The following is a 140512-nucleotide window of genomic DNA, read 5'->3' on the forward strand; positions in this document are numbered from 1 at the left end:
GTCCATTATCAGCGGCAAATCGTCTCATTCATAGGCCTGGATGAGAACGGCACCTTTTTTTTTTAGAAGGAGTTCACCAGCTGCCGTGCGTAATAAGTCTCCACCTATTTATGGTGCTTATTTCCCACACACACCATAGCGCCTAACGCTTTAGGAGGTGTGGGGGTGGGGCTTGGCCTGGGGATAAAGTCATCACTCCCTAGCCTGACCCTTTCGCAGTGCAAAGACAGGTTCTCTGTTGTAACCATCTGTGTTCAGTGTCGCCTTTGAGCCATTGCCCGGATGTAAATATATGTATATGTTGCTGTTTTTCGTCGGTTATGATTGTTTTATTCATTATCAAGATCTCGGTTCACTGCCATTCTGAATTATAATTCTGCTCTTGCGGCGGAATTATACCATCAGAAGTTGCTTTTCTTAAAGCTGGAGTTTGAGTGCTTGACTCGCTCAGTGAAACGACGCAGGGAAACCGCTGTAGCAAAGCGCGACAAAATGGCACTAACGCCGCCACTGCTTATGCTGCTAAGATACTGTAGGCAGAAATAAGGGGAGAATAGACAGTAACAGTGCATTTGTTCAAACTGTTTTAACATGTGCTGGTTTTTGTATAAAAAGGGGATAATTGGATGCAGCTCTCCAGAGTGTCATTGTGAAACACTTTCAGTGTTTTCAGTTCTCAGATAGCTCTTTAATTAGGTAATCCTCTTCACCGGCCCCTAGAGATAATTAATAACACAGAGTCTGGTGCAAAGGGCCAAAAGGAGGATTAATCAATAAGCAGAGCTGTAAGGTCATCATTATTATCTAAAGAATATCTCTCATAAGTGACACTCTTCAATTCTGATTGACAAACCTACCGCACTCCCTTGGTGAGAAACTCATCTGTTAAGACCATCTTATTAGTAATATATTAAATAATATATTAATTTTCTTTTCTAAGCTTGATGTGGTGCTGATAATCCTGTTTGGTGATAAAATTAATATTACTGCGAGTATAAAAACCTTAAAGCCTGGATTAGAATGAAGAAACAAGACAATATGTACAAAGTATATGTAATAGACATATACAAAAGATCGTTTGTATGCGTCTGACGTGCTAAATCAATGCTGACCGGTTTGCAACTCTGACAAGTACTTATACAGTTGAACTTTTACAAATCCCCTGACACATGAATCCAACAGCGAGATGTCATTTGACAGCAATACCGAAATGTCAGGTTAATATATAACAAGTTGTTCTTACAACGTATCTGTAAAACAACAAAGATGTAATGCAATTCAATGCAAACTGCAGTCTGTCAAAAAAGACTGTACTAAACTTGTGATCAGCAGGTACCCAAATTGAAGTAATCTGTCAACTTCATTGGTTTATCCATAGTGATGTGCATTATCTTATCAAAGCAAATAACCAAATACTAGCTGATATCTATGCCTACTAACTAACCAATAAATAAAATAAGAATAATTCAGTTGTTGACCAACCTCAGCCACTTACGTTGTCAGTGATGGTGGACTTTGCCATGAGAATGGATCATGTGACTCATGTCGCATGACTCGTTATATGTCTCTTGTCATTTGGGAGGATATTGGTGTCTTGTTGTCTGTCGGTCACCGGGCTAATGACGGTGAAACACTTTGTATTTCTCCAAATGTGTGTGATTAAATTGTGTATTTGATAGTCCCATACACTGGAGGTTTTTAAAGGCTAACATGCATCCTAACCAGTTCAATATGAATGATATATCGTTACTGTCAGGTGCAACACCAACAAAAAAACGCTTATCAATGATTTATTTATAGAAATCCATTTTCCTTACATAAAATGCAGGTATAGATATAAACAGTATAGTGTATCTACAGCTAATTATATTTAAAGATTGGGTGACAAGGAATCCACCGGTGTATTGACTGTATTGCAACGGAGAGAAGAGTTGAGTGAAACCAAGGGCCAGATACTATAAGCCCTAATGTTGGCCTGGACTCCATCCAAGTGAAGACAGTGCATCGTCTTCACTTCACCGGGAAGCCCTCAGATGAACTAGAGCTGGAGCTTTATCGGCCCAGCACTTCCCAGCAATGAGTGGATGATTATTTCAAATGGGCCTTTTTGAGGCTCCGCTCACAAATGAAGTGGAAGATGGCAGGAAGGCCCAACAGGACGGCTTGATAGCCGTTCTTTAGGTTTCCCTTTGCAGGATGTGGATGTTTTCGCACTGCATATAATGCCGTCTCTCATGTGATTATGTGTACTATTCTTTGTTTCACCACCCCAGAGCCAGCGTTCCAGTGTTTTGGTCAAATCAATTTCACATAAATATTGTTGTTTTTCATCTGACTGCCTATGTCTGACTGCCTCCAGGCATTTGAACATATACAATTGTTCAGCGTGAATTTCATTGAATGTGTTTTATGTGGTTTTTTTTATGTTTAATTTACCTTTGTAACACCATGTGCATCCTCCCTATACACACATCCGCACCCATATCCCCACCTATAACCCACACCCACATCCACACCTGTATCTCCACCCACATCCTCACCCCCGTCCCTCACCCACCCATCGCATCCCACATCCGGAACCATGCTGCAATGTTTGCTCTTAATGATGGATGCTGACCGCTGTGAAGTTATGGAGACGGGAGCTCTCTCTCTTTCTCTCTCTCTCCCTCTCTCCCTCCCCCTCTCTCTCCCTATTGCTGTCTCTTGCTCTGTCTGTCTCTCACCCACTCTTTCTCCCTGACTTTATCTCCCTTTATCTGTCACTCTCTCCCTGTCCCTCCCCCTCTCCCTTATCTCTCTCTCACTCTTCCTCTCTCTCCTTATCTCTCTCTCTCTCTCTCTCTCTCTCTCTCTCTCACACTCTGTAAACCTCTCTCCTTCTGTCCTTATCTCTCTCTCTCCCTATCTCTCTCCTTCTCTCTGTCTCTCTCTCTGTGCCTCTCTCTCTCTCTCCTAATCTCTCTCTCTCTCTCTCTGTCACTCTCTCTCTTGCTCTCCCTCTCTCTCCTTCTCTCGTTATCTCTCTCTCTCTCTCTCGTTCTCCCTATCTCTCCCTATCTCTCACCCTTCCCCACACCGTGTCTGGCTGCTCCTGATATGTCCATCCATCATCTCCAGTCAACCCCTGCCTCAGAACCCTTCCCGGCTATGCTTCCGTTTGCCCTCACCTTGTCCACTCTTCATTAATCCCATCATCTCTCCATCCGTGTCCCTGTCTCTCTCTCTCTCTCTCTCCCCAGCTGCAGGGAGGGAGGTCGGTGATACAAGCCCTCTCCTCTTCTCTGTTTCCTTCGTCCTCGATGAACTCCCTCCCTCTCTTCCTCTCTCTCCCCCTCTCTCTCTCACACCAGCATTGGGGGGGGGGTGAAATGTTGGTGAAACCTGCCTTCTCTCATCTCCTCTGTCTCCTTCGTCTTCGCTAAACTCTCTCCCTCTCTCTCTCTTTATCCCTGTCTGCATCAGCCTCCCACCCACACTGTTCTCACCACCACCACCACCACTGGGGCCATAGTCTGTCTACTGCTTTGGATTCTTTCCTCTTTTCTATCCGTTCTTCTTGGTGCCATGAACAACTTTGAGTTCCTTAGTTCCGTGACTAAGCCCCGAACTCCTCCATCCGCTCACCTTTCTCCCATTCACACTCCCTTCCTACAACATGGGCCCTTAAGTCCCTTCTGCTTATCTCCCTCCTCCTCCCCACTGTCTCCTACTTACCGCCATGCTCTGTGCTCCCTCTCTCCCTCTCTCCATGTCCCTCTCTCCCTCTCTCCATGTCCCTCTCTCCCTCTCTCTCCTTCTCTTGCTCTTTAGCTCTCTCTCTCTCTCTCTCTCAATCTCTCCTTTTCTCTCTCCCTCTCTCTGACCCTGTCTCTCACTCCCTCTTTCTCCCTCTCTCTCTCTATCTGTCTCTCTCTCCCATTCTCTTTCTCCTTTGCTATCTCTCTCTCTCTCCTTGTCTCTCTCTTCTTTCTTCCTCTCTTGTTCCCTATCTCTCTCTCTTTCTTCCCCTCTTCCTCTTTCTCCCTCTCTCCTTCTCTCGCTCTTTATCTCTCTCTCTTTCTCTCCTCCTTCTCGCTCACTTTATCTCTCTCTCTCTCTCTCTCTCTACTCATTTTGCCTATCCATCATCTCTCCCGAGTTCATTCTCTAGCTGGTGTCTTATTTTTTCCCGTGGCCCTCTATACCACTAATGCGTCTATGGGTGTGTCTATGTGTGTGATGGGGGATGCGGAAAGCATCACACTGCATGATGCTCCTGTACTACAGCATATGGTGCCTGGTAGAGGCCGGGGAAGCACGCGAGAAGGGGCTTTGCCTCATCTATGTGGGTCGGACACACACCTATTTTAGTGCAGTTTCACTAATGACAAGTCAATACTACTTTATTTAACACTACTACAGACTACAACAAACTACAACAGTCAATACTACAATAGTAAATATTACTACAGTGAATACTACTACAGTTAACACTAGTTCAGTTTGTACTACTACAGTCAAGACGACTACAGTAAATACTACAACAGTTCATACTACTACAGGCCAGACTACTACGGTAAATACTAGTACAGTCAGTACTGCTTCAGTCAATACTACTACAGTTAACACTACTACAGCTTTTAATACTACAGTCAATACTGTTAGTACTACTGACACAAACAGAGCAGATCATTAGTAAACCTTATGTCTGAGACCCCCCCCCCCCCCCCACCAAACACACACACACACACACACACACGCACACACACACACACACACACACACACACACACACATATGCACGCAGGCAAACACATACACACTCCCACTCACAAGCACACACAGACACACACCATCCCATCAAATGCATGTTCTTAGCAGTTTTCCAAAGGGAGCCATTTGGAATAATGGACAGAGTGCTTTTTAATTGGCCATATGTTCCATCTCCTCCCTCTCTGATGAAAGAAATGAAAAACATTACTGCCAGTGAGGGCATTTGGAGACGCATCAACTTTTTTTTCCGCATTAGCCTTCTAAGTGAATGAAAAAGCCCTGACATCTTAACTTACTAATCTTACTAATCCTGTTATTTATTGATAGCACAGCCCCACCTTGCACAAGTCAGTCAGTCTGTAGCAAATATTAACATGGAGTCGGTCGTCTCAGCTTCCATGAGGTCAGAGGGCAACTTTGCCTCTGAAACCAGATTGAGCAGAGAAGTTTGAAGTCGATGTGATGCTGCTGAGACCAGGGGGAGTAGGAGGATCGAACTCAATCCTGCCTCCTAGCGATAGGGTTTAACTACACTGACCTCTTAAGCGCCTCAATTTGGGCCAATACATGAATGGGGTTTATGGGCGTGTCGTTGGTTTTTATAGGAGGAAATCTTCACTTACGGTAGAACACGTATTGTGTGTAATTGGACCAGACCCTGTCGTCCGCGTAATGACCGATCGAGGACGAGGTGAGGGACGAATTGCAGGCTACGATGTGGAAGCCGTTCTCGGACAGCATGTCGAAGGCTCTCTCCAAATGTCTGAACCTAAGGAAGAACCGGCAGGTGTAGCGGTCCGGTGGCCTATCAGCATCCCGGTTCTCGTTCAGGGCGTCTCCAAACACTTCTTTGGCCAAGCCAATGCGGCCGCTTATAAAGATCCTTGGCACCTTTTTGGCTTTGGCGTCTACTTGGCTTTCCCTGCCCCCCGTGGCGCACGCCCCTCTGAAGCCGACCGTGATGTAGCCGTACCTGCGGTCCAGAGAGTAGGATGACAGGAACCTGTGCTCGCTGACCTGCGAGCCATCTTCAAAATCACTGCAGTCATCGGACACTAGTTTGGAATCGTCCGATGACAAAAGTTTGACCAATTCGGGCAGCTGAAAATACTCAGCCTCCCTTTTCAGCCTTCCTTTCTCGGGGAAGTGGTCGGGCAGGACCACCTGCTTGTCTCGGAGGTAATCCAACACATAACGAAATAGAAAACCGTCCCTGTCAATAAAGAAACGTCCTCTGGGGTCCCGGGCCAGGTCGTTAGAGGAGCCCTTCTTGTTGGAGAACAGTTTGCCGAATAAAGAATTGGGGCTGCTGGTTAGAGTGGCGTGGCGGGTGTAGTACACCTGCCCCCCTACGTTGAGCTCGATCACGTCCGGTTGAGGGTTCGCCACTGACCCTTGCTCTTGTGTCTTCGTTTCACTTAATGCCATTTTTATAAAAGGATTCGAGTTTTTTAGACGACGCTTGATTTTAAGATGATCAGGAAGTTCAGGGTAGGATGGCCAGCTGCATGATGCTGCAGGCGCACTCACTCACACACGCACACACACGCGCACGACCGCGGAGCGTTTGTTCACAGCTCTCTGCTCACCTTCGGTCTCTCCTGTAACATCCCAAGGTGTGTCCATATCCTCTAACTCCACGCGTAAGTGTGATCGCAGAGGGCGCGTTCTCCCCGACTCGCGTTGATCCAGACAGCCGCCGAACGCATTGTACAGACACAACCCCCTCAATGTGTTGTTACTCAGACTTCATTGAGAAATAGTAATCCGGAGACGGTCAACGATTTAAAAATACGACATATTTACGTTGTTTTTATTGTTGTTTGATCTTCGTTTGTTTTTCTTGTATGCAATTTTGGTTTTCTTGGAATGGTAATACTTTGCCCTACTTCTGCTCTTCTTGAAATTATTTCAGTCCGAGATCATCGTGGTGCACACGAGCATCGTGGTTGGAGAACGGGAGGCAGAGAGAGAGCGCGCAGCCGTCCCCTCGTGAGGATGCGTTTGAAGAGAGCGGGAATCTGAGTCCTGGTGTGCGCTCACAGTGCGTCGGCACAGTGCGCTACGGAGGAGAGGTGGCTCCACACTCAGCGAGGGATGGTGGGGGGGGCTGAAGAGGGGAGGGGTGGTGGTGTGTGTGTGTGTGTGGGGGGGGGGGGGGGGGGGGTAATCGTCCCATGAAGTAATGTCTTACATCATCTTAAAGAAAAATTACATATTTAAACGTTGATGAGGATGCAAGAGAGGGTGCAACCCAGAATGAATGCTATTCCAGTCATTAAGAAATCCGCCGGCCAAGCTGTGCAGACCACTTCATCTTATGAAGACGGTAACACTGCCCGCTTTATGGGATAATCAGTGTCGATTATATAGATTATCATAGAGATTTAATGTTATCTCATAAGATGCCGATATCTATGGTATGGGCTGTAAATAATGATACTGAATCTAATGAAATGCAAAACACCCATGCACTTCATGCTCACATAGTTGGGAGTAATTTAATCACACCATTTGTCTGGCATATTTCAGTCCCAGATGACGTTGCCATCTGAAATTCATTTTACTATATTGTGCGTAGGCCTACCAGATTGTAGGCCACATTTGAGCATATAGCATTGGTTCTGTTACCCTTTCTGTTCTCCTTAATTGTTTGATTTATATATTTCATTTGTCCTCATTTTAGGAGTGGACCCTTGACTCCTGTTTTTTTTTTAGCGATGCAGTGGTCACGCTTCACACTGTTAATTCAGAGCAGAGCTGGAGAAGGGTTGCTAAGCAGCACTGAGTGGGATTCACACAGCAGGGATTTAGAGAGAGAGAGAAAGAGAGAGAGAGAGAGAGAGAGAGAGAGAGAGAGAGAGAGAGAGAGAGAGAGAGAGAGAGAGAGGGAGGGAGAGAGAGAGAGAGTGGGAGAGAGATGAGGAGAGTCAGAGGGAGAGAGTGGGAGGAAGAGACGGAGTGAAAGAGGGAGAAAGAGAGAGAGAAGGGGAGAGGGGGGAGATAGAGAGGGAGGGAGAGAGAGAGTGGGAGGGAGAGGGACAGTAAGAGAGAGAGTGTGTTTGGGTGTGTGGGTGTGTATGTGTGGGTATGTGTGGCTCATCTCTTTTTCCTTTTCACTGATGTGGGATTTTGCCGCCTAAAGCTCTTCATAAACTCATAAATGTTCCATTAACCATTTACATATTAAGTATTTTCTATGTGATTTGTTTCTTCTGATGTTGTTTGAACTAACCGGACATCAACAGACCAATTTGCGAATCTGCCGGAGCAAATAAAACATAAGCTTGAAGATTCGTCTGGTTCCAAGGATAGGATGAACAGTATAGCCTCCCCAAACTCTATTCATCGCTACTCCCTGTTCATATAAGTATTCCCAAGTGATTGAACTCCATTCAATTTCAGCATGAATAATGCAAGACAATTGGTCTTAAATAAGGCAGACGTTCTATCTGTTTTATAACCTTTAGTAGACCTCTGAGTTATGTAATGTCCAACTGAATGGCATTTGGTTGGCGCTCCATTAGGATAACATGAAACGAAACGTGCAACTTTGAGACCAAGGGTGTAGTGTTTCATTTAATATTTGTGTTGGCTTAATGGCCTAAGGTGGCCTAGTGGGGTCAGGGTCTCAAATGTATACCGAAGTTTTTTTCTTCTAGCAAAAAAAGGATTAACAATGGATAAAAAACGTTAAGCGCAAACATTGTATACAGAAAGTGATGTCTGTGTTGTTTATGAATCTGTCTGCTGTTCAAGTTTGAGCCGCTAGAGGGCCCGCTTTGAGCTCATCTAAACAGGAGGCGTACTGCTCTGAGGTTGTTTACCTTTAAATATTGGTGAATAGTTAACAGATATAACAGATATTCTTGAAGCATGTGTAGAATACTTATTTGAAATGAGAATTTAATGAATGTGTTATTTTCGGATTATGTGGTTTGAACGATCCTGAACCATGTCAATTAGGCATAACATTGCAAGCAGTGTTTGGGGAAATATATTTAATTTGAAGCATATGGTGCCATGGAGATATCTATTTTAGTTCGCAAAATAAGTTATAACCATCGTTTTCAAAAGTAGGTCATCTTCATTGAGCGAAAGGTGCAGTGTCCCAATACTACCAAAAGGCGGCGCTGCGTGTTGTAAACACAGCCGCCATGGGGTTGACTCGCTGAGATCTCCATTTTGTATGTTTTTCCCAAAGGTTAGCGCCTACTTTCATAATGGCTAGCTGTGATTGACCAACGCATGCTAGATTCATCGCATAGCGGGGGTTAGAAACTACAAAAACCTCCGTAAGAGTGCACTCGAGTCGCCCGTGTTCCCTGTAAACACGCAGGAGCAGGCCTATGAGGAAGAAAACAAGCTCCGTAGTGTCCGCTTCGTGTTGTTAATGATACTGGCCATCAAAACAATGTTGTCAGGAGATATATAGACACCCCCAAAACAACACACACACATTGAACGGTAAGAGTTTTAAATTGTATTCATTTAAAGTGTTGCAGTGTGTTATTGTGGATCCTCAGGTTCATGTCATCTCTAGCAATGCTACTTAAAGGAGATAGCAGTGTGGTAGCAATGACGTTACTGCTGATAGACACAACGCAAATATTGCATTTATTAGTATGGGGTCTGTTTATATTCCTCCGTGCGAACACGTTTGTCGAGGTCTACGATAAGCCTGTGTGAACTTTGCTCCTCAACGGATCTGCTATGAGTAAGGGGAGGCGGATGCTAACGTAGGTCTTGGGCTAACGAGTATGGCAGCAACGCTGCAGATCAATGGCGCGCTCGGCTGCAGTCGGAGATTTACATACGTGACAACCTTCACTGCCCGTTTAGATCGGGTTCAGATAACCAGCTGCTGCACACATTGACTGCTAGGATCACAATTCCTTTATCCCTCTACCAGATGAAATACTGACACAACTTCTTGAACTAATTTACAAATGTTAAACAGTGCTTCAAACTCACTGTCAATCTCTGTTTGAAGGATCACGGGATGGATAAAGGCAGAGTGAAAAAGATACGAAATAACAGAGATGACCATTTAAGCAAACTTTTCTACACAGAAAGCCCCGTGGATGGAACTCCATTAAAAGTTGCTCCTCACAGTGCAATGTCCATCACATCTGCCACTGCTGTTGTGCTACCGTCCAGCCCCTTGATGCAGCCTGGAGATGTGCCCAACAGCCTCAGCAATAGTCCACTTCCAGAGGAGCTCACTTCTGCCTCTGGCACTGCCTCTTTTGGCCTCATACTGGAGGATTCAGAGTCCAGAGGGGCGTCCAAGGACCAGAGGGCCCAGCAGCAGTTGTTCCAGCTCCAGCCACAGACCACAACTTCCCTTGGACGCTACACATTTGGGGATAACCTCTCCCGGTTGGAGGCCAGCATAGCGGATCTTACCCACTCATCCTCCATGGATTCCCTTATCGGGGGATCAGACCCTAACCTTTTCCCCCTCAGAACGGATGACTTCTCCATGGACAAGGTAGAACACCATTCCATGGATTTGGATCACGATTCGTTTGGGCACATTGGGAAAGATGAGGAAATGAACACAAAGCTGTTCAATGACAACACTTTGGACCTTCTCCCAGACTTTGAGCTCGCCGGGTCCCCCTCAGATTATTATGTCGGCGACGACGCCTTCCTCTCCACCCTCGGGGACGATTCTCTGCTGGGGGACATGTCTTCAGAGAAGGAGTCCAAGCTCACTTTGAGCTCCAACGGAGGCGAGCCCAGCTCCGCCACGCTGAACGGCAGCGGCCTGGCCCTTCGGGAGGATCCGTCGAGCAGCAGCCCAGCCACCCCGGCCTCCCTCACTCCTACCACCCCTCTGGCGGCCATCAAGAAAGAGACGGACTCGGCTTTCATCCGGCTGTGCACTCCCGGCGTGGTCAAGCAGGAGAAGGTGCCCTGCGGCCCCGGGTTCTGCCCGATGAGCAGCGCGTCGTCCTCCTCGTCCGACATGTCCTGCGCCAGCCCCATCTCCATTTGTGGGGTGAGCACTTCAGGGGGCCAGAGCTACCACTTTGGGGTTAACCCCAGCGGCACACCCACCTCCACCACCAGTCCCGCTGGAGGACAGCAGCAAAAGGATCAGAAACCCTCCGTCTTCAGCCTCTACCCCCCGCTGACCGGCGTCAGAGAGCCCTGGAGCCGGGTGCAGTCTGCGGGCTCCACGGACAACTTCCCTACCTCTCCTTCCTTCTCCTCGGCCGTCGCCAGGTGAGGATTCGCATCCACTCAGCACATTGTGTGGGGTCTATCCGAGCCCACCCATCAGAGACATCATGGCTCACACACACACACCAACACACACAATGGAGGGAATTTGAATAATACTTCTAGATGTGTATATGTGTGTGTATGTATATGTATGTGTGTGTGTGTGTATATATATATATATACACACACACACACACACACACACACACACACACACTGTGGGGGGTACTGTCACGCCTGTCAAAACGTTTCCACTTTCTTACTTGGGATCCCCTACTTGGAGAGCTGAAGTTTGACGTTTCAACTTTTTTTTCTTAGCACCACGGAAGGTGGCACCTACCACTATTCCTCTATAGCCTTAATGCAGCGTTATGCATGCCAGCACTTATTAACTTGCTGACACATCATCTTTTGTTGAAAGGAATATCTAAATATAAGCTCTTTCAACTGTCAGATTGCAATGCAATGCTGTGTGGGTATTACCCTATGCACCGTGTCAAATGTTCCCGCTGCATGAATATAAACAATCTTACAGCAATCTTAAGAATAACAATATTAATGAAAGGATAATCCTTTATTTTATGCATGCATGTTTAAATGGATACATCCACTAGCACAATATACTAGTGTGTGTTTGAGTGTATGAATTGTACTGACCACGGTACGGTGGCTCCTACCCTAGATTTAACAGTTGTTGGCTCCAGAGTGTTTTTTTTTGCTGTATACAGTACATGACTTGGCGATAGCGTAAGGCATTTGGCATTTGAGAGGAGGAACTAATGTAGGCACTAGGGAATTCCTTTGTGTGAAGAGCTCTTATGGGATCCAAGTATTTTCCTGGATACTGTCAATGCAAATCATGTCCACATGCGTGGCATTACCCACAACAAGAACGGGCTTGGACTGGTTGCTTGATCAGCACATCCGTCTGGAAGATTTAGGTTAATTCTGAAACGTGTATACCCTGGATGTGTTCAAATGTTGCAGAGTCGTTGCTCCAGCAGTTCTAATAGTGTAATATTGAATTGTTGTTTGGTTTTATAATGCCTCTGTTTCACAGGATGCTGATATTGTATGGCTGAGTGGGTGTGCTCTTGAAGCCATGTCCCTTCTATCTTACTAATTGCAGTAGGCCAGAAATGTACACACGGTGCTCTTGTCTGATCCGGCCTCCAAGCAACCCCTGTCTTTCAGAAACCTTTTTGAGCTAATTCATTCAGAAGGAGAAAACGTGGTTGGTTGCACGACTGAAATGTGTGGTGATATTGTTGATGGCAGCCGTTTCATCAGTATATGGGGCGAGACGGTAATATAGTGGCTCGGACGGGCTCTGTGCTTCTCCTTTACCCTCCTAGGTCTAGGGTTTTGACCCCACTTAGTCCAGGGTGGGCACACGGTTTCTTTAGTTTCTATGTAAAGTTTTCCTTTACGTCAATGTGCTCGTTCAACGCACAATGTAGCTATTTGTATAGGCCCCTTTTTTTTTTTTCCGAGCGTATTCCACGGTTTCTTTCTTTTACGGGCTCAGTCGTAAAGGGGGCTTTGGGGCCCGGCCTAGCGCTGGCGGCTGGCGCAGTAAGAATGCTGAAGCCAGCCGTGGCGTGAGGCAGAGAGAAGTCTGGGGAGGAGCCTCCCATTGTTTTCCTCGAGGTTCTGGACGTTAAACGCACATTCACGCCCCTCTCTCTGTGTTTCTCCGACAAAACGGTTGAGGTGTTGTTGTTTTTTGCTGTGCCAAAACTCAAAGCCCTCACTTGCACGAACCCTCTCTCGCATGCCAGGGCGTTGTTTTTTGTCGGCTCTTGCGTGCGTTGGTTTGACTGTGTGTGTGTCTGAATGCGTGTGAAGGGCACGCATATCAGTCCGTACATGCATACATGTGGGATTGGAAAACGTTATGGCTCCTGAGTATCGCTTCTTTTGAGTGGGCCTACCTACTTTCAGACAAGTTGTTTCCCGTCATCACCTTCTGAGTGCATGACAGCGGAGCCAAGAGTCATTGACCAGGAACAGATGGAACGAGACACACCACAGCCCACGTCGTCATTCCACATGTGGCTGTCATTTGCAATGACTGTGGTCGTGTATGTTTGACTTTGAGATTAAGTTTTCGGTCCGAGGTGTGACCTTGGCTTCGAATGACTTATGAGCGTCGCTTCTGAGATCCGGGGTCAGGTTCTGTTTTGTGTGCGTCAGGTCTTAGCGGATTAGAGACCTCACCAGTTCAGTCCCTAGGTCTGCATTTGGTTGCCGACTTTGTTTGAACCTTCTCATGAAACGAGGCTGCTTACTGCATTAGCATAGATCCCAACGTCTGTAAGAACAGGGCCTCGGCGTGACTTTAGCCCACGTCGTTAAATCCCGCATCCTTCTCCAAAATCAAAGGGTAATTTCAGTAAAAATATATCCTAACTAAGAGCCCGGCCCAGCCCTATTGGTGAATCGCATGTCAGATCTCTGTGATCTGTCAATCACAACGTAAGTCATGACGATGCAAATCAGGAGGTGTCGAGCTTGCATGTCTGGGCGCCGCCCGTAGCAGCAGCAGCGGCCTCCGGGCTGGAAACAGTCTACCTCACATCAGAAGCGCTGGCATGAGACCGACTCGCGTGCCTGTCTCCTTGCCAGATCTCCACACCAACAACTAGTTTTTACCTTGTGACTCAGCGGTCGTGCCAGCGCCAACCGGTTCTGACAAAACAAGGAGAGGCAGGGCCAGCCTTGGGCCTTGTCAATGGTATACCTTGTTTTCTTGGAGCCTGGGCTGTGATCGGGCATGGCTTGGGGATCCAGTATATTTTTTTTAAATGAACTCTCCTCTTTTCTGTATTATTCAAAGGGTGGGTAAAGAGGGGCGTGTCCCCTGCCTTTACAGCCCGGGTGTTGAGCATGTTTACATTGCAACGAAAATGAACACATAGAACCCGTGCAGCCTAAGGCAGTGCTATAGCGATTTGCATCGTCTTGGTATCAACGTTGTGCAATGTCCACAGTCACCTTTTTGTTGTGCCAATATTCCTAGCACGCATGTTCACATGTCAGATGGCTGTGTTATTACCATATGCACTCGTGCATCTCATAGCTGCCCCATTCTGCACCTCTTTCAATTGTTGCATAAATTGTATTTATTGTCATGGTAGAAGTATTAAGGGAATAAAGGGACTGCAAAAATATGGAAGAATAAAAACCCATGGTGATACTGCAGGTTGCATGAGCTCATGAAAAGCATTGGACTAAATGTAGGAAGCGTGAAAAGAAAAAGTAACCCAAGAAGTGACTTAATAATAGAACAGAGCCTACTTCTTTGATTGTCGAGGGCAGCAGCAACAGTATGATGAAACCCCGACTGTGGGATGGCTCCAAATTGCAGTCTGCAAACTGTCTGACATTAATGCAAAAAGTCGTTTGATCGCATGCTTTTTTTTTGTTGTGTACACTGCGTTCACACGCACATCAACATTTGTGCCCCTCACACACACCTCAGCACTGCTGCTCGGAAAGTCTTTGAAGTGTTTAGTTCGTAATTCGGGTCATTAGATCAAACCTTTGTGCCATGGTTCATTTACACAAGAACATTAGTATATTTGTATCACAATGGGTATGTGTTGATTACGAATGAATAACCATAAAAGATGACAAAAAGCAAAAAATGGAATTTAGCACTTTTTTCAATGTTGATGTTTTTATTCCTTGCAAATTGTTGCAAGTTTATGCATTGGCAATGAGCATAAGGGAAACTTTTCAAGTTGACGCAATCCCAGGGTGTTTCGAAAGCCCAAATCCATGCTGAAACGTTTGTGTAAGCAGCACGGTATGCACTCTGTTGAAATGGTTGTGTAGGGTGATGCTATACTTAGAGGTGTTGAAGTCGGGCTGAACGGGGGCCAACTTAAAGAGGATACGTGTCGGGGGGCTTACACACAGTGGGCACCTCTGTGGATGCCCTCTGGACCAGAGATGGTAAGGTTAAAGCCTTGAGCCCAGAGCGGTCACAGCAACAGAGGGCCCTCAGTGGGACCGGGATCCCACTGCGTTGCCGTCCACCAGAGCAGGCCGGCGTGTTCAAATCCGACCGGCCGGATGAGTCGGGTTCACAGCGTGCATCGTCCCCACAACGCAAGGAATTTGGCCTCCTTATTTTTAGTGGCATCGGTGGTCTGTCCCGGAGTTATTTTAGAAAGTGAGGGCTCCATACAGGCTCACTTGTTTCCGCCGTCAAGGTCTCGATCTATCACGCCCTGCCCTCTGTTTTTGCAGTGCCCATGGCCCCCTCCCCCCTCCCTCCCTACTGTGTCTTGATCGGTCTCTCCAACAGCCCTGTCGCTGTCCGTCCATCTCACTCTCTCCCTCCTAGCTGCCCCTGTCTTGGGCTCTCGCTCTCCCTCCCTCCTCACAGCAGTCTATGTCTCTCTCTCTGTCTTTCGCTCTCCCAACAGCCCTCTGTCTCTTCGGTTTCCACATCCTGCTCACCAAGGGCGCGACAGCAGGCGAGCCTCTGTAAATCAACTGCACGACCAGGCTGCGTGTGTGTGCACGTGTGTGTGTGCACGTGTGTGCGGGGCAGGCACTCGTTCATGGTATCATGCAGTATGCGGTGCAGGGACGTGTGTGGTTGGGGCCCGGTCGCGCACCTGGGCCAAGGCGTGGGTGTGTCAGCAATAGCCCGGTGGACCGCGGAGCTTCACCGCTGACCTACTTTCTCTCCCCCCTTCCCCAACCCCCCCCCCCCTGCTCCCCACAGCTGGCGCAGCGCTAACTCACCAGATGAAATACCTGACATTCCCTTTACTTCCTCCATATTACCGCACACTTTCGCTAGTTCGGCTCAGCTGATCGTAAAGAAGTCAGCAGGGTTCACTGCCGGAAATACCCCGATCTGAAATACTCTGTGTAGCCATGTTGGTAGGCTGGAGCTAAGGCTGTTGCTTTTCTTCTGCTTCTTGTTGACTTTCTCAACACAACCTTCCACCCCACTCCTTCTGCTCAGTGTTAATGCCGTGGACTTGTCGAGTCAGCACATTGGATGTTTCCAGACATCGGGTCCACCCACGTCCCGATATGGTATGGGCTGCTTATCGAGCAACCACCAACAGCACAGTACAGCCAGCAGTTGGACTGTAATCCTAGCCTCCACAGTGACCGTGCACCTACACCAACACACACACACACACACACAGCTCCTTGGTACAATGGAGACGGGAGTGATTGGCAGAGGGTTATCTTTGTCTTGCCACGCTGAGAAGGAGAGGTTAAGCTCCCCCACCTCCTCATGTCAGACTGCGCAGTCGAACTTGGAACCGCTGCCTGCCTCTGCAGACGGGAGCCCAGGGCGATAAATTAACCGAACATGCCAGTTGAGCATGAATGGGGAGGCGTTATGACGGTGGGGGGGGCCGGGCCTTAGTGCATACAATGGCACGTTGTATGACCCAACGGCCCCAACCGCTGTGGTATAGAAAACAGTTTGGGTAATGATGAAGGAATACTGCTGGAGTATTCAGACCGTTTATCGGTCTTGCCACAACCTGCTCCCATTTCATGTTTGTGGAAGAAAAGGGGGGGGGGGGGGGGGGCAAATAGTCTCTAGCATATTCTGCCCTGCTTTTCTCCCAAAATTATGAAACGGGAGATGTATGATGTAATGCATCTCCGCTCTCACCCTCAACCCATACGAGGGTTAGAGAAAAATGGATGCATGACCAGAATTGAAAATACGTCTCACAAACATGCGACTGTGTATAGCGTACATACATACATACACGCATGCGCGCTCACACACAGCCCTGTTGTTGTTGTTGTTGAGCTCACGGACGATGAATCAAAGTGAGTAGGCCAGTTCCCCATTTCTATTTTGGTGGCTGTACCTCAGGCCGGGGGGGGGGGGGGGGGGGGGGGGGTTTGCTGGGGAGGAGCACTTCCTTCTTGCCCTGGCTCGTTCGCCTGCAGGGGAATAGGAGGCTGCTAAAGCAGTGCCACGGCATTCCGTTGACCGGAACAAGCAGACGGCGAAGGAACAATTCCTTCTTGCCCTGCCTCATAAGCCTGCAGGGAGGTAGTAGGCAGCACACTTATTTTGCCTCATTTTACCCTTTTGTTCTTATTGCACCGTGGGTCAGAGATAAGAACAATTTAAATTCCTCTGTATGTTCGGCACATATTTTGACTTTGACTTGACACGTATTACTATACATGCTCATTTCTATGGTTTACTGCCCTGAAGGAGTCGATGAACCCGTGGCCAGCCCGCCATTTTTTTCTAAACAACGCGCCTCCTTCTGGTGCTATTGTTCTCCGAGACCGAGGACAAAGCCACACCTGACCTGCCAAAGGTTAACTCCGGCTGCATGTGCGTTCATGTGTGTCAGCATGCTACTGATGGCGGCAAACCCACTGTGAGTTGCGTTGGCTGCCTGGACATTCTTACGCGGTGTCCTGTTGCTCGCTCGCTTTAATTGATTATCGGAAGAACCCTGACGGCCATCAAAGCACGGCTCACATGAATCGCTGACGAGGGCTTATGATCTGTCGAGCAGGGGGCCGGCCAGGTCGACAGCCAGCGTGAAGAAGTGGCCTATTGACGGACGCCCTCAAGATTAAAGCCTCGGACTCTCCCAGTTCTCACTTGTTGAAGGGCAGGCTTGTGTTTCAGTCGGAGCACGGGGCGATTGCGCTGCTCTGGCGTTGCCCTGAACGATAGTAAACTCTGGTGGGAATGCAGCAGCTTCCTGTGGACAACAAGCACTCGGCTCGGCATATGGTTCCTGCAAAGGGAGAAAAATAAACCCGCTCTCCTCACTCCACTGCCGTCCGGCTGTCCGCTACAACAGAGGGCTGTGTTCTGTGTTACTTTGTTTTCTAACACTATTGCTATGTATCTCTCTCTCTCTCTCTCTCTCTCTCTCTCTCTCTCTCTCTCTCTCTCTCTCTCTCTCTCTCTCTCTCTCTCTCTCTCTCTCTCTCTCTCTCTCTCCTCTCTCTCTCTCTCTCCTCTCTCTCTCTCTCTCTCTCTCTCTCTCTCTCTATATATATATATATATATATATATATATATATATATATATATATATATATATATATATATATATATATATATATCAGAAATCTTCACTGTTGTTCACACACCACCCCTTAAACAGAGTCAAAATTACAAAGAATGTAGGTTACGTTTGTTTACGAGAGAGAGAGAGAGAGAGAGGGGTGTCTTAATTCTTCGGAGGGTCGTAAGAAGCTGTTTGCTGTCACTAATTGGATTCCGGCCAGCGGACTTAGTACGACGAACACGCCTCCTGTAGGCCTTCATCCCAGTGGACCAGCGAAGGACCCCCTCCCGTTGCTCGTGTTTGTTCTGTGTTCCGCCTAGCCGTGAAGAAGCAGAAGAAGAAGAAGCCATTCTTCTCACACAGTCGAGTGCCTGACGTGACCGGCTGACGTCAGAACATGTGATCATGCAAGCGAGCCGCTCAACCCACACGCATGTCCCCACGGCCCACCAACCCAAGCCTGTAATCCGTGTGCAACGCCCTCGGGGTTGTTGCGTTGCTATGTCGGTATGTTCACACCGAGCAAATGGCTGCAGGAGCTAGATCAATAATGATTAGCCTAACCCACTTGACACTGACGTGTGCTGTAGGGCACAGGTAGCGGAACGGGGTTTGTTGTTATTGTAACCCGGGAAAAAAAAACAAAGCCCTGTTTAGCGTACGTACAACGATGTTGCCAAGCATGGGATTGTGTTCAGGTCAGGACGTTATAAATAGTGGATATAATGCTGCATTTAGAACGCATGACGTTATTATAACGGCAGGATTATAAACCATTAGCTTCTCATCAGGCACAGCTGTCTCAGCCCTGAAAGCAATGGATTTGCTCAGTAAACTAGGCTACAACAGACATTAGTGTTATGCTAGTGCACATTCACAGCGTCAGATGTTGATACGAAAAACAACAAGGGAGCCGCATTTTTGTGCAACGTCAAGTCGGGAAGTGAAAGATGAAGATGCTGGCACTGCGATCGCTTTCCCACAATCCTTAATTGGCACACTTGCACGTATACCTCCTATAATACACCGTCAAGACTTGAGTTCTCCACCCATAAGAAGAAACAAGGTGGAAAGAATTAGGATGGAACGATAAAAGAGTACTTGATTGATTTTGCTCGGGGGAAGGAGATCACATGACACAGCAACAGAGCAGCAGCACGCGTAGAGGAGACGATTTTCTGGTTAAATCATTCATCTTTTTTTTTTTTTTTTTTACCTTTTAACACTTCTTCAACACTTCATTAAAGGCAGAACGTGACGTGGGAAGCTGGAATCCGTCTTCATTGTGAATCTCTGTTGGGTATTGTACACGGTTGGACTATGTGGGCTGATATGGGATGCATAGATTCAGGCCTACATGCAGACTGGTTGAACGCTTGTCTTTGTGCAGTTTGCATGGGCTCCTCATGTTGGCTTTGGATTCCTTTTGGATACGTTCCCTCTTCCCTTTCCTCCTTCCACTCCGAGATCCTGAGCTGCCAGTAAGCTTGAATGGTTCAGGCTTGCTTCCTGTCATTCGCCCATTACCAGCTGGCCTCGGCCAACACCCCTCCAGCCATCCCAGCCAGTATTGAGGAGCAAAGGAGAGACGAGTGGCTGGAGAGATGCTCCTGACTCATGGTTATAAGAAATGTCATAATAATAATAATAATAATAATAATAATAATAATAATAATAATAATAATAATAATAATAATAATAATAATAATAATAGGATGTGCGTGATATACATTACTAGGGATGGGAAAAATAATTGATTCTTCAATGAATCGCGATTCTCTCTAGAACAATTTTGTCTCAATGCAGATAAATTAATAATCTGAATTAAAAAAAAAAAATATATAGATATATATATATATATATTTTTTTTTTATTCGCGTGCTGCAACATTCTGTTCTCCAGAGAGGGATAATTTTAGTAATTTTATCTTCAGTGTGTATTGGCCAATCTGATTTGTCTTTACACGATTGCGATTCAGCCTACGCATAGCATGCACGCAAACTCACAGCCAGACGCAAGAACTCCTTCTAATTCAAGAGCATTTTTTTCTTTAATGACATAGAAAAGAAAGATTAGAAAGAAAATAAAACCTGAAACTTATTTTTTACATACTTCCATATTGTGTTGTAATGCAAGCTGCATTGATTATTGCATTGTTCATAGAAAGTCATATTTGTGACAAAAGCTTTCTCTCTAATAAAATATTAGATAAGTTAATTCATCTGTTGATGTCTTTAATGATCATCACAAAAGTAGGAAGTGATTAGCAAACTCTGAGTTGAAAACTCAGATGTATATATATATATTTTTGAAAATCACGCATGGAAATGTACATAAATAAAATTGTTGCATCGATAATTGCTTTAGAATCAAATCGTTGACCTCATAATCGGAATCGAATCGTGAGGTGCCAAGAGATTTCCAACCCTTTACATTACCATATTAGTTTAGCACCACTTATGCTGTGAATTGCATTCTTTCAATGCTTGATTGACTAGATAACGAGCAACTTAATAAGTTGCGTGCCATTAGTCATCGTGCATGTTGTTGTGCAGGTCGCTGTAGAGCTGCAATGACTTCCTCAAGGAAGTTGTATTTTCTTTTTTTTTTTGTCAAAAAATAAGCCATCTGCACAACATGACATCCTGAAAGCTCTTGGTTGACAATAGTCTCACGCAAGTGTGGTGTGGCGCAGACCAGAGGCCCCATCAGAATCATTTCTGCTGTCCTTCACACAGACGCGTAGGTTCTTCATGGCGATGTTTACCGGTACACACACACACACACACACACACACACACACACACACACACACACACACACACACACACACACAAGTGGCCGTGGAGCCCCTGGAAGGGCTCGATGTTCTTAAGTGCACCAGGCATGGGCGAAGGGAGAGGAAGCAGCAGGATATAGAAAGTTCATTACCCGTCGGAACACATGCGATATTGACCACAGGGAGGCTACTCTTCAAGGCGGGGGGGGGGGGGGGGGGGGGGGGGTTGTGCAACTCCTTTCCAACTGGCAAACGAATGCCTTTGGCACTTCAGTCTCCTGGTCGCTGAGTGGCCCATAAATGATGGCTTTTTAATCCCAGTGCATGTGAAGCGGCCTCACTTCTATGTTTTGCTCTCGGGTCCGGTCGGCCCTTCCACGCCCACGCGGAGCAGGTGAGGCAGGCCGCCGCCGCCCACCGCTCACGCTCACTCTTATGTAACTGGAGCGCCGAGCCCCCCCGACCCGGTGGGCCGTCATAGCGTGACCATCAGGGGGGGGGAGGATGACAAAGGCTCCCCTTCTAAAAAGAGATGGGCCTTTGTTTCCCACCCTCGGCGCAGTGGCAGCCGGACGGAGACACGGACAGACACATGGCCGGGCAGATGCGCACGTCTCTTCAGTCGGACACGACATCCTCCCCTGTGTGGGGGTGTGTTGTTGTTGCCGCCGTGGCCGTTGGGGCTGGAGACGGGGGGCGGGGACCTCGCAGCTGGGCATTGCTGCAGGGCCACACGCCCTCTAGTGGCGAGGCTGGGTGTGTGCACATCGCAGCCTGATGGATTCTCTGCTGGGCTCTATGATTAAAAACCTGTCTGGTTGTGTAGAGGGCACGGGGCGTTCGGATTTGTGTCTTTAGGTGAATAAAGAGAATAGGGAATTGACGGAGCACGAGATGCGTCTCTTTGAACTAAGAATGTGATAAGCCGCCTGCTGTGATGATCTGTTATTTATACAGCTGCCTCGTCTTTTCGCTGTTGGGAAGTTTTTGAAGTCGGGAGACAAGCGGGTATCCGGGGAGAAAAAAACGTGTTGATGACCTCATTTTATATCCGTTTATATTTGCATGAAAATACATAAAGATAACGGCACGCGCGAATGAGGTTCAGTGCACCCACTCGCTGGGCTTTATCAGAACGCGTCTTGAGAATGCAGCAGACGGCGTACCCACTATTGACGTTTCTCCTGCCTTTCTTCTGCCGTGCCTCATGACCCTCTCCCTCTGCCCACAGTTCGACTTCCAGACAGGATGGGGTCGCCCCCTCACCCTCCACCCAGGGGGGCAAGGCCAGCGGGGGCACCCACAAGATCTGCCTGGTGTGCTCGGACGAGGCGTCAGGCTGCCACTACGGCGTGCTCACCTGCGGCAGCTGCAAGGTGTTCTTCAAGCGAGCTGTCGAAGGTGACTCATTTGTATTTTGTTTTTGTTTTTGCTGTGCATTCATTTGAGCGTTTTGTTTATGATCGCACAATTTTGAACTTTGAATGAACACCGCATCGTTTTTTAGCCGCCCTTAGCCTGCCTCGTTGGTAGCAGCTTCACACATCTAGTGTGTGTGCGTGCGTGCGTGCATGTATTGATGGTCGCAAAGTGAGTTGAGCTGCAAGGCGTGAGATCATATGTTCGGCTCTGCATTCCGGAGAGGACAGGGGGGTCTTTCATCCTCGACGAGGGATGACAGAACGGCATCGACTGTAAAAGTCCCTGATGCCGCGAGCTTCATCCAAAATACGACAATAAAGAGGCTCGTGGTCAAACTAATCCTCCTGCCGTGTGTGTCCCCCCCCACCCCGCAGGGCAACACAACTATCTGTGCGCCGGGAGGAACGACTGCATCATCGATAAGATCCGACGGAAGAACTGCCCGGCCTGCCGCTTCCGCAAGTGTCTGATGGCCGGCATGAACCTGGAAGGTAAGGAGTTCACCGCCAACGCACCGCCCTACTAGGACTGATGATTATTATAGCAGATTCATCTCACCAAGTCACGCCCTATTTCAATCACTTATATTGAATGAATACCCTATCAGAAAAACAAATCTAATGTTTTAATGATTAATCTTTATTGTGCTGGATTGTTTTGATAGTTGACTACTCTGATTTGTATCGGTTGATCATCGTCGTAGTCGTTAATCTTTAGACTTCCAAGGGCGGAACCTCTTTCACAGGGGACCCAACCAACCGCCCGTCTGACAGAGGTTGTGCAACTTACCATGTAATGGCTACAAAGCCCAAGACATATGGAAGATATCGCCTCTAGGGGTTGTTTTTTTTTTCCCAGCGGAACACGATTCCTCGGGTGTGTGTGTTTTGTGCTTTGTTCCCGGCTTAAAAAGCACCACAACCTCCTCACCGCACACTGTCTACCCCTCCTATCCCCCCCACACACCCCCCTTTCCTCCTCCATTGCAGCGAGGAAGACCAAGAAGCTGAACCGTATGAAGGGGCTCCAGCAGGCCAACCCGGCCGAGCAAGCCCCCCCGCTGCCCGCCGAGTCGCGCTCCCTGGTGCCCAAGTCCATGCCCCAGCTCATCCCCACCATGCTGTCGCTGCTCAAGGCCATCGAGCCCGACACCATCTACGCCGGCTACGACAGCACTCTGCCCGACACCTCCACCCGACTCATGACCACCCTCAACCGGCTGGGGGGCCGGCAGGTGGTCTCGGCCGTCAAGTGGGCCAAGGCCCTGCCAGGTAGGATGACCTGGGGGCCGAACAGGGGGGGGGGGGGGGGGGGGGGGGGGCGTTGGTGGTTTCGCCTCATCACCGGGCTCTTGTTTGCTGGGGTCTGGTTGCTGGCTCATGTGCTAACCCTGTGCTAGCTCAACATGGTGTCAGGTGTTTCAATGGACTGTAGTAACCTTCGGTTCATTTGGCAGGGGTCACTGGACCACTGCATAGTGCACGGCTGCGGCTAAAGATAACCGGCACATGGTTTGATCTTTTGACTTGATAGTGGCTTGAGCGATGGCTCGACGGTCACGTTTTTAACCGGTGAATAGACTGTTTGTTGCGACACTATCATCACAGCAGCAGAGATTAATCACCCGTCCCTTCCCCCCCCCCCCGCAGGCTTTAGGAACCTGCACCTGGACGACCAGATGACTTTGCTGCAGTGTTCGTGGCTCTTCCTCATGTCCTTCGGCCTGGGATGGAGGTCCTACCAGCAGTGCAGCGGGAACATGCTCTGCTTCGCGCCCGACCTCGTCATCAACGAGTACGTAAAGCCGGTCTCAGAGCACTGCTGGGCTCGCCAGCACTTTCTCACAGCGCAGCCTCACTTGTTTTTAATAACAGAGTACGAACCAAAAAATGTGACGTTTTTCTAGGGGTTTTTTGGCCTTCAATGCACTGACTGCACATTGTCGTTGGAATTCATTGTGGCCTGGTGCGGTACTTGAGATCTGACATTCTTTCTGCCCTCCTTGAGAGCAGCCCCCAGGGTGTCTTGTGATGTGACTGTTTCTTTTTACCATGTAGCAAACGACAGTTTGTTCGCTCCAGAAAGAATGCAAGTCTGGTGTTGTAGCTCTTTTATGGACATGGCTCGATTACAAATATCTAAACAACCATATATCCTCGGGCTCACAGCCTCTGTTGGTTTCGTGGTAGTTTTTATATGGCAAGGTCCATCCAAGATCCAAAATGAAGTAACTGCATGTCGTTTAGTAACCTAGAAACCCAGTGATGGCTAAATAAAACAATGATACAGCTGTGTCTCACCCAAAGGAATGATCTCTCCTTACACGCCGAGTTACACCAATAAAAGAAGCGTAGCCTTGAACACTAATTCCCCTGTTGTGCTGCAACTCCGTCAGGGCCAGGATGAAGCTGCCCTACATGGCCGACCAGTGTGAGCAGATGCTGAAGATCTCCAGCGAGTTTGTCCGGCTGCAGGTGTCCCACGACGAGTACCTGTGCATGAAGGTGCTCCTGCTGCTCAGCACAGGTACACTGGCTTTTGTCTTTTCAATCGCCTCTCCTTATCTGACCTATCCTCTCTGGATCGTCCTCCCGGCTGTTCTAAATATCCACTTCAATCCAAAGGGTCCCACATGGACCTGTTCCCTCACTCATTAATATATACTTTGACTAGTATGTAAACTAGACTGAACCCAACTGATGTTGCAGAATATGTGGCATCGCCTATCGTCTGCTCATCCCTTGTATGAGATTATCTCCTTTGGTAAAGAACGGCTTGTCATCTGCATATTATTTCTATTGGACGAATCACTGACCAACTCATGCAAAACATTAAACCATCGGATCAAATATTGCGGAGAAAACCACAAACTATATAAATCTGGCCATGACCGTGGCACACTTCAGGGTGCATTGTCTACCTTTAATGGCCCATGCCACCAAAAAACAATCTGTTGCATATACCAAACAAATTGATCCAATTAAATAATCGTTTTAAGTTATTTGTTTTCTTAACCGGGGCAGGCAACCATTTGATGCCAGACTCTCGAGTGAGCAGCACATGCTCTGACGTCACGTAGACGCAAAAGGAAATAAAAAGCAGACCCATTCATCCCCCTCCTCTTCCCCTCCCCATCTGCAGTGCCAAAGGATGGCCTGAAGAGCCAGTCTGTCTTTGATGAGATCCGCATGTCCTACATCAAGGAGCTGGGCAAGGCCATCGTGAAGCGGGAGGAAAACTCCAGCCAGAACTGGCAGCGCTTCTACCAGCTCACCAAGCTCCTGGACTCCATGCACGAGGTACGGAGGGAGCACGAGGTCGTCTGTTGAGCGGAGGGTCCTGGGCGTTGATGTATTGTTTCTTTATACACTGCTGTGACCTCAGGCATGGTTTCCGCGTCAATCACTTCTACAACAGTGGATGAATGTGGTTCTTACTCTTCACCTGGGGAGGAGTTCCATTCCCGTTTATACCCATGTTTCTTCTTCAGTGCTTAACGTTTACATCATCAAAAATTGGCAGCTAAGCACCGAATCCAAAATAGACTGTAGACTATAAATAGACCTTTAAACAAACAAAAAGCCCAGTACTGCACAACCTAGCTTCTAAAAAAACAACAGATTGCAGAGTAGCTGAATGAATCAGAACAAGGGCTGAGGAGACGTTTGTTTTGTGTAGCGTTCGTCCTTGTTCTTTCCACACTGTAACCGGAGAGCGGTCCCACGTGCGCACGCGAACCGGGCTGACCAACGGCTCTCTGCCTTCTCCCACGCTGTGTTGCAGATGGTCGGAGGGCTGCTCAACTTCTGCTTCTACACGTTTGTCAACAAGTCGCTGAGCGTGGAGTTCCCCGAGATGCTGGCGGAGATCATCAGCAACCAGCTGCCCAAATTCAAGGCGGGCAGCATGAAGCCGCTCCTCTTCCACCAGAGATGACTGGGCCCCTCCCGGCGGCAAAGCAACGACCACCACGACCACAGCATCACTAGCAGCCGCCGCAGCAGCAGCAGGAACTACAAACAATGCCTTAAAATCCGCCCATCGCCTCACGGGCCTCGCCACCGGTAGGAGGACGAGCTGAAGGTGCAAGGATGGAGGTGGTGGGACAGGAACGCGCCGAGAGAACTGGAGGACGGAGAGGGAGGGACTGAGTGAGTGAGTGTGAGATGGTGTCTTTCTTGAAGAAGCAGGTATGCTGCTGGAGAAGGGCTTTTGATGCGGTGAATGAAAAGAAAGGTTTCGCAGAAAGGTGAACATTTTTGGGTTGCAAAGGCCGACATCGTGAGGGCCGGAAGGAGAGGAAGCATGGAGATGTTGTTGTTATTGTGGAGCAGTAGAAGGTGTTTAGTGTGTAACATATAGAATTAGTTTTTTTAGATAATCACTGAGTGAAATAGGCTAACCATCCGTGCTGTCTCAGGTTTTCCCTCACACACACACGCACGCAAACACACCCCGTATATCTGCAGTGGTTTGAAAACAGTATTGACCTGCAGGAAAGGTTATAAAAAAAGTATTTTGTACATTTTCCAAAAAACGTATCGCAGTTTATATCGTTCCCAGTGGGATGGGGTTGCAGTATAAAGATATTCACAATATCCCGCTATTCAACAGGCATTTAGGACCTTGGGCTTCTCTGGGACTGTCAGGGCGGAAATAGTTTTCCGTGTTCCCATCCACCTGTTCTCCTTTGTCCAAACCCTCATCATTTCAACACACAGCATTTATCCTGCGCACCCTCATGAGTATGAGTTTCCCCCAACCCCACGCTAACCTTGACCATTCAAACATGTTGTATGTAAAAGGGAAAAGGAAAAAAGAAACATGTGCCTTTTAAAGAAAGCAAAGCTTAAACATCAGATTCGTTGCCCTTTTTCCTGTAGAACCGTGTACTACAGCTTTTCTCTTATTGCACGTTTGGATTTCCCCCTCGATTCTCTGGGTCTTCCAATTGGGACGGGCGGCCCAGTCTCCCATCTGGTCTCAAACATGAACCACAGTCCTTTGAGGATAGTCTAGGTAGTAGATTTTCTTACGTCACTTTAGGAAGCTTTCAGCAGCACTTATACCTCAAACAAATGTTTTTGAGATCGGAACTGAAGCGTTGTCTAGTCGTAACTTTTGCTCCTCCCCTTATCGTCCCGGGAGTCCATTGAGGGAATGACACAGGATTTTGCGTTAGCCAATCAGAGGAGAAGGGGCATAATGTATATTTAGTTTTTGGGAGTCTATTCAGTCATACTTTAACGGGTCAAATCTCTTTCAGAGCTTATATATTTTCCATAAATCTAACATTAAGGAAGCCTTTATAGGATAGAAACAATAGGATATATACTCGGGTCTGTGTACAACATGGTAAACAGAACATGCAGTTCCAGTTCTGCCATTGGCTGTCCTTGATCCTCTGTGTGGGCATGTTTTCACAATGCAAATGCTGCAAATTAACTTGCTTCCTGTAAAGTGTTGATCGATTATGCTCAATGACTGTCATTTTGATGACAACATGCCGATACAGAGCTTTGGGTGCAGGCGCTGGCTGACTCTCCGGTCAAACCTCACACATCTATGAGAAACCTCAACCTTTTTTTTAATGCCCTTTTTAGTCTTTGCTGCACCCTCTTAGGCACGTTTTCCTCAACATCATTGCTGTTGTGGTTTGCACGTGCCTAGTACATTTCCACGTGTTTTTATATAGGTGTGTGTATATATATATATATATATATATTGATAAAGATATATTTTGATATATCCCTTTATAGATATCTCTCTCTCTATATATATATATAGATATATAGATAGATATTTATAGATATAATCTATATAGATATCCTTATATCTATAGAGATATCTCTAGATCTATAAATATATATACATATCTATACATATGAGTCAAGCACTTAACTCCTATATCGTGGCTACTACCGTTCCCTAAAGAATACTGTAGTTGTTGTTGATTGTGGAGGTCAAGCAGAATAGGACTTCAATGGTCTTGGAATGGTGAGTGCCAAAGCCTCATTTGCTTTGGTCTGTTTTTCATTTGCTTTGGTCTGTTTCTTGTTTGTTTTGGTCTGTTTCTGTTAGTTTGGAAAACAGATCACCATTTATAGCAATGAAAATGTGGTGTCCAAATGTTAAGATATCTAATATTGTCTAACGCAAGAATTGAAGACACCTAAATTACTCAACCTTTCTATGTTGGACCATTCAAATGGAATACATAGGAAATAATTGTGAACTAATCACTGGGTAATTTTTTTTGAATGCAAAGTACTTAAAATAACCTTTGTGTTTAGGAAAGAAAATTGATAGAAAAATAACATTCATATTTTAATCATGGTAGCACTCCTTGGGTTGTCTTCTTGTTTTAAGGTGAACCTTATCCCTGTCAGTATGGTTTTATGTTTAAGGAAAAAATGTATCAAAATGAATGTGAAGGCTCAAGAGAATGATTGACAGTGGATTGAGAATGGAGGTGCCGTTAATTTCAAGAATATTTGGCCCATTTAGTTTGCATTTTGTCACTTAGTGTACAGAGTAATCCATGATACATGTAATCAGTTTTGCATTCGTTTACATGTATTATAACTGACGCCACCAGTTTATTTACAATGCCAAAAAAATGATATATATATGTAATTGAGTGATTTTTGTAACGCTCCCATGCTCAGGTTGTCATTTGATACAATTTGCAGATGCATTGATTAAACATGCTTAACGTCCACTAGCAGACTGTATAAACCAAAAGAAACCTAACAAACGTGGAGTTAGAATCTGTGGCGTTGTACTGTGTTTTTATCAGGGCCACTTTGAGGAATAACACCACAGAACCCCAGAAAGCTGTTTCGACGTGTCTGCTAAGGTTGGAGGTATGAACGGCTGTGCCATGTACTCCTTAACAGTTTATCCCCCCTTCCCCTCCCTACCCCATCATCATCTGTTTTCACACCTCCGATTCATTTTGTATCCCAAGTTTTTTTATAGTATAGTTCTTGGGGCAAAAAAAACAAAAGAAAAACCGACATTATTCACAATCTGCATAAGGGTGCACTCATGGGTTACTTTCACATCCAGTGTGTGTACAAATCTGCTGCTGTTTTTTAAACCTGTATAAAGGAAAAAAAAAAAAAAGAGAAAAACCGCATACTTGCCTCATACTGGCTCAAGAATGTATCCTGCCTCTTGGGGCATACTACATTTTTGAGATTGACAACTAAATATGCAATACAAATTACACTTACAGAGTGCATTTCTACATGAGACATGAAATTGCTTCCTTTTGTTGTTATTCTTTGTTGTTGTTTTTTCCAATATAAGCTATACACACAAGAGGGGACCTGCATTTGTCTTCTCTCTCTCTCTTCAGGCCTGAGCTTTTCAGGAAATACCATCATGTGTCAGTAAACAGTTACTTTTCACCGCACAAATAAAGCCTATTATGTTAGACGACAAGATGACCAAAGCAAGATATACAGACAAATTCAACATATATCCACGTGATTCTTTGGATAGAATTGTACAGTTCTTTGTTTTTTAACACGTTTTGTATTCTATCTCGGATGGCTTTGGTCAAGTTGTGAAATACTGTGAATAGAATAGGTTTTAGTCTTTTCACGCAAAACTGTTTGTGAAAGTAATCGACCAGCTTGAATCTAAAAGTTTGCACTACCCAAATATTGTTTTGAAAATCTATTTTGTATAAAACATATGCAGACATTACCTTTTAAAAAAAAAAAAAAAGATATCAAGGGCAGAGCATATTTCACTGAGATATACTTTCTTTAAAACTTTGTTTTGCTTACAATTTCATTTATGTACATATATTCAATTATGTAAATGTATTTGTCTCAAAATACTCCTTTTTCTAACTCATCTGTATCATTTCTCCATGTAGTGTGAATCTTGTTGATCCTTTCCTCCATTTATTAAATGTTGAAATGTAGGCCTATGTCTCCGTGGTACTTTAAAACAAATTGTACACCGATGCATTTATTCGACTAATTCAATTCTGAACAATAAAAATGGTTATCACGGCAGCCAATTGCTCTTCACCAATAAATGCGCTTTTTTCATGGTGATGCTTGTTTTGTGAATTTCTTCAGGGCATCCCCAAAAAATATACCAAGAGTATCCAACTCCTTTAATCTAATGTCCATCTAAAGCAAGTCCCATCATGTAATGTAAGCGGACAGAAGCCAGCAGTTTGCGGTCGGCCTAGTACAAATATCCCAACAAATAGCATCTTGCCTTGTTCACATAACATCCTCCCTCAAATGCTGTGCTTGAAACATTTTAAAATAGATTTCCTTGCCATCAGTCTGCATGTATCACCGTAGGCATGCAGGTCGACAAGATTAGATGGTTACAAATTGTAAGTGGCTACCTTGTTGCTGCACAGTGCGCTGTAGCCTGCACTTGCCAGCGGACGAGTCACAGTCACTGGTTAGCACCTGTGCTCATTGGGCTATGTGGGCTCAGCATGTCGGGCCCCTTCCCTCCTGGCACCCTCCATGTGACCCGTGCCTTGCACCCTATTCTCTCAACTGCTCTACGACAACCACCCGGATCGAGGTTTCAAACTATTATAGCTTCAGCATATCCAACGTTTTGATTGATCGTACCTTTTTTATTTCAATAAAAACAAGAATGTCGGATGGAGATGCAGTCGTTACATCCACTGCGAGATACGACCACAACCTGCTGCCAGACTATAAAAATAGGATTCGCCTATATTGCCTCAATGGCGGCCACCACCTCCAGATGCTCCCAGATGGGACGGTGCACGGCCAGAGGGAAGAGGATGACGTCTACAGTAAGTAGGCCCGGACAAATATAAACACGTTGTTTGGCGCATTTTGACATTCCAGTGTTAATTAAATAATACTGTAGTGGATTTTGTTTAGCCCCTCACGCTATTTTATAACACTTAGTTTAACGCATCTTTGATTAGTTTGATCAGCTCGTCCCAGGGGATGTACAAACCTGCTTGGGTTTCATCGGTATTTCTGGTATCCTATACGATTTCCATTTTAAAAAACGAAATGTCATGTAACAGTGCTACATAGCAATAAATAAAAAGGGACTTGGGATTTATTTATCTGATGAATTTATCCTATTGCCTATATATTTACATTGTGTAAATATTTTCCTTATCTTAAAACTTTTTAATCAAATATATCAATAGTCGAAATCAGCTTTGAATAAGCAGTTTTCATTCACGTGTTGTCACTCAAACAAAATATCTGCTAAAAAAGATTGCAAACTTCACACAACAGAGTAGCTTATTTTGCTCCTCTAGAAACACGTCTTTATAATTTTTAGAATAATTTTTTTCCTGCTTGTGAAGCTGTCCCCTCTCTTCGTGTCCCATGTCATTATCTCTGCTCTCTTTTCAGCGGTCCTGAGACTGAAAGCTGTAGAACCTGGTGTGGTTGTGATTCAGGGAGTGGAAACTGGGAAATATCTGGCCATGAGCAATGCAGGCCACTTGCATAGTTCAGTGAGTGTCATAGATACAGAAAGATATCCATTTTCAACCAGACAACATGTTTTTCACCAGCAACTGAATATGAACACACACACACACACACACACACACACACACACACACACACACACACACACACACACACACACAGAGCTCACATTAGATCAACTTCTTAACATCTAACCCTGAGATACTAATTGTTTCAACATTGCAGAAGCCATGTATACACATAAGTATACACCGTGTTGCTTCCATTTAAAGACACAATATAGATGCTAACATTCAGGAGAGCAGTTAATTAAATCACTGATATTGCGTATTAAAGCCAAACATGTTTCACCAAGCAAACGTACCCAAAGAACAGGCCCTGGGACTGCAATAAATGAGGGATTCCGATGTCTGTAACTCTTAAAGTTGCATCTAAAGAAGCCAAAGGACTTTCGGATGTATGATCTGGATAGATGGGGCAATAGCAGAGATGTTTGGTTGTAACACACAAACACAGAATAGGGATGTTTAGGAGTGGTGTTCTGCAGCAAAAGGGTTCAGACATCTGCAGTGTCACTATGAAACCATCTCCTACCATGCAGGCCTTCTAATCTCTTCTATCCCATAATATGTATGGAGAGGCTAATGAGAGGGCTTCTTACCCAGTTATAAATTGGCTAACCTGCCCAAGCGCAGCAGAAAATCGACAACCAAATGGGAAGAAAATAGGAGTAAATTAGGTCCCACCGCAGCCTGCATTGAGATTGCGTGGTCAGGGCTCTTTCAAGAGCTGTACATTAAGTGCCCTTAATCAGTGGTTGAAGGAGGAAGCCAGCAACTCAAATTACTACAATTTGAAAAGGAACACCCAATTGTCCAACTGGATGCATGTTGGTTTCACTATGTTCGGGGAATAAATGTTATCCTAAAATATTGTCATGGGATTTGCGACCTTAGGCTAGATTTTGGTTTAGATTGCGAGTAGCATCATGTGATTTTATGCCCTGGCACAGATGAAAGAGGGTTTTCATGCCAGTGTGTGTGTTTCTTTGTCAATTCTCTGAATCATGTCCACCCTTCCTGTCTCGTGTATTTCTTCTAGTCAACATTAAGTGATGAATCTTACTTTGTGGAGGTGCTGGAAGAGAACCACTACAACACCTATCAGCCCCGGAAGTACAAGGAGAGGAACTGGTATGTGGGGCTGAAGAAGAACGGCAAGCCCAAGCCGGGCCCTCGGACCCACATCGGGCAGAAAGCCATCTTCTTCCTCCCGCGACGGCTAGATGACACAGGGGAGTGATAATAATAACCTCCTATTACTGTTATATTAAACTATGTAGGTACGATGATGATAGCCTTTAAACCTTGTGCACCTGTACCACAACCCTTGGCTTTGGTGTGCCACCATATTTATAACTGAACTGGATTTGAGACTGTCTATCGTGTCCTTGTGTAGGTAGGCGTGCGGGAAGTGTCCCTTTCCTATTGTGGTATGATGGATGATTACCGTCCTAGTAAAAAAAACTCTATGAACAACACAATGTAGTCATAGATTATTGATCACCTGACGAGTGTGTCCATATCCTTCATAGCATCCTTCTGACCAACAAGATCTCATGGTACCTTCTATTTGACCTGGGCTCAGTCTAAAGAACACCAGCCAACATCAGACATTCAGCTGACATGAAGCTTTTTAATCAAATTTTAAAACATTAGAACAATAAAACCCAAAGCAGCTCTACATTAAACAAACAAGCAGGTTTTGTTCATTCTCATGGTCCGACACTTTTTCCATAGATATTTAACAATGTATGTGAGGACCTACTGAACTAAAAGTGCTGCATGTTCTGGTTCCATATTCGAATCATTGAAGCAGTACTCCACTTGAGCCAATAAGGAGACACCTATTTATCGTGATAACCAGAGGATGAGTATGATTTTGTGTTTAACAAACATGAAATAAGTCACCCGTAAGTTTACTTTTTGTGTATATATATATTCTACAATGAAGTATAGAACACCCTGGGTTTTATTGATGTGTCTAAAGTGCACCTGCATTCAACATTCTTTGATAGCAGGGTTTTGACACCTACTACATTTCTAAATTGCACCATAAGCAACTGCCTAAAAAAATTAAATGAACAAAAATATATATACATTTTATCTTGAAATAATGCCTTAGCCTCAAAGTTAATCTCAACCCAGAAATGCATCAGAATCTGGGCCAAATAAAAGTTTTGAATTTTGAAAGGTACATCATTCCTGAACAAAACATCAACATCAAATATATATTAGAGCAGCTGACCCAAATAGCAATGTATCACATAATTAATTTAGATATTAATGCTTTGGATACAGCATGGGCATAGGTCATATAAGTAGCCTATAGAACAAGGCCCTCACACCCACCCTTTATGTCGGTGGCTCCCTTCTTGCTCAATGCAATAGCTGTACCATGTGTCACTCTTGGTTATCTTGCTTGGATGCTTATGGTTGCTTGATTTGTGAACATGTTTGTTGATTTATGTTAACAAATACCAGAACAACCACCTCAAATCACAGGGATTACACAAAGCATTTGCATAATAGGCTAAATTAAAGTTACTGCTGTGTGAGTGAATGTGTGTTTGCGCCATTACACTATCAACTTGATCAAATAGAACATTACTAGCATGGATGTGGATGCCCATTTCAGTACTGTGATTACTAAAGCAAACGCTAATACCGCCCTCTATAGGCTTAACTGCAATATTGTTCAAAGCCAAGAAAAAAGGTCAGTGAATTGAATCAACTGTGACATTTACAGCATGGTCCTACCTTGTCTTTTAGGTGAATATTGCATTATAAAAACACAGTATAATCATCACACCGAGTAATCATGAGGGGAAATTTACAATGTGTTCTGCATGCTCATCACAAGTCTTCAAAACAAGTGTTGCCAATTCAAAATGCCAGTGGGCTCCTAGTCGTATCACCAACAGAAGACTCTTCCCTATTGACTTGAAGGGGCTAATGCATGCCAGTACACTTCCATCAAAACAATATAAGGCATTAATCAATATGTTACAGATGTATATGTGAAAGCACTTAACATAAGCCACTACGGACTACATAGAAAGACTAATACTGTTACAAATTACCATCAATATATTTCAAACAGAAACAAGTGTCAGGGTTCAGGTTTTTTTTTGTTGTTGTTTTTGTTGAGTTTATTTCCCTCCCCGACCTCATCCTGTAGAGAAGCCGCTTCAGTCTGGTGCTTTCAATGTCGATCGAGTAGAGAACTCTTCCGACTCCACTTGTCCGGAACGTTCTGTGTCAACAAGAGTTGGACGAGGAAACGATACATTCAGTTATAGAAGACCGCCTTTCTGTCAGATCTGGACAGCAGAGTGATACAGCATCATTATCAAGATGTTGTGCAACATTCTTTCAGGGGTTTGGTGGGTAATCATTACATTGTGTGTGGATGGTATCATTGCGTCGTACCTCTAGTAAATAAAGAGCACCCGTGTCCGAGGCAGAGTGGCGTAGGCGGGGTCAGCCAGCTTGCGCACTCTGGAGTAGTTTACGAACCCTCTGATGAAGAGCATGAAGCCTAAAAACAAAAGAAAAAACAAGTTGGTAAGTTTCATTTTGAGGCTTCAAAGTATTTCTTGGAAAAGGGTGTGTGCATGCATGATTGAAAAGTGATGATTTACTCTTCTTATGACAAATGTACTTATTGTAACAAATGCACTTCTTGTAAGTCGCTTTGGATAAAAGCGTCTGCTAAATGCCCTAAATGTAAATGTAAATGTGCTCACCCAGGGCCAGGAAAACCCACCACAGCCAGTACTGCTCGTTGAAGTAGCCAGGGAAATAGGTGGAGAACTGAAACAAAGTAATAAGATCTGGTCAGACAACACAGCCATAAACAGTATTTGCTTGTTTGATGCCAAACAATAACGCTGACACACCAATCACGATAAGAAAAAAAGGATCCCATAAACTGTTATAGATTTATTTTATAACCATCTGTGTATGCAGTTGATTGAACTCAGAGAGAGCAGACGTTTGCAAACAAACTCTTTCCATGGGCTGGCAGGTAGGGGATCTACATGTTACACAGAAGCTAGTATCAAATAAGACTCACTGATGTATAAAGTATGATTGCACCGTGAATGCACCGGGTTTTCGATTTTACAAAAACCCGGCTTAACCCCGCCCTCTCAGTTTCAGGTTTCAAGCCAAGGCAGTAGTAGGCAGGACAGAGGCTAAAGTTGTCCTACCCTCACGATCAGAACCCATTTGATGAGGGACAGGCCGAATCCAGAGATGGCCCCGTATCGGCCCGCTGCTGATGTGGTCAAGCAGAACGACAGGAAGAAGCCAATCCAGTTGAACAGGAATGCCACTGGAGGAGGGAGAAAACACGATTATGTTGATTCCAAGCACAGTGTTTTAAATAGCTATTTGACTAGCTTTGCTTTAAGCGACTATCATCATTTGAATATTTAAATGTTGGGAGTTCAGTGAAGTCCTAGCTGTCTATAACTGTAGACAGTAGCAGAAAGACAGGGCCACAGAGGTTCTTACTGAAGAAAGTCAGCATGAAGATGCCATCGTTTCCTATCCGCAGCTGGTCCGCGTCTTCAAACTCATCCCTGGCAACAAAATCGTCCTCCTGCACCAGCAAGCACAACACAATAGTGCTCAGCTTCAACCCGTATCCTATTTGTTATTTTTCCGTATACCATTTTGTGAAGCACAATAAAATCAAATTGATCATTTTTCAACTTTCAAACCTTTTAAAACAATAACATCCACAATAATGATGATTAGCATTTGTTGCAGCAGCACAGCCTCCATTTACGGACATATTAAACGTACAACCAGGAGATAAATGTCAAAGTGTTATTTAGATAGGAGGTCGGGGTACCGTCACTCGGCCAGCAACCAATGGGATTGCAGACTCTACTTTGGTTCTCTCTGCTTCGTCGTAGGAGGGCAGTGTTGTGGCCACATTGTAAGATGGGGGATTTGGGAAGCTTCCTCCATCATCTTTGTAGTCAAAGAAGGCTGGAGAGGCCGAAAGTAAATGGAGGTAAATGCAGATGACAATAACAGGGCAGGATAGCTATAAGAAAATGGGTCAAGTAATTATTTATATAAAAATGTATGATGTAGTCAGATAATCAGCGTTAGATATATAATAATGTGGCCCCATTTGTCTATTTCGGAATTTCGTGTCACAGAAAAACTGTGTTAGTAAGATAGAACCAATGCTGCACTTAAATTTAGGGTTTTGAACTATAAAAGACTATTGCATGTTGTATGATTTATTGGGTTTCACACGTAATGCAGTTATACTTGCAACTGCACCTTTAAGGGGTTCTGTTAACAAGTAAGACCATTAGAGTTCTGAGTCACTGGATAGTGAGAGGACTCTGGAGGCTTCTTACCTGCATTCGCTGCAGCGACGCTGCTGTAGGGTGGAGGAGCGTCCTGGGTGGGGCCCTCCTGTGAAGCCTGGGCTGGCTCCTCTTCATTAACCAGCTGACACAAAACATCAATCACAATCAACAGTGGCACACCTCACAATTATTTAGGCCTTTGTCAGTTTGTGCATTATAAATGTGGTAAGGAGGGCATTTCCTCAAATCTCAAGTCTGACTCAACACCCCCAAAAAAATATTTAGGCCTATATGTTGACATATAAATGTCAGCAGAGCTAAAATATAGTCAATAGTAATCAGATAAGGTAGCCAAAGTGATTGTAGGCATCAACCTTTGAGCCATCCAGAAGACTCGCCTGAGATTGAATTGATACCTAGTTGTACTGTAAGCCTCTAGTGTAGCACTTCTAGTTGCATAACATTATATACATGGGTGTTAGATTGACATACACGATCATATATTCAGTGACTTTACATCATGGGTGTTACATCTCCAACCATGTAACGTCACATTACATCATGAGTGTGCCCCCCCCCCCCCCCCCCCCCCCCCACACACACACACACACACACACGATAATACGGTCAGTCCCGTCAGACGATAGGCTATTTGTAACGCGTTGCTAGTGAATGCAACGCATGGCTAGTGAATAACATGCGAAGCTAAATCTACCGTCGCCAAAATAATTTACGTCACCTAGTTAGTCCGAGCTGAAAATACCTCCTAGCTAACGAGGATGTTGCATTTGTATACGTGACATTTAAGACCAAACGAATGTCCAAATAGCTTCGTTATAAACACGTGTAAGGCTAAGCCAAACTCTGGCCCACCCATAAACATTTGCCTAGTTCCGTTTTCCACTGACTGTTAACCCTAGCTAACTTATTAGCCAGATAATTGTTGAGATCGGTCAATACAAAACGAGGCCTACCTCTTGATACCTCACGTTGCTGTTCTGCTCTGCCATTGTAAATTATTAAAACAATGGAAAATGTCCACAACAAGTAGATGAGATGTGTTAGATTATCCTGGCGGACGATGAAGCTAAGACTTAGATCGCTAGCATAAGTCGGCCATCTTCACACAACCGACTGCTGACAGCTAGGTCTGTTATTCCACCACGCGTCACGTGACACACACGGACTGGCTGGAGCAGCCTCCTCGTGAGCATATAAGCCCCATAAATAATAATAATAATAATAATAATAATAATAATGACGTAAGTTAAGTTTTGATTAAATGTTTTTATTGTTAAAAAGTTCCATGTTTACTTATATTTGTACTAAACAACCTCAAGAATTATATAAAAAAAAAACATAAAAAAGGAATTATCTCTGCTCGTAAAAAGATTTAAACATATTCCTGCTTTACTAAAAGAAAATTATTGCAAAATATGATATGAAATGATAATTAGGTGGAGTGTTGAACACAGTACATTTAAATAGGCCTTTGCCTATTGCAGAACTTCAGTTTTTCTTCAGGATACCAGGAAGTGGATCCACCAGCTTGTTGTGCACGTGCATCATCCCTAAATACATGAATACAAGAGTACATTTGGTTCAGGTTTGGGTTCTAAAATACATTCTGTTGACATGCCCAATGTCTGGTATGTGTTTTTGTAGTATTGATACAGCGTACATATGAGTTTATTTAAGTTTGTGAACAAATGACAAATCCCCACTGCCAACAAAAATCTAGATCACTCATTAAACTATAGCCTACTGTAGAGTGCCTATATGTGGAAAATCAATGTTACCTTTAAAGTATTTTACAGTTTTGACCCTGAGTTCCAGAGTGGCATCTTCGTCACACACAAAAAGGGTCTGTGGGTGCTGCTGGAATGCAGATACCGTCCACATGTGGTTAACGCCCTCCTCGATAGCTTTGTACAAAGCAAAAGCCTTGTGTCCGCCAGTTATGAGAATCATGACCTGACCATGAACAAAAAATTCAAAGCACAATTTGAGAATAGGCCGATTGCACACGCAATGTTACAAACAAAGAATAGCACAGCAAAACATTAAAACGTAAAATAAGTGAAAGGGAGATGTCTAACCTCCTTTGCATCCATCACAGTGCCTACTCCGACTGTCAGAGCCATCGTGGGCACCTTTGACAGATCCCCATCAAAAAATCGAGCGTTAGCCTGGATGGTGTCCATCGCCAGGGTTTTCACTCTGGTCCGCGAAACCAGGCTAGAACCGGGCTCATTGAAGGCAATGTGTCCATCGGGTCCAATACCTGAAAAAGGGACAAGTGTGATTCTTAGTGTTGAAAGATATGTTTTAAAAATGTAGAGTTGAGTTGGCTATGGTTGGCTACATAATATGTTCAGAAATTCAGAAATAGTTCTTACCTCCAACAAAAAGTTCTATTCCCCCAGCATCTTGTATCTTCTTCTCAAAGGCCTGGCACTCTGAGGGAAGATCTGCAGCATTTCCATCCAGAATGTGGACATTTTCTGCTCTTATGTCAATGTACTTGAAGAAGTTATTCCACATGAAGGAATGGTAGCTTTCCGGGTGATCCCTGGGAAGACCTGGGCAAGTTCAGAAATGTCCATTTAGGTAGGTTTGCACAACAAATCAAAAGGACACATGCATGATTAAGCATTCTTAGGATTTACTTACCAACGTATTCATCCATATTAAATGTTTTGACATACTGGAATGAGACTTCTCCATTCTTGTAGAACTCGATCAGTTTCTTGTAGCAACCAAGTGGTGTTCCACCTGAGCAGTGAGAAAATAAATGTGTTCCATTAAACCGACGGCTCTGTCAACGCCATAACAAATCCGTTTAAGTATGATAACTAGTTGTTTGCTCAAGCATCGGCTTACCAGTTGGTAGTCCCAATGTGAAATATCTTTCCGGACCAGGATTGAACAGTAAAATCTTGTTTCTTATGTATTTTGCAGCCCACTCACTAACCTGGTCATATTGTTCAAGAATAATGAGTTTCATTGCCCTTAAAAACGAGAGCAACGAGGATTCTTCTTAATCGCAGAGATAATAGTAGTGCTTAAACCAAGGTCGACCATCTAGTCCGTCCCTGCGAAGCGAGATGTGAAATATGTAGGCTCATATATATTGGTCTTTGAACTCGGGACCTAGACAGGAAGCTCGCTCGGCGCGTTTATCTCGACAGACCACTAACTGTTGGAAGCGAAAGAAAGCGCAAAAAAGCGTATCAAAATTCAGCAATCCATCAATTCATTGGGCAATACGTGGCAATATATTGGCAATAGTTATAGCTATGTAAAACAGTCGATGGGTTGTGTCCTGCTAGTTGGGGGAACTCGATAAGTCATATGACTTACCGCTGCTTGATTCTAAGAGCTGATCAGCCAACCAATGAATTCCATTTCCTGTTTTTCCTTATGTATGCATTCCATGTAAAACGTAGCTGGAAATAAAAAAAAAACCTTTTTTTTTATTGCTTTAATAGACTAAGAATAAACTTTAGTAGAAAAAAAAATCAAAAGAATGAGTCATTAAACTAAAACACATGATTTTGAAATCACTTTATTAAAACCATATTGTGACACAGACTAGAACACTTATAGGGCACACAACAGAAATAAATACCATTATGTGTAGAGCGCTCATTGTCAATCAACAGGCTTATTGCAGTTGGCTTTAATTTATTCCAGCAGAAAGGAAAGGACATGCTATGGCAGCAGAACGCTGCCTTTAGAAGCTTGGGTCAATGTGCTGAGAATTCTGCCTGTTTTGACTGTGGTGGGCATCATAAAGTACACTGCACCGGCTGACAGGCGCGCACGCACACACACTGACGCGCACATGTATCTCAATCTGAAACATCTGCTCTGACCTTTTATTCATTAGGATTACATGGGGTCTGTTCCAATCATTGAAACTTTTTTTTTGGGATTGACTAAGATTATTCCATCTGATCGTCTAAAGAATTTGGGAATCACATCTAGGTCAGGAACAGTGCACATGGTTCAGACTGAGGCACTGCTGGGGGGGGGGGGGGGGGGGGGTTCCTGGTGTGTCTGCCTGTTCAGTCGAGGTCCATGTCAGGCTTGTTTTCTGTGGAGGCACCCGCTGGGTTCTCAGAGGAGTCGCTGTCTGCAGGTTCGGCCGGGGGTTTGTCCTGGTCGTTGGCAGGCCCGTTCTGCTCGGCGGCTTTGTCGTCCTTGGGCAGCTCCACCTTGGGCTTGGGCTTGTTCATGATGGGGTTACAAGCAGAGAACAGCTCCTAGGGCGGGAACGAGTGCACATTAACGTATTAAAACATGCACAGACACAGCTCGCTGTACTGCCAATGGCAATCACTGAGTGAGATAATCAAACCTTTAAAGAGCAAGGGTAGATTCAAAGTGTGGGGTTATGGGAATGATCAAGGCAATAGATTTACCCTAGAGATATTTCAAAACATTATGATCACCAACAGTAGGACCGTCTGTCTTAGTTAATACAATGGCATTAAGTTTCGATGCTTTAAGCCCTTACCTTTGTTTTTGCCTGAATCTCTTTGACTTTGACAGAAGGGTCCACTGTGAGGGTCTGTTTGCTCTGCTGGTTCATAGCGCTGTTCATCCACATCATAGCCTCACTGGTCATCTTGTCCACTTTGTTGACGTTTGCCTCATCTAAATGGTCGTATTGCTCTTCCTAGAGTGGGAATAAAACAGGGCAAGTGATGATGGAGCATATCAATGAAGTCACATCAAACTGTCAGATAGAATACTTATAATGCGATAGTAAGTCATTAAATAATGAGCATTTAAAGTCAGACATCATTTGCACTGTACCTTGGTTTTGAACGCCTCCACAGCCTTCATGAATAGCTGGACCTGTTTGCCCAACTCCTCGAATGCTTTTGGTCTCTCTTCAGCTTCCATGTGTCTCTCGCGGATGGGCTGGCCAAGTACCTGTAGAGTATAATTCAGTTAATAACAAAATCAGGAACCTTTACAAATCACTAGTAAAAAAAATAATATGACATGTTGGTACCTTTAACTCTGTCAGTTTGTCGATGTAAACCTGCTTGGGTTGGTCCTCTCCATCTTCATACAACCAGTTCTCGGTATCCTCCAGTTTTATTGACAGGATATCTCGGTCCTAAATGATGTCCCGGTCAGAATTATGAAAGGGCACATTATTAACAAACACCAATCCCACGAGATCTTCATTTTAGTCTTAAATCAAATGGGATAATGATCGGTTGATCTGAGAGATTGAAAAGTGTCACTCACGGATTCACTGACAAACTTCTCAAACAGGCCGTGGAGCTTGTCCCTCATGTCGTACACGTACTCTTCCACATAATTCTTGGCGTCGTTCCGCTCCTTCTCGAGCTTGTCCTGCATGATCATCTTGCCCTGTGCAAAACACAGTGGAAATACAAACCCTTTCCATCAGGTTCCGTTTTTAGGCGCAAAATTCTAACGATGTCGGAGAAAGTAAGACCAGAGTAGTAGACGTATGTACCTCATTTTCTACAAACAGGTTGAGCATGTCGTCGGCCAGCTGCCACTGTGGACTGTTCTCAATAGGAAGCTCCACCACCTTTGTCTTGACTTTGGGCTTTTTGGCTTGTGGAGGTTGGTCCGACTTCTTCTCTGTTTTGACTTCTTCTGGGGTCGTCTGAAGAAACAGAAGAAGGGAGAAAGGAGTATAAATGACAAAGATAAAAACAGAAGATAGTTATGGTGTTGACAGACCTCTGAATAAAACAAAAATCCAAACCGAACCATTCCTTAAGCCTTAAAAGACGCAGACACACAATTTGCTCCACGGCTTGTTACCTCCATTTCTTCAGCCTCGGGAGTGCCCTTCTTCTCAGGCTCTTTCTGTCCTTCTGCCTGGGTCTTCTGGTCCTCCTGATCGGTCTGCATTTTGGTCTACAAAAGCCCATACCAATAGGGTGTGTTCATGCAAACTCATTTTCAAAACGAGAATAAGTTGACTTGTTTTCTTTACAAATTTAAAAGAATAAGATTAATCATTTACCTCGCCATCTTTTTCAGCCTGTTCTGTCTCCATGGGCTCCTCTGTCTCGTCAGACTTCTGGACCTCCACCAGTGAGGCACTGGAGACGCTGAAGATGCCATGGATGTTCACCCTCACCTTGACCTTCACCTTGGAACTCTCCCCAGATGCCTGAGGGACCACCTTCTGGATCATAAATTGCCCTGCGGATCCAAGTAGACAAAAATAACAGCTTTAGACTAGAGCCAACAGTTTTTCTCTAGGTAGCTTTAGTATACTGGGCACTGTCACGAAAGCCGATTAGTGACCATGCATGCAGCTAATATTGAGTTTTTAGCCACAGCGGGCACCAGATGGCTGCCTGAAACGGTTCAGAATTGGCATGTAGCCTGGTGCCTACCCGTGTAATGTAACTTGTTAGTGTTTATTTTAATGGTTATTACTAATTATGTTTTCTCTTTCTGGTTTCATAATACTCATTTATTTAATATTTATTTAATATTTTATCATTGTTCCATCATCTTCCATCATCATCAACCCATTTTGCAAAAATGATGTTGATAGTGCACGTGAACGGCCCTATCAACGTAGTGATCGTTTACCAATAGAGGGATCCGGGTAGGGAAGCTCTTTGGGGCAGTTGTAGTACGCCTCCAGCGCGAAGGGCTCTCTCCGGTAGAACGTCAATACCTTAGAGAAAGGTGCCGCGTGGTTCTTTGGGAATACCTCACAATCACTGGAACACAGAATATAGGTGATGGATTATTTACTGAAGAGAACCCTTACAACCCAAAGAGTAGAAAACACAGGCAACCCTGGTTACCTCAAGCCCTCCTCAGCAGCAGAGTTCCATTTTAGAGAGACTGGGTATGGGACAATATCTGTAGTTGAGAATTCCCTCACTTTGAAGGCAGGTGACAGGATTGCACACTGTAGGGGACACAACATATTTTACTGACGAGTGAAAACATATGGACAACTACAGGAACAAGATTATGCCCCCCTTCAGTTACAGTGGTAAACACAGTTGAGTTGTGTGCCACCAGATGGACCATTGACCGTGAGATGTACCTGCAGGGCACAGCCCCTGGCGACTGCCTCATCTGCATTCAGGGTGGTGCTCAGCTCCTTCCCAAAGAACTTGCTGATCCTCTCCTTGATAGATGGGATTCTGGAAGCACCGCCCACCATCTCCACCGCATAGATGTCTTCCTTCTTCAACTCTGTGATGCCACACGAGAATATAAAGGATTCGTTTACATACAATTTTAGAACCAATTAAAATGTTGCTATACAAATAGCACTTTGATTCATAGTGATACCAATTCAAGAAACTTGATCATTATATTTTTTCTCTTGTTAGGATTTAGTGAGGTTTCTGAATGTCTGTTGATATGCACTCATTATGAATAAAAACATACAAAATTCAAAAGATCCAGACAAAGCTATTTTCTAATGTGCCACAGCAGACAAGTCTTTTCAGCATCCAACACCTGGAACTATACTACTCAGTTGCTCAGTTAAACATGTTGTCCACCTTAACAACCAAAGTGAATTTGTATTTTATGGTCAGATAATCCTAGTTCAGTCTTTAAAAGACTACACATGTATTGTTGTCATGGTAATATGTTTAAATCTGCAGTACTATATTTGGGTTATATGTGCTCATAACGCACAAAACAAAATACTTACTGGCATTCTCCAACAAAGCGTGCAGGGGAGCCTCTACTCTTGTCAAAACATCAGCACACATTGCCTCAAAGGAACCCCTAAGGTGGCAAAGGTATAATGGTTAAAAGTGAGTTGTTGTATGCATTGCACTGTAATCGGTCCGAAGGTAAATATTACTTGAGTAAAATACAAATACTGATCTCAACGTTGATACTATTTTAATGCATTTTGGTATTAAAACAGTAACTTCAAACGAACCATAATGTTAAGCTTCAATAAACCCAGTTATGTTTGTCCATTGGAATGGCAATACTATAGACAAGCCCAAAAAGTTCAAGAAAAAAAGAACATTTGGTTGAATATATACGGTTGGCCCACCTGTTCATCTTTCCAGAGACATCGATGTCATTCATGAAACACTCGATGTTCAACGGCAGATCGGACGAGTTAGCACTCATCAGCCTCTTCAGTTTCTCACACTCCTGGTAGAGCCTGACCAAAGCCCTGGGCTTGGACCTAACGTCCAGCTTGTACTTTTTGGCAAACTCTTCACAGAAATGCTTGACGAGCTCCTCGTCAAAGTCCTTGCCTCCCAACTCTGGGTCACAGGCTGTAGCAAGGACCTAAGAAGCCATGGGGGAAAACAGCAGAACGTAGTTAAGTGGTTTTATTGGAGACTATAACTAACAGGGAGGAGATGATCTGCGAGTTCCAACATGCTCTACGAACCTTGAGTTTGCCTTTGTTGAAGGCACACACAGAGGTCTGGTATCCGGAATGACCCACATCCACAAACACCACAATCCTGGCCTTCTCCTCAGGGGCAGGAAGGTCTTGTTTGTAGATGCCATATGCTAGCGCCACTATAAAATGATTAAAGATTGACAATGTCAGATTCCATCCTTTTTTCTCAACTAAAAAATAATGGAACAACCAATCAAGTTGTACTATAACATGATACCGTGGGGTGGCAAATTAAGGGTGGCAAACCTGCAGTGGTCTCATTCATGAGCCTCAAGCAATTGAGGCCAGCAATCTGTGCGGCATCAACTACCGATCTTCTCTCCGCATCAGTGTAGTAGCATGGGACCTAGCGAAAATAACAGAGGTATTACTAACATAGGCAGTATGTGAGCAGTTTGTATCTAAAACAGGATTAAAAGCAGTGGCTAATAGCAGTGAGTTACATTTTAGAAAGTTTTAATTCGATTTGTTTTGTATATGTCTGAGTATTTTTGAAAGGCACTAAACAAAATAAATGTATTATTTTAAATGTACAGTTTCCGTGCATCAGGTTTCTGCTTTGTAGGTAAACAGAAATGCATACTCACAGAGACCACACAGTCAGCCACAGGTTTCTTCAATGCACTCTCAGCTGTCTCCTTCAGCTTAGTCAGCAGCATTGCAGTCACCTGCTCAATGCTGAACACCTTCTCCTCCTCCATGTACATCACCTTCAGACAAATACACAATACAGTTTGAATGGATCAGCAAAGTAAATACAGAATTTCAGATCATTCATAAAACACATGCTCACAAAACATTTCCTTCAACAGTGCATATCAGCCATATTATTTTTATAAAAATGGAAGTGACAGTAGAAGGCTATTTTAAAAAGGGTTAGATAAAGATAATAGCCCAACAAATGCTGCCAACATGTCAATGTAACACGCAATCTTACAGTTAGAGGTCTATGAGGGAATTATATTCTCCATCCATTCAAATAAGGAATGATCATGAATAATCCATCAGCTTCTTTGTATTGTTGAGAGAAATCCACATTTTATTGGCTTACAACTATCGTCTTACCTTGATTCCAGTGGTCCCTGTGGGCATTTGTGCAAGGTCGTAAACCAGACTTGACTTCTGACGATTGACAAATGGATCCGTGAATGCCCGTCCATGAAACCTCTTGAAACCCTGGACCGTGTTCTTGCAGTTCGAAACCACCTATAGAAGTAACAAATATGTTGTGTGATACATTTACGGATAATATGAAACAATCATTAAGATCCATACATTTTCAGAATGTATTGTCCAATACGATAGCGTGTTTCTTCTATGAATGGGATGCAGTCTTCCGCCTATAGCCGTAAACATACCTGGCTTTTTGCTGCTGCGCCAATCGCCCGATTCCGTGGTCCAAAAGAAACACATGCTCTAGAAAATATATAGCAACGATTGGGAATAAAAACAAACTTTATATTAATACGTATTCGTTCCATCGATTAAGACTTTGTTGTTGCAAGGTATAGTTGTAAATATCATGTATTTTCCATCAAAGTCCATTTTGACAGCGTCAGGCCTCCTCTTAACCGACGCTCATTCACACATTCTGAGTAACAAATGCGGATAGGGGTATCAATAATATTATTTAACATCTTCCGTTAAGCATTTATAAGAGCAACATGGGGATGTGTAGTTTGTCATCATGGTGGTTGAAGATTTATTACAAGTGACAAAGACAGGGTCGAGCTCGTTGAGCTAGCATTAGCAGGAGATTCACGTGCAGTTTCCTGGGTTGAAAGCCTACAGGCAGCTAGCGTGACTGGCTAACTAACGAGCTTTAAACCACCGCGTAGGGACTCCATCATATCAAGATTTTACAATGAACGAGAAATGATATACCTCTAATTTACAAAACAATGGCAAATGACATGAGGTAAATTAATTACTTACGGTGTACATCGGTCGCTGTACTCATTAGCAACCGTTTCAATACCCCCAGCTCTCGCTACTGCTACAAAGCAGTTCAGGTACCCCACATCAAATCCAACAACAGACATCTTGACAAAACGTAGATTAAATGTACAGTATTTGAAACGGAAATAATGAGTGATAAGTGCAAGACGCGACAGTAGCTACGGCTTCTCTCAATTAGCAGTGGCTATCCCACCCTTGTTCCATGTAGCTGCCTTCTGCGTAGAGGCAAGCCGGTTAGCTGTTGTAATGCACAGAGCGCGTTGGAAAGGAGATTTCTTCACGTATTTGCCATCGCCAGAAACACTGCCAACTTCCGGGCCGCGGATTTCAACATAAAAGTACCCGGATTTGCTGCTAATGCGGTTAAATTGCGAACATTGTGCTGCAAGTGCACGCAATGAACTAATATGTGATATATATCTTCTCATTTCCTTTACCAATAATCACAACATCAAGCCTAACCTGGAACATTGGGTAATATACTGAAACATGTACTGGGTAAGCATATAGAACAGTTCATTGATAACTAAATGCATTGTTTATTGTGCAGTCCTAATGTACACAAAATATCAACCAAATAAAAGGCGAAATTCAAAGAATCCATTTTCATATAATTATTTGTGGCTTTATTAGGTCGACATACAGATCTGGAATTAACAGTAAAGAGTGGGAGTGTCAGATTTATTCGTCATTCTCGTAGTCAGCGGGGTTCTTTCTCTTGCCCTCTTGATGGACATGGTTACCCCAGGTGTAGGTCAGGTACATCAACACCATTGCTAAATGAAAGGTTTGAAAATGTTATTAGATTGAATTCTAATATACAATTTTACACATACAAATTGCCTTACAATAAAGCATTGTTAATAGCAGCAAGATTGACACCCTAAGTAATGGTTACTTCTGTCCGGTTTAAAACCTATGGTGGAAAGTTTTGAGTTCTATAAGGCAACAAAAAATGATAGCATTGAAAAAGGCTAGAGTTTACATATTGGGGTAAATTAACATTTAGATGTTTAGATTAAAAAGCTAAAAGTTAATTTATATTCCTATTCCAACAGTATATTCCTAGCCATATTCCTCCACCCCAACACACCCTCCCCAAAGACATCAGGGACTCAGGGTCCCTCCCAGTTTTCCAATCCCACCCAAGACCCATCTTTTCTCTATTGCCTTCTATTAGCCCCCCCATCCACCCATGTGTCAGAGCTGTATGCCTGTTTGTTTTACCACCACCGCCCCTCAGTGTAAAGTGACTGAGTCCTAGAAAAGCGCTATATAAATTAATTATTATTACACGAAACCAACAATGTACACTTATGCAAATTGTCTCCTGACATCACCGGTGCAAAAATATCAATAATCCATTACAGCAGCAGGTGATTTGGTTTGTCCAGATAGCCAGCTGTGCATTTTACATGATGTATACAACACAAATATGAATACTCACGGGGAGCTACTCTGAAGAAGCTGCTTGTGAACCGTCTCCACACATTGGGGATTCCCTTGGAGAAATAGTTAGGAAAAGCCCTCTGTTCAAAGGGGGACAGACTGTATGTGATCACGTGGCGGACCTTCGCCAAACCTCCAAAATGGTGACCCATGGTGACAAGTCCTGTTAAAACAAATATAAGAAAATACAGAGAGAGAGAGACAGAGAGAGAGAGACAGAGAGACAGAGAGAGAGAGAGAGAGAGACCGTGTAATATGAAGTCTTGATATTGTGTATTAAAAAGCAAGTATCAGCCTACTTACAAGACTATTGTTTATCTACATTAGTAAGTGAAACATGTACTATTTAAAACAATGCATTCGGGAGCAGAGCCTAAAGAGTAGGGGAGTAGGAGTAACATAAAAATCCACACACACTCGTATGACTGGTTAGTTCACTTGTGTCGCCAGTCAATTCAAACAGTAGAAAAACCGCCCCACATAACTTTTGAAGACTGCTCATCATAAAAGGAAAATGGCAGATAAATGAGAATTTAGTGTACATTATATTAAACTACGTTAGCCATGGCCATCGTGGTAACGACTAGGGCTAGGAGAACTCGTTAGCGAATGTTGTGCTTGGTGTTAACACCATACAGAACAACGACGCCACTGTTACACACGTCTCTATTCGAAAGTATCTGGTTGGTAAAGGTTTTGATCAATCGGTACAACTCAATACAAAACACTCATAGGAGCAACGGAAAGGGCACCTTTGCTATTGCTAAACAGTGTATTAGCTTACGTTAGCAAGATGGCTTTCTAGGGACCTTGAAAGACTACCCTTGCCTCTTAGGTCAGCGTACTTCTCCCATTAAAACAATATGAATAAACAAAATAAAACGTACGAACATGTTTTAAAATCATAGTAGCTTGAACTAAAAACAATGTATCACAACATGCATGACATTGGGCATTACCTTGTTAGCTCTCACGACCAGTGGCTTCGGCTCGCTCGGTTCTCTTATTGGTCAATGGTGAGCGGATGCCAGTTTACGCATATTCCGTTCTCGTCTTTATGTAATATATATGAGGCACAATACCACCCCTATGTGGACAAACAGTATTTAGCAGAAACAAAATCATGTCATCACAATATGCATACATGTTCTTGTTGAGAAAATACTTTATATCGTTAGTGTGAAATGCTCTTCTAATGCTTGGATTCTTACTATGAAGATGAGCATTGCAATTCAAACATGCGAATGTAGATAAATAAAATTGTCATGAAAAGGATCCCAATGTTTATCCCTTTTTATTTTAAAAGGCAGGGCTGAGCCTCTCAAATACCTATGTTAGAGCAGTAATTGGAGTAACTACCTTTTCTTCAGTCATATATAAAGGTGCATACCTTCATATATGACGATGGAATTCTTCAAAATTGAAAACATTTTACAACATTGTTTGAAAAAATGTACGGACACACGGGACAATACTGCTTCCCTTTTTCTTTTTATTTCCTTTTTCTTGTCTATTTTTTTACAGAGATTCAAATCACATTGTTTTCTCTGAAGGAATTGAATTTGAAAAATGGTCAGATGGATTTACAGGTACAACTCTATACATGCAACATGTCCTAGGTGGTCTTGATTACCAGAAGTTATACATCATTGAAACGTTCAGCTGGCCTCATTTTGTCAGCTTTGGATTCTGGACATTAAAATTGACAGTTGCAGATCAAACAACTTGTCTGTATCCCCAGAAGCAAAAAGGAAATGTAAAAGGTTACTTCAAACTGTTACATCGTGTTAAATAATAAACCATTCACCCAAAAATAAATTAACATAAAACAAATAGAATTTCACAAACATTTTGAGTTTGGTGGGATAAAGTGTATAAATTAAATTGTTTAAACTTTTAAACAAAAATAACTGCAATGTAGTTATTTTGGATAAGATTCCTCTTTAACACTATACACTCGATTAAGTCAACATACCTGATCTACGTAAATCACTACATTATTAAATACACCATGAAAGTCCTGCACTCACTGAGGCTAGACATCCAAAGTATCCAAATACATTTATGGTAACATAACATAAGGGGTGTAATGTGAACCATTTGCTAAGCGTGTACAAGAAAGAACGACACTCAGTCAACGACAAGTGCACCTTGTGGCGACCATTTCGTCAAACTGCTTGTAGACGTAGGATCCGTCCTCCTCAAAGAGCATAACGCTGAGGGGACTGTAGTGTGAGGGAACGCACGCTGGCCGGGGCACCGTGGTGTCCAACTTTTCATATATGATGTTCTGCACCATAGTGTGGATGGGCGAGTGGTAGAAGAAGCCCAAGGTGCTCGGGCAGGTCCCTCTGCAGTAGCGAGGGTTGTACTTGGGGGGAAACACGATCCAGTGATCCAGCTTGAGCTGGCTGAACCCCACCTTGAAGTCATACAAGGCACAGTCACTGGTCGGGTACTCTGAGCTCGGCAGGAGCTCAGGGAGGTGGAGATCCAAGCTTTGCCCGGCTCCTTTGGTCTTCAGAGGAGCCCTCCTAAGCCTCCTCTTGCGTCGGAGCGTTTGCTGCAACTTGAAGGCGCTCCTCTCAGCTGATGTGAGTGGCTCATCCATCGGTGACCTTTGACCTGCCGTGGAAGGAGGGGCGGACTTCTGATGCGCTGATTTGCTGGTATCATTCAGGTAGAGAAGTAAAGGCGGAGACCACGAGGGGAATAATGATGTTGCAGACCCTCCTTCCCCGAGGGGGCTCGGGCCCTCTGAACAATTCAGGTGGACGAGCAGGTGGACAGTCTTCTTGTGGATCTTCAAGATTGGCAGCAAGAGGGTCGTGATGTCGACCTCCACCCAATTCTTCCATTGCAGCGTGTGTGCATGGTGAACTGTGAACATCACCTGGTGGTCAGTGCTGGGACACAAGTGACACTGGTTTGCATCCTCCCGTTCTTTGATGTTGAGGTAGCACAGTAAGGGGCTAGGAGCTACCACGTCATGGTCAAAAGAGAACAGCATGACGGATTTCAGAAGCTGCTCTTGGTCGCCCACTGTATCGAGTTTGTAGGACAAGTCTTGCATTGAAATCTCTGAGAAACGGACGATAGAAACACAAGAAACTGACATATTTTTTCCGAGCCCTTAATTCTTTAAAAAAACGAGAAAGTAGGTTCCCCTCATGTCAAACGTTATGGTGCAGATTGGTGAACTTAAGTGGGTAACCTTCCAAAATGTGTTGCCAAGAACAGTCCCATACATGTATAAAAGGCAACTTTCATACACACAAAATGAAATAAAATATTTGACATAGGCACTCACCATTCCGTTGGTTAAGACATTTTTCCAGAGGCTTTATCAAACGCAACGTATTGAAGAGGTCATTGCTGTCCAAGCTCCTCTGACCCCTGGACTTCTTGTGCACTTCTACCATGTACTTCATATACTTGTGCTCGGGTTTCACACTTTGATTAAGTTCTGCGTTCCAACGCGTTTTGCCATGCTCTGACAAGGCTTTTAACAAAGGGGTGAAGAGGTTTTCATAAGGATACTGGGTGTAACCGTCAAATGTGTGCTCTGCGTTGGACGAAGCATGGGGAGAGCTGAACTCGCAGTGACAGAAAACCATGTGAAATAGTAGTATGGTGTTAAAATAATTCAGTACAGTCGACATCAACATTTGTGTCCCCATTATAATATCCAATGCCTTCAACACGGAGCTACAATCCTGCGAGAGTTGAGGTCAACCTCAACACGCTGGTCGTTGATCAGCGTGTGCTACGTCAGGTGTCTGCAATCAATTCGACGCTACCGGAAGCACTAGCCAAACTTTTGGTTTAGGTTCATGCAAAAAAGCACCGTGTCAAACTCTCTCTACAACTTCGCAAATATGCACCCACACTCAGGCACTTGATTTAACGTTAGTCCTATGCACTCTATAGTCCTATTCCATGTGTGGATGAGTTTGTTAAGCCTACGAATTGGCTTTTTCCATTTAAATATTTGTCCAGTTGTCAATGGTAGCTGCATTTTATTTAAATAAGATATTTGTATATTTTCCCTCAAAAATGAAATAATTCAATCAAAATATAAGCAAACCAACAAATACAGTATGGTGCCTGCTTGTTTATTTTTTTCCTATACTACCAAAGTGTTTATAGTATATATTTATACAACTAAACATACTACAAATTGCTGGAGTGGGTCTGGTGTAGGGTTTATGCAACCTCACTGGGCCTGAGGCAGGCTGATCAGACTCTGGTGAGGCTTTACACCTGTGATGTATTCTGTAATCAAGGACCACAGGATAAATCAGCCATCAGCACACACTCAGCAGAGCTTTGACATGTCAGTGTTCATCACCGGCTCTGTAAGCCACAACCTTTGAACTTATGAATAAAGCGTTTTTCTACACAATTACCTGTTAAGTGTTTGTTGACAACAGTAAAACCACCAAGATGGCAGGTGTCAGGTCCCCTGCTACAATACCTTAAGTGCATAAATCGAATTAAAGCATACTTTTTTCAGGCTCAAACGAATTGCATGTTTAAAGAACTACCTTCTTAATGTCTGTATTTGACTAATTCACTCAAAGCTGAAAAAATTACTGGAAGAAGAGGCTTTCCTCACTCCTTGCACTCTCCCAATGGAAACAATATAAGGAAAGAGCAACATTCCACTGTCCAATCTGTGTCTGCTTTGCATAAATTGCCTCCACACAGCAACCCACTAGTACATACCTCCCTCCCATGTTAATCCAGACTCGAGAATATCCCCTTTGTGACTCGAATAAAGATTTGTTAGATGGGTGAATAAAGTTGAGTTGGCGTCATTAACCTGTTGTAGAAAATGCTTACAACTTATCGTTTAAGTTTGTGAAAGTGTTGACAGTGAAAAAAACTCCTCCAATGACACATTTCCATATAGACAATACAATGTTATCTTTAAAGAATGTACGTATTAGTATACAAAAATAGAGATTTTTATACACACATCTTTATACATACTATAAAGTACTAGTAGCTACTCATTTTTTTACAATGTTAAAAAATTGACTCATGGACCAAATCCGCTTGGAAATTAGGCCCCTGACAATTTGTCGGAAGTTTGACACCGTTGAATGTTGACCTCAATTGTTTCACAATCCTGTTAAAAGCCATCCCAAACAGCAAAGCCCGGTGGCTGTTGGTGTCTGTGTTTCCTGCGGTGCCCCATGTGGGGCTGAAACAGTTTACTGATGGTGTTCAGGCCTTTAGGCAGCAGCACTCTGTACTCCTCCTCTTCGGACGGGTCTCTGCAGTGTTCCCCTTGCCTTCCACCCAGCAGCTCTTTAAGTTCCAACGTCCCACATGTCCCCAGGTAGTGGTAGGGCTTCTTCCCAGCGTTATCCCTTACGTTGACCCTGGCTCCGTAACCCTGAACCAGCAGAGTGATTATGTCACTGTGACCATGGAGGGCTGCGATGTGCAGAGGTGTGTAGCCTCCGTGTGTTTTGCTGTTGACGTCCACGCAGGTGCCTTTGCTCTTGGAGATGTCCATGATCTTGCGCACCATCTCGCCGTTGCCCCCCTTTACAGCCCAGTGGAGGGCTGTGAAGCCAGACAAGAAGTCTCTCTTGTTCACCAACTGTGTGTCCAGTAAAAGCAACCCATAAACGTGCCTCCACATTCCTGCACTACACTTGACCAGCCACTCGTGAGCGATTGGATCCAAAGGAACGGAATCTGAATCCTCAACTTTTCTCCCAATGGAGCTTTGGGACCCCGTATCTGTAGGGGAGCCCTGGCCATTTAACATCGGCTTCGTTAAGTTTTCACAAGATTTCGACGCGTGTGTATTCCTCTCAAATATTTGACAGAAGCGATTCACGGCTGGTACTGTTTGTGACAGGGACTTGACTGGAAATGGCTTATCTGGAGTTGTATATTCAGATGGCGTCTCCGAATTGAAATCATGAGGTCGTATCGGGGTACGAGGGGGTGAACTCACCGATACGACAGCAAAGACGGCACCACTTTCTCCTTTTATACACACGTGATCACTTGAAATATTAAGGATTTTCAGTGAATGCTCATTTTCAGTGCGGCCGTTTGTATTAATCGGTAGAGCCATGGCCTCGGAATGATTATATATGGTGTCATCATTGAAATTACCGCTTAAGTTGAAGGAATAGCACGCATTGTTGTTTTGTAGGTTGTACAGTATTTCTGCAGACTCGGCTTGATCGGTGCTGTGGAGAGGCGAAGCAGCGGTCCGGAGTGATGGGTCTTGATGGGCACCACCGTCCCCCGATTTCAGCCCTTCGCCGTCTCCCTTCACAAAGTCCCGGTATCTTTTCTTTGTGACCACAAACTTGACACCGTCGATCTGTTTGACCACGGCAACGCTGTTCACCAACTTCTTGAACAAGTCCCTATTGTGTTGCTTTCCCGCGGGATCGCCGCAGTGTATTTGACTTTTAAAACAGTTCAGCAGTTCTGCGTTTGTAACCTTGCCGCCGTGCTCCAATAAAAAGGTTAAAATTGTGTCCTGATTTAAAGCCATTTTTTCTAACAACCTAAAATAAATGATAACGGGAAGGGAAAAAAAAGCAGAACGGGCCACAACGACCGTCCGGCTCCACATACAATTAATTCTCCCAGTCCCGCCCCCTCCTCTTCCCGGTACTAGTGGGAGATGTCCCCCCCCCCCCCCCCCCCCCCCCCCACAACCTGCTGTTTCCGGGGCCTCTTTAAAAACAATCACGTCGTGCGCGTCCACGGCACATTAAACCCAAGTGCGCGTACTTATTTATCTATCATAAGCCCCACAAAGCCGCTATTATTCTTTCATGCTTTGACTTAAAAGTACATCTCCTATAATATTTGGAAGGGGGAATCGTGTTTCTTTTCAATCGAAAATAATTAGGTGATTCCCTTTGTGGTGCGGCGATCATAAACCAACCCCATAGTTCTCAATGAGCAAATTGATCGTGCATTCCAGCACCGAGGGGGTGTTGCCACCAAGTGGCCATGTTGAATGAATTAAGCCGTTCCCTTCCAATACTCCGGTCAGATGAAGACAGCTCCTCGTAAAGTCCCTCTTACTACTGCGGCGTCTGACGATGGCGACCACTGAAATAGATATTTTCGCTGTAAGTATCCCCGATGTGTATATTATTCAGTGTAGGCCTATACATTACGCTTACGTATAAAAATTGTCATCTCATTGCGACCTATTATAGACCGGGGTTTATGCCTCCCAACATAGCTTGTTTATTATAGCGTTCAGGTGCCTCGGTGGGGATTAGCCTATCCTGGCTGGTCTGACGTGCATGTCATGCGGCGGCATCCTTATGTTGGTGTTGACTAGCCAATGCATCGAACTCGGTGTGTTTGAATGCATTTTAAATAAGACTTTTTAAAGGTCAATTACGCACTCCAGCGCCTTGAGACGGGGTTACTCACGGGATGCAAATTCATTACGCTTCCATAACGAGGCCAAAGGCAGTAAACAAACTACTATAGCAAAAATGCTTGTGTGCTTAGGTTGTTATAACGTTAATGTTTAATGGTAACTGTAATTATGCTCGTGTATTTCTGTTAGCATAAATATTGCAACGCAAGACGGCAGATTGTGATCAAGCCTCGCCTCTGCTAATGACTGAGACAATTGCATTAAACACCACTTAGAGTTTATTGGTGTCTCACTTTGATTTATAATGCTCTTGCTCATGTTCTTGGGTCTCAGTCAATGGTTGCCGGTTTTGCAAAATAAGGATAACAACCACACACGCATGCACACACACACACATGGTGTGTGAGTAGAGGACTTGTAAGGGTATGGATACCCTCTCACCCTGTCAAATAACATCCATATAAAGAGCTCTTTGTTTGCTTGCTTGCTTTTGTGTGTGTGTGTGTGTGTGTGTGTGTGTGTGTGTGTGTGTGTGTGTGTGTGTGTGTGTGTGTGCTCATCAAGCAAGTCATTTTCCTTGTGTGAAATCTTCTGAAATGGGAATTCTGTTTGTCCCAGCTTGTATCTGGCATGAGGAAGAGCAACGTCTACCAAGCATACAAATTAATCAGACTGGACTAATTTTAGGGCCATCTTTTGTCCCATATATTGATTCAGACTTTTCAGGAAAACTTTAAAAAATCAAATTCCTTTACTGAAACCATGTCAATGCATGCGACTTTGGATTGCAAATTTTTTGTCGGCTATAAACAAGGGTTATTTTTGCTCTTTATGGGTCTTCCTATGGTTGTAATTTCCGCTACTTAATCAAACTTAATCTTACTTCACTTCACAAGGTGTATTTAACTGCGTTGCATTGTAAGCTGTTAAGTGAAACATAATTATTTTATTGAATTGTCTATACCGCACTATGAAAGACATGGAGGCACAAGGGTGTGCCATGAATTCCATGTTCACTCAATGGCATTGTGAGGAAGAAAAGTGGCAATTGTCCAAAAGATGGGAGAAAGCATGCTGTCAATTGAAGTACATTAATATTTTTTTCTTTTTCAGAATGAAGAGAAGCGTAGCCTGGAGCTAGCTGGACATGTTGGGTTTGACAGTCTTCCGGACCAGTTGGTCAGCAAGGCGGTCTCGCAAGGATTCTGCTTCAACATCCTTTGTGTCGGCAAGTTTGGATTGCATTAAAAGGAAATACAGATAGTCAGACAGACACTTTATTATTCCCAAAGGAAAAAGGCAGCCAGTCGCTCTATTCAACACACAATAAAAAATAGCAATACACACAGAAACAAATAGCCTGTTTACATTTCCTACACTATACATAAACATGAGATACTTAAAACATTGAAATACAAGACTCTGAGCTTATGTAGATTGTTAAAGCAGTAGAAAAAAATCCATATCCATAGGAAACACATACAACCCACTTAACATGCGGTAGTGGAGTAGGAAAAGTAAAAAGAATAGAACCAACAGAGCAGACAAACAGCGTTTGATAGGCTGCCACTTGCATCAGTACCGGAAGTATACAAGATGCAATTTAGTAAATATGATGTTATTTGAAACACATAGTAAGGATAACTTCCTTACTTTATAATGGCCCACCTTATTATTTACAAATGTAAATTGCTTTCTACAGGTGAGACAGGGATCGGAAAGTCAACGTTAATCAACACTCTTTTCAACACAACGTTTGAGAGTGACGAAGCCAGCCATTACCTGCAAGATGTCCACCTACGGCCAAAAACGTATGACCTGCAGGAGAGCAACGTCAACTTAAAACTGACCATCGTGGACACTGTCGGGTTTGGAGACCAGATCAACAAAGAAGAAAGGTATTGTTTACTTTTTGTGTTTTCTTTTTTATTCAAACTGCAAACTACTGAATGCATAACTTAACAGAGTGCAGAGCATAGGCTGCATAAATTGTATGGTATATAAACTTTGCACAAAAAGTAAGGAAATTTGTGTTTGGTTGATCATTTCTCTGTGGTAACAATGCTTTTTGGCAATAAATCATATACCGTTGGAAAGCCTGTATAATTCCCTTTCAAATGGTGCCCCGTTTGTAAGGAACATGCACTTGTGGGATGAGCAGCAGAGCTGAGTATGTGGGTTGCGCCCATGAAAAATTTGCCAAATCTTCTCTGCCAATGCCAAACAACTTATTCTGCCATTGACTCGTTTGGTGTTTGGTGGATTGGATAATTGAAGTTTGAAGAAACAAGACATATTGGCAATTAAACAATTTATTCATTTCACAAACAGGAGCCTCAGTAGCGTGTGGAAGAACCATGCACAGCCACAACAGCCTGGCACCTCCTCCTCATGCTGGTCACCAGCCTGGTCACACACTGCTGTGGGATGGCATCCCATTCTTCAACCAGCATTTGTCGCAAGTCAGCTAACGTGGTTGTGTTGGTCACTCTGGCACGAACAGCACGCCCAAGCTGATCCCAAAAGTTTTCATTGGGGTTGAGATCAGATCTGCTAGCAGGCCTTTCCATCCTCTCCACTCCAACATTCTGGAGGTAGTCTCTGATAAACCCCGCCCTGTGGAGGCGAGCGTTGTCATCTTGGAGGACTGAGTTCGGTCCCAGACTGTGGAGATATGGGATTGCCACTGGTTGCAGAATGTCATCTCTATATCTCTCTGCATTGAGATTGCCTCCAATGATGACAAGCTTCGTTTTTCCAGTGAGGGAGATGCCACCCCACACCATCACACTGCCTCCACCAAAAGATGTTATTCTATCGGTGCAGCAATCAGCATAGCGTTCTCCGCGTCTTCCCCACACTTTGACCATACAATCCAACTGCCGTAGGCAGAATCTGGACTCATCACTGAACATAATGTTACTCATCACTGAACATAATGTTCGGCAACACATGCACTGGAACATAAAGGTTCCAGTGCATGTGTTGCCGACACCAGCACAAACGGGCCTGGCGGTGAAGGGCAGTCATGGCAGGACTCCTGGCAGCCCTATGAGACCGGAGATTGGCTGCGTGTAGTCTGTTCCGGATTGTCTGGGCAGAGAGCCGTCGGCCATATCGTCCTGCAAACCTTGACTGCAAATCCACTTCTTGGGGTGTCGTCTTCTTGGGACGCCCACTTTGCGGCCTGTCTTTGACATCCCCCGTTATATGGAACTTGGCCTTCAATTTGGAGAGGGTACTAGGGCTCACTCCAAATAATGCCACAACTTGGTTTTGCGGAGCACCAGCTTGAAGTTGCCCAATCAGGTGCCAATCAGGCACCTGATTGGCAGCACCTGGGGGTACCAGAAGCTCAAAACAAGTGTCAATAGCAACAGCAAAATAACCTGAAAAGATTTGGCAAATTCTTCATGGGCGCAACCCGAGTACTCAGCGCTGCTGCTAATCCCACAAATGCATGTTCCATACAAATGGGGCACCATTTAAAAGGGAACTAAACAGGCTTTCCAACGGTATAAGATTTATTGCCAAAAAGCATTGTTACCACAGAGAAATAATCTACCAAACACAAATTTCCTTACTTTTTGTGCTAAGTTTATATAGAGTAGCTAAAGGAATCAGAAAGACGTGACCTTTTACTGTACATTTGAAATCATTAATGATTAATATCATTGATAATAAGCTAATTTCTGTGTTCGGAAATATAATGACTAAAGGGATTTTAAAAGGCTGACATTCTGGGTTGCAAGGCTGCAGTTGCAGCAGAGTTTCTAGATTCTGAGATAGTAAAACATTGCCCAAAGTGCAAGGCAAGCTAAGCTAACATTGAACAGGAATCTAACCTATGATGTGGATGAAAACGAGACAGCTGAGTTATCTGTGATTAATGTATCATAGCTTTCTGTTTACTTTGCAGCTATAAACCCATCGTGGACTACATCGACACCCAGTTTGAAGATTTCCTCCAGGAGGAGATGAAAATCAAGCGTTCCCTGCACAACTACCATGACAGCAGGATCCACATCTGCCTGTACTTCATAGCCCCTACCGGCCACTCTCTCAAGTCGCTGGATCTGGTGACCATGAAGAAATTGGACAGCAAGGTTTATTAAGCCTGACCACAACATTTTTTTTAACTGTTAATTTGTTTTGCATGTAGCTTACTCTGAAATAGTGATTGTTACACAGCAGTCCAACGAACTGATTGTGATCACCCAACTTTCATGCATTAACTACTTAGGGATACCAACCTCATGCATGCAACCCTGATAGATGTAGAGCTTCTGGATTTATGTGGGCATGTTAGTTTTATTGTATGAGGGATTATTGTATGAAGCTAAACAGGTTAATTCATTATAAATAATGACATTTATTTATTCATTTTAAGTAGGTATATTTATTCATTCAAGTTTTTTATCAGCATATTTTTTTCGTATGCAGGTGAACATCATCCCTGTCATTGCAAAGGCTGACACAATCTCCAAGAGCGAGTTGCACAAATTTAAGATTAAGATCATGAGTGAACTGGTGAGCAACGGAGTACAGATCTACCAGTTTCCCACAGAGGATGAAGCTGTCACAGAGATCAACTCCACTATGAATGTGAGCATGACTCTATGTGTCTTTGTCTATGTCACTGTCTCTCTGTCTCTGTGTGTTTGATCACTCTCTCTCTCTCTCTCTCTCGCTCTCTCTCTAAGGGCTTATACATATGTAATACATGTTTAAGAAAATTCTACATAGCCACAGAATCAGGGGCTACAACATAGACTCAGGCTGGATATTTTCTTTTGAAGTAACAAAGTAACAAAATTGTCATGTTAAACCCCGTTTCCTGTGCATACCGGTAAACAGCCTGTGTAATCCGTCCTCCCTGACTAAATGGATCCCCACTAACACTAGGGGCAGTTTTCTGATCCAAGGCTTTGACCTTAAATCAGTTCAATTTTGATCTTCTCTCCAATGAAACCAAAATATCAAAAGCAAAACAAAAGTATTTTAGGTGCAATACAATACAATGCTATACAAGTCCTTGCTATTCAAAGCTAGACATTTTATTATCCATATGTATCATATTTTGATGTACCTGCAAGAGAGTGAGGCGAGAGGATGCAAATAAAAGCATAACATAGCACCTGACCTTGTCTCTCAAAATCGCAGTGTACCTGCGCCAGAGCTGGGATTAAATAGGCAATATAGAATACCTAAATTAGGAGTCGATTACTGGTAAAGAGTTCCAAATTGACCCCTGGTGGCCAGCAGAGGGAATAGCAGGAATAGTATTCCAGACGGTATGCCATTCAGACAAGGGATACACCGAGCTGGCCTCTCCTTTAACGGTCCTGCAATTGTCTACCAACAGGCTCATCTTCCCTTTGCTGTGATTGGCAGCGTGGAACAGGTGAAAGTGGGCAACAAGACGGTCAGGGCAAGGCTCTATCCTTGGGGATCAGTACAGGGTGAGTCTGTACCACTGTGTTAAACAAAGCTGCTGTTTTCAATGAAATACCTATGGCTCCACTATAGACCTAGGGTTAAGATAATCATTAGGTAATTTGCCATTAACATGTGAAGTTGACATTCTAGGCAATATTGGATTCATTCCGAATGTCTGCCTTTTTTCTAACAGTGGAGAACGAGAGCCACTGTGACTTTGTGAAGCTCAGGGAAATGCTGCTTCGTGTCAACATTGAGGATCTAAGAGAACAGACGCACGCGCGCCACTATGAGCTCTACCGTCGCTGCAAACTGGAGGAAATGGGATTCAAGGACACAGATCCAGACAGCCAGCCCTTCAGGTGAGATCAAGCCAAGAGTTGGGTTAAAGCTTTGGTGGGAAGACATCCAGAGATTATAATCCTAATATCTAATACTTTGGCTATTGAAAGTTGCTGAACATCTGTATGTATTGGAATAGTTGGGACATTTAAAAAAATCTGACAGTGTAAACTGTGTCTAAACTGTGTCAAAACCAAAGACTTGAAGTATTGATTCTGTATGTATCACACAGCCTGCAGCAGACTTACGAGACCAAGAGGAAGGAGTTCCTGGTGGAGCTTCAGCGCAAGGAGGAGGAGATGAGACAGATGTTTGTCAACAAAGTGAAGGAGACAGAGGCGGAACTGAAAGAGAAGGAAAGAGAGGTAGGCCTGAGGCCCGTAGATGGATGAATCCATCCATAAAGCTGTCATTTGATTTTAAGAATACTTGTATTATTCATGCATTATGTTTTACCGCCCTCTCCAGCTGCATGAGAGGTTTGAGCAGTTGAAGCGCATGCACCACGATGAGAAGAGGAACCTGGAGGAGAAGAGACGGGAGCTGGAGGAGGAGATGAACTCTTTCAACAGAAGAAAGGTGGCTGCCGAGACGCTCATGGGTCAGGCTCTACAGAGCTGCTCCCAGCAGCCCTTCAAGAAGGACAAGGACAAGAAGAAGTAAGTCCACTTTGTTTTGGTTGGTGTTGCTCTGGTGGTTGTTCTTGATGGTGGTGTCGGAATTTTAATGACTTCTAGGAACAGGTTTGCAGTGCAGATGTTCGCTCACAGTTACTCAACTAAATTCTCGAAGGGGGATTGATTTTTCAAATATAAATAAAGGTTAAATTAATCCAGAAATTAACAAATCAAAAATCAGTCAATTTAATAAATAATCGAGTATCTGTGGCTGTTAAAGGGCTGTAATAAGCTTATTGCATTATTTAATTCGACCCAAAGTGAAATTATGAGATAGCTTACCTGTCTATTAGCCACCTGCTAGCACTGTGCCTGTGCACTCATTGCGCATGACAGGAGTCTTCCACAAAATGTTCCAGAAGGCTAGGCAGACCTATTGCTATAGATAGCAAGCTAGTCATGTGTGATTTAAGAGAATGGCTTTGTAGGGCGGCCTGAAAGGAGGGGAGGTATGTTTTTGGTTGGTTACCTTCAAAATCTAGCTTACTCCGGCTGTTTTCCCCCAAATTGCCTACCCTAGCTTTAAGTCATGACTCTGTGTTCTACTGCCTGGTCTGGGTGGAGTTGAAGTGAGAAGAGAATGGAGTGACTAAGGGATATAGCATTGTCATACCAGTAGCCCTGTTGGCTACGACACTGATACTTGGGACAGATTGAGTCTGACTTGGTGCAGCGAGACTCTGTTGGGGGGTCACAGCGTTTATTATACTGCCCGCTGCCAATATCTCTGTTTGTTGACCTGGAAGATTGCATCCCCAACCGGGGCTCTACTCTTTAAATACTATAAAATGCTACAATCCTAATCAATATAGACAGTGTATACGCAAATAAGAATATTACTTGGATAACAATGAGATCATCTAAATCTTAAGTGGCCGATAAAAAAACATTGCACACAAAAAAAACATTAGCATTACATTCATTACATTAAAGCGGCATTCTTGAAGTTCTCAATTTCATTCTCTTTTGCTGCACCTATGGTGACAAAAAAAAAGCTATTTGTTGTTACAGACACAAGTGAGTTGAAGAATGGTTCTGTTGCTGTAGCTCCAACTACCTTCTCTTTTGGAACAACCACTGCTGGGTGATGGAAACTGTGTCACTACTTGTGGTGCTTTTGATTGTGAATGCATTGGAGGGAATCCTGCCAATGTCAGGGCTTTTATCAGTGGGCCATAGGCTCAATCACCATTGTTTTACCTCAGTCGGCGAAAGCGACTTACTTGAAATTTACTTTAATAAAAGAACTTTGGAGATCTTCGAGATTGCAACTTTAACAAAAAAATGTATCTGCCTATATATAAATGCATCATTTAGATAAATATAGGAAGATAGATTAATGAAGATAATTTATGTTGAGATTGTTCAATTCAAGTAATGGGATTAAATGGTTTATTTGTAATATTGGTGGTTTGTAAAATATCATTCATAAATCAACATCCCCTATTTGTCTTCATTATTATTTTTTTTGTCATATTTATCATGTTTTTGCCATTTGTTTTCTGTCCTCTTTTTAGTTGATTTATGGAGCAGTCATCCAGGAAAACCAGGAATGTGTCTTTCATCAGCATGGGAAAAGACTTTGATATTTGACCTTACTTTTGATGTTGTATGTGTAGACACACAAACACTGAGGCAATATATGTATGTGAGCTAAATTGGCCATAAGCCACTGTGAGCTTATGGATCAAAAAAGGTATGAACAGTCGATTCAATGTGTCCCTAATGCTGACTCTGCTAGATATATGAAAACAGAAGCACAGACTGCTATCATAACACTGCTTGTGTTGTTTTATGTTCATGCCGCCAATGTGCAGTTGTCTGCCTTTGGAGATGTTACTCACAATGCAAAGCACCCAACTAGAATACTCTCCTTATAGCTCTCTTATAGCTAACAGCAGCTTCGATTGCACTAGCATTAGAAAGGGCTAGGGTTAACAGAGTTTGTGTTTTGTTATCGATTATTACATATTTATATTATATAACTCACTATTGTAGTGGAATTAACTCAGTGTCCTGTAATATGAAGACAGGTTGTGATACAATAACTTTAATGCACGTTGATGCAAGTTGATTTCTCTTCAACTATATTAGAGTAATACATTTTGTAATGTACATAATTATTTTAATACACTACATGTATTTTCTGACCTGATAGTGTGGAGTGAGTTCTTTTTTTAAAGATGTTGTCTTTCAGAAGGCATGACCTGCAAAGATGTGAGCTTTGTCACTGATTTAATAATTTACTTTAACAATAGGAAGGAATAACTTATTTGCTTTCCCATTCAAATAAAGGATGATGAAACTAAGCCATGCATCTGTTCATCATTCTGTTGATTAATTTCTCCATATCTCCCCTCACTTATCCCAAAATATGTCAGACCATCCTTATCAGTGAAACTAAATACCCATGCTATACATGGATACCAAATCACAGTATCAACATTTTGCATGTATGATAATAAGTCTAATTGGTTGTCTATGCATGTGTTTCTTCATGTTATTAGATAGGTGAAAGCATACTGCAATTGTTGTTCTAAAACTGGCTGACATGGCTTTTCTCTCTTTTCATAGCTTCTTTAGTCTTCCGTCCGCGTGCTCCTTAACCTCAGGAAGGAATTTGAATTAGAAGACTATGCAACACAACAAAAGATCGCAGCCTCCCCGTGAGGTCTACCTTCACATGTATTCATAAGCAGTGGCTTCAAAGCATGGTTTCTGCATGAACACAACCCCCCCTGAAATAAAATCTCAAAAATGAAATTATTGTCATAACCTAAGATCCTTGACATTTAAAGGTATGTACACTTTCCCCTTTGACAATTGATCTACACTGTGAAGGTATTGGATATAAAAATGTATTTTTTAATCGTTTGGCTAAGGTTATTTTCACTTCAGCACTTTAAATTGTATTATTTAATATTAATATTTAATATGAATATTGAAAATAGTGTGTCTATATGACGAGAATAGCCAACGCAATTATAATGAATGTTGTTTCTGTTTAATAGTTTTTTTTTATCATTTTGGTTTGGCTATAGTGTAGGCCTATCTAAGACGAACAAATTGTCTTAATTATTTCAGTGTAAAGAGAAAAAATCTCAGGCTGGTGAAGTCGATTTAAATGATTATGATTACAGCAGTGCTTGAAAGTATGTCGTTAGTGGATTTATATTTTTTGCTGTAATAAATATCGACATTGAAAACACCCGCTTGACTTGCTTTCTCACTGGCTGGCTGCAGTAGCACGATTACCGTACAGCGAGACTGTTCAATAAGATAGCAAAGTTGCATGGGAAAGGCAAACAACTGCAATGCAAACCGGTAGTATTTTGAAAAGTAAGAAACCTAAAAAATAAATAACGTTAAAGGTTAAACACATTAACGCTCTAAAACAATATTAAACGACTTCCATGACGTGATTGGGTGGACGACGATGCAAACTTATGAAACTTATCTTCCAAATCAGAAGACCTCATTACATCCATGTAAGAACTGTCTGCAATAGAGTAATCGTATCTGCCGTAAAGTGTAAGAAAACTGTCGTAGAATGACGTAATCGTGGCCCTTCAGGAGGAAACAAGCGTGGAATTGCACTGGAGTGGTTTCATAGATGAGTTGTGTTTCATTAATACATTGTATTTTCTCTTAAACGGCAGACTAGGTAGAGAAAAGCACTGACATTGTGGAGAAAACACAGTGAAAACGACCAACGAGGATGTTTAAAAAGTAAGGTGTTCATGTTTAATTATCAAGTTGCTTTTGCTAAATGGCTAGCTAACCGGATCCACTAGCAGAATCGTTCCAATGACAACCATGGGCTGCATTTCATTATGGAAAATAATAATTTTGCTGACGACCTACATTCTTTACTATTAAATATGACATAGTCCCTAAATATGGTCTACTGTTTGACATATTCATTGGAAGAACGTCTGACCGGAGACAAGCTTGTTAAACTTTGTTACAGCGGTAGTTGTCTTATCTATCCGTTTCAACCTAAACAAGCGTTACATTACATGCATGGTAATAACAGAAAGAAGTCAAAGGATTTATCACTGCCGATAGTCAAGAGTAAAGCCTGTCTTTCTTTTTCTTGAGAAACCGCCATGGATATGCTATTCGAATGACCATATGCGTAATGTTGCGGACCACGTTACTATTCATTCAGATCTTCATAATCAGTATCCGTCATATGGCCTAAAATGTTCCTGTCATGGGGCTAATCTAGTCTCGCTATGAATGCTGGATCCGATATTAAGGCTAATAGGCTCTTAACTGATCTGACTACATCACATCTTGCGTTACTCCTGCAGTCTAATACAGTCTTTCATGTCTTCCCTTAGATTTGATGAGAAGGAAAACGTTTCCAATTGCATTCAGCTGAAGACTTCGGTTATCAAAGGAATAAAAAACCAACTGCTGGACCAGTTTCCTGATATAGAATCATGGCTAAACCACATTATGCCAAAAAAAGATCCCGTCAAAATAGTGAGATGGTAACTGGTACTATTCTACTAACTTATTCCACGTGTGTGTGTGTGTGTGTGTGTGTCCTATAGCTGGTTCACACCATATATACTGCCTAATTTTGCTGTCATTTGATTCTCTAGCCATGAACACATTGAAATCCTGACAGTGAATGGAGAGCTGCTATTCTTCAGACAAAGAGAAGGACCATTCTACCCAACTCTCAGACTACTACATAAATGTAAATATTGATATAGTTTCAATAGTAATCTGGCTTAATATGGATGTGTGTTGTTAATGATATGCATTTGTATGTTACAGATCCTTTTATCCTTCCACATCAACAAGTAGACAAAGGGGCTATTAAATTTGTCCTAAGTGGTGCCAATATCATGTGCCCTGGGTTGACGTCACCAGGTGCCAAACTCTACCCAGCAGCTACAGACACAGTGGTTGTATCCTTTCTCAATAGTGTACAATCCCGTCATCTATTTAGAAATGCTGTAGTTGCCACAATTGATAATTATTTATGCTAAGTATAAATCCAGATTATTACTGATATAGCATTTGGCATTTGTTTGTAGTTCTTTGGCACATTATCAATTAAATAGTTTGACTGTCCCATAATTCTGCAGCTACCACCTACTTTTCCTGGGTTTAACGTTCTTATATATTATAGGAACGTTAAACCCAGAACGTTAATATTATTATGTTTAAATGTGCTTTGTAATATTGGATTTGGATGATATTTTATTTTAAGGCTGTTTTCATCTCGCACTCTGACGTTTGTCTTTAATGGTCGACGATAGGCCATAATGGCAGAGGGGAAACAACATGCACTTTGTGTTGGAGTGATGAAGATGTCCGCAGAGAGCATGTAAGATATTACAACTGTACAAACCCAATTTTTGTAACTGTCACCCACCATGCTGCTTCAAATCATGTCCTTGTGTCTTTCTTTTTCATCTTTCCTGACGGTTCTCTTCGGGCAGAGAAAAAGTCAACAAGGGCATCGGAATTGAAAATGTTCATTATCTTAACGACGGACTGTGGCACATGAAGACATACAAGTGAGGTCACCAATATCCCCCCCCAACCAGTAGCCCTGGACAGCATGGAGCTTGTCATAGTGCGGGAATGAGCTGCCAGTCAGTTGTTTACACCAATGGACTTAGCTGTGTCACCTGCTGTAAGCATTGAATCAAAGCATAATGCAAAAATAATAAAAACCTGCATTACATCTCCCCTTTCATTTGGTGTTTAGCCATGTTATTTGATTAACCTTTAGCTCCAGTCTGTGAAGCACTTTGGAACATTTATTAAAAGGTGATAAATAATGCTACACATAATTATAAATATAAACTGATTTTAGGATGAAGCCGAGGAGTAAAAGATGGATAAAAGAACATGCTAAACATGTTTTATTTGGGATATAGGGAATCTGTAATATAAAGAGTTGCTATGTATTAGAGCATGGGTCCCGAACACAGGGTGCACTAGGGCGCCCGCGTGGACCATATGAGGCGCCCACAGGCCTGTTCTAAAAATAGCACAACTCATTCTTGAACAACTCTCACCTTTTTTAAGTCATTGATAATTATTGTGATAAATCAACATGATCAGTGTCTTCACATAGATGAGTATCAATCATTAATAATATATAACTAAAGGCAAACTGAGCACATTTGTTATTTCAGAAGAGTATCAAACTGGGTGCCCTTCGTATGACTCAGTACCCATGAAGTAGCTCTCAGGTTCAAAAAGGTTGGTTACCCCTGCATAAGAGGCTGTAAACCACAAGTAGGCCTTTCTGCTGCGGTTATCAACTATTTTCTTTTGCAGTTTAGCACTATACTCAGATTTTAAGACGGCAATATAATTGAGTACCCTTGCATACCGAAAGTCAAAGTCTGAGGACTTGTACTTCCTAAAATGTAGCATCTTTCTGGTTTCATTCAAAGGTTGCTGACCAATCAATTCATTCCCCACTAAAAGAGTAAAAGGAAGTCACATGTTGGTGGGACAATATCAAATCATTACCTCAATTGTATGCCTAGACATTGAAGAGTAGACTCAAAAATATACATCATATAATTATGGATGGGTCAGAATATTCGATTATTCGTTCCTGAGGGTCAAAGTCGATTTTTAGCATTTGGACCATTAGCGCATATAAGGCGATATGCGCTAGGCATATCGCCTATGCCTAGCGCCGGCCCTGTAAAGTGTACATATTTATAATTTGAACTTTGTCCCAGCCTTTACACCACAGATACTATAGGGTCTATAAGCATATAACCACGTTTTCTGATTAAAGTTTAATGCATTTTTCACAATTCACCAGCTCTCGTTTTGAAGGCTGAACAGACAATTCGACTGGAACTACTTAGCAGGTAGTTGTTTTTTTGCGTTCAATATATTAAGTGATTTCTTGCCGAAGACCCATGGCTGCCTTTGTGAATGTCGGCACACATTGAATAATCGATTATTTGTTCATACCACCCACTGATTATTCGACCATGAAAAATGAGTTATTCCCATCCCTAATATACTTTTGGCTTGAAAACCACTTATTTTTATTATAGTATAAATGTCGATAGAGATGTAATTACAATTGTTACTTTATGGAACACGCATAAAAGAACAATGCTCACAACAATTCTCAGACTGTTGATCACGTTAAGAAATTACAATATTGGGACCAATTTTAAAATCTAATTTAAATATTAATCCTATCCCAATCCACCATTCCTTGGTAAAAAGTAAATTAAGAAAAAGCACCTTCCCAAAAACATTTACAAAGTCATGGAGGAATCATAATTCCACGTTCAGGCCTAAAAAATACAAAACAGATTAGTCATTGTCCGAACCCTCAGGAGGTTGAAATAGCAGCATGTCATTAAAATTGTGTCCATAGGGACGAAGTCTGTACACACCAAACATCATGACTTGCATCTGATTCACAGACATTCCACTGAATGTGATGGCCAGGTCTGAACAGCAGCCCTCCACAACATTTGAGGGGTTGTTTTGAAGGCTATCAGTGACGAGGCGCTCTACAGTTTTGCTATTAAAAAGTCCCTTTCCTTCAAAATCTTCCCCGTTCTCTGCAAACACTCCAGTGTACTTCAGGCATATGGCCAGCTGTTTCTCCTCAGTGACCTTCCACAGGCTACTCTCAGTCTCTGGACATTTCTCACCATCCTGAAACACGTTCAGAAGCCTTTTTAGAGCTTCATGGCTTAGGACAATACCGCTTTCATACTCAACATAGTCAAGTTCTCCGGACTTCATAGCATGGCCAATGTAGAATGGTTCACTGGGATCCTTAGCCAGTACAAGGTATTTCAGGTTCTCAATGATGGCGAATGTAGTAGGTCTTGCGATAAAGAACCAGCGGATATCCCCGGCATTATCATAGGCATGTTTGAGAGCCTTGCGGAGTCTGGCCCATTCATTTGGTTCCTGTAGGTCTATTGCATCAAGCTCCTTGAAGGCCTCTGAGCTGTAGAAGGCTGCCTTATCACAGTGTTTGCTCCAGGTGTCTTTGACTGTGGCCCAATGCTGCAGAACCTTAGGATGGACCATAATAAGGCAATAGACTCGCACCTGTTTGGTAAGTTCCTCCATCTGATTCTCAGTCAGGCCTCGAAGCTCGTCTTTGCTGGGCGCTTTGACATGATGGTGCTTGTGGTTGTCCTCTTCGGTGAAAGAATAACTGGGGGTTAAAGTGCCAACGAATGCTAACACCAAGCAGAAGAGTGCTCCAAGGAGCACCCCCTTCAGGAAGGAGTTGCTGTCCGACAACATGTTGGACGTCACTGAATTATGCAGGGGAGAGGGCAGAAAAGTATTATTACCATTTTACCCACTACATCACGTTTAATTTAAAATAAGTTGCTTTTGGGTTTGGTTTGAACTTTTACATTGAATAAAGTGCTACTTCTAATAGCCACCGGGGGTCTAAACGCCGTTGATTGCCTTCAGGGTTTGCTGTCCTGACGTGGAGTTCAGTTTTCGGAGACGTCCTGCCACCTTTGGCTACGACTCTGTAAACGTGTAGACCCACCGCGACGAAAAAGCTTTAGTTTAGGTATCTTACACCTCATTAAACGAAATCTGTTGTTACAGTTTGGTAATAATTCAATATTATAAAAGTAGAAATAACCAGGAAATTTAACATATTAAATGAACATATGGCACAACATCAAGCTACGTCATATCACCAGGAAATAGACATTATGGAATGGGGTCAATAACTGCGTCCCAAATGACCCTTTTGCACACAGCGCACACAAGAATTGAATACTATTTAAAAACACAAGCGTTATCGATCGATATGTTTGGAAACCTTAAGAAAATACGCAATTAAAATATATATTGTACCTCGGTGGCCGTCAGTGACACTGCTGTGGTTGTTAACCCGTATGAGGTTGCTTATCTGGTTACGTGAGTATTCAAATGTACGCTTGCTTGGCTCAAGCTTCCCCGTGAAGCTCGTTCGTTATACATCCATGCCAAAATAAACTGCAGGATTTCCGGGTCCGGGTCACATGACTTGTGTTTTGCCAAAGCTGATTGGCTGGTTAATTTTTTTGATATCTACGGCGAACACACTATTTCAACTGAAACACTCGGAACACTGAGATAAAAAAACAAATAAAAAGGCTTTGGTAACGAGGAAGGTTGGCATGTTATTCACATGGCTGCGCTCCAGTTCAACTTTGTGTTATTTTTTAGTTTTGTCGTTGTGCATAAGCGATGTTTTATGCATGTGCCTGTGTCTGTCTGCTCTTCTGTTGATTGGAATCCCTAAAGGATTGTATTTTTCAATTGTGGAGATTGATATATTGTATTGCTGTCCATTGAAATTACAGCAAGTTACAGTAAATGCCCACATTTAACTATAATTTTAAGGTTTTAGCCTGTAGATGGCAGTATAAGACGAGGAATAATTCACTCTTGGAATGAGATAGATAGAAAAATATAATAGAAAAAACTAATAACAATAGTGTATACTTTATAAATCTCAAGTTCACCTGCAACTACACCTGCAACTGATCACCTCAAAGAGAAATGGTGGCGGATTACAAGAGGATTAAGCCACCTATGCTGCCAGTCTCCATTGAGAGGAACAATGTGGAGAGGGTCACCACATACTTATACCTGAGAATACACTTGGACAATAAACTGGACTGGTAGGCCAACACAGATGCACTCTAGAAAGGGCAAAGCCGGCTGTACAAAGAGGCTGTGGTCCTTCAATGTCTGCAAGCTCCTCAGGATGTTTTGCCAGTCTGTCATTGTACTCTCCTATATGGGGAGGCAGCGTTAAGAAGATGGATACTGTGCGACTGGACAGGCTGTTAAGGAAAGCTGTCTATGTTTTGGGTATATAGCTTGAGTGCATCACTTCAATAGCCGAGAAAAGAAGACTGAACTGGATGATGGCAATCCTGGATAATGACTCCCACTGTACAAAACATTCACCTAACAGCCGAGAATTTTCAGCATCAGACTTCTGTCAACACCATGCGAAATGGGCAGGCTGGGGAGGTCCTTTGTCTCCTGGGCGCACCCAACTGTTCAACACCACACAAAAGGGAAGGAGAGAAATTGACTTTTCTGCATGAGTCTCTCTCTATTCGCCCCTTTCACCATTTCAGTGGGTACTATCCACTGACAATCTGATTGTCTCTGTCAGTTAACAGTTTACAGGCTGCATTAGCCCCCTATCTGTACTGTGGTCTTAAACTGTGTCTTTCACCTTCTCCATCTTCATAATTAGATTTAACCATTTAATTTAATTATTATAATTTATTAAAATAATTTAATATAATTGTAACAATCCATTGTTCATAAAGTATATTATCATTATTCTTAAAGTATATCAATTGTGTCAAGCGATTCATGTTCATGGTCATTCATGTTCAATTCATGTTCATACTCTTCGTTCCATATTCAAATTTAACAACAAGCCATACTTACAGTGATTACGTCCTGCACTGTTTACTTTACACTACCCCCATTGCAGAATGGACAATATTTCACATCATCAGTATCTATCAGGCCTAGTAATCACTCCACATGCTGTTTACTTTTTACTTTTATGTACCTGTGAGTTTATTTTATGTCTGCTACATGTGTGTATGATATTTTGTTGGACCACCCTTACCTTGATCGCGGAACAGATTCACTTGGCATTGTTTCGATAGGCTTCTGCAATGTCTAAAGAATTATTTCCGTCAAGTGTTGCATTCAATTTTCACCCTGATCTTGTAGGTAGACTATTGATGATGGGAGAGTCATCTTATTGGTCTGTTAGGAGACCATTAACAATGGAAGATCACAGAAGTAGGATTCCACACTGACCATTGAGAGAGTCAAACTGTATCTGAATCTGCCCCGTTAGCACGGTCAATGATGGACTCAATATCAGGCCGCCTGTCTGCCATTGAGCAACAAATTAGCAGTAGCAGTGGATGCTCAGCATTAGGGGTGGCTGTAGACAATGAGCAGCCAGAGGTGTTGGATCAGCAGAACCTGCTGAAGGCACAGCAAAGATGGTGGATGTAGAGCAGAGTTTGGCCAAACTAATGCTCTGGGCCTCCCACAGCCCATTCTTCTCTTTTCAGTGGTCTGCCATGAATTCAGAAATTGAGTGTGGCCTATTCTTATACTGTACATTTTACCTACATAGTTAACACGGTTGTCCGCAATATCATTAATTTAACTACAGACTATAGGATTGCGTACTAATAGCATGACAGTTATTTGGGAATCACAGGGTGTTTCTGTTCTAAAAACACAATTGTTCTCAAACTTTTAATTGTTGGCCTTTGATGGCTAATATTGATGTTAATGTAGAGCATCAGCAGCAGTAGAGGATCAGGAGATTGATATAGAGGGCCAGCAGCAGAGGTGTTGGAGCCTCTGCAGCTGCTATGATAGTCTGCATAGCTGTTGATGGCCGTCCACTAGCCACCCACACACTAAGAAATCAAGTTACATGAATGGTCCTAAAAGGGTACACATGCTTTGTCCCCCCAGTGGTACCTTAGCATGGTACAACACCGTACCTTAAACATTGGTACATATTTGTTCCTTCTTGTCTGTACCTCTAAAATAAAATGTCTGTACCCCTAGTTACAAAAAATTGCCTTTATGTGCTGGTACAAAACTGGACCCATTGGAAAGGTACAGAATTGGTCCCTAATGAGGTACAGCTGGGAAGACATGCCATTGTGTACCTTAAGGAGGCAAAAGTATACCCATAAATTCACTGACAAAACCATTTACAATTATTCAGAATACATTTGTTTATTTTAGTTACGTTTACATTCTAAATTCATTGTGCCTTCTAGGGGGCATCTAGTGATCCTCTCGACCACTGGTTAGATGTTTCACATTTGCTTTAATGGCATGCAGTAGGCCTACAGTCACTAGAACAGTAATTTCAAGGGTACTGCTGCCTTTGGTTCATACCCTTGTGGTTTATCGAGTTGTAGGTCATAGCCTAGGCCTAGCTTACCTTGGGCCTCGTGGGTCTCGATTTCCAATGCTAAATTTGCAAGCAGAGATATCAAATTAAACCATAGGAATTGTAAGAAATTAATTTTGTTTCAATGCGGTGCAAATATCAATTTGGTGACTGTCAATGCATGATGGAGGGCCTTCATGATATTCCATTGAGAGTATCGGCCTTCAGTTTAACCAGCCCTTTTTCCGTCATTCCCTACACAGCAAAGCGGATGTTATTTTTTAAGTGTTGGTGTTAATCAACAGGGTGCAGTGCTATTTTAACACTTAATTGATCAAAATGTACACCCTGAGAGTATTTTGTTTAAAGTGTTGGTGTAGATCTAGGTCGTTGAGAGGTTTCTCATACCGCGAGTGTTGATTTGACCACACCCCCGCATTTCCGGGAAAAAAGCGCCATCCAGAATTTCCGGTAGCCATCTTTCTAATCCATGCGGTAAATTTTACGTGGTTGTGGTTAATGTTGTGTGGTTGATAAATGCTTAAATAATTAGAAAAATCGTAGTTTGTTTGCTTTTGTATGGATAAATTGTATGTTACTTTCTATTCCCATTTTTTTTTTAAAAATAAAGAAATGTCGAACTTGTAATTGCTATCTTAAATTTGGTTGCTAATTTAAGACTCCGGCTGTCGAGAGATTATATCAGTAATATCTGTTACTATTTTTAAATTGTTTTATTAAATGTGCTTTTTTTTCTTTGTACTAGCAACCATCGAAAAGATAAGCTTCACTTTGCTAATGAGTAAACTCATTAGCAAAGTGGAGAGCCGGACAGCCGGACAGGGCAGCACAGTGGAGGAGGGAGAGGACAGAGGTGAGTTTTCGCCATCACTCAAAAGGAGAAGTTAATAATAATAAGTTAATAATAGTATCTTGTTGAAATTAAGGGAGTAGTATATGAGGAGCTCTTTTCCAAAACACGATAAACTCCCAAAAATTAACCTATTCACTGCTCCACTGGACCTCGCGTTGTCCCGCTGCACCAGGGCAGCGGGACAACGTCGCGGGCAGCGGGACCACGTCGCGTCTGAGGCCGAAATGGTTGACCTTGTCGGACTGAGTAGTGTAGTGTAGTGAGTGAGTGTGGAGGTCTTGTAGACCCTCTAGGGCAGCGGGACCACGTGGCGTGTGAGGCCGAAATGGTTCACCTTGTTGAACTAGGGGAAGCAGTGAGTGGCCCCGAGTGTGGAGGTGCTTATTTCATGCATTTGCATTTATTTAAATTAATTTATCGTATGCGATGAGTCCCTGATATCGTTCGTTGCATGTTCTCTTGTTAAAAAAACAAAAATACAAACCATCAATGGATTTACAGCATTTTTGGAAAAAGACATAACAGCCCCTGGAGAAACATCTGAAAAACTTCAGGATTGTTTTGTTCAGCTTGGAAATCCTTTTTCATCTCTTAACACAGAATGTAAACGAAAGAAGCTTTTAGGTAAAAAATGGAAAATAGTGGAACCAGTGGAGTATATTCTTGGTGGGCGTTTTGGTACACGCAGAGATAGAACAGGAACATACAAGCAAGTTCCTGTAAACGACAAGTTCATGTATGTACCCATCATGGGATCTCTTATCTGTTTAGGAACAGTGAACTTTGTGACAGTTTCCAAAAAACTAAACCACACCAGGAGGGTTTTTACAGAGATGTAAATGATGGTGATCATGAATGAATGAATCCTTTTTTAATTATTGTTTTGGGAATTATTTTGCATTTGTTATTGTGATTGATTATGGGCATTGGTGATCGAATGTTCAGAGACCCATGAGTACGGGCCTCTGTCTTTAGGGGGGGGAGTGATGTGACGCCCCAGCTCTACAGTGCTTGGTCTGTCAGTTTCTCTCCAACAGGCTGTGTATATTTTGGTCTGTCTCGTTCCTCCCAGCCTGCAGGTAGAGCTGTCCAGATTTGCAGGACCTGAGTCAAAGGAAGGCCTAATTGGGCAGGCTTTAAATAGTAGATTATTGTCTCTAAACCGCCGGTTTCTTTTCTGCTCACTTCCAGATGGTGGTATTCTGCCCCTGCGATGATCATCAGGCTGCTTTCAGCCGTTGTCGCATCACCCCTGCAACCACTACAGCTATGGCAGATAAGTTACCCCTTTCACTTGCTCCTCTCTGTAACTATAGGGGTTCTGTGGAGTGCCTTACTGATGACTTCAACACTGCCTTGTCGGCTGCCATCGATTCTGTTGCTCCGCTTGTAATTAAAAAGCGATCAATGAAAAAGACAGCTCCCTCGTTTAATGTAGAAACTCGCACCCTGAAGCAAGGATGCAGAATCCTTGAATGCAAATGCCGCTCGACCAAACTCGAGGTATTTCTCACCTATAAGGTTTCACCCAAGTTTATATTTTCGACACGGTGAAGAATCTGACTCAAAACAGACTGTAGGCTCCTCTCTCTTAGCAGGTCAATTCATGGATTTCTTTGAAAACAAGATTACATTGATCAGAGAGAAAATTATGCTTGCCGTGCTTCTTGTCCTCTGCATCTTGCGGGGCAAGATGGGTTCTTGCCCCGTAGGATGGGGAACTCTGAGGCGACTTCTCCTGGAGTTCAAGACATCCCTCTGGTTGATGCTCCAAGATCGCAAATAAAACCGAAATAAATAGTATTCCAACCAATCACCGACAAGGGGTGTGTGTTGTGAGGTTTTGCGCTCTCTAGTTTCACGCCTGCGGTGATAAAACGGCTAATCAAAACCGCTTGATTTTTACCTCACAGATAGAACACAATTTGTGCTCTATGAGGGTTCAGAATAGAAGCACTACAAACAACGCTTTGGTGTCGGTCCTTGGTCTATTGGTTTTTGCAATGTACATGCTTTCCTTGGGCGATGTTATCCGCAGCTTTGGAATTAGCTTCCAGGGACTCAGCCCAGATCCAGAAGGTTGAGTCCTGTCTGGCTGCAGTGAAGAGTTGGATGTCACAGAACTTCCTGCAGCTTAATACTGGGAGCACAGAGCTGATAATTATCGGCTCAAAACGGGGCCAGAGAAAATTTGAGACAGTCTCACTATGTCTGGATGGCTTGGCCATCCCGCAGAGTGCATGTGTCAGAAATCTTGGTGTCCTGTTTGACCCTCTGCAATGCTTTGACCAACATATTAGAAGTATAACTAGAATTGCATTTTTCCATCTAAGAACCATTGCAAAAATCAGACCATTGTTATCTGCAGCAGATGCAGAGACACTGATTCACGCATTTATATCAAGACTGTATTATTGTAATTCATTGTTCTCGGGTCTACCTAACTCTACCAGGAGAAGTTTACAGCTACCAATAACTTCTGGATCGGATTTTAAAGTGCTACTGCTAACCTATAAAGCCTTGCATGGATTAGCTCCATCCTACCTGAAGGACCTCATCAAAAATAAATTGGCTGGACCGAGAGCGTTCGCCTATCGAGCCCTCTTCCTATGGAATAGTCTGCCACCGGTGATCAAAGCAGCTGACTCTGTCAAACTATTAAAAGAAAAGCTTAAAACGCACCTCTACAGCCTTTCGTTTGAAACATAGGGGTGAGAAAACCATACTGATGCGATGTGAAGACCGATGTGTGTTTGTTCGTGCTTTTGTTAATGCATTTACTAAATTAGTAGCAGTATACATTTCCACTATGTACTTTTTCCCTTCTAATTCACTATTCTGTCTGTTTTAGCGTGTTGCTGTGAATGCGACTGTATGCCTGGACTCTCCTCATGGTTAACCGGCCAGCACCCCATCATCAATTTAATGTTTTGTCTTTAAGTTTGTATGTACTGTATGTCAATTATGGCACCCATTGCACTCCTGACCATCCCTGGAAGCAGGGATCCCCCACTCTGCGTTTCTTCTCAAGATTTCTTCCTTGCTAATTAAAAAATGTCTTGCCCTTTGACAGGGGATGTCGTAAATATTTGGCCTGTTAAACCCTTTGAGACGGTAATGGTGATTAAGGGCTATACAAATACAATTGAATTAAAACAAAACCTCTTACTGACCATGCTGCTCTCTTGCTGCTTGCTGCTCCGGCCTGTCGATACACAGGGCTGGCTGCAGCCTTTTTCTCATCTTCCCCTTTACCGTCTTTTTTTACCTAACATTTCAATATGCTTTAATTTAATAAATTGTTATTGTTTAAACTTTATCAGTGTGGTCTTCCCTATGTCAGTTCTACCTATAGGCAGGTGGTTCTGACATGAGGGTGTTTTGTTTAATGGGGCGTAAAGGGATTAAGGGGCTGGACCAATTACCAGAGGATTGTGGGTTTGACACCGATGAGGTGCCCTTGAACAAGGCACCTGGAATACCCCCCCATGGTGCTCCACTTTGTGGCTGCATGCTGCTTCGGGTGTAGTAGTATTAATGGTACTCTCAGGTTAAATGCAGAGAAAGAATTTCCCCAAGGGGATTAATAAAGTATACACTTTATTTTTTCTATTTCTATATCATTCCAACTGATAAAGTGAATTATTCCTCGCCTTATACTAACATCTGCAGGCTAAAACCTGCAACTGCATGTTAATACTTTAGTCATACTTACATACATCTAATGGAATTTAAAATTATAGTTAAATGTGGGCATGTACTGTAACTTGCTGTAATTTCAATGGACAGCAATACAATATATCAATCTCCACAATTGAAAAATACAATCCTTCGGGGATTCCAACCAACAGAAGAGCAGACAGTCCTCCAAAGCTTTACCTATTGTGTATTATTGGAATTCAACTTCTACGCTCTTTTTGTGTTTTTATTGTACTCAGAACAGACCAAGCTGACTCATGTAATGCAGAAATAAAAACGATACGCTATAAATAAATGTCTGCTTTTTCATTCTATTATGATCATAGTTGCCACTTACCATACACAAAATGTTAGGTCAAGTAACTTAGTGTATAATCAAAGAGTATGTACTTGTAGTGTTCAACACCTCCACATTAATCCCCTTTAACTTAGAACATCTTAACAACTTTAGACTTTAAAAACGATGGATAGGTTGGTTTTTGCAACTAAACAAAACTCAAAATGAAAGGTACACTTTCAAACTATTATATTATTAAACTACTATACATATATATAGACACACTATACACTAAACTATCCACATAAACAAGTAGGCCTGTAGAGTAAATAAGTGAGCAAACTTTGCAACAGGAAAGATTTGCGAAAGAAGATCTCTGGACTCGACTGATGTTGTCTGTGTGTTTAGCCATGCATATGATTGGGTGAAAAAAGTTCAAAGCTATTGGCTGATAAATTCAGGGGAGGAGCTAATTATCATATAACGAACGCGTTCTGATCTTTTCTGAACGCGTGCTGAGTGGCGTTCAATACGGCGTAGTGCTTTCAGAACGCGTGCTGAAACGCGTTCAATACGGCGTAGAGTTTGTCGAACGGCGTTCAATACAGCGTAAAGTTGGTCAGAACGGCGTTCAATACGGCGTAAAGTTGTTCAAAATTGAGGCGCACTCGGCTTGCCATACCACACTCTCCTCCAGCCAGTCTGTCTTCAGCTTGTCCTGGTGGGTATAAAAGGCCTCCTGATTGCCAGGCGAACTCAACACACCTGCGAGAGTTCTGAGACACCTGAGTGGAGCTGGGTCTCTATGACACAGCTTTTAGGGTATTACCTCCTCCCATCCGACACCATACCCCTTGGCTGCCTTTGCGGCCACCATGTGGCCATATGGGGCACTACTCACCGGCTGGGCCATCACAAAGGTCATGGTCGAATATAATTGTCAAATGACTCCTTATTTATGAATTCTGGTGCAATTGTTATTGGAAAATGCCGCACAAGGAAACTGCATTCATGTCAGAATTTCCACTTCAGAAAGGGCGTTCACTTCAGTTGGGGACATTCTAACATTTCTCTCTTCCTTCCTGAAGCCTTAAAATGTTGAGAGACTTGTTACATGGACTGGTTAAGATTTTAAGAGCATGCCTACCTCTCATCTTATGCACAAAAAAACTGCAAAGGTTGTGTAAATAAGAGATAAACACAAGATTTTGTTTATGCCCCCCGCATATTCACCCTGCTCAGGGGTCTGAATCGTTGTATATACGATTGGTGCGTCGTACATCTATGCCTGTTTTCAGATAACTTTTATTTTTATGAAGCGATGTGATGGTCACACATGTTCAATTAAGAATGAAAGTCAAAGTCGTGTTTCTTCCAATATCAAAATCTTGCTTGAAAGCCTTCTTGGCTCCCGGTTATGAACTTGACCAGCTTTCCAACCAACACAGAGAAAAGTATTGTGCACTATTTGACCATAACCCATTCACCTGTTCATCTCTGTTGCTGGCGCAGTGTTTTGGCTAGAGAATTGCTTGGGCATCGTGAGAGTGTGAAGCTGAAGGTGAAAGCGTGTGTCACAGGCCAGAAGGGTTAAAGTTGGCCCTTACATAATGTAGAATAAGGTTTATCTGCAGAGCTAACCAGTCTCACACTTGGACCATTTGACTCACGCATATCAACCAGCAAACACGTTTTTTTTATAATTATACTCATTCCCCATATCTACCAGTTCATCACAACCCATCAAAGACACAATCACAAAATAAATGAAAGAGAGCCTCAACACCTTCTCTGGTCAGTCACTGATAGCTGATGTAGAGTAAACATTTGTTATGGCACGCTGTACAAGCAGAGATAGTCTGGGGATGAATTGACAGGGTCCCCTGAATCGTGTCTGTGACGACAGGTCCATCACGTCAGAACCATTAGGAAGGAGACCGGGAGTGATGATAATGTATTGATCTGATTTTGATGGATGGGCCATGAAACCCTATATATATGAAGTTCTTTCACTAAGCTGAGGCAGTCCACACTCAGGCCCCCTTAAGCTACCGTCACTATGCTTTCTTTAGCACTGTTTTACCTTTTGGCTGTGATCTGCTCTGCAAGAAGGACCCATGCTCTACCGATTTATCCTGATGCTGACCCGGAACCACAGGCAGGTAAGAAAAACTGGAACGAGATCATGTGGCTCATGAAATCCTTATCTTGAAGTAATATACATATAATGATGGACATTGGTGTATTCACCAACTACATCTATATCCTTAATAAAACTAAAAGCCCAGACCTCAACCTCATTGGCTCAATATGATATGTATGTTAGTATGTAATTAGTATGTAATTAGTATGTAATAAGTGATGTTTGCGTTCAAAGTTGCGTGTCCTCAACAGCAAGTCATTGACATTGATAAATTGACACCCTAGACACAATGTCATAACGCAACAATTGATCTTCCCAGATTTCATACAGAAGTTAGCGGCAGAGGTGGAGGATGGAGAGAGCCCGGTTCAGGGGGAACAGAGAGAGGGGAACAACCTCTATCCGCCTCTCAATCAGCTCTATGGGGGCAGAGACTCCTGGAACAAAGGTAGAACTGACAAACTAAAGGCCATTGAGGCCAGCCCTCTGGAAGAGATCAATTACATTAGAAATTGCCCCGTTGTCATGTTCACGGCGTTAGGTTTGTACTTAATATTCATTTTTTGTTGTTGCTATCTCATTCAAAGGGATCAATAAAGATTCTACACCCAAAGAGTCATACTCCAACATGGTAGGCCAGCTGATCATGAAATAATGAATGGGAACTTAAAAAAAACTATGGTGACATTGAAGCTGTTGTTTTGGGGCTCCAGGTGGACAACCTTAAAGAAGTGGTGTTGAAGTTGGCAACGGCGGACAAGCTTCGCTCGCAGGGCTTTCTTCGATCCGGGCAGAGCTTACCTAAGAACAACAAGAGGGGTGAGCCTTCAGTGTTCTGCCATTGTATGGTATTTCTTAGATAGGTGTAATTGTATGTCCAGAGGGCAGAGGCAAGGAGCCAAACATGCAGCTTTGCATTTAATTAAATTGTCACTGGGATATGACAATAACTACACCTTGTCATTAGTCCAACTGTTAGACTGGTTAACCCTGTATGTGATGATAAACTCACCACGATGTTAACCAATGAGGTGATTAACTCATTCCGTATACAGGGGAAATTGGTTAACACATATTGTATTAAGATGTAGGATTTGTTTCAAATCTGTTTTCTGTTCTTGCAACTTATTTCATCTTTCTTGTTTCCTTGACAGCATGCTTCTGGAAATACTGCGTGACCAACTAGGACGTTTCCATGACGATCAAAAATACTTATCCTCATCATATTCTTGTGTCGAGAAGTGAACATTTGATTTTTACAAATACTATTATTTTATACATATTGCCAAGAATATAAAAAAGATGAATTTAAATATATATTTTTACGTTTGCATATAATCTTTCGTTGTCAAAAATAAAAAGTTTATTGGTAATATGATCCCTGATTCTCTCTCTCCCTGTCTCTTTATCTCTCTCTTTCTCTCAAACTTATTTTTTATCTTTCTCTAATAATCGATCATACATATTCACACGCACTCCAAATACAAATGTTGTGTCAAATATTAAAATTGAAGGAATGAATGTGTCATACAGGTTAACTCTTAACTTATGGTATTATAAATTGGGACTGATGAACTTTACAAGACAGTTAATTGTTCGGGTCAGTTATAATCTTAGAGCAAGTCAATGAGCTTTACTTGGAGTAAACACCAGCGGCCGTATTCACAAAGGATCTTAGGGCTAAAAGTAGGTCCTAACTGGCGAATTTAGGAGTAACTCCTAAAAATAATGGGCGGGTCACTCTTAAATTTAGGACTCCTAACTTTTTTCACTAAGAGCAATTCACAAAGTATTTTAGGCCTAAAAGTAGCACTTAAGTCTAGGAGAGCTTAAAAGTCCTCAAGAGGACTCCTAACTCACTAAGACCTATTCACAAAGAATCGTAAAATGGCTGCGAGACGAAATGTTTTGGAGACAATGGAAGACTGTGAGTTAATGAAGAGATATATGCTAAATCGTGAGGGTATTAAACTTGTTGTGGAGTTAGTGCGGGATGCAATAACATCCCCGACTAACAGGAATAATCCGATTAGTCCCGAAATAAAATGTTTGGCAACACTACGTTATTTAGCAACAGGGAAAATACAACTTTGCAATGCAGACGACTTCGGAATATCGCAACCATCAGTCAGCCGTGCCATAAACCAAACTATCAACGCGCTCTCTAGACCACATATCATCCAACAGTTTATCCGGTTACCTTTGGACAGTCAACAATTACACAGGATCAAAGCCAACTTCATGGCAATTGCAGGTATGCCCGGTGTGGTCGGTGCTATTGACGGGACGCATATAAAAATAATTGCGCCATCAAAAGATGAGGACGTGTTTGTCAATAGAAAGAAAGTGCATTCCATCAACACACAGGTTGTTTTTGATGCAAATTTTAACATACTGGATGTTGTTGCAAAGTGGCCTGGAGCTACCCATGATTCGCGCATTTTAATGGAGAGCGGTCTGAGGCAGCTTTTTGAGAGGTACCATGTACCAGTTGGGTGTCACTTGCAGGGTGACAGTGGCTATCCCTGCAAGACGTGGCTCTTGACACCCTACCTCAATCCACAACCGGGAGCACAGTTAAAGTATAACATGTAAGTGATTACGCAGATTACGCTTAGTCCTATGTGTAAAACACATCGTATTGGCTCTTTGACGCCTTTTATTTGTTGAATCCATATTTATTATTGTTAACTGTTTTCCTCCATATATGTTAGAGCACACAAACATACACGAAATGTTGTGGAGAGAGGAATTGGGCAGATGAAACGTCGGTTTCATGTCCTCCACGGCGAAATACGCCTCACCCCAGAGGGCAAGCACATTCATCACTGTATGTGCCATTCTACACAACCTCTGCAAGCGGAGGAACATTCCACAGCCAGACGATGATGATGATGATGATGACGACGATGAAGAGGACGATGACCACGATGATGATGATGATGATGATGGCGATCAACATGACAATGAATTTGGCCGTGTGGAACTGAGTGGACTGGCATTTAGGGATCACTTTGTGAATTCACATTTTAGGTAAACACCTTGGCACAAATCAGTCAACACACATTTGTGTAGTTCATAACATTTATTTTCTTTCAATTTTTCTATCTTAAGACTGTAATATTCTGTCTTCATTTTTATTAGCCACTCTTTTATTTTTGAGGACCTTTCTTTGCCTTTTAAAACCCTCATTTCCATCCTCAATTTCTTCTCCAAAAGTGAACTGGCACCAGCAGCCGGAGGGAGAGGAGAGGCAGTGGGTGCACCAAGAGGGAGAGTTGGAAGAGGAAGAGCAGGGAGAGGAAGAGCTGTGAGAGGAGGTGCAGCTGGAAGAGGAAGAGCTGTGAGAGGAGGTGCAGCTGGAAGAGGAAGAGCTGGCAGAGGAAGGGCTAGGAGGGGGAGAAGAGGAAGAGCTGTGTGATGCTGCAGCTGCAGCTGGACTTTGATCTTCATTTCTCCTGTGGGGAATATATATATATATATATATATATATATATATATATATATATATATATATATATAATTTGTAACACAATTTTGGGAAGTGGGTTGACCAGTTGCACATTGTAATTCTTCCGTAAATATTAAACAGAAAGGTTTTTCATGTAGCCTATTGCAATCATTGCATGCATACCCCTCAATCTCCTTTAGCAACTCGACTGCAGGATCAGCTGCACCCTCAAGGCCAGTTATGCTTGTGTCCGAGCCTAGGACGCCGTACACCACCGATGTGACCGGGGACAACGGCTTTGGTGCAGATCCTCCTCCAACAAATTAAATTTCAGTTTCATTCATGTTTCATATCACTGTAGCCTTTGTTAATTGTAAATTTAAGACATGCAAATGCATTTCCCAAATGAATGCAAGCAATGTTAATAATGGACTTACCTGTAGCTGCGACAGCTCTTTTATAGTCGGCAATCTCCAACCTACACTGTGACTGCAGGGCATACCAACGTTTTTCGCAATCGTCGGTAGAGCGACACACCGCTGGGAAGGAAGCATTTAGGTTCACGCATATTTCTAAGTAGTAACAATTGGTCCTGGGACCAATTGGCCTTTCGCTTGCGTTTCACGTTTTCATCATCCATCATGATAAGGGGACTTGAACAGCGGTATGGGCTGTTATTTAAAGTGTTTAAGTACTGAAATATGCTCATTGGATAATAGTTTGCAGGGTGTTTTTTTTTTTTAATTGCCTCCTTGATTTAATGCAATTTACGTATTTTTATTGTTTGCTCTCTCTCTCTCTCTCTCTCTCTCTCTCTCTCTCTCTCTCTCTCTCTCTCTCTCTCCCTCGAACGTGCAGGCTACAACGTCATTATCGTGGTCTGCACAAACTTGTCAACATGCGTGTATTCTGCTAACTGCACTATCCATAACTACTTAATAGGAATTAATTTCTAGCCTAGGCTATTTCCTTGTTTTTCGGTGATTTAGTGGGCTCGTCTGAACAACCAATCACCGCACTGACCCCTTCTAAACTCGTGCACGAGAATCGACGTAATCCATAGCAACGGCGCGTCACTCTTAGTTCACTCTTAGTGGTTCATCCTTAGTAAGAGTAGGTCTCAGCGGCTTTGTGAATAACTTTTAAGAAAAAACTCCTACGTAAAATATTTTAGCGCGAGTTAGGAGCACTCCTAGCGGTAAGATAAAATGCTTTGTGAATACGGCCCCAGGTGAACATTGATACAGGTGGCAAGAATCTAACCTGTAAAAATTCTTTGGTCTCTTATCAAAAAGGCGGGATCTAACCACGGACCCCTCCTGTCCCCGGGGCCCAAGAGGGCCAAGATTCGGGGTAGAATAAGGTTGTCAAGTCTGAGGGCGTTAGGACCTTCCCATCTCAAAAACTGTCTTTACACCACATTCTGATCAACAAGGTATTGTGGGCCACAGTTCTGAGAGGCTTCATCCCGCAAAAAATTATGCAAACTTTTTTCTGTTAGCGCTGGAAATCTAAATGTCGGATATGTCATTCCCGGGACCAAGGGGGGGAATGACATATCCGACACAAGATGGAACATTTGCTGAGCCTTTGTGAGTCACTCCTTCTAGGGCTGGAGCCCCCAGATTGATGATTGTATATGTCCTTTGAGACCCTCTTTGATATAAAAGAGACCCCAGGTCTATAGCTCACTTAATATTGTCCTTGACCCATAGGCAGCCTACTCATTGCATAATTTCCTGTAGGGCTACAGCATCCTAATTGATCATTCTAGTATATTTGAATGCCCTCTTTCATAGAAATGACACCACCACCTGGGGCGGGGGGTGTTGGTGTTAGTCGACAGTAGGGGTACACCATACAGAAAAAGGAAGCTTGCAATGAACATTTCACTCAACAACAGAAATAGTCAATATACACACTCAGGATGAAGAATGAACTCTTTTTATGATAAATTAATGAATTGTGTTAAAAAAAACCTGCCTCATTAAATCAATGAACTTGTTGTTTTGCTTTCATCAATAGGTTATCGGCTGTGTCAATTCCAAATCTGTCCGTGCTAACACATATATCTCCCAGACAGTGATAAAAAAAAAAAATCATGTTGATTACAAAAGTGATTTATTAATTAAAACTAATGCGCTCAAAAGGCAACTTCAAATATGTGTTTATTTTCTAACCAGAGGAACCTAGTTTACGCAAAAAACAAAACCATTTATGGCAGCTCAGCTGCCATGCGTTAAGTCGTTATGGCAACGAGTGCGCAGTTGTTTTTCTGTAAAAGCCGGCTAATTCATTCATCTTTAAATTAATAAATGACTGAAGTGCATTATTAAGGTGATAAATCCTCATCTAGGTTTGACACTTAACATAGAACTCATGAACTTGTAAGTAACTTGAACTGTGCTTACAATGTGCACATTATTGTTCCTTATCATAGCATTCCGCTCCTATTAGGAACATAGAATCAATATTTTCAGGGGGGTTGTTCAAAATATTGTGTTCATTATCAAAGTTGTGTATAACTATAACGATGCTGAAGCAACTCGTTCCCGATTACACATTGCTCCTTAGTCATGACAGGCCCTCTACCACTGCTGCATGCCTGAGTGATCAGGCCTAAAGCGTTAAGAAAAAGCATTGATACTGACCCCTCTCAGTGCATTGGGAGTGGCCGTTTCTTTGGGATGTTCATTTTCACAGGCAGTCTTTGCAACTCTCAAAACTGACATACAGCAGCTTTATTTTAACCAACTTTTGAATAGGCATTGGTTTTAACAAATTAAATCAGTTAAAATGTCCAATTATCAGACCAAAAATATATAGACCTTTTGCTTATAATCATGGGAGCGCATTGTGATTAAGGAGTTTGAGTGTTCTAGCTGCGGCTACGATTACCCCATCCGGAGATCAATGACCTCAGTCGTTCTTCATAACTCCAGGGAAGGCATAACAACAAATAATCAATTATAATATTATTTTATCGAATAAAGTAAGTTATATTCATTGGATATTCATGTCAGAAATACACCAGAACACTAATTATTTTCCTGTTATCATTCCCTGGATTTTTTAACAAAATCTCACCATTTTAAAAACAATGAAAGTCTATGAACACAGGATGACGCAGCAGTTGCAGTGATACAATAAAAGTCAAACCCTATATCAGTTCATCAGAACCCATCAAAGACATGCTCACAACATAAATGGGAGAGAGCCTCAACACCTTCCCTGGTCAGTCACTGATAGCTGTTAGAGTCAACATTTGTTATGGCACGCTGTACAAGCAGAGATAGTCTGGGGATGAATTGACAGGGTCCCCTGAATCGTGTCTGTGACGACAGGTCCATCACGTCAGAACCATTAGGAAGGAGACCGGGAGTGATGATAATGTATTGATCTGATTGTGATGGATGGGCCATGAAACCTATATATACGAAGTTCTTTCACCAAGCCGAGCTAGTCCACACTCAGGCCCCCTTAAGCTACGGTCACTATGCTTTCTTTAGCGCTGTTTTACCTTTTTGCTGTGATCTGCTCTGCAAGAAGGACCCATGCTCTACCGATTTATCCTGATGCTGACCCGGAACCACAGGCAGGTAAGAAAAACTAGAACGAGATCGTCCTGTAGAGTCCTGAAATCCTTATGTTAAAATAACATGATGGTATTTATATTTAGCAACTACGTCTATATACTTAATAAAACAAAAGCCACACCTCAACCTCATTATGATGCATGCAATTGGGATGTTTGTGTTCAAAGCTGCATGTCCCCAACTGCAGACATGTCCACGTATGTCAAAACTTAACAATTGATCTTCCCAGATTTCATACAGAAGTTAGCGGCAGAGGTGGAGGATGGAGAGAGCCCGGTTCAGGGGGAACAGAGAGAGGGGAACAACCTCTATCCGCTTCTCAATCAGCTCTATGGGGACAGGGACTCCTGGATCAAAGGTAGAACTGACAAACTAAAGGCCATTGAGGCCAGCCCTCTGGAAAAGATCAAATACATTTGAAATCGCCGAAGTACACCGAGTTAGGCTTGTACTTAATTTACATTTCTTTGTTGTTGCTATCTCTCTCAAAGGCATCACTAAAGATTCTGCTCCCAAAGAGTCATACACCAACATGGTAGGCCAGCTGATCATGAAATAATGAATGGGAACTGAAGAAAAGCTATGGTGACATTAAAGCCGGTTTGTTGTTTTTGGGGCTCCAGGTGGACGACCTTAAAGAAGTCGTGTTGAAGTTGGCAGTGGCGGACAAGCTTCGCTCGCAGGGCTTCCGTCGATCCAAGCAGAGCTTACCTAAGACCAGCAAGAGGGGTGAGCGTTGGGATTCAGTGTTCTGCCATTGTGTGGGCATTTTTAGATAGGTGTAATTGTATTGCCAGAGGCAAGAAGGATAACAGAACCAAGGCAGCTGATTAAATGGCAAATTCACTGTGTCATTAGTCCTACTGTCATGCCTGTTGTACCAGTTATACTAACATGGATAAAACCCAACCCTTTAACAAACCAAGACAGGTCAAGAAGGCAGAAGTTTGAAAGATAAAGACTTTATTATCACTTGTCACAAGTAACAAAAAACCTGACTTGGTTTGCAAAGAACTCCTGTTTTGGGGTTAGGCTTCATGTTATATTCCCAAAGTCAGTGGATTCCTCCTACATGCACTGGCCAATCACAACGCCCTCTGCATTGGGCCTAGCAATTAGGCCCCTCCCCTGTTCCCCCGACCCCAGTTCCCAGAACAGAACATACATATACACCTTACAGTTGTATCAGATGTAGAGCAGTGAGGTACTCTGTGATTACCAGGTAAGTCAGTATGAGTAAAGTGAGGGGAAGAATGAACAGGGCTCCTTCCTCCTTGCTGCCGTCGTAAAGCCCTCCCTGTCTTCTCCTGTCAGGGTGAGTTTAGCCAGGTATAGAGAGGTTTACAGCTCTTAGGGGTCAACTCGGAGTCCGCTAAGTAACTGTAGTTCATCTCAGGGGGGACTGAGGTTGTAAATGAATGACACACGTGTGATGCACGTGTGTCACGCGTGTGTCAGCGAGCTTCAGTAGAATAGGATTTGTTTCAAATCCGTTTCTGTCCTTGCAACTAATTTTATTTTTCTTGCTTCAGCGAGCTTCAGTAGAATAGGATTTGTTTCAAATCCGTTTCTGTCCTTGCAACTAATTTTATTTTTCTTGCTTCAGCGAGCTTCAGTAGAATAGGATTTGTTTCAAAACCGTTTCTATCCTTGCAACTAATTTTATTTTTCTTGCTTCAGCGAGCTTCAGTAGAGTAAGATTTGTTTCAAATCCGTTTCTGTCCTTGCAACTAATTTTATTTTTCTTGCTTCAGCGAGCTTCAGTAGAATAGGATTTGTTTCAAATCCGTTTCTGTCCTTGCAACTAATTTTATTTTTCTTGTTACCTTGACAGCCTGCTTCTGGAAATACTGTGTGACCAACTAGGATGTTTCCATGACGATCAAAAGTTCTCGTCCTCATCATATTCTTGTGTTGAAAACTGAACATTAATCTTGGACACAAAATATTGTTTATACATATTGCCAAGAATATAACAAATATGTATTCAAATATATTTTTTTAAAGTTTAATATATTCTCTCTTCGTTGTCAAAAATAAACTTATGTTGAATTTATTCATTTCAATAAAAAAACGTTATTGCGAGAATGTTCCCTAATTATCTCTCTCCCAATCTCTCTTCTCTATCTCCCATTTCAGTGTCACTTTGTCATTAACGATCATAAATATGCACAGACTCTAAATAAAAACGTCATGGTAAATGTTAAAATTGAAAGAAGAAAATACGTCTATAGGGTTGGCATAATAGTGACTATATTAGTATTCCAATCCATACTAATACATTTGTATGAGTTGAGAGGCTCTTTCTTTTTTACATTTTCAAATGTTTAAACTATTATCTTAATTGCTGCTCAAGCATTGGATAACACAAACACACACGCATGCACACAGCGGCACAAATCAAAACATTAATAACAATTATTTCATGCAAAATATATTTATTTGTAGAACTTTAACTATAAAAATCATTGCTATGGAACTGTAATCAAACAGTTTTTGATTTGAACTACACTAGAATTGTCATTGTCAACAATAATTATGTTATATCTGTTTATTTACAATATAGACACAAAGAGCTAAATGCTAAGAGCTAAATGCTAACATTAAATTACATACTTATCCTTTTTCTGTGGGAATTATTACACAGACACAAATGCAATATAATCAGATCAGTTCTCTATTCTATGGTATCATTTGTGGTTGTAAGCTAGAATCCTTGCGCAAATTAAATATCGCTTTTTGAAAGTTTTTCTTAGTGTCTTTGGACTCCTGCCAATGGATCCCCACACACATTATTTAGATGAGGGAAAACAAATGACTTCATTTCCTATTGTTGGCCACACTGAAGTAGGCCTTCTCGATTTCAATGTCGGCCGGACAAGTCTGGCTGAATTCCTCTCTTTCTGAGGCGTTCTGAAGGTACTGCCACACACCTACGAACTGGGCTGGGATGTCAAAGTTGCAATACTTCTTGGCAGCGATCTGAGAAATGCAAACAAAAACACTGTGAGGGTGAACAGATTTGAAATCTTGCTATTCAATATGATCGGTAATTATATGAACCTAGAGGCAGCAATCCACTCTATAAATCCATTTTAGGTTGACTCTCTTATCCATAGATACAGCCTTTTCAAACATCCGCCCCTAATTTTTACTAAACTAGTTATTTGACTTTTGATATTTTTAAATAACTCCCTCTTTAATTGGAAAGTGATTGAGGCCTACACCAACAATATTACATTACATTTAAATCTATTTTACCTTGATCACATGCAGTCTGGGCAGCAGGTTGCAGTCCGCCAGAGTGAGGTGATTTCCATCAATGAACTTCCTCTTAGAAATGACGATATTTTGTCTGGAGTTGTGGTCGATCTCTTGAGGAAGCGGGGTTATCAGGTAGTCATCCAGACGCTTGAACTCCCGTAGAAGATTTTTTTCATGGACTAGTCACAAAACAAGAATCATTGTTACGTTTCTGATTGTGTGCAGTCTTTGGCTTCGATTAAGGTTATTCAATTATTTTGTCATGTTTGCTTTAGCTTTCTTTGTATTATTTCGTTTTTTATTTGGAAATCAGTGAGAAAACAAACAACGATAATCTCGATAACTTCATAAATACTTAATGGACTCTGCCCAACGTACAGGAGTTATTTGGACTGCTCTTGATGTAAGCAGAGAACTTTGCAAAAATATCAGCACCGACATCAAAGGACTCTTTGTTGAGAGGGCTCAGGTGAGGGTACCTGTGGAGGAGACAAGAAAGCTGGAGGTGGGTTTTCAGCTCAAGAGGATACATATATATGCATTTTTAAGCACCAGTTTATCTTTTGCAGTATACAACTATATCTACTACTACTCATCACAGCAATACAGCTACCAGTAATCGTACTACTACTAGTACATACTGTGAGTACGTACTACTACTACTACTAATAAAACTTCTAATATGACTACTGTTACTAATACTAGTACATACTATTACTACTACTGCTTCTACTACTACTACTACTACTAGTACTACTGCTTCTAATACTACTATTCATACTACTACTACTACTACTACTCCTACTACTAATAATAATAATAATAATAACAATTATAATAATGTCAATGTCATAGCAGTAATGTACTGAGTGTAAATCTTCAACATAATTACAAATCTATTGCGCTTCATTCAAAAACATGAGCAGAGTTCATTCATTCATTTAACAGAGATCATGTTATAATATAGTGTACTCTTTCTATCCTTCACAACTATTTTCCATGACCTAACACATGAACCTTATAGTTTCAAAGGCCTGGAGGTGGAGTAGAGAAGGCTTCTGGTAGGCCTCCTGTTCTATAATGAATACACTCTATATTACCTGGGTGGGGCCAATGTTTGTTCTAGAAACTCCTCGATCTTAATGAAGTCCGTTTGGAGCGTGCCATTATACAGGAGGAAAGGGGGGTTGGTTCCAGGAGCCAGATCCTTGAGCTCTGCTGGTTTCCTGCACACAAAGCAGAGAAGGGAAATGGTGTGTGAGTGAGTAAGGGCTTTATCTTAAAAAATGTCAATGTTTTGTTCACTACCCCTTAACGACGAGGTCACAATCATCTCAGTTTGTAATCTGGCGTGTTAGGTATATTGTGTCCTTCTGAATGCAGTGGACATAGTGAGAGAGGCAATACAGGGTGTGTGGTGGATTTGTGAATTGACCAATGATTGTTGATTTAGTGAACAACACACAGGTGTGGTCGGCTGTCATCAAAATCCGCTTTTAATAGTTTGCTCAACAGCATTGGCAGTGAGAGCTTTATTGATGAAAGGCTCAGTTATAAAAAAAAAAAGGCGTGGTTTTAAGGCACACATGGTCCTTTGAGAAATGCTGGGTTTAACAAGGGCCAGTGGCACACTCCGTAAGGGAAAAGCCTACTAGTTGAAACTAGTTGGCATTTTAAGAAAACAAATATCCTGAAGCTTCTGTGTAAATGCCCTTGTGGGCCAGATGCTCAGGAAGTTCAGCGACATGGGGGAAGGGGAGCTTACTTCCTCATATCGACTGTGGTCACTGTGAACTTGACTCCTTTCAGCCACAGAACCATGAAGAGTCTTTGACAGAACGGACAGTTCCCCACATTCTCACCATCATGTCCCGCCTGAAAGAAACAGATAAGAAGAGTAAATCAGAAAGCTGTGGCCCTATACCGTCTTTGATTTGTACTGTATTTATACAACATGGTTCATATGATACCATAAGTACGCAATCACACATTAACTGGATGTTCCCTGATATTAAGAGAATGGCCTGTACTGCTCTGACCATGATTATACTCTTCCCACGCCTCTCCCCTTCTCTTTGATAAAGTACACAGCGAGGCCTCTTATCTTTCCAAGAGGGAAACAATCAAACATGTCGGAGGGAAAGATGGAATTGCACCATTTTACGATTCCTCATTCCTCCCTCACGCCCTATCCAGGCAGTGTGCCAGGTCCATTGGTATACTTTTTCAGTGAACATTGCGGAGGAATGCAGTGATTCCTTAGGGTGGTTTTTTTAGTTTATAAGTTATAGTATTATTCATATTATAATTATAATACTGATCTATATGTTTTCCCTGGGTAAAGTGCCGTTGACCAATTAAAGTTAAAGTATACTGCATATGCGTTTGTGTTACTTTGTGTGTAAATTAAACTACCCTTATATTGAAGTAGGTAATATTTCAACATTAACATTGAAATATTGGTAGCTTTTGGTAAAAATAATGCAGACCTGGCTATCATTATAATTTCGGCTGACTGTTATAGAGCATTTAGTAAACTTTTCCACGTTTGTATGTCTAATAAGTGGGCCTGGCACAGGTTTGCATGCAGGGGCTTCCAGAAACACTATTCTCCATCTGGGTGAGCATTGATAAGATGGACTCCAGTGCCTGTCATCAAACTTTGCTGATAAAAACGGACGACACGTGGCGGAGGATACACAAACATGCAGGCTCCTCGCTATCCGTTGCTCTTTGTATATCAATACGATGCCCTTCAAATTTAGAGTTACCTCTGAATAACATTAACTTCAACTTTGTTATGAACTCTCTGACAAATAACAAAGCCAGGGCTGGATTCTGAAAAAGTGAAAGTGAGTCATTCACCCATGGAAAATCATTTTGAAACAATGTTTTTGGTTGTTATACTATTTCTTTGAACACTTATTTCAAGTGAAGGGAATACCTATTTCGCCCCACTTTCATCAAGGAAAAATAAATGCAATAAGTTAATCACAGAAACTGAAACAACTATGCCCTGAAAAGACCGCCCCACACACACACCGCTCTTTGAAGGAAACCTAGCCGACATTCAAAGTTATTAAAGTTATTGAAAATAAAATAAAATAAAGTAATAATAATAGTTGTTTAAGATTTGACAAATGAATCACAGTTTATATTAACCAAAGCCGATCAGTTGGCAACACTGAAAAACAATTAGGGTCTAGGAGCGTCTCGGCAACATAAGAAAGTGACCATAAGTGACGTAAACAGATCCGATTGACCCACCTTGATGAACAGCTCGATGAGAGGTTCTTTTTCAGAGCTCTGTCGCAGCGCCATGATGTTCAAATAAGATCTGCTATGCCAAACAAACCAATAACAAAAAGTCCTCCAAAGGGTTGTCTCCGATGCACCTTCCCAATCGAATGGGATGTGTGTGGATAGAGAGAGCTAGTTGACAGCCCGGGGCTGGAGTGGGCTATGACAGGAGAGGGTGTCCTGTGAGGGTTTCCTGACTTCGAGTCGAATTTAACAGGAGTGTCAGAGTGGACGTTCAAGACCTCAGAAGTGTGTGCATTACTTAAATCTACTGGAGTGTTTTTGTCTGAGCTATAGCGTGGGGGGGGGGGGGGGGGGGGGCGGTCCTGGCTGTACGCACGTCTTTTGGAGGAGAGGGCGGGGCGCACAAGGGTGGGCGGGGTACAACCCTCCTATATACGTACCCTCAGCCAGAATATAAGAGCGCAGCTTAAAATAGCTATTTCAACATAGTGCTAAACAATGCAACGGCGTTAACTATTGACTCAAAGGACAAATATTGATTCAATTTTAGTTTTAGAATTGAGATCAATTTCAGCTTTCTCATAGTGTCGTGAGACCAAAGTGAGTTAGGATACAGCCTATGATCTGTAAACAGGAGAGCAGAATGGGTCTGCTATTTAATAAAGGGCCCAGGTTGTGGTGGTGGGGACACATAACGCTACAGCACAGATGAAAGAAAGCTAGAACAGTTCGATAAAATTAGTTATGCCATCTATAATACAAATATTTTTGGATTTTGTATTGAAATACAGAACAGGAAGTTTATATGATGCAAGGAACAAATGATGATGTATTTTGATATTACGAGAAACGAAGGAAGTGAAACTTGGTTGGTTTTTAAAAGAAAAGGGAAACCAGTCAGCTGTGATGAAGCCTTATGTGACCTCATGGGGAGGAGGCGGAAGGATACATTGTCTGTGTGATGTTAAAATTACTTTTTAATGTATTATTGAGAACTTTCTAACGTTTCCTTAAGTTTTCAACATTATTTTGTGTTATTTTACGATAAATGGGTTAGTTATTAATAAACCATTAATTAACATGTGTTAATGCAGAAATAAGTATTTACTAACAGTAACTTAACAGTTAACTCATATCTAGTAATAATGAGTGAGGTCAACGGTTTAAACAGCCAACTGTCTTGGGAAACTAAATCTGATTGTGGTAAAAAATTGTCAGTACAAGGAAAGGCTCAACCATTCCTGTAAATTAGACAATAAGCAGGCATAATTATAGCAAGCAGCCATCAGAAATACACAAAACGCACTTGCTCACTCAATATTGTATTGCAATCCTCCTCCTATTACTAAGATTTACCATTGTACAATACTGATTCTTCCCTGTCCCTACTGAGTCCTACATAGTCATACTTTGGAATTTCTTAGAGATATTACTCACTCTCTTGACACTAGGAGGTGCATGGAATTTTCCCTGATAATATTATGCCTGGGAGTGCCATAGTGAGATGAGGAGAAAGTTAACATTGGTGGAGAAAGTTATCATGTAAGCTATGTTTACATGAATGGGGAAGAATGTCAAAAAAATATAGAAACATCTTGATGTGTACTGTTAACAGTGCTATAACTGTCACTTTTCAAGTGCAAACTGAAACCAACTGCTGTGGTCTTCATAGTGGTAACACAAGGAGACCGGGGATTTCCTGAGCGTGGAAAAGAATGACAGTGAAAATGAAGAAGTTGCCAACGACCTGCCTCTCTTCCTCTTCCACAAAGGAAAAGGGAAAGGGCTATTTTGTGGAGATAGAGCTCTGTATCTCCATAGGATGCCAAAAGGACTTGTTATCTGCAGAAACTGATTACATGCACAAACACACATGCTTGCACGGGCGCACATAAACCAAACACACACACACACAGCAACACACACGCATGCACGCACATACACACACACACACACACACCCTCAGAGAGGTGAAGCTATTATCAGTTGAGTGCTGCATGCAGCGCTCAACTATTGTTCTTCATAAATTTTATTCTTTCTTTCTTTCTTTATTATTCTCTACAAACTTTGGGACCTATCTCCCTCCTCAATTTTTCACCTAGAGACTCCATTCAAAATTTGAATTGAAATTTGAATTAAAATATTCAGAATAGCTTGGAATCGCGCACTTCTTTTCAGATTTTTCAAATATTTTATACTTTTTAAGATATTCTACTTTTAAAATATTATCTTTTTTTTAACATGGGAGTCAATGGGAGGACGGCAGAGCCGTTGTGGGTACCAGATTGACTCGGCTGCCAGATCGTCTCGGGGTCCTAGATGCGCAATAATGACGCACTTCCTGTAAACGCTGTCTTTTCAATGCGCATGCGCGTTTCATTCATTCCCATGTTATTCCCAAATATTAACAATCTCCTTTTTTTTCTAATCTATGAATAATAATCTAATGTTCAAAGATTGATCAGATAATATTTGTGGCTTTAGATTGATGGCTAACATGAGCTAATAAACGTTGGGGGGGGGGGGCTTTCATCAATATAGGATTAGTTTTGTAGGTGATAATTACTTTAACATATGTGAAAACAAAAATATATGTGTAACCGAGCGTTTTATTGTTGACTAGGGTAATATATAAAAGAAGAATCGGTTAACTCCATTCACTGAATGGGGCGATCCACTTTATTTCCAGCGCTCCCAACACAGAGTCAAAACAGCGACCCACACGCAGACACTTCCGTTCTCCTCCTTCAGAATAAGAGTCCCTAACAGGAACTGGGTTACATATGCATTCATCAGTACATTTAGACGTGTTTCCAATGGCTTTGTTTGTGCGGAAGAACGGGCTGCGTTCAATGAAATCAAAACCTAAACGGATTGAGCCTTCTTTTTATGTCCATGATTGAGCCCCATTTATAAACAACCTTTCTGGGTTTTGTCCGTTGGCCTGTGTCGATAAGTCAAGTGTCAATACGTCATCTGTAAGCGCAGGACCCCGAGTCGATCTGGCAGCCGAATCAATCTGGTATCCACACCGTCCTTTGGTACTTCAAACTATTTAAGACGTAACTAAATCAATTTTCAACCGTTTAGCTTGGTTCAAACCATTTAACAAATCTACAAACTTGTATCTTCAATAATATCCTAACGAATTTCGTTATCATTTTAACTTTCTTCAGAATCACAGTTTTAGTTTCAAACCGTCATATTGTACAGTTGGTCCCATTGAAGCCGTCTGCCCATTCCGACATTTAAATGACTAAGACATCGTAACTCGGTCAAATTTCAACCGTTTACCATCATTCAAACCATTAAACAAATCTACACACTTGTATCTTCAATAATATTCAAACGGAATTTCGATATAATTTAAACTTTATTCAGAATCACAGTTTTAGTTTCATACAGGCTTCGTTTTCAGTTGGTCTCATTGATTTATGTTGACGCTGGAGCGTGAGGACGTTCAGCAGTGTTGCCAGATTGGGCGGTTTTTCTCGCCGGATTGGGCTACTTTCGGAGGACGTTCAGGCAGTATTGCCAGATTGGGCGGTTTTTCCCCACTCTATTGAGCTACTTTTAATCACGCACCGGCTCGCTATTCCCTTAAACACACACACACACACACACACACACACACACACACACACACACACACACACACACACACACACCCACCCACCCACCCACCCACACACACACACACACACTCTCACACACACACACACACACACACACACACACACACACACACACACACACACACATACACACACACACACACAGTGCAGGGCAATACATTTGACGTTTCAGATTCTTCAGTTCAGTTCATTTTACATTTCTGCATTTTTACCAATGCTTTGCGCTTTTCACACTATGCGCTTGTCACTTTATTTGTTTCCAACCATTTACTTTTTCTTAAATGGTGTGCATGATTACATTGTTTACTCCATTTAGACTTTTGAAATTTGTTCAAATCCCTTCACTTGATTTAAGCCATTTAACGTTTCTTTATGTCTTAATCCATGTGGCTTTATTAAAAAATATTTTCAACCTCATTTTGCACTCACCGCATTTTCTGCAGGAAATGCATTTTCTAGTTATCATTATTATCATATTTGTTGTTGTTTCATTCAATGTACAGACTGGCTGGGGCTTTATGCTAAAGGGAGGGGAGTTTCTTCATCAACAACAATAGCATCTTTGACTGGCGAATAGCATCCAGTCAGCCATTATCAAAACCGTGTCTCTAATTAAATCCAATGCAGCCTGTTAGGCAGGCTATGCACAACAATGATGGTATCATGGAGTTTATACAAGTGTGGCTGTATTTTGGGTCTCTTTGTGGCTCTTAATAATCACATGACAGAGTCTGCTCCGGACTTCTCCAGTAAGTATGTTTTTACATCCAAATATCTTTAGAACTTCTTGAATAACCGGATTAGGGCAGAAACTGTGATGGCACTTCAAGCAGCAAAAATATAAAATTAACTACAGTGTTTAATTATAAAATGTGTCTCTGTTATTATAATTATAATTATTATAAAATTATATAAACTATCATTGATATTATTTATTTATTTATTTTATTGTGTTCTGTTCTGTCAATCCTTATTCCAACCATCTGTGAAAGCTCGAGCGATGAGGCATAGTTATCGGAAAGGGAATGTTTGCCTAATAATAACCTCCATCATATGAACTATTTCAACACTGGGAACATTCTCTCTATACTTTCAAAGCAATTCATCAAATGCATGTTGAGTTATATTAGAATTGTTTATGTTTGTAAGAGTTTTGTTGGCCCATACACATTATTGGCCATCCTTATATTGATGTGTCATCTTTTTGCCAGGGTTGGTTAGTAGATTGTCACGCTGGGTAATTATAGTAAGTATAATGTAAAATAAACTTCCTTTGTGAGAGTCTTGGCATCTCTGACTGCACAGCGATTATCATGGGTGCCAATGAGTGGCCCTAATAATAGTGCTTTGTGAGTCAGTGCCTGTTACTGCCTTTTGCTCTCCCTTGTGTACCCAAGCACACGCACACTTAAACATATGCACGCATTACACATGCACACACACATTCACATTAACACACACACACACACACACACACACACACACACACGCTTACAGACGCGTTTCTTTGTGAGCCAGTGCCTGTTACTGCCTTTTGCGCTCCCCTGTGTATACATATACACACTCACACACACACACAGACACACACACACAAACACTCACACACTAGTGTACGCACACACACACACACACACACACTAGTGCGCGCATACACACACACACACACACACACACTCGTGCACAAACACACAACCACAGGAAGCCACATGAGAGGGGTGGGGAGCCTTGACTGACTCGCTATACCTTGTGTGTGTGTTTGTATGGCCTGTATGTGTGTGTGTGGGGGGGATTCTGTGTGTGTGGGACGTCTGTGTATTTTTAAGTGTGTTTGTATGGTAGTTCAATACCAAATATTGCCACAGAGAGCTGCACCCAGGGATTGGGGCTCCACCCACTTCCAAATCCAAAGTCGGTTGCAAGAAGTTCTTAAAAAAGAAAAAGCGATTGAAAACAATAAATGAAAATTAGGATGAAGATCAGTTTTTGGTGAACCTTCAATATCATACCTGTTTGCTATAACAAAGATTCATTAAAAACAGAGTTGAAGAAATCTCGTTCCATATCCGGCTTCACCTGGATCGCACTATGACATTCTAGACAGATTAAACCGCTCCTGTTGGTATTAGATTACAGCCCTTGGTTTGATTGGTACCACATTGTTCTGTTTTCAATGGTCTTATGTACCTACTGTGTTGACATCAGCCAGGTCTATTGTGCTGGCCTGGCACAATGCACAATTAAACTAGATCTGTTACAGTCGTTTTTTATTTCAAAGCTTTATTTGGAATGAGAGGAACTTCCTCTCTCAGTTATTCTTCGATATACATATACAAATAATAACAATATTAATGGTCCAGAAATATAGGCCTACTTATAGTTGTGTTAAATGTGCCCTGATTTGTTTTCTTTGTCAGTATACCTCCATACCGTTCTGAAGAACCACACTGGACATGCCTGTGAAGGGGAAATCCTGACCATCAAATGTCCCTCCCGAACCTCCATCGCGGTTCTGTCGGCCTTCTATGGACGCCATGTACCAAGTCAGCATTTTTGTCCCCCCCCAACAAGCATTAACACAACCTCGGAGGAGGAAGAAGAGGCTCCATGTACGTCCTCTGTGGCAATGGAGGTAGGCCTAGGATAACATTGGGCTGTTTCAAAACTCGTAGCAGTTTCCTTTTTTAAGAAAGAATGAAACAGCCATCAAAGCAGGTAGGGTGGTGCTGACTTGATACATTTGATGTTGTTGATGAAAACATAATGGGATTTGTTTGCTTGTTTTATCCCATCAGAAAGTGTTCTCAGAATGTCAGGATCAGCCCTTATGCCACATCCCGGTAATTAGCCCGGTGTTTGGACAGGACCCCTGCCCGTCCACCAGCAAGTACCTCCTGGTGTCCTACAAGTGCCGACCAGGTCTGGCCTACTTCCAAATCAATCTTCATGTGAAAATTGTTATTGTATTATATACTAAGGTTTATATATATACATATACACACACACACACATATATATATATATATATATATATATATATATATATATATATATATATATATATATATATATATATACATATATATAGGCCTTATATATATATATATATATATGACTCCCACGCAAATATGTGTTTTTGATTCAATAACTAAGCCAGGCTAATAAATGTTAAATTATTAATTTCTAAATGTATCGTTGTTTTTATATAAATATAATATATTATATAAATTGCCTTCATTGTTTTCATTATTGCAGGACATTAAATAAGCGATGAATTTACTTTCACTAAATTCGTTTTTTTCCTTGCAATCCTTTCCAGTGCACCACCGAACACGGCTTGTGTGTGAAAATGAACGCATGAGGATTATGTGTAAGAACGACACCGTCATAGCCATCTACTCAGCCTCTTTCGGACACCTGGTCGACGCGAGCCCCAACTGTCCTCAGGAATCCACTGCACTCACCGAGCTGGGTGTGTGAGAACGCTGTGTCATAGCGACCTCTTGTGGTTAAATACAGAATCATTGAACAGGCCTATTTGTTCCAAGTTCCAAAAGACAACTTGTACTCTTTTAATTCAAGCCAATTGTTTCTCAGAGTGTTCGTCTCCTTCAGCTCTGAGGAAGGTGTCACGCAGGTGCTACGGAAAGGCCAACTGCTCGTTAATAGCTGACACACACACATTTGGTGACCCTTGTTTCCCAGGCATCAGGAAGCACCTGCGAGTGTCCTTCACGTGTGGTAAGTGATCATTTTACACTAGAAATTTAGACATTCAATAAAGGTGAATTGTCTTCTCAAATCCATTTAACAAATACAACCTAATGTTGGTCCTCAGTGCCTCGATTCCTCCTTGAAGAGACGGGTCGAGGGACATCAGATCCCTTCGACATAATTGACTACACACACGGTAAGAACAAGAGAATATATTTTAGGATTCATAGCCTCTATACTTGCAATGGCTGCACAGGCTGAGCCGGGCATGGTAAACTAGGCCAATCCCAGGCCCCAAATAGTGCTCCTAACCAGCTCTTTGGAGATATATGGAACACATTTGGGGTGCTGTACACATTAAAGCAAGGCGGTCAGCAAATGGAGGCAACAGAAAAATTCGATTTTTCTCAAACTCTTTCTTATTTTATGCAAAGCATCATCAATTCTTTGGTGGGAATCAAACCTCAACCTGGCAGTGCCATTCCTACCAGTTAAGATCAGATATCACTTTAATGCCCAATATGTTCAGACACCTGTCCTGCGTCCCTGCATCACAGGACCACATTTAGCCTACTGGTACAGAGGGCCTAGGGGAATTCCAGTAGAGTTTCTGCTGTGTCATCATCTGATGGATCCAGTTTGACACAGTATCACTCTCCAAACCCTACAGGTTTCCCAGAAAAGGTGGCGTTCTTCTTTGTCTCTGGAATCTGCGCAGGTCTGTTACTGCTGCTCTGTCTGTTCGGTGTGCGCTCCACACTGATCAAGGACGTCAAGGAGCTGGTGACCGAGCTGAACGAGGAGTACATGGCGGCTAGTAGACGCCGTCGGGGATTCATTGAGGACCTCTACGACGATGACGTGTCGGACACGTCTTCCTTCTGCCGCCTCACCCGGTCCTACCGTGCGGCGGACCTGCTGAGCACGCCCACCATCTCCACCACGGTGGAGATGGTGGAGCGCGAGGTGCGAGAGACGAAGGAGCTGCCAAATGGAGACATGTGGCCACATCGAGACGTGGTTCCTCATGCCATTCATAAGATTAAAACTTACAATTGCTGAGCCGTTGGTTGAAAGCTTTGGTGGCAAAAAAAAAACACTGGTTGGTCCTAAAAGTAACGGCTTCACATTTGACTCATTTACACTCTTGCACATGTTAACACTATACATGAATGTATATTTACATTCATGTTTGACTACACTAGACATGTTTGTTTACTGAAAGCACTTTCCAAAAATAGCACAATACTTAAGCATGAATGAACATTACTTAATGCAGTAATAAACGAACAGTTAATTAACAGTTGTCAAATGGTCAAGTAATAATTGAATCACTAACAGTGTTCATGTTAACTAATGTTTATATTATTCAATAGGGTTGGGGTAAACCCAAATCCTTACCAATGCATTAATTGTGCCTTAATAAACACAAACAACATTAGTGATTGATTACTAGACCATGAGTGAAATGTTAATAACATGTTAGTTACTTGTTATTCAATGCTTATCACTGCATCGACTAATGTTAATTAATGTTTAATTGTTACCCTTATTAGAGATTTTATCTAATAATTCAAGTGAATCACTTTTGATAAGGGCAAGCACACGATTTTACGATCACTTAAATTATTGAATCTTGGTTTAACATTGTTATTTTATTTTAATTTTGTTCACATTTTGTTAAATTCTGAGATACATGTTTTTTTGTTTATTGAACCAATATTTTCATCAAGTAAAATTTCCCTATGAATAAATAAATAAAATTGAAAAAGATTTGGCGTGTGAATTGTATCAGGTATAGGTCTACAAACTTTAGCTTTGACGATTTTTTTTAAAATTAAATTGGGTTTTCAAAAAAATTTTTTGCCATCACATAAACATTCCTGGTAAATGTTTTCTACAAATGCACTTGCCTCACTTCATCTAGCTACAAACAGACCTACGAACAAATCATGTTACAAATGCAATGTGACGCAACACCATCTACACATTTTTCAAACCGGACACTTCGTAATGTGAACGCATAAAAAATAGCACCCGCCCACATGAAGTGGACATACTGTCAAACTGCAGCTGCAACAATTTCAAATTTGCAAGTGAACGAAGCGTTCCACGCATCGAGAAGACCCGTGTAATAATGTTGTTTAATGTATTCGAGCCAAGTCAACCGCAGCCTCTGGCTAAGTTTAGACAGAGGGGACGTCTCGTTCCCAGGCGTCCTCGTACCACGAAGGCGAGAGAGGGGGCGGGACTTTCAATTGTGTTTAGCGGCGAGAAGCGAGGGAGAGGGGGTTAGTCTAATCATTGTCTGGTTTCTTCTTGCCATGTTCTTATCGTTCTCGCTCCTTGGAAAGTTTATGATAACTGGCGTACACCGCTCATAGGAAGACTGGAAGACCGGAAATTGCTCTGCGGTAGACCGGGATAACGTTAGAACTCAGGATCATCCTCTCAGTCAAGTTAATCATCAGCAAGCATACCTTTAACAACTGTCACCCCCGGAAGGCCGCCTGGCAGAGGGGTGGGGATTTAACTTTCTAACGTCAGTAGCAAACATCAGCCGAATCGCTAATGGTTACCTACAATTAAGCTCAAATCGGTAAGAATGGATTCGTCGTCAACATTTGGATTGTCCGACGAGACATGCTTGGCAATATCCTTTTCTGGTTTGACTCGCGTGAGCTCTCGGACTGTGTGTTTCTGCTTTAGCTTGATGGCTAACGTTAGCTCTTAGCTTGACCGAAACATTTCTTCCATTGCAAACCAATCAGTGTTGTATGCAGTGAATCCATGTATGATGTGTGATCGATTACCATTGTTTGAATAACAATTTCCCAATGAATAGGGTACGAATTGCTTCGTTGATTTAGTTTAACGTGTAAGGGGAAAGGCGATGTTTTTGCATGCAGAAGTTCCTCCTTTAGCTTGCACGTTATTATGGTGGTCAGATATTATTTAATAAGCGATTTAGTAATGCTGGAAGCCTGCTTGAATTCGAGGAATAGCAAGGTTCTCTCCATGGCGATGCATGTGCTATTAACCTCTTACTTTTCATTGTGCTAACGATTTCATTTGATTGATATACAGGTACCATTTGAATGCCTTTTATATATTTAACATCATCGTCTGTTTCATTCACCGACATAGCCACCAACTTTAAACTTACGTGTAAGGCCAATTATGTGTTCAGGGATGGTGACAGACAGTATCTGGTCAGTCACTTTAAAGAGTAATCTACTCGTAAAGCTGTACAAACATCGGTCTCATATCTGTGATGATGGTTCCTTGATGGAGATGCTCACACCGTAAGAGGTCAGGAGCTGAGGTCTGGCCTGAAGGAACCTAGGCTACTTTCGCTGATTGAGCGCTCTGGAGACTTTATGTAAGTATCAGTTGCAGCAGTGACTCTTCAGAGTAGATCAATAAAATAGTTGTTATTAACAAGTCCAAGCTTCAGAGTTCACAACTGTTTAGCCAGATTGTCTTCGGCATCATGACACAATTTTGGTCTGGATATACCGTGAACTACCTGTTGTGATGTTAAATATATCCTTGTACATTGCATAGGGTTCTCTTTTTAGTATTTGTGTCTGACCAGAATAATCTCGGGTGCTTATAACAAATGCCCTACACAATGACAGAAATAATTTCTAATTTATCAAGAGGTATTTATGTGAATACTGACGTAGTCATCCTGTATCAAAGGGTATCCTGTCAGCCCGATATTCAAACAATATGATTGCATAACTTTATACTGACGGGCACTTTCTAATCTAGCTGAGTTTTTGATGCGCACTTGTGTCAGAGTTTCCTGGTCACAGTGTTTCGCTCATGTGGCAATGCAGTGTCTTAAGCAGGACTTCGTGGTTAAACACACACAATGCATGTTTTGTTAAAACTATGTTGCATGCTGTGGCCTGTGATACTAAGAAGCCTCAGTGCAATATAGCACTCCAGCGAGGCTATCCCAAACTCCACTACATGGTCTGAGAGTGTAATAAGACTCACATGAGCAGACAGGCTTTGTGCTTGGCTTATTGTGTTAAATCCAAGCATTTGAATCTTCTCCCCTGTCACAGTAAAATAACAGCGGAAGCATGGGCAACATAGAAGATTTCACATTTAGATTATGGATATATATGTTACTTAAGTGTTTTCTTGTTCAGTGTCCCCCACATGCACCCAAAGTGCCGTGTGTGTCCTGATGAGAATGCTATATCAATAAAACAATTATTACCTACTATTATTTTAAAAATATATTATAAACAACCCTAGTTTTCAGTAATGTGCACCATCAGCGAACACAATTGTTACTACCAGTTCTGTGGAAGTGTATGTCCGTGTTAATTTGGTCGAGCAAGGTTGAGTCATATTTCCACCACTCAGCAGAGCTCATGCTGACTGAAGTATAACGGAAGGATCTGTGGTCCGGTTGGGCTACATAATTTGCTTCTGGCGGCTGCCCAGCAGCACAGCCATTGTTAGATCTTGTTAATGATGATCCGGCCCCTCATTAACCAACATTAATTTAGGTTTAAAGTGGCTCATTGTTAGGTTCCCTTAATATCCCCACATGTACGTTTCTCTATTACTAATTAACAGAACATGATTTTATATACATGTAGTTGTACTTAGTCCCATTTGTTGTAGTTTATCTTTTCACACATCATTATTTCGAGGTGGCATCAAACATCAGCATGTGCTTCTAATATAATTGCATGCTGTATCTGCTCTCTTATCTTTGTGTTCATGAAACCATTCACTTTAATAACACTGAGGCTGATATTTAATCTAATGTAGTTAACATTTACAGTATGAGATGCATGGATAGTTGGGTAACAATCTGTTCTCATGTAGACTGGGTGTTTTGGCCTCCCCTGACGCGGTCGTGTCGTGTCCTGTTCCTCAGTTATCTATACCCATCAATGCTAACTTCCAAATAGTTCAGGGTAAGTAGGCACATTTCCTCTCGTAATCATTTTAAATGTGTAATAAGTTGACATGTTAGCCGATTCTAAATCTTTATTATTACGAAATGCATTTTATTTGCAAGATGTTTTGTTGTGCACATGCATGCCTCACTGTGATACTATTGGCTGCGGGGCTAGTGCCGTAGTAAGCAAAGGGAAGATGTTGCCTTCAGGCAACATTCAAACGTCAACATTAAACGTCTGGAGCCTATTGGGTTGAGTTCTAGCCTTAGTGCACTCCCACCACAGACCTTTGCACTGCCTACCTCGCTTTCATCTTATTTCTCTCTCGCTCTCCCTCCCTCTCACTTTCTCTCCCCCTGTGTAATTCCAGAGGCTGAAGAGGCTCTTCTCATTGACTTTCCCAAAGATAGTAAGTTCCTCATTGATATCTGTTTTAAAATGGAGACCTGAGGTAGTTAAAACTGAATGTAATGTAGGCTACCTTTTGTAGGATGGCAAATGGGGCTATGGTGCTGGTATAGTCTACACATGAAACCAATGTCTTATCAGCTTCATAGTATCAGAGTACCAAACTATTATACAGCCCGGGTCTGCCACAACTGCCTTCTAAACAAATAGGCAACCACCTTATTGAGTAGTAAAGTAAAAGGGCAATGGGGAAGCATGCTGAACATGTCTTCCTTTTAATCATGTTAATTTGTATTTGGGGGGGGTGGACATGCGCAAAGTACTTGCTCAGTCTTCAGCTGACAACCACCGGAACTCATTGTGTGTGTGTGTGTGTGTGTGTGTGTTTCCGCCTGTCGCTCACCAAGGGTACCGTAGGTTACGTGTGCGAGGGGACAGGGCCCCAGAGCTGCTGCTGGAGCTCCAGAACGATGAGCGCACTCGCACTTTCTTTACCCAGGTGAAGAGCGCAAAGGAACACGGTAAGGCCCCCTGCCACCAGCACCACGCTCCGTCACACTGCCGGCATTTATTATTCAGCCGGTTCATCTAATATTTATCCGCCGGGAAGGGGTGGATTACACCGAACCACTGATTTCCTATATGTCCTTGTCGCTCAACCACACTGCCGAGACAGATTTTGTCTGGCCATCTCTGCGGGGAAAGCGGGCTGTAACGGAGACGGCCACGCCAATGCTCGTCATTAAGAAAATATCTTATCTCAGCCGCGTCGAGAAGCACCTCGGTGGTTCTGCACTGAATTTATTTATTTTATTGTATTTCCTTATTGAGAGCCATGATTCAAAAGTGAAACTGCAGAGGAAATTAGGTAGTTAGATCAGCAAGATAACCATCAGACAATGAAACCATGTCCCAGAGCTGTAACCCGAGATGGACCCTTGTGCCGCATGGTGCAGCTTATAGACTTTCTTGGAGATATACCTGTAACCAACTATGAAACAACCCTTTGGACATCATCGAAACCTGTTTGTCTGGCTGCAACGCAAGTGCTGCCAAGTGCCTTGACTCGCTGGTTAATGATTTAAAGACGCATAGTACTGAGTAAACCATGCGTTTGGAGACACAGCTGTGTTGGGCTTCTGTTTGTACTAAGCAGGGAGCTACTTTTTGGCTATCCCTTGGGGCGGGTGTTCCTGCTGCAAAAACATTGTTATTCTAGCCCAGCCGTTATCTATCTCTGCATGGGCATTAAGAAAACGTGAAGCGTGGTGGAAAGTGTTACTGTAGCGTTTATACACACACACACACACACACACACACACACACACACACACACACACACACACACACACACACACACACACACACACACACACACACACACACACACACACACACACACACACACACACACACACACCATTGTCTGTCATCATTGTACTAATGTCCTGTTTTGCATTCATTTCTTTTTCCTTCTATCACATTCCTCTTAGTTGACTCCAAAGCCTCAAGGACATCCACAGCAATGGAGCCACACACTCCTCCACCCACCAAGGGTCCCGCTCCCATCCCACCGCAGAGAGCAAACAGACCCGCTACCTCAACTCTTCCTGGGGCAAACCCTCCCACGATACCCACCGGTGCTCCCAGTGGCCCCGCGCCCTGCATCATCAACCACAGCACTTTAGCCAATCAGGCTGGACATGGTATAACATGCATTGATTAAGATTGAAATTGCATTTTGTGGAGTGACAGAACAGGATATACTCTGGTTGCGGAAAATAATTATTTTCGTTCAGAATCTCACAAAGGCGGGCTCAAACTTTTATCTTGCAGTTACCTTTTTTTTTTATATTTAGTTTTGCCCACATTTGTTTCTGCACTAGTATTCTACATCACTCCTTTTTTAAATTCACCTCAAATGATTGTCTCTTTACTCGTTTTAAGTGTGATTTCTTGTGTCGTAAAACACAGAGTGGCCTTGTGGCCGAAGGGTGCTGTAGAAACACACTTGCCCTGTAAAGGATTACAATGAGTAATCATTAGCCTGCGTGTGACTGCTCCCTCCCTTAGCCGACCGAGGGGACGTCGCTCAGTCCCTGGCGTTGGACTTTGGCTTTGAGGACACCTTCAACCGCGCCCTCAAGGTGGAGCAGAACCACAACCACTCGCTCAAGGTAGAGGACAAGAAGAACCAACAGAACCGCCTGGTCGCCTCCCGACAGCCTCCCCCCGTCCCCCCGCTCCCACCCCGGAAGGCCTCCGTGGCGCCCTCCACCCCTCTGCCAGCCCCGCCCCCCGCTCCGCTGCCCAAGGACAGGGCTTCCTCCGTGCAGGGCAACAGCAACACCTTCATCACGCCCGCCAAGCCAGAGTGAGTGTGGACCCGGGCTGTGTCGAGACAAACGGACGGTTCTGGTCACCAGCAACACCATTGTTTTTGATTTCCTGGCGTTTCGTTAACATGGAATAGAAAGGCCTCCTCCCTCGCTGACCTTTGTCGACTTGTATGTGGTGATGGAGGAGGGGGAGACGACGGTATTAGTGAAGGGCGCTTACAAATGGTAGTGGCGGTTTGTCGTCTTTAAATGTCACCACACAAGTTTTGACAAATGCCAGTTCTTTGATCAATTTGTTTATTTCTATCTCCCTTTGTCATTGGTTTGTAATATTTTTTTGTAAAGAAGAGAGTCTGCAGTGATGCATTTCTTTATTCATAATCTGGGCTTTTTGGGGGTTTGAGGTTTAGTTTTGAATGGGTTGTGGAAAATGCATTGTGGCTTTCTCCTATTCCACAGATTTGAGCGTCTGGAAAGGTCCCCGTCGTGGAGCAACAGCCCCACCAGCAACAACACCATTCGACAGGCCATGTTCTCCAGCCAGGCGGGCCAGAGAGAGTACCTCATCAAACACTGCCTGAGCAAGAGGGAGAAGGAGTACGTGGACATCAAGAACTACAGGTGAGAAAAACGAGAGGGTCAATGTGTTTGTCTATGCCCTTCTGCAATCACGAAGAAATGAATTGCACTAGTTTAATTAAAGTAGTTTGATTTATTAAAGGATAGCATAGTAATTATGTTGTTTGACCCAAAAGGTTCTGGGTTTGAACCCTGATGGCTGCAGTCTACCTGTAGTCATCCCTGAGCGAGATGCCCTGACCCCTACCTGCTTTGGTAGGGGCAGCCATTGTCCAATGTCTACATTGATAATGGTCCTGATTCACACTGTGAATGTTTTCCTTCATGACCACGTTCATCCTGGATCCTAACTGGTGGGCCCTTTTCCCCCAAGGTTCTTCACCGGTACGTGGAATGTGAACGGCCAGTCACCGGACAGCAGCCTAGAGAACTGGCTCTGCTGTGATCCAGAACCCCCAGATGTCTACGCCCTCGGGTCAGTCACACGGCTTTAGCTAAGAACCAATATTATTTTATTGCTGTTTTTTTTTTTTTAATTAAAAGTTACCTTTGCATGCTTAAAACACAGACTTTGTCCCAACTTGTTAGTCATTGTTTTCAGCGTTGTAATGTTTTCGCTTGAATGAAAGCAGACCTTACTTATATAGTAACAGCAGGTTTAACATACTACAGCCCGCTCCCTGCACAGGGCTGACACTGTTGTTTGCTGTTTTTTGTGTGCTTTAGTTTCCAGGAGCTTGATCTGAGCACTGAGGCTTTCTTCTACTTGGACTCGTCCAAGGAGCACCTCTGGGCAGACGCTGTGGAGAGGAACCTTCATCCCGACGCCAAGTATGAAAGGGTGAGTCGGGGGGCAGAGTTGACCACCGGAGCGGCGTGGAACGGTGATCTACAATAGTCGGGCTTCTGTTTAAACATGTGATCAGTTGATGAATCCACTTGATTTTTGTTAATTTTCTATATTAAAAAGATCATAAAGTGGAGAATATTAAAAAAAATTGTTTATTAAAATAAAGTCGATCAGAGTCTTTAATGTGTATAGCTGAATAGAAAATCTGTAAAAAAAAAAAAGAGTTCCAAATGACTACAGAACTTTGGTTGCTCAGGTTCTGGTAGATTGGCTGGATGATGTTTTCTCCTGTTTAGCATGAGGGCCGTGGCCAGTAGTACAGAACTTATCCCTGTTTCTGTGTGCATCCAGGTCCGGATCGTGCGGCTCGTGGGGATGATGCTGGTAGTCTTCGTCAACAAGCAGCACAAGAATCAAATTAAGGACGTAGCGGCCGAGCATGTCGGGACAGGCATCATGGGCAAAATGGTGGAGTCCTCTTCTACCCCATTCGAGACTATGTCGCAGTACTGGAATGAAAATGTTGTAAAATGTGGAAGGGTTCTCCGCAATGCTGCTTTGTTGCCAATGTAACCGCAGGGGATGGCAAGCCACCGACTGAATGTCCCTGTCCCTCTCTCTCTCAGGGGAACAAAGGAGGTGTTGCGGTGAGGTTTGTGTTCCACAACACCAGCTTCTGCTTTGTCAACTCCCACCTCGCCGCACACGTGGAGGACATTGAGCGTCGCAACCAGGACTACAAGGACATCTGTGCCCGCATGACCTTTCACCTGCTGGATTACCCGCCGTTCAGCATCGTCAAGCACGAGTGAGTCTGGACCCTTAACCTGGGCTCATTTTGATGAATGGATAAGTTTTTGTGCTTTCCGTTTTATCGCTTGTTTTATGTAATTATGCGAATTATGCTTGTTATTAACTAAACCAAGGCGGGAAAGCAGGAGAATTCTAAATCAAGACAAAGCTCAGAAAGGCCTTTTTACTTGCCTTCAAATGTGTCGTTTTATACTTTTTGTGCACATCTGGGAAAAAATAAAAAAATCGATATAAATTGATTTAATTTATTTTCTTATGCTGATATACGACAGACATTTTTATTATTGTCTGTCCAATTGTGGGGATATTACAGGGAGAGACAGTCCTGAAAGAGCGTTGTAAGAAAGGCTGTGTGTGTCTCTTTCGCAGTGTGGTCATCTGGCTCGGGGACTTGAACTACCGGCTTACTCTGAACGACGCCGCGGAAGTCAAACAGCTCATCCTTCGCAACGAGCTGAAGATGCTCCAGAAACATGATCAGGTGACTCTTGACCCCTGAGTCTCTCGATGCTCGTTGCCGGGGAGGGTTGTCAGTAAAACACACGCACGCTCACACAATGTGACGGCAATACTACTTATCGTGTAAACATGAAAACAAAGCAGAGGGGGTCCAGGGTTCCTCAGGTTCCTTCCCCTTTCTTGTTATATTTTATTTTGATTGTTTTGACTAATATGAAGAAGTTTCCCTCTCTGCTGTTGCACTCACTGACGCCCTGTTGAAACGCTGTCCCGGTACAGCTCAACTTCCAGAGGCAGAACAACCATGCCTTCAAAGAATTCATGGAGGGAGAGATTAACTTCGTCCCCACCTACAAGTATGATGCCAAAACGGATCAATGGGACTCCAGGTAAGAAGATCATCCTCTCGGCTACGAGATGCTTGCATCGACTCCGTTATTTGTCTAGTTCCATGAAAGAGCAAAGCACTTTCAAAGTGGGGCCGGGGGCATTGAAGAACGTTGAGTATCAAGCAGCATTGAGTGTTTTATGAAATCTTGGCCTGGGGTAGACGAAAAGCCACCAACAGACACACACAGGATATCCTAGCACCTTAGCCCCAATAATGTATAGAACAGAGACAGAGAACACGAACCATGATCAGAAGAGTAACAATTCACCAGGGTGAGGATGAGTGTGGTAAACTGCAGCAGATGACCCTGTCTCAGCGGTTGCATGTGTAAAGGTCCTGAGCGGGGTCCCTTGCTGTGTCCCTGCAGTGGGAAGTGCCGGGTGCCTGCCTGGTGTGACCGCATCCTATGGAGGGGGAATGGAGTCAAGCAGCTCCACTACCGCAGCCACATGAAGCTGAAGACCAGCGACCACAAACCCGTCAGCGCGCTCTTCAGCATAGGGGTAAGGCAGCGTCGGCAACCGAATCATCCTCTCCGGCCTTCTCTCGGTCCAAAATGGACCATTTACACAAAGCTGTTCAGCAGATTTGCTTGTGTCCAAATCCGTTTAAAATGAATCGCTAAACAGGTGATCTGGTTTCGCCCCACTCCCTGCCACAGCCCTGTCTCTGACCACCACTATTGGCTTATCATAAGGTTATTATGATGACACCTTTGCCACCTGCCCTCACTCCCCTCCCTGCCAGACCCTTGTCGCTGACCCCCGATGTTATTTGATCAAACTGTAAATATGTTTAGTCTTCATCCCGTTCTCATCCTCCTCCCTGCCAGACCTGTCTCTAACCCCCTATTGTTCTTAAAGGTATTGATTCATAGAGCTACTGGGATTAACATAAAATTGGTGCGAATCTTACCCAGGTATCACAACCCGCCAGTTGTTAAACCAAGAAAGGGTGTCGGCTTTTTGTGATTAGCCTCTTTTGTATACCGGAAGCCCAATCAGGAACAGGGTTAGAACCTTTTGTTTGAATAATTGAGAAAACAACTAATGATTGGAAGGTATCCGATAGCCCTGCCCTTTTCGTTGTGTTCGGATGACCTGTTGTTTGGGTACCCTGCGGTGGCCCGCAAATAAAGGGTTGAACATTGCGTCTTGGCTCTATGGATTTGAATAATCCAACTACTTCATTTGGTGAGCCAGCCAGGAGTAAAGAAGAGGACTACATCAAGATCTAACTTCTTCATTTGGCGAGGCAGCCAATAGTTAACTTTACATACCACCTTAAATACATTTACATTTGGATTGATATTGTTTAGGTTGGTAAATAAGAAGCCTGTGTCACACTGGCTCTAACCATCAACAACATGTCTCCGTCTGACCTGTGTGTGACTTGTGTCTGACAGGTGAAGGTGGTGAATGTGCCGCGCCACAAGAAAGTCTTTGAGGAGATCGTTCGCAAGATGGACAGAATGGAGAACGACTTCCTCCCATCTCTGTCTCTCTCCATGACCGACGTAAGAAGAACACAGAACACGGATCTCATATCCTCAACAAATATGTTTTGACATGAGTCACTCTTCAGTCTTATCTCTGTGAACAGCTGTCTGTGTTTAATCCCTCTCAGGGAATGAGTTACACATGGGTGGTCTCCTAACAAGGTCTCTCTCTCTTCCCCATCCTCCTGTTACCCCTCTTCCTCTTCCTTCCTCTCTTCCTCGTCCTCTTGTCTCCTCTCTTCCTCATCCTCTCGGTTCCTCTCTTCCTCTTCCTCCTGTTTCCGCTCTTCCCCATCCTCTATCTCTCATCTCATTAGTTTAAGTTTGAGAACGTGAAGTTCCGTCGGCTCCAGAGGGAGCGCTTCGTGATCACCAACGACGGCCAGGTCCCCTGTCACTTCGCCTTCATCCCCAAACTCAACGACACGCAGTACTGCAAGAACTGGCTGCGGGCCGAGCCCAGCGACGGCTTCCTGGAGCCCAGTGAGTCTGCTCGGCTGGTCATCTTACCCTCCCGTCAGCTCCCGTTGTTCCCTTCACATAGCCTTCACTTTGGCCTCCTCCTGCTCGCATGCTATGCTGCGTTTTGTAGGCGTATGTGAGGTATAACAGTGTAAATAACGGGTTAACATTCACATCTGTCAGTTCTATTGCTTGAGGATTTTATATTTTCTCTCCAGCCTCTTGTCTTACCCACTGATTTTAAATCCTAATGTTCTGCACGCGATAAGAACTCAATAAAGAAGAGCGGCCGTTTCCCGGCGCTTTGCGTTATCGCCACCACATTCCCTCTTCAAAGCAACCGTCCCACAACTGCCCCCTACGCTCCCCAGGTGAGAACCTGGAGATCTACCTGGAGGTGTACGTCAGCAAGGACTCGGTCACGCTGCTCAACTCCGGCGGGGACTCCATCGACGACATCCTGGTGCTCCACCTGGACCGCGGCAAGGACTTCTTCATCACCATCTCGGGGAACTACCTGCCCAGCTGCTTCGGCACCTCGCTGGAATCCCTCTGCCGCATGAAGAAGCCCATCCGGGAGATCCCCGTCACCCAGCTCATCGACCTGGTGAGGGCGCCGGAGAGCGAGAGAGAGGGGCCGGCGTCTCAGCGTTATGACGTCCGTGTAACGTTAAGCGGTTTTGACAAAATGCTCTCGACCACATAAAAGCACTGTTGCTTCTACAGCGAATGAAGCGGGATGGGGGGGGGGGGGGGGTCGGTCGGATGTCTAAATAGCGGGTGTGATGGCGAGCTCTGGTTGCTTCCCGTGCGATCGGATGGCTCCTCTTGGCGAGCCTGTACCCGGGTTCCTAGCTGATACCCGAGCAGCGGCGCCGTCACCCTCCTGCGTGGCGACATCGCTCCCGCTGGGTCTATATTTAGAAAGCGTGAGTGGAAATAAACATGGAAGTTGCATTCTTTACATGCTGAGAATGGCAAGAGGAATGAGGAAGTAGTAGCACGTGTGTGTGTATAGGAACATTTAGCAGCAGGGAGAAGTCTCGCAGCTAGTTTCCTCTGTGAACGAACAGATCCAGTCTCTACGGTTTCTGTTGTCTGTTTTACTTGTTTGGTTTTCTATGACTTTGCTTGGGGCTATACTTCTGTGGGCCGACCATTTCCACCGATCGTTCATCCGGCTGGATGGGTGTATTTGCGGATATAATTTATATTCAAATTTGCATGCTGCTCTCCTTGAATATCGATTACTTTCTGATTTTCTATTCTGTTTGTTTTTGTGCTATCTTACCTCCGGTGCTTTTGTTTCTCTATCCTCTTCATTCCATTTTCCGTCGCCTCCGCCCTTCTTTCCCACCTCTTCCCTGACGGTGTGCGGGGTCAGGGAGAAGACACCTTCACTGAGAAGGTAACCTAACGCTGGTCAGCAGGACTGAGACAGCCGTCGCTTGATAGACTCATGGATTTCCTTTAGATGAGCCACTGATTTTGAACTTTTTGGGCTTATTTCAAATTTGAATGCAGAATTTTTATATTCTTGTTAAGGATATTTTAGTATTTGGATTTTTTACAGATGCAGTTTCAAAACCGCTTTCAACGTCAATTCGACATGTTGCTCGTTTAGCTTGTGTGAATGAGTGCATATTTATTGCATCCACCTGGTTAAAATTGGTGTTAGTCTTATGCATACACCACCATATCAAATGTGTGTATGTGTGGTGTACAAAAGAAAGCTAGAGCAAAAGTACCACAGCGAGCAAAGTACGAATCAGTGTCCCATCCAATCAAATCTGGTCCTTTTACCACATTGTACAACCTGTCCACTTAAAATCAAAAATGCACACACACATGCAGCAACTTTCATTTCACAGCAGGCTTCTCTCTCTGAAGGGCCCTCCTTACACACATGATAAAGGCTCATTATCCCTAGAACAGGTTCAGCGAAGCTTGAACGTTCATCATGAATCCACTGCTAATCTTGCTTGTCTTTTGCCAGACATGCACATTTAGTCATTTCCCAACATGTATGCCATCTCGAGCAGAACAGCACTTTTTCTTTCATTCAAGCTATTATATTATCTACTGTTTGTGCAGGATGCCACTGTCCAATCCAGTTTCCTCCAGCTTCCTCTGTGGAAAACTGCGGCCCTACTGCCATTAATTCTCTCTTTAGTTCCCAAGTAGCTCTCAAGTGTTCAAGGCTTTTTTTAGGAGCATTTAAAGCATTTCAGAAACTCATTCTCATGGATCAAATTTTCCCCAGGAAGTCACCGTTTCATAGAATGATCCATACTGTTTCTTCAACTCAAATCAATCTCTTCAGTTTGAATCTATATTTATATTTGTATAATTTATTTAGTCAAAGTCAGCTTTATTGTCAATTCCAAAATATATGCAAGACAAATAGAGAAATCTAAGTTGCCTTTGTCTGACCCACGTTGCAATAAGTAAAGAAAGATAAAATAAATAATATTTACAGTAAATTCTAAATAGTGCAAAATAATTCTGAATAGTGCAAAACGGTAGAACAACAAGGTTTATGTACCACAAAGCGAAAAAAAAAAAAGTTAGGATCCATGCTCCCCAAAACTTGAGGCACATGTATGCTGTTTCCCATGTGGTTGTGGTCAGTGTCTCTGCCTCCCCATGAGTGTCCTATCTAAGGCTTGCTGTGTCGTGTCCCCGCAGGAGCAGAGCAAGGTGAACTTCCTGCTGGTGGAGGGAGCCGGGAACGAGGAGAAGCCTCTGAAGATCCCGAAGGAGGTGTGGCTGCTGGTCAACCGCCTCTTCACCCAGTCCTGTCAACAGGTAACACTGGACCAGACCACACGCTCTCATGCAAAGGAAGGGGTACTGGATGCTACATGGCTGGACACTGAACACTTTACACATTTACTCATTACATTACATTATTTTTGTTCTGTCTTCAGGTCATGAACGGCTCGGCTTATACCAAATATGCCCTCCGAGACCCCTTTTCACAGAGCCGTCAAAGTAGACTTATCACAACTGGTGCTCATAAGGCTAATTATGGGTCTGCTACTTGTATGTCCCAGAGCACAGGTAGTACACAACTAGTGAAGATAAGTCTACTGACATTGCTCTGCATAGAGCAGTCCCACAGTTAAAGCTGTGAGTGACACCTGTGTTTGTCCTAAGATGACGACTCTGTGGAACTATTTCCTAGATAAGAAAAGAGGATGGGTTGAATGGGGCCTGTGTCAGCACTGAGAAGATCCTTTCAGAGGCATAGTCATGGTCTGAATTTTGCGCGTTGCTCGAGTATGTTGTTTTGTTTGCTGTGTCGCATCTGGTGTTCCCTGTTGTTACAAGGAAACAACAGATTGTTGGGCCACCAAAAGGTCTCCATGGCACTGCGGACCAAAGGGTGTACAGTGTACAGATCCTATAGCTACTACCCCAGCCACTACCCTATGTCACAATCCAAGGTTCCCGACCTACAGGCCACTGCCACCTAGTGGTTGACCAGGATACTTCAGGGGGACCACCAAATTTGGCTTATTTTGATAATTAGGGGTCCGAGCAGCGAAGCTGCTTGGCCCCTATTGTTTCTCTAATGTTTTTTTACCCCCTCAAATTATGTAAAAGTCAAACTGCGTAAGTCGAAAACCAATAACCCCCTCTACCCATAAACCCAAATTTGTTGTACTGCACCCAAAGGTGGCGCTATTGTAAAAATAAAATCATCGAACAGAATTTGTTTTACTTAGTTCCATTTGAGAAAAATTGGCCAATAAAGTTGGAGCAGTTTGCCCATTTTTCTTATATGACCATTTTGTTATTGTATAAAAAAAACATGACTATTAGGTGGATAACAATACCCCCCACTACTAATGAACCCAAATTGTGGTACTGCACCAAAAGGTGGCGCTATTAAAAAAAAAATGAACTAGCCTTATTTCTCCTTACTAGATTGACCTGGACTCAAAATTCTTTCATCATATTAATCTCTAAAATCAGATGCATCTTTTTCACCCTGGTCTTCTGCTCTAAAAATGTTTCCTTTTCCCACAATTTCAGAAAAGCCAAAAGTCCACAGTCACCTTAATTCTCTTGTGAAATGTGTGCTTGGAGTTTTCTTGATGTTGTGTGCTTATCAATTGACATTTTCACCATGTGAATGAGACTTCATGCAGTTCAGGAATGTCAGTGGCTCAACAGATTAATGCTGTGTACTGGTGATCCTTAGGTTGAGAGTTTGAATCCTGATTACAGCATTATGAACAAGCTGAACATGACATTCTGTCATTGCCACTTATTTCTGAAACACAACATTGAACAGCACCTGAAATTCATCAGGCAATCAACATTCCGGCTCATTAGTTTCCAAGTATTGGACTGCCAAGACACAGTATGGTATTAAGGGGAACTTCTTTGTTAACCATTTTTCCTTAATTAACTCAGTCATATTTATATCTCGTTAGTGTTCTTGACTACAAATGTTTAATTTCCCCAGAATTTCAAAGATTTTTCAGGTTTATGCTTTGAAGAAAGCCCTTAATTCACTTGAGAAATGTGTGCTTGGAGTTTTCTGGATGTTGTGTGCTTATCAATAGACATTTTGACCACGTGAATGAGGCTGCAGTTCAGGTTTATAAGTGGAACATCTTTCCTTAAATATGACAATTATATGTTATATTTATATATCTTCCATTAGTGTGTTCTTGCGGTTATATTTGGCTTTTGATTTGCTTCAGTAATACCGTATTTCAGGTCGGCTACTGACGCATTCACTTTTGAGATGTTAAAAAGTACCCATACCTTCCTCAAATACTCAGACTCATTCTCCTTCTCTGTGCATTGTTCAGGAGGACCTCTTTCAGACCCCCGGTCTACAGGAAGAGCTGCAGAACATCATCGACTGTCTGGACACCAGCATTCCCGACGCCATTCGTATCCTTGCCCCCCTTTACAAGACGCGTGGCCTTAAAACGCTCCACCTACACAGATGTGCCAATGTGCCGTATGGCTTGCTCTGCATTATTTCTACGCAACTTCATACCATTGACTCTATTATCAATAATGCTACTGGTGTTACTACAACATGAGGAATTATGTTTAATGCTAAGTACATGCATGGTTAATTACTGTACTTTCTTGATAAGCACGCACACACGCACACATGTGTTGTCCTTGACTGCGCGTGCAGCCGGCTGTAACCATTCGGTGGCGGAGGCGCTGCTGATCTTCCTGGAGGCCCTTCCGGAGCCCGTGGTGTGCTACGAGCTGTACCAGCGCTGCCTGGAGGGCTCCCATGACAGCCGACTCTGCAAACAGGTACCCGGCCTCCCTCCCTCCCTCCTTCCCTCTCTGCAAACAGGTACCCGGCCTGCCTACCTCCCTCCCCCCTTCCCTCCCGCTCTCCCGTCTGCAAACAGGTACCCGGCCTCCCTCCCTCTCTGCAAACATCTACCCTCCCTCCCTCCCTCCCTCCCTCCCTGCAAACAGGTACCTGGCCTGCCTCCCTCTCTCCCCTCTGCAAACAGGTACCCGGCCTCCCTCCCTCCCTTCCTCCCCCCCTCTCTTCCTCACTCCCTCCCTCATCACTTAACGCCTACTTGTCTACTGCTGCTTATGTTATGCATTGTGTCATATTCCTATTATAATTCAAGCCTCATGCCTTCCTCCAAAGTGTTACAGTGTCAGAATTGGCATCATCCGACAGAGGATTATGTAATGCAAGGGGAGGATTGTCTCATGAAAGCATTGGATGTTTTTTTATTGACAAAGCGTCATGTTGAACTAAATAAAGAATAGTAATATACAGTCCTAATAAAAAAAAACTAGCAATAGGCCACCCACTACATATTAAAACTGAAAAACAAATCAGAATACTTTAATGCTTGTGTCTCCTTCCTCTTTGATGGGCAGCTCGTGTCCCAGCTGTCCCGGGCTCACCGCAATGTATTCCGCTACCTGATGGCGTTCCTCAGGGAGCTGCTGAAGCATTCCCACTCCAACAACCTGACGGCCAGCCTTATAGGTACGTCTCAGTCGTCAAGAGGTGTGCTTTAACCGTCCTGTCTAAAAGGATGTTTGGAGGATATGACCTTTAACTAGGCCTCTCTGGAAATGCATACACCTTGTTTTGTTTTTTTGCATGCATACACAATGTGTACTAGTGACGTGCATCATTGCATGTGCATATTTACACACGTCCGCGGGTTTCTTGTTTTATGACTCGTAGGATGTCAAACAGGTCACTTGTGTAATCGCTTCCTGCCTAATACTCAAGCTACGGTAGGCAATTTGTAATAAGTGCACGACAGAGTGCACTCAAAGCCAGACAGACAGACAGACGGGTAGGCCAATCAATAATTTCATATGGGCCGAATTAAAGGATTGGAAAGGTTTATTACTAGGGATGTAACGGTTACCGGTGTAATGGTAAACCCCGATAAAAATGTTGTCAATAACAATTACCGTTTTCATTTCAAATAAAATTATTATCTCGGTGGATAACCTCACCCGCAGAGTAGAAACCGTGTGCTTAAATCCTTCCCAGCGCTTCATCCGAGTCTCCTGAATTTGCCGTGCAGGCGCACTGTGTAGCCCACCTTAATGTTTTTAAGTTTCTTGAAGTTGGAGTCATGGCGGAAGAAGAAGAGGACAGCGCTCAAGACATTCATCAGCCTTCTATTAGGGATGTGCATTTCTGAGTATTCGAATAATATTTGAAAATCAGTCAACCAAGAACCCCCCACGCACGCAGCTCGGAAACACGCACACACAATGACCCAGGGAGAGGCTTTTATAATTTGTATGAAATCAATCTGTTTATTTCTCCAACTGCGCCATCAACATTCAACATCAAAAATATTTCAACGTGGGCTTAGGCAGATAGGCCTGCATGTGCCGAAAACAGATCGCTATTTATTAATTTATTTTACTGAACAAAGCCTGCATGAAGCCGAACTAAACACGTCAAAAAAATAACTTCACACCGGGTGTCTTTTTACAATTTATTTGTTACCAGCATTCGTAGTGTTGATCAGCAGAGAAATAGTCTGCCAAAGATGTTGAAGTCGCTAAGCAACCGAGGACGCTAGGGTTGATAAGTTACCGGACTACTTGCGGAGTGATACGATAGAAAAAAAAAATAAATCAACTTTCCTTGACAGCGGTCAGTATATGCTTAGCAACAGTGAATTATCATAAAATTATTCACCACCTGAAGTTGTGAAGGCCCAGCCAAGTGAACGGAGCGTTCAACAGCATTGAGAAGAGCCGTGTAATAAATAACGATAGTCACATTCATTATTCAATATTCTACGTGACTATTCGACTATCGTTGCCCATCCCTACCTTCCATAAGGACTAAGTCTGAAGTATCGGCATGTTTTCGGTATTTAAAAATACTGCGATAGTACCGAAAACGGAGATAATTTTGGTCACAATAACCGTGAGGTTAAATTTTTATACCGTTCCAACCCTACTTATTACAGGCCGGTTACAGCCACACAAATCAGATTTGATTAGAATTTTTTATTTCTTCAGAGCACTTGATTTAATGATTGCTGTCGGGATTAAGGAGAATTTCCACAAATATGACAAGAAAAAAAATCAAAATTTAAACATTCCCTCTGTTTCCTGTTGCTTCATCCTCAGCTAACCTCTTCGCAAGCCTTCTCATACGACCCCCGCCCAACATGGTGGGAAGGCAGACCCCCCAGGAGCGGCAGAGGGGCATCGACTTCATCCTGGGCTTCCTCATGGGTGGGGATGAGGAGTAGCCTCACCTCTCAGGAGTCTAGAGTGGGACGGGAGTCCACAGTACAGAGCATAAACAACACCACCGTGATCAATGATGTGTTTGATCCCTCACCTCATTGTGCTTGAATCCCGGCCCCCGACATCCTTTCTTTCTGCCTCGTATTCATCTCGGAGTTTGGCAGCGGTGTTCGGCAGAAGAAGGTTCGGAAAGGTCGGGACCGATAACTTATGCCCTTTTCGCTGACCTAAAGGATTCCTGCCTAGAGGAGTCTGGGATAATGTTTCTTCTTCTTCTTCTTCTTCTTCTTCTACACTTGCATTGTTTATTGTAGGTGCTCATGCCAAACCCTGCCCCCACCCTCCCCCATCTCTGTTGGACGAACTGTATGAATGTAAGGAGTGATGTTTACTGCGTGATACTTTGCGGATGCGGGCTCCATTACACTAAGAAGAACACAAAACTTGTCGATGTTTGGAAAATGGCCATCTAGGATCTCCGGCACTCTCTTCTTTATTTCGCTGGACGTTGTCGTTCCGGTTTTGGGAAGTCCTGCCTGGAGTGGAGCCGTGTCTTGTGAATATGGTAAAATTGATGAACTTGAGATGACAAAGCTCTTACCAGGCATCATGGTCAAACGGGACAATGGAGCGCATCCAGTGAGTCATAGTTTTCTGGCGATACACGGACGTGTGTTCGAATCCCAACTGTGCATATCCACTGTATAAGTTATTTATTATTTTTTTGCAGTATCAAACATCATTCATTCATTCATTCATAGCCTAAATTAAGAATTCCGCTCACTAATTTCAACAGAATTTGGACGTCATCAGATGGATGTGTGCATTTTTATATCCAAGTTTTATTTTTTATCTTCTGGTTTATATCTGTCTATAAGTTGTGAATGTTTTATATTATTCTATGTCCATTTCAAGTGTCTGCCTTACAATGAATATCACAGGTTGCTTGCAAGTCAAGCCAGTACAGTACACTAACAATATGGAGTTATGGCTCACCGCGTTGTTCCTCTATGTAACTGTTGTGTGTGTTGTATAGTCGTGATCCTGTCCCTGGCTGTGACTCCTGGGAAGTGGAGTCAGTCAGCTGTTTGCGCTCGCGCTGGTGGAGTTTAATGTCATATGGTATGTGTGGTACTTGGGTGTTGTCTTTGTGTGTCAGTGTACCGTTTTTCTTGTTTTTTTTTTTTGTTCAGGCCTTGTATGACGCACAAATGTCGATGAGATCATTTGCGGTACCAAAGCTTGTCCACTCGTGTGTCAACGTCAGGTGCAATTCTGGATGTTTAACAGCCATTTGTCCCTCTAAGTGGCTCTCTATTTTATGAGTGCAAGTACAACCGAAACGATACATACATGTATAATATAGCACATATGCAGTCCATTATGACTGTTGCTACCCCTAAACAGCTTAAGATGACTATTTTCTTTAAAATGTCAAAATTGTGGTCAAATTGGCCCACACTAATTGCACCTCCCAATGTTTGGTTTTGAAAGAGGCGTTCCTGTCACACACTACATGAGCAGAATATCTGATGTGTTCAAAACAATGTGAAAACCTTTCCATATCTCACTCTGCAGACAATCACGGCAACTAAGGACGCACGTTTTAAGCCTGTTTTACCAGATGTGTATTAACGTTCTTAAGCCTCATTTCTTCAACATCTCTGTGTTTGGTTCCTCTGTTGCACTGAATCCAGTACAAAATATTAAATTTAACCCATCATTTTAGGCTAGGTTTGCCAAATGGAGACTGGGAGTCTAATGATTTTAATGATGATTAACTAAGTTGCATATATATATATATAAATATAAATGACATTGGATTATTTCAGATAGCTAGCCTTGTTTCCTCCGTCGTTGCTGGTAAGATTCACTCTAGGTATGACAGCTGTTCTATGTGGTGTCCTCTACTCTTCATGGGTTTTGTCAATGTGCTGTAAAGTTACAGTACAAAGGCTACGTTAATCTTGCACACCTTTTCAACTTGTTTTCAGATGTTTTTTGGTACTTCTAATTTATTTAACAGAAATAAAACGATGGATAAATTACTTTTTGTGTGCATAATGTATTTTGTTTTTCAACACTTCCCTAAATCATTGCTATTTCGGCTGAGGGGTTATTGCATAGGCATTTGATATGAAACGGCTCATGTTGTGATCATGAGGTTTTCTCCTTATTTAGAAAACGCACAGGTCATGTTGACATCAGAATGCATCCATTTTGCGTTGGATGCCAACGATGGACAACAACACCACAATGACCGTCTGTTTCGGGTCGATGCGAAATCCTTGACGCTTGATGTCGAGCCTATAGTTAGGCCGGCCGATGCGACCCCGAGATATCCCTCACCTCCGTGCCACAACGCCACTTCGACGCCGACTATAAGACTGCTGCCTGGCATAAACCGCGAGCCATTTGTGCGTCCATCGCTGCGTCTGAGCACCATGGCCATGCTGCGAGTGTCTTCCTACCGAAGGTTGTTTGAGGAGCAGTGCTGGAGACAGAACGGAGGGTCGGTGGGGTCGAAGCGCAACCCTGGCAGGTCAGTGTGTGTGGACCTTAACCTTGGGGGGCGGGGAAGGATACAATTATTGATAGAAAATCCCTGGATTGAGCGACTTGTCATTTTATTCTTGAGAAATTATCTAGTTCTGATATTTTGTAATGGAGTAAAATAGCTTAGTTGCAAAGGTTTAAGTTTCTTATAATTTGATGGTCTATAGATCTATATCTAGATATCATTTAAGATTTGATTTCCATTTGTAAGAATAATATCAACCAAAAGAAAAACGTGTGTGCTGGAGCTAGCTTTTAAGAATGACCTGGCAAGAATGCAGCCACGCCTTGATAAATCTCAGAAGTTTTGATGGGTGGTGGCAAATGCCTTCTTTTGTTGATGTGTCACTATGATCCATGCTGTTCCTTTACACCCCCGTGACAAAGGGCTGGCCAGCCATACCGTGCAGTGAAGTAATCACTCCTTGATGGCAGTGTTCAAGCAATTATTCATTTAAGTCTGGTTTAATCATGCATGCAATGCCTTCAATGACTTAATCAGAAAGGAATTGAGCTTCATCTAATAGTGGTTTATCGCTCTCCATTCGGTGGACGGCTATATAATTAATCAATGAAATCTCTGGTGAGATGCATGAGTTTGGGCTGAGCCACTAAGGTTGGGTTTAAACCTCTCCCTAGCGGGAGGGATGGGGTTCTGAGCAGATTGAGGTCACTCCATCGTACATTGCGTGTCTGTTGTTCCATGATCGCAGGGCTGGAGCGGCTGATGAGTGCCAATGCGACAAGTATGACTTTGCATCTGCCAAGGCGCTCAACAAGGAAGGCCTGGTCCGATTCACCCAGGACCACACTGTCCTCTCCGGCCTTAACAACCGCCTGGTCAGGCTGATTGAACTGGTAAAGCTTGGAAAATGAACGTTACAGTCCCCCTTCAGAAACGTGTTAAAGTTTCTATCCTCAGTTAAAAAAAAAAAAAAAGGCCTTTGTGCGCTTGTATGTTGCAGATCATAAAAAAAACGGTGTATTTCTTGGATGACGGTTATTGTTTGGCACTGTAACAAACAATCCCATGTCCAAATGATTTACATTGCATCTAACCTGGAAGGTCTGTTAGATGAGTCTGCAGGGATTTCTCTTTGTTGTTGTCGAGCACAGTGAATATGTTACGATTGTGTTTGCAGTATCAATTCTGAGGCTGTGTCCTCCCCACGCAGGCTCGTTGCTTTGAGGAGGAGAATGAGTTCCTGGAGAGCCAGATCCTGGATCTGGAGGAGAGTGGGCCCTCTGCGGGGGTCTCTGCCACCAGGGGGGTTGTGGCTGACTGCAGCCTGGACGCAGTGGTGGAGAGACTGCGCAGAGAGAGGGTGAGGCTCTCTCTTCCTGTGGGGAGATGTGGGCATGGGTTGGGCTATATGCCAGCATATGTTTCTGTGCATTGCTGCATTTCTTTGCACGTGGTATATACTAATATTGAGCCTGGTTCAAAGAGCTGTCTTTATTGCTTTAAATACGGTAAGACATACAGGAATGAGATGTGGTTGAGGTGCATACATCAAACATTTGACAGTAACAATGGACCATTTACAGCGGGGGGGGGCAGTAGCTCAATAACCCTGAACTGTCCCTGAGTATGACCCCCTGACCCTTAAACCGAACAGCTCCCTACGAGCTGACAGTTCCTTTGCACGGTCGACACAGCAGTCAGTGTATGAATGTGTGAACAGGAGGCAATCTTTTTAAAGCTCTTCAAAGGTTAAGAACGGGATTTATGCATGCATTCATTTTGCAACCAGCAGACTCTACAGTGGAGGAATCCTCGTCTAACCTGCGTACATGTGGAGGCCTATGGCTACTGATTTTAAGCTCTCTGCGTTCTCGCCCTCAGGATGACATCTTGTGTGACACGGTGGAGCTGCAGAAGGAACTGCAATGTCTGAGGCAAGAGTTCGAGAAGGCACTGCAGCAGAGGACCAGCGTCCAGCATGCAAGACTCGATCTCGCTGAGGTAATGCGTGTAGTATGTGTGTGGATGTGGGCCAAAGATATACATTAACGTAATGGCTACTGTCTTTATGATTGATTGACGCTCCTTATTCGTTGATTACCAAAATCCTAGTATGCAATGAGTGCGATGATGTGGTTCAATGCGCCTGTGTTTACAAACCTGGCAGTCGTCAGGTAAACTAATAAATTAAATCTACTTTGAACTGTATTTCTGTATGTTTAAACATGGGATTAAGATATTTCAACAACCATGAAAAAGAGAAAGGTATATGTATTGCATTGCCCAAAAAGCATGTCAGCAACCAGTGTGATGGTATACTTCCAGCACTAGATGGCAGCGTTGCCGTGCCAACTCCTCTGCTGTATCGCCCCTCCGTCTCAAACGCTCAGGAGATGAAACTCATCAGCACACATCTGTCTTCCTTTTCTCCTTCTTCTCCAAGTGTGTTGGACAACATAAGTAACATACACACACACTCTGGGCCACAGGCCACGGCGCATATGAAGCCAAAGTCTGCACTCCATACAACACACATAGACACACACACACACTTAAATGCACACACATGTGTCACACAAGCCTAGCAGTATCGATGCCAAGCGGGTCAGATACAGGAGAAGCCATAACAAGGCCTCCTCCATCATACAGATGTTAACGCCAGGCAGCAATGTGCCGAGTGGATGAGTTATCCTCTTCTGAATAGCAAACAGCTGGAGCGTGTGATGGGGCTGGGTGGGAAAACAAGCACCGGGATAGAAACTAAGCCAACTAGACACCAAAGGAGGGAACGGAACACCCCCCATAAGCTCTGGGTATCAGGAGTGGGTCTGCTCGTGCAGGTAGGGATGAGCGAACGCAAGGAAGACTGGCACTAGTCAGACTTCGCCAGAAGATTCTATCGTTTCCAGAGAAATGATGTCCAATCGACTTATAGTAGTCCTGATGTTTGGCCTTTACTGGATGATGGCCAGCTGCAACTCTTTGTTTTGAATGTCAAGTGCGATATAACGTCAAAGACAGAATCATGAATTTCAATAACCTTGGTTTACCAGCGATGGTGGTTTGAGATAGCGTTCTATTTTTAGTGGAAACCATTGCACATACACACTGCTATTGAACAGAGCTAGCTTGGGACCTACATTACTAATCCACATAAGAGTCTGGGTCTGAACTGCAGAAGCAAATTAGTGTTGGCAATTCTTCAGGGGCTTGTTTCCATTGCACAGAGTGAGGTGTAATCCAGGATTATCTTTCATTATGCATTTTTCCTATCCTCTTTCCCCCTCCTATCTGTAATCAGGTGTCTTCTTGCTTGTCAATTAAAAACTGACCAGTATCTACATCTGGATTTTTCTTCACAATCCAAATGTAAATACACTCATACCACGTGTTGTTGGCACACTCGCATCCAAGCACATAGACAACGCACAAAAACACATACATAGATGTGCATTCACATAATACGCACACACACACACACACAAACACACACACACACACACACACACACACACACACACACACACACACACACACACGCGCGCGGTATACGCATGCCACCTTCTGTGTCCCAAGCTCCTTGCAGTAGCCTCCAGGTAAATGATTTACCAGGCAGGCTGCTAAAAATTCATATCTGTGCCGTTTGGTGCTGTTATCCTCGGCACCTGAGATTATGGGACATTATTTGATCTACATTATTTAACAGCGTCGGCCACCAAGGAAATAAACCAGGAAATGAGATTCTGATACTTTCTGCTGAAATCACCTGCGATAGCAAGTGACCAAATGGCCTGAGATACTGTAGCCATGACAAAGCTTATTTTAGGCTCTTAGTGTGGGAATTCATAAATTCCTGCAGTGCAATGTCTTCTTCCATATCTGTTTCTGAGTCCGGCAAACTTCAGATGACCTCCTTTGTGTGTCTATGTGCGTGCGTGTGTGCGCGCATGTGTGCGTGTGCTGCAGAGTAATTTTTATATTGGTTTATGTTAGCATCGCTTTCCCTTTTTCTCCCCCTTTTCCTTCTTTCCCACGGTAGGAGGTGGATGCGGTGACAGCCGAGTGCCTCGCACTCAGGGAGCAAGCTGAGATCTACGAGCAGCAGCTAGTCTGCATGGAGGCCCAGCAAAGCACGGTGTGGCCAAGATAACAGTGCACCGTATAGCTGCGGTTTACGCTGTGTTTATTTAATCAAACCGGGCTAATGTATGGCCCTGGAAATGGCTCAGAATGATGCACTCTGGCCAGACAGTAGGGCTCATTGTGATGTTCTGCAGTGTGTCTGTGGCGATGTGCATTGCTGTAATGACCTCTAGGGTCTTCTGTTTGAGGTTGAAGACAAATCTGCCCCATATGAAGACCCCGTTGCATACCTTAAAGCCATTCAATTAGCCATTCGTAGAGGTGCTTCTCTGAAAGAAAGTACAACAATGAGGCCCTTCTGTGAATGACCTTCATGAGAGCGGGTCTATATATAACCTATGTATGGACATGTGTAAAAGCATGTAGGCACGCATGCACGCATTCATGCACATGCATGAATTCACACACGCACGCACGCACGCACGCACGCACACACACACACACACCCCCCACATCGGCCCAACACACACACACACTGTACGCTGTGTAACAGGGCGGCTATCATTACCCGACAAGCAATTTGTCGTGCACACAGTCAGAGACAGACAGACACTCTCCCTCTCAGACACATTACGCCCCCCCGGCTCGCGCCTGGGTTGACAGCAACCGCTCTGGTATCAGACAGAGAGGCCGCAGGCAGCCGGAGCACAACACAAAACCTCCCCATCACCATCACACAGTGTTTTTCCTCTGCGTGGAGCCAGGGCTGCCCGGCGTCTAACAGCCACCCTCTGGAGGGTGGAGGGGTGTTGCTGGACAACTCAGGAAAACAGAAGCCCTGTCTTCTTGTGTTGTTCACGTTACTTCTTTATTAGCTGCCGTTATCGTCAGCCCTGTATTGCCTCCCCTGCTGACAAGCCGTACAACGTTGTCGTTGTTTAGGAGGAGTGAGAGGAAAGGGGAGTGAACTGTCAAAGGCGGACATTGCAGCATTGTGTTGATCGTCCACCGCAGGCCCCGAATCGGTTAGATAATCTAACGTGAGAAAGAGGTGTTTGTGTGTGTGTGTGTGTGTGTGTGTGTGTGTGTATGAGTAAGTATGCACAAGACTGACCAGGCTCGAAGCCATATATGCATTCTTGGGTATAGTATAGAACCTTATATACTTCCATGCATTTCATGTGCGTGTGTGTGTGTGCAGGCGGTGCAATGCCACGAGTCCGCGGCGCGACTGGAGTTCTGCAGCCCAGACATTACCCCCGGCCTGCAGATCAAAGCGTACTACGGCCAACTGGCAGAGAGCCTGCAGGTACGACTGCTGTACAGACGGGATATTACACGCAGCAACGCATGTCATCTGCTGGTGGCTTTAATGCAGAGTGCTTTATGCAGTACTGCTGCTAAAGTGGGTGGCCCCGTTGGGAATCAAAGCCATATTTCTGACCGAGTTACTGTAGGGCTTTTCCCATTAAACCACTTAAACGACATATGCATGTGCATGAGGCTGGTAGGCCGTCTGGGAGGCAATTGAGCACACACACGCTTGTCGCATATAAAACAAATTTAGGCCGTTGTTTTTTGCGTGTTTTTCACACACACACACACACACGCACACGCACGCGCGCGCGCGCGCCCACACTGCAGGCATGCGTTTGCGCAAACACACATGTGCAGTATATACATACGCTAAATTCACACATTCAATGACACCCACCGTACACCAACACACACACGCACACAAACACACCAAGCCAGCTGTCATCTCAACCTCCTGCTGACTTATCTCTTGTCCTTTCTCTCACAGCTTCGCTCTCTCTCTCTCTCTCTCTCTCTCTCTCTCTCTCTCTCTCTCTCTCTCTCTCTCTCTCTCTCTCTCTCTCTCTCTCTCTCTCTCTCTCTCTCTCTCTCTCTCTCTCTCTCTCTCTCTCTCTCTCTCTCTCTCTCTGCAGTGTTGTAAGTCTGATCCCTCACACATCACCCAGGAGGGACCAAGGAGTCTCCTTGTTTGCCTTCCCTCTTAACACAACATGAGCCGAGCGTCCCAGAATCAGTGGGACGCTCCGGACCCCAACAGAACGCCTTTGTCCCCCCTTCTGGGTATCCCTGTGTGTGTGTGTGAGTGTGTGTGTGTCTGACCAGCTCTGGGGTCACGGAAGTCAGCCCCCTGCAGAGGTCAGGGATGTAATCAAACCTGCTGGCTGGCTCCCCAGGCTCCTGATACAGCACCATAAATGTGTGTGTTTTTTGGGACGTGTGTGTGTCTTTGGTTGTGTGTGTGTGGGGGCCTGTGTGTGCTTGTGTGCACACCTCTTCTTCGGCCCCAACTACACCCAGCCCTGCCTGCATGTCTTGGTCCAGGTGCAGTTGTCTCCAAAGCTAAAATGATTGCCACTGAGATTGAACAGTAATGGTAATTGCTGTCGGGACACTGCGTGTAGGCAGACACACGAGCATGCGCACACATGAGCACATACACACACACACACACACGCGCACACGCGCGCTCGCAAACAGACACACACCTGTGCATTGAATTTCTCTTTTTGTTGGATCGTTCTGATTCAATGAGGTTAAGGCTGAATGTGGGGCACAGGCCAAGCCTAGAAAGCCACTGATTGGTCAGGGTCATGGTGCACTTAGCCGCACGGTGGTCTCGTACAATCAGACCCCCGTTAAAGCCTGTGAGAGTGTGTTACTGAAGTTGGACTGGCACAGACGTCCCGATGTTGATGCCGATTGTTCTGTCTCTGCAGTGCGAGTGCGGAAAATCCTCCCCTTCTTCTTATTTGGTGCCGTCCCAGGACCCGCTGCGACAAGAGGGCGTGTCTGGACCCCCGAGGTCAAAGGGCAAAGACTCCCCAAAGATGGCCGACTCCGGAGAACTGAAAGAGCTGGTGAGTGGACGACGCATTAATTCAAGTCACCGTATGTGTTATTAGCCCTTTTTAGTCCACCTGTCATTTTTCCAAATCCTCCCAACAACCACTTTCCTCTCTCCACCTCCCATTCCTTCCCCACTCCCTACTGTAATTAATTTCTCCCCTGTGGCAAATTTCTACTCCTCTGGATAAGTTCTCATGCTCACAACCCAACAAAGAGCTCTCTACATTAGCGCGCCCGTCAGCCACTAAATCACAACTTATGGCGAAGAGGGCCGAAAAAAAAAAAGAATGGTTTCCCACCACTGGCCTGGGGAGTGTGTGTTTGTGTGTGTGTGTGTGGGCGTGTGCGTGGGTGGGTGTGTGTGCGTGGGTGTGTGGGGCGGGGGGTAGGGGGGGCTTTGATTGACAGTAAAGCAACAGAGAGTGTGAGAGATCCCGCTGTCCAGGGTGTTCACCATGCGCCCCTTGCATTGGGTCGCTGGGGGGGGCCTGCTTAGCCTTGAGTGGGATTTATTATTGCCCAAAACCACCGCCCTGTTATTAACAACTGTCTTTCACAAGCACTTTACAGTGCTCACCACATGCGCACGCACGCACACACGCACACACACACACACACACACACACACACACACACACACACACACACACACACACACACACACACACACTGACCACAACTGCTGCACTCTGTCATAAAGTTTTTAAAACTTCACACATTTGGGCTGTCTGGAGACTTCCTCCCCTCCAAGGAAATAAACCTTGATCGGACATCTTTTCAACTCAGGCCCTCGCTCTTTTTTTTAGAGGGGGGGAGAGAGAGAGAGGGGGAGAGAGGGAGAGGGGGAGAGAGGGAGAGAATATAAGTGTAGAGATTCAACTTTAGGAAGTGTAGGGAGGATTCAGAAGACAATCCATTAAACTGTCACTCACTGAGTCTCCCGGCATCTCCTGGATGCCTACAGTTCGACCCCCCGTACCCACCACAGGCCCCCCACCCCTGACCATCCATCACAGCTGACACCTTTGCGGCGGCCGGGTCAGACATCATGGCTTGGTTGTCAGTACCGCGGTACGCGCTAGTAGCAACTCCTTCAGTAACCACGGTGCCCTCTGTTACCGCAGCAGAGCGCAGACACAGACAAACACACACAGACACACACACACACACACAAAGACACAGACACAGACACACACACACACACACACACACACACACACACACACACACACACACACACACACAGACACACACACACACAGACACAGACACAGACGCACACACACAGATTATCCCAACATGCGGTTACAACAGCCCAGGCAGACTTTGGCTTAACTTGTCGTAATGTTTACTCCTCCGCATTGTCTCTCTCCTTTCCCTTTAAACTCCTCTCATTTTCCCTCTCCTACTTTCTCTCTCTCTCTCTCTCTCGCTCTCGCTCTCTCTCTCTCTCTGGGATGATGCTAGGTGCCTCAGGTCCTCTAGCTCCTAACAGCGTTGGCAAACAAACAGACTGTGGTGAAATCAGTGCTGACTGACGTAGCGATGCGTTGTGCGATAGAGCAGGCATTGAAAGCCAGTTGAATGGCCTCCATGTACGTGTACGTACTCGCGCACACACATACACACACGTAAAAGTACACTCACACGCGCATCAGAGCAAACTCACTGACACACACCATCAGGGAGTGTGTGTGTGGTGAGTAAGTGGGATGACTGGGTTCAAAAGTCGTGAGTGGAAACTGAGTCTCCCTCTGCTCCTCTGCCAGGGCTGGAAGACAAGCAGGGCCGCCCGAAACTCCCATCTGCTCTTGACAGATCATTGTTCAACTTCTGTGATTGCTGTAATTATTCATCGCAAGACACACATACACACACACACACACACACACACACACACACACACAGACACACAGACACACAGACACACAGACACACAGACACACACACACACAGACACTCAGATACCGACACACTGGGATAGGGATTAACCACTGGTTTGTTTTTAGAGGTACATTATAATCGATGGTGTACCTGCAGGATAGCCTGATTGGGGTTAGCTTAGTTTACCTTAGAGTTGAAGTGCACTGTAAGGTGATTCTACGGTCCATCCTTCACTAAGACCACTATTGCAGGTAGTTAGCAGTAACAGCATCGAACCCGGTTCCTTCTGGGTGAGCACATGTGGTGCTTTCCCTCCGTCCCTGTGGAACAATAAAACATAATCCGGAGATATTGACTTTATTAGCGCTCTCGCTTTTTTTTCTCCATATGTCACATTCAAAGTGCTTTATTCACATGGACGTTCAATGAAAACAAGATGGACTCCGAAGCAAGATAAGCCAGATCAAAACACGTTAGGGTTAGGTCATCTCAACGATCTGTCGTGTAACGGGCGTATAGCGAACCATATGATGGCTGTCATTGTTGGCGTCAGTGTAAGGAGCACAGAACAATGTGTGCGGTTTCCAGCCTCTTCCGAGGGAGGGTGAGGTCCATCTAAGAAGATGAAATCCACACAGTCCTGGGATCTGCTCTGGGATCCCCTCACAGTGTGGCGGGGGATCCCAGGTATTGACAAATCTGCACTCCCTGTGATGTTGTTTTGATTTATTAAAAAACATATTACGTTTGAGATGATTGCATCTCGTTTAAGAAACTAATCTGCAAAGGTATTTCTGTGAAAGATGCTCTTGTATTATTTAGGACTCAATCATGTGGGACTCCAACGGCCTATCAAAAAGGCATTTAGATAGGTCTGCTGTGTTTCTACTCCAGACCTCATTCACATCGCTTTTCGTGTAAATATACCACTCTGTGGCTGCTTGTTTTCACTTAGCTTAACACGGTCACCATATGCAATCATTTAAGCATTCAAACATGGCCGTGATTTTTTGGAAAACTTGGAAGCTTCTTCTCGGGGTTCCCTGTGGATTGCATGGCTGTGTGGCTTGCCACACTCAAAACAAAACAAGCCATGAGAAACAACATCTACGCCGTAGTCACACACAATCGTGTTCCTCCCGTTGCCTTCCGCAGTTTGCGCCCGAGGGGTAATCACCGGGTGAGGATCCCAACGGGCCAACATTCGCAGAACGTCTAATTGAGGTCTCTGCTTTTGTTTCTTTAAGTGACCGTGCCGTACCACACCGCAGATCGAGAAACAAAAAGACGATATAATCACACGAGGGGAAGGCCACATTACGGAGGAGCTTGTGAAATCTAAACAGGGCTCTCTGTGTGGTTCTCTGTAGGTGGGCCAGCTGCAGAAGGAGCTGGCCGAGCTTCAGATGTGCAGCGTGGAGTTGGAGGATGAGTTGGAGGTGAACAGAGCAGCTCACCAGGAGCGGATTGAGGAGCTGGAGGTGAGAGGGAGACGCGAGGGAGGAGGGATTACTGTTAACCGCAGGATACACTGGACCAGGCGTGAGAGGGATGTATTTTGATGCCCTGATCTCTTGTCTTGGTGTTCCTCTGTGTTGTTATCATTATTTCTTGCTTTTGGTTTCTGATCTTTTTACCGTGTGTGTATGTGTGATACCCCTGCCTTTGTGTGTGTGCGTGTGTGTGTGTTTCTTAGTGCACCTTAGAGGATATGAGGGCTCAGCAGCATGATTTTGAAGACCAAATCCAGGATCAGTGTGAGGACTACCAGGAGTTGCTGTGCGAGAAGAGGACCAGAGACCTTGAGATCGCGGCCTACAGGTCAGACCACAGGGGGTCCTGTTGGGTTGTGTATGCCGGCCGTGGGAGTGGTTTTGGTTCAAACCTTCTCACGGCAGGTCTGCAATCTCATGAATTGGCGTAATCAAGTGTAACTTTCGGATATAAAGATGTAATGTCACATCATTATCTCTCTGCCAATATTGATATTTATTACGCCTCAAGGAATTGAAAAAGAAGCAAGGTGTTCTGATAGCAGTTGAACCAGTTCGCCAGCGCAGGAAGTAGCCATAATGTTCAGCAGTACTTCAAACTGTGCCTTGGCGAGATTGATCAAAAGATCTGCATGAATTGGGGACATAGACCAGACCAGAGAAGATGTTGAAACAGTAAAATGTATCACTTTAGGTAATGGGATCGAAACAGTAAAATGTATCACTTTCGGTAATGATTACGAAACCAATGACACATGCACCCACGGATTCCCCACAAGCATCCGCTTGGCTCCTATACAGGTTACGTCTTAAGTTGACCAAAGACAGGCCTGGACCTATTTACGCACATGTGCTTCTCCGCTTAAGAATGCATCCTGAAAGAATGCTTCTTTCAGGATGCCCCCTCATATCCCCATAACCAAGACATCCTGACAAACAAAGGGCTGACATCACTGGCCAGCTGAGGAAATGACAATCATAGAAAACGTGAAATCATTTCCTGCCCGTGTTTACGGAATACCAGACCTGCAGCCGAGGAAGTCTTCCTCATCTTACATGACTATGTTAGGTGATGAACTATCTGCCCCTGTGGATGACATCCCCAGTAGCTCTACCGTTGCCCCCCCCCCCCCCCTTGCCAAATGCTTTCCGAGCCCTGGAGGATGTTTCAGAGGCCATGTAGTGAGGCTGGGCTCAGGAAGGAGGCACCCCCCCCCCCCACGTCGCCTGATTAGATTGGGGCTTGGGAGGACCCCACACTGTCTGAGAGATGTTCTGGGTGACCGCCAGCTGTTTTCTACTGCAGCCTGTTAATGACACACACACACATACACACATACACACACACACACAGACACACAGACACACAGACACACATAAACATATACACGCATACACACACACATACAAACATACACAAACATAGACACATACACATAGACACACACACACACACACACACACACACACACACACACACACACACACACACACACACACACACACACACACACACACACACACACACACACACACACACACACACACACACACACACGCGCGCACACACACACGCACACACACACACACAGATTCACCACCATTCAGTACTACCTCATAGACAGTTTCTACCTCATAGGCACAACAGATGCTAACAACTTGGGCCAATAATTATTTTCTTTAAATTTGTGTACTTGGTGGTTTGTTATCTGTGGTGAAAATCAAAATTGGGGTGGTTTGGGATGTATGCGGCACGTATAGTGTGTCGGCTGAACAAACTTAGATGACACATGGCTGCTTTTAACATGTAGCACATCTGTGGAGCACTCCTCCCCCCCTCATCGGTATTGTTGCTGAATTAGCTCAACAGTTAATGGGGCTTATTGTTTAATGATCCATTAGGCACAAGGACATCCAGCGACGCGGGTGCATTAAAACAACAATATAATCGTTAAGAATTGATGCTAAATTAGTGTGAACGTAGTGATGTTTCGTTTCTGTTGGTCCCTGCGATAGCCTGATAGTTTGCTGGCGAATCAAACTTCTGGAGTTACACTAACTTCACACTCTGTGTTTTCTAAATACTCTGATACAAAGTGCTTTGCAGGGCATTGTGTTGCTCAACCTATGTCGAAGTCAACTCATACCGTTGACATATCTACATCATAGCAACCTTTTTGTGACTGCTTGTCTCTTATTGGTTCTATGTCCCTCGGTCTCGCTGTCTCACTGTCTCTCTCCCTCCCTCTCTCTCTCTCTGTCGGTCTGTCTGTCTGTCCGTATGTCACTTTGTCTGTCTCTCTCAGGGGTCTCGTCGCGGAGGAGGACGACAGGCTTTGTCACCTGTAACAGGAGAGACGGAGTGAGGGACGGTCATTCAGAAACCCTGGCACTGGAATAGATGGATGCCACCGGAATGGACTAGAAGTGGAAGGAGAGAAAAATTGTCTCAGAGTGAAGAAGCTTAGGCATTTTGAGGAGATGCAATGTTAGCGTGACAGATTAATACCGGCTGGATCCCTGCACAGGGTCAGTGATAACTGCTCTTGTCAGATGACCCCCAGACTTCAAGAAAGATTGGACTGTCTAAAAACTGGGTGGTGGAAGAGGGATGGGAGGCTGTTGTGATGATGGGTCTGCAGTCATTACCGATGTGTGTGTCTGTTCGATGTATGTAACGGGCGCCGCTAAAACCCTTATTGTTTTGATCTCTGTTAGCTAAACCAATTATACACAAAGAAACTGTTGCATACGCACACACACACACACACACACACACACACACACACACACACACACACACACACACACACACACACACACACACACACACACACACACACACACACACACACACACACACACACCCCCACTCTGGCAGATCATCTCTGTTTTGTCTCCCTGTCCCCTCACCCATCAAACATAGTCCGATTAGTTGCTCTTAACCTTTGACCTTTCAGCTGTTGACATAACGACGTGCAGCTCTCTCTCTCTCTCTCTCTCTCTCTCTCTCTCTCTCTCGCTCCTATTGGATGGTATTAAAAATCAAGGTACTTCAACTGTTACAGTCACGCTTGTGGATCGATTATACTCCTAACTTGCAGCGAACCAGATAACGAGTGCAAGCTGTGTGCTTTCTTAGCTAATTTTTTTTTTATGTACTCTGTAGCTTCAACAAGAGTTCAATTTGTCCCTATGTCAAATACTTGTTTGCATCGATAAGGTAGATGATTATTTAGCTTTTTGTGACCTACAACTACTAAGTACAAAAAATGACTAAACGAAGTACAAAGTTAAACGCTGTTACATTAAAATCGAGTAAAATCCTGTTCATTTTTGCTGGACCATCCCTCAAGTCTTCTCTTCCTCTATTAGTCATAATTTCCTCCCAAAAAATGCTTACATGTTTCCCCCCCCCCCCCCCCCGGTGCTTCTTGTAACAGTTATTAATCCGTAATGGAGCATATGAAGATTAATGTTGTCGCCGTGCCGCTGCCATCCATCTCCATTCATAACCTCGGACGTGGCCGCGCTCCGCTATTAATGATATCAAAGGACTGCTAGCTCTGCCGTGCCGATGAAAAATGCCCGCTAATCGCAGAGCAGATAAGATTAGCCTCAGCCAAGTAAACTCTGCCGCGCTGGGTGAGCGTCAGTTAGCTTCTGTAATGGGCCAGCTCATTGTCGGAGCATTGGGGGGCTTTAGCCGGCTTTCGGGTGCCCACGGTGACCCATGTTTAATTGTCTGGATGTTGAAACATGGCCGGCCCCTGGCTGGAAAGGCTCCGTCTGCGTCTGTTTCTCTCAGGGTCACGGGCGTTCAATCAGGGTCGGACTCAGACGGGGCCGAGGGGCCTACGACACGTGATTTCCCACCACAGCCCACCACCACCACCACCACCACCACCACCACCACCACCACCACCACCACCACCAGCCACAGCCTCCAATCCTTTAACCTCTGCCCTCAGGCGAAATAACCCACAAGAACCCCACAAACCACCTGGGCCCCTGCGCCTCCTCCAGGGAGGGTCGTGTCTCGTGTCCCGGCCATAGCGTAGTTACCGCTCAAGTGTCACCTTGAGGGCCACCCCCCCCCCCCCAGCTCCAGTATTTCCATCACAACAGTCCTGCCTTTCCCGCTCTTATCGGTCGGTCATGTGACTCTTGTTGCCTTTTTTTTTAATCAAATAAATCAGGGGCACTTCAGATTACAAACACACACACACACACACACACACACACACACACACACACACACACACACACACACACACACCCCACCTCACCATTAAGGGGACTTTGATGACCCAGAGAAAGGACGCCGTCGGGCTTAGAGGCTCCTCCTCCCTGACATGGAGAGCCCAGAGGCCAGCGCCTTCGCCACCTCGACTCCTCACGCCGGTCAATTTGATTTGCCACGGCGAGGGTTTCAAAGCGGAGTCCCGGGTCAGCGGTCAGCGAGAGGCTTGGCCTTTCGAAGCCCCGCTGGCCTTAAGGAAGTCTGTGAAGTTGGAAGGGGGGGGGGGGGG

General features: G+C 43.5%; 17 protein-coding genes across 22 annotated transcripts in view; 8 read left to right on the forward strand and 9 right to left on the reverse strand.

Moving 5' to 3' along the window:
* The window catches only part of kctd16a (potassium channel tetramerization domain containing 16a), a gene marked incomplete at both ends in the record, with an annotated part of 11875 nt that extends 5695 nt beyond the window's left edge, over nt 1-6180 (reverse strand). Inside the window, one exon of the mRNA XM_079744634.1 lies at nt 5376-6180. Within this exon, the coding sequence (XP_079600760.1) occupies nt 5376-6180 (805 nt within the window). The remainder of the gene's footprint in view (nt 1-5375) is intronic.
* Nucleotides 6181-8983: 2803 nt separating this feature from the next.
* Nucleotides 8984-30288, forward strand: nr3c1 (nuclear receptor subfamily 3, group C, member 1 (glucocorticoid receptor)). 2 transcript variants are annotated; one of them, XM_079744630.1, is made up of 9 exons: nt 8984-9219; nt 9746-10986; nt 22037-22206; nt 22602-22718; nt 23217-23498; nt 23877-24021; nt 24623-24753; nt 25369-25526; nt 26011-30288. In XM_079744630.1, the coding sequence occupies exons 2-9, from the start codon at nt 9755-9757 to the stop codon at nt 26161-26163; spliced, it is 2388 nt and encodes a 795-aa protein (XP_079600756.1). In that variant the 5' UTR covers nt 8984-9219; nt 9746-9754; the 3' UTR covers nt 26164-30288. The 2 variants fall into 2 exon arrangements, with proteins under 2 accessions (XP_079600756.1, XP_079600757.1); XM_079744631.1 differs by having other exon boundaries at nt 9825-10986.
* Nucleotides 30289-30870: 582 nt separating this feature from the next.
* fgf1a (fibroblast growth factor 1a) lies at nt 30871-33002 on the forward strand (the record flags this gene model as incomplete). The annotated part of the gene is made up of 3 exons (XM_079745547.1): nt 30871-31036; nt 31620-31723; nt 32802-33002. The coding sequence occupies 3 exons, from the start codon at nt 30871-30873 to the stop codon at nt 33000-33002; spliced, it is 471 nt and encodes a 156-aa protein (XP_079601673.1).
* A 379-nt stretch (nt 33003-33381) lies between these two features.
* ndfip1 (Nedd4 family interacting protein 1) lies at nt 33382-38247 on the reverse strand. Its single transcript, XM_079744502.1, has 8 exons — nt 38073-38247; nt 37147-37240; nt 36624-36763; nt 36281-36368; nt 35974-36098; nt 35509-35575; nt 35192-35300; nt 33382-35015 (listed from the first exon to the last, which is right to left on the reverse strand). The coding sequence occupies exons 1-7, from the start codon at nt 38106-38108 to the stop codon at nt 35194-35196; spliced, it is 657 nt and encodes a 218-aa protein (XP_079600628.1). The 5' UTR covers nt 38109-38247; the 3' UTR covers nt 33382-35015; nt 35192-35193.
* A 128-nt stretch (nt 38248-38375) lies between these two features.
* gnpda1 (glucosamine-6-phosphate deaminase 1) lies at nt 38376-40480 on the reverse strand. The gene is made up of 7 exons (XM_079745354.1): nt 40462-40480; nt 39982-40193; nt 39772-39873; nt 39498-39680; nt 39198-39382; nt 38898-39072; nt 38376-38669 (listed from the first exon to the last, which is right to left on the reverse strand). The coding sequence occupies exons 2-7, from the start codon at nt 40103-40105 to the stop codon at nt 38608-38610; spliced, it is 831 nt and encodes a 276-aa protein (XP_079601480.1). The 5' UTR covers nt 40106-40193; nt 40462-40480; the 3' UTR covers nt 38376-38607.
* Nucleotides 40481-40650: 170 nt separating this feature from the next.
* On the reverse strand, nt 40651-47731 carry hspa4b (heat shock protein 4b). Its single transcript, XM_079745175.1, has 19 exons — nt 47453-47731; nt 46876-46933; nt 46583-46723; nt 46105-46227; nt 45764-45863; nt 45503-45636; nt 45152-45396; nt 44795-44871; nt 44174-44325; nt 43926-44032; nt 43705-43838; nt 43124-43305; nt 42919-43014; nt 42602-42757; nt 42367-42492; nt 42125-42232; nt 41923-42042; nt 41621-41782; nt 40651-41366 (listed from the first exon to the last, which is right to left on the reverse strand). The coding sequence occupies exons 1-19, from the start codon at nt 47557-47559 to the stop codon at nt 41169-41171; spliced, it is 2526 nt and encodes an 841-aa protein (XP_079601301.1). The 5' UTR covers nt 47560-47731; the 3' UTR covers nt 40651-41168.
* Nucleotides 47732-48079: 348 nt separating this feature from the next.
* uqcrq (ubiquinol-cytochrome c reductase, complex III subunit VII) lies at nt 48080-49950 on the reverse strand. The gene is made up of 3 exons (XM_079744487.1): nt 49885-49950; nt 48924-49088; nt 48080-48252 (listed from the first exon to the last, which is right to left on the reverse strand). The coding sequence occupies exons 2-3, from the start codon at nt 49075-49077 to the stop codon at nt 48158-48160; spliced, it is 249 nt and encodes an 82-aa protein (XP_079600613.1). The 5' UTR covers nt 49078-49088; nt 49885-49950; the 3' UTR covers nt 48080-48157.
* Nucleotides 49951-51059: 1109 nt separating this feature from the next.
* On the reverse strand, nt 51060-52605 carry gdf9 (growth differentiation factor 9; the record flags this gene model as incomplete). Its single annotated transcript, XM_079745493.1, has 2 exons — nt 51060-52006; nt 52236-52605. 2 exons carry the CDS (start codon nt 52603-52605, stop codon nt 51060-51062), a joined length of 1317 nt encoding a protein of 438 aa, XP_079601619.1.
* Nucleotides 52606-54062: 1457 nt separating this feature from the next.
* On the reverse strand, nt 54063-55457 carry sowahab (sosondowah ankyrin repeat domain family member Ab; the record flags this gene model as incomplete). The annotated part of the gene is made up of 2 exons (XM_079744891.1): nt 54063-54682; nt 55193-55457. The coding sequence occupies 2 exons, from the start codon at nt 55455-55457 to the stop codon at nt 54063-54065; spliced, it is 885 nt and encodes a 294-aa protein (XP_079601017.1).
* A 559-nt stretch (nt 55458-56016) lies between these two features.
* LOC307081166 (septin-8-A-like) lies at nt 56017-65396 on the forward strand (the record flags this gene model as incomplete). Of its 2 annotated transcripts, none has more annotated exons than XM_079744244.1 (10): nt 56017-56046; nt 57423-57537; nt 58012-58212; nt 60210-60415; nt 60753-60914; nt 61675-61771; nt 61942-62110; nt 62323-62455; nt 62559-62749; nt 65342-65396. In XM_079744244.1, the coding sequence occupies 10 exons, from the start codon at nt 56017-56019 to the stop codon at nt 65394-65396; spliced, it is 1359 nt and encodes a 452-aa protein (XP_079600370.1). The 2 variants fall into 2 exon arrangements, with proteins under 2 accessions (XP_079600370.1, XP_079600371.1); XM_079744245.1 differs by having other exon boundaries at nt 58012-58207; nt 60229-60415.
* Nucleotides 65397-66343: 947 nt separating this feature from the next.
* On the forward strand, nt 66344-68483 carry mcts1 (MCTS1 re-initiation and release factor; the record flags this gene model as incomplete). 2 transcript variants are annotated; one of them, XM_079744571.1, is made up of 6 exons in its annotated part: nt 66344-66496; nt 67114-67266; nt 67381-67478; nt 67559-67692; nt 68047-68114; nt 68230-68483. In XM_079744571.1, 6 exons carry the CDS (start codon nt 66486-66488, stop codon nt 68309-68311), a joined length of 546 nt encoding a protein of 181 aa, XP_079600697.1. In that variant the 3' UTR covers nt 68312-68483. The 2 variants fall into 2 exon arrangements, with proteins under 2 accessions (XP_079600697.1, XP_079600696.1); XM_079744570.1 differs by lacking the exon at nt 66344-66496 and having other exon boundaries at nt 67100-67266.
* Nucleotides 68484-69784: 1301 nt separating this feature from the next.
* On the reverse strand, nt 69785-71745 carry c1galt1c1 (C1GALT1-specific chaperone 1). 2 transcript variants are annotated; one of them, XM_079745372.1, is made up of 3 exons: nt 71624-71745; nt 71164-71286; nt 69785-71058 (listed from the first exon to the last, which is right to left on the reverse strand). In XM_079745372.1, exon 3 carries the CDS (start codon nt 71045-71047, stop codon nt 70091-70093), a length of 957 nt encoding a protein of 318 aa, XP_079601498.1. In that variant the 5' UTR covers nt 71048-71058; nt 71164-71286; nt 71624-71745; the 3' UTR covers nt 69785-70090. The 2 variants fall into 2 exon arrangements, with proteins under 2 accessions (XP_079601498.1, XP_079601499.1); XM_079745373.1 differs by lacking the exon at nt 71164-71286 and having other exon boundaries at nt 71624-71719.
* A 9881-nt stretch (nt 71746-81626) lies between these two features.
* On the forward strand, nt 81627-82896 carry urp1 (urotensin-related peptide 1; the record flags this gene model as incomplete). The annotated part of the gene is made up of 5 exons (XM_079744892.1): nt 81627-81729; nt 82030-82158; nt 82298-82341; nt 82424-82529; nt 82865-82896. 5 exons carry the CDS (start codon nt 81627-81629, stop codon nt 82894-82896), a joined length of 414 nt encoding a protein of 137 aa, XP_079601018.1.
* An 8336-nt stretch (nt 82897-91232) lies between these two features.
* On the reverse strand, nt 91233-95573 carry clic2 (chloride intracellular channel 2). Its single transcript, XM_079744512.1, has 6 exons — nt 95289-95573; nt 93787-93896; nt 93122-93247; nt 92400-92500; nt 92019-92200; nt 91233-91739 (listed from the first exon to the last, which is right to left on the reverse strand). Exons 1-6 carry the CDS (start codon nt 95340-95342, stop codon nt 91578-91580), a joined length of 735 nt encoding a protein of 244 aa, XP_079600638.1. The 5' UTR covers nt 95343-95573; the 3' UTR covers nt 91233-91577.
* A 3999-nt stretch (nt 95574-99572) lies between these two features.
* Nucleotides 99573-103693, forward strand: LOC307081200 (protein eva-1 homolog C; the record flags this gene model as incomplete). The annotated part of the gene is made up of 7 exons (XM_079744290.1): nt 99573-99669; nt 101335-101549; nt 101713-101836; nt 102237-102389; nt 102515-102658; nt 102756-102827; nt 103302-103693. The coding sequence occupies 7 exons, from the start codon at nt 99573-99575 to the stop codon at nt 103691-103693; spliced, it is 1197 nt and encodes a 398-aa protein (XP_079600416.1).
* Nucleotides 103694-105001: 1308 nt separating this feature from the next.
* Nucleotides 105002-125164, forward strand: ocrl (OCRL inositol polyphosphate-5-phosphatase). 2 transcript variants are annotated; one of them, XM_079745002.1, is made up of 24 exons: nt 105002-105284; nt 105934-106013; nt 107489-107580; nt 107936-107974; nt 108381-108494; nt 109467-109679; nt 110047-110347; nt 110772-110933; nt 111265-111366; nt 111618-111732; nt 112093-112209; nt 112368-112549; nt 112924-113035; nt 113293-113402; nt 113772-113907; nt 114810-114920; nt 115220-115385; nt 115736-115971; nt 116749-116772; nt 118053-118172; nt 120194-120278; nt 120535-120662; nt 121257-121368; nt 122994-125164. In XM_079745002.1, the coding sequence occupies exons 1-24, from the start codon at nt 105237-105239 to the stop codon at nt 123116-123118; spliced, it is 3030 nt and encodes a 1009-aa protein (XP_079601128.1). In that variant the 5' UTR covers nt 105002-105236; the 3' UTR covers nt 123119-125164. The 2 variants fall into 2 exon arrangements, with proteins under 2 accessions (XP_079601128.1, XP_079601129.1); XM_079745003.1 differs by lacking the exon at nt 116749-116772.
* Nucleotides 125165-125524: 360 nt separating this feature from the next.
* Nucleotides 125525-138329, forward strand: vimr2 (vimentin-related 2; the record flags this gene model as incomplete). The annotated part of the gene is made up of 10 exons (XM_079744358.1): nt 125525-125658; nt 126386-126530; nt 126848-126997; nt 127519-127638; nt 129677-129772; nt 130922-131029; nt 132474-132614; nt 135858-135968; nt 136184-136308; nt 138287-138329. The coding sequence occupies exons 1-10, from the start codon at nt 125561-125563 to the stop codon at nt 138327-138329; spliced, it is 1137 nt and encodes a 378-aa protein (XP_079600484.1). The 5' UTR covers nt 125525-125560.
* Nucleotides 138330-140512: the final 2183 nt, after the last annotated feature.

This window comes from Pollachius pollachius, assembly GCF_949987615.1.
Source record: "Pollachius pollachius genome assembly, chromosome: 10".
NCBI classification, from domain to species: Eukaryota; Metazoa; Chordata; class Actinopteri; order Gadiformes; family Gadidae; genus Pollachius; species Pollachius pollachius.

Excerpts from the sequence above, each read along its gene's own strand:
- nr3c1 (XM_079744630.1), top strand. The coding sequence starts at position 9,755 with ATGGATAAAGGCAGAGTGAAAAAGATACGAAATAACAGAGATGACCAT. Across the intron at positions 10,987-22,036 it reads TTCTCCTCGGCCGTCGCCAG|TTCGACTTCCAGACAGGATG; the intron begins GTGAGGATTCGC and ends CTCTGCCCACAG. Across the intron at positions 22,719-23,216 it reads GGCCGGCATGAACCTGGAAG|CGAGGAAGACCAAGAAGCTG; the intron begins GTAAGGAGTTCA and ends CCTCCATTGCAG.
- ndfip1 (XM_079744502.1), bottom strand. The coding sequence starts at position 38,108 with ATGGCAGAGCAGAACAGCAACGTGAGGTATCAAGAG. Across the intron at positions 36,369-36,623 it reads TGGTTGCTGGCCGAGTGACG|GAGGACGATTTTGTTGCCAG; the intron begins GTACCCCGACCT and ends TTGCTGGTGCAG. Across the intron at positions 36,099-36,280 it reads CTTCATGCTGACTTTCTTCA|TGGCATTCCTGTTCAACTGG; the intron begins GTAAGAACCTCT and ends TCCCTCCTCCAG.
- gnpda1 (XM_079745354.1), bottom strand. The coding sequence starts at position 40,105 with ATGAAACTCATTATTCTTGAACAATATGACCAGGTTAGTGAGTGGGCT. Across the intron at positions 39,383-39,497 it reads AATAGAACTTTTTGTTGGAG|GTATTGGACCCGATGGACAC; the intron begins GTAAGAACTATT and ends TCCCTTTTTCAG. Across the intron at positions 38,670-38,897 it reads AACTGTAAAATACTTTAAAG|GGATGATGCACGTGCACAAC; the intron begins GTAACATTGATT and ends TCATGTATTTAG.
- hspa4b (XM_079745175.1), bottom strand. The coding sequence starts at position 47,559 with ATGTCTGTTGTTGGATTTGATGTGGGGTACCTGAACTGCTTTGTAGCA. Across the intron at positions 43,015-43,123 it reads AGGCTGAAAAAGATGGCGAG|ACCAAAATGCAGACCGATCA; the intron begins GTAAATGATTAA and ends GGGCTTTTGTAG. Across the intron at positions 41,783-41,922 it reads TGGAGGCGTTCAAAACCAAG|GAAGAGCAATACGACCATTT; the intron begins GTACAGTGCAAA and ends TTCCCACTCTAG.
- uqcrq (XM_079744487.1), bottom strand. The coding sequence starts at position 49,077 with ATGGGTCACCATTTTGGAGGTTTGGCGAAGGTCCGCCACGTGATCACA. Across the intron at positions 48,253-48,923 it reads CTTCTTCAGAGTAGCTCCCC|CAATGGTGTTGATGTACCTG; the intron begins GTGAGTATTCAT and ends CCTTTCATTTAG.
- c1galt1c1 (XM_079745372.1), bottom strand. The coding sequence starts at position 71,047 with ATGTTGTCGGACAGCAACTCCTTCCTGAAGGGGGTGCTCCTTGGAGCA.
- clic2 (XM_079744512.1), bottom strand. The coding sequence starts at position 95,342 with ATGGCGCTGCGACAGAGCTCTGAAAAAGAACCTCTCATCGAGCTGTTC. Across the intron at positions 93,897-95,288 it reads TCATCGAGCTGTTCATCAAG|GCGGGACATGATGGTGAGAA; the intron begins GTGGGTCAATCG and ends TGTTTCTTTCAG. Across the intron at positions 92,201-92,399 it reads GAGCAGTCCAAATAACTCCT|TCCATGAAAAAAATCTTCTA; the intron begins GTACGTTGGGCA and ends TTTTGTGACTAG.
- ocrl (XM_079745002.1), top strand. The coding sequence starts at position 105,237 with ATGGATTCGTCGTCAACATTTGGATTGTCCGACGAGACATGCTTGGCA. Across the intron at positions 112,210-112,367 it reads CAGGCATCATGGGCAAAATG|GGGAACAAAGGAGGTGTTGC; the intron begins GTGGAGTCCTCT and ends TCTCTCTCTCAG. Across the intron at positions 114,921-115,219 it reads TGTCTCTCTCCATGACCGAC|TTTAAGTTTGAGAACGTGAA; the intron begins GTAAGAAGAACA and ends TCATCTCATTAG.